This window comes from Xenopus laevis, chromosome 9_10S (assembly GCF_017654675.1).
Source record: "Xenopus laevis strain J_2021 chromosome 9_10S, Xenopus_laevis_v10.1, whole genome shotgun sequence".
In the NCBI taxonomy this organism is placed as follows: Eukaryota; Metazoa; Chordata; class Amphibia; order Anura; family Pipidae; genus Xenopus; species Xenopus laevis.
The window spans coordinates 2011374-2155552 of record NC_054388.1 but is presented as its reverse complement, the minus strand read 5'-3'; the positions used below and the strand labels follow the sequence as shown (position 1 = coordinate 2155552).

At 42.6% G+C, this 144179-nt stretch overlaps 7 protein-coding genes and 1 long non-coding RNA gene across 17 annotated transcripts in view; 5 read left to right on the top strand and 3 right to left on the bottom strand.

The window, feature by feature from the left end:
* LOC108702495 (mediator of RNA polymerase II transcription subunit 1-like) overlaps window positions 1-12794 on the bottom strand; it is a 17152-nt gene extending 4358 nt beyond the window's left edge. The window contains exons 1-18 of one of the 6 annotated variants that reach the window (XM_041579099.1): window positions 12106-12794; window positions 11811-11872; window positions 9180-9288; window positions 8232-8310; window positions 7604-7658; window positions 7230-7362; window positions 6607-6635; window positions 5987-6058; window positions 5773-5847; window positions 5568-5641; window positions 5284-5373; window positions 5029-5143; window positions 4696-4820; window positions 4212-4330; window positions 3471-3672; window positions 3092-3187; window positions 2671-2776; window positions 1-669 (exon numbers count right to left, since the gene is read on the bottom strand). The exon at window positions 1-669 is cut by the window's left edge and continues 4358 nt beyond it. In XM_041579099.1, the coding sequence (XP_041435033.1) occupies window positions 1-669; window positions 2671-2776; window positions 3092-3187; window positions 3471-3672; window positions 4212-4330; window positions 4696-4820; window positions 5029-5143; window positions 5284-5373; window positions 5568-5641; window positions 5773-5847; window positions 5987-6058; window positions 6607-6635; window positions 7230-7362; window positions 7604-7658; window positions 8232-8310; window positions 9180-9266 (2126 nt within the window). In that variant the 5' untranslated portion in view covers window positions 9267-9288; window positions 11811-11872; window positions 12106-12794. The other 5 variants (XM_018237984.2, XM_041579100.1, XM_041579101.1 and 2 more) reach the window with 5 other exon arrangements.
* A 262-nt stretch (window positions 12795-13056) lies between these two features.
* Window positions 13057-51338, top strand: cdk12.S (cyclin-dependent kinase 12 S homeolog). Of its 2 annotated transcripts, XM_041579104.1 has the most exons (15): window positions 13057-15031; window positions 17465-18328; window positions 18756-18935; window positions 25319-25458; window positions 26045-26215; window positions 26715-26904; window positions 27379-27435; window positions 28054-28155; window positions 28248-28325; window positions 28902-29018; window positions 29808-29939; window positions 30180-30382; window positions 32320-32772; window positions 49395-49443; window positions 50947-51338. In XM_041579104.1, the coding sequence occupies exons 1-15, from the start codon at window positions 14022-14024 to the stop codon at window positions 51302-51304; spliced, it is 4104 nt and encodes a 1367-aa protein (XP_041435038.1). In that variant the 5' UTR covers window positions 13057-14021; the 3' UTR covers window positions 51305-51338. The 2 variants fall into 2 exon arrangements, with proteins under 2 accessions (XP_041435038.1, XP_018093475.1); XM_018237986.2 differs by lacking the exons at window positions 49395-49443; window positions 50947-51338 and adding an exon at window positions 40489-42116 and having other exon boundaries at window positions 13058-15031.
* LOC108702494 (gastrula-specific protein 17-like) lies at window positions 42339-45367 on the bottom strand. The gene is made up of 3 exons (XM_018237981.2): window positions 45242-45367; window positions 44561-44912; window positions 42339-44158 (listed from the first exon to the last, which is right to left on the bottom strand). The coding sequence occupies exons 1-3, from the start codon at window positions 45277-45279 to the stop codon at window positions 44036-44038; spliced, it is 513 nt and encodes a 170-aa protein (XP_018093470.1). The 5' UTR covers window positions 45280-45367; the 3' UTR covers window positions 42339-44035.
* Window positions 51339-56531: 5193 nt separating the features above from the next.
* Window positions 56532-62356, top strand: LOC121399073. The gene is made up of 3 exons (XR_005964734.1): window positions 56532-57019; window positions 57128-57271; window positions 61973-62356. It is a non-coding gene; the product is annotated as an uncharacterized LOC121399073 (long non-coding RNA).
* Window positions 62357-81911: 19555 nt separating this feature from the next.
* neurod2.S (neuronal differentiation 2 S homeolog) lies at window positions 81912-87115 on the bottom strand. Of its 2 annotated transcripts, none has more exons than XM_018237831.2 (2): window positions 87027-87115; window positions 81912-84457 (listed from the first exon to the last, which is right to left on the bottom strand). In XM_018237831.2, the coding sequence occupies exon 2, from the start codon at window positions 84447-84449 to the stop codon at window positions 83382-83384; it is 1068 nt and encodes a 355-aa protein (XP_018093320.1). In that variant the 5' UTR covers window positions 84450-84457; window positions 87027-87115; the 3' UTR covers window positions 81912-83381. The 2 variants fall into 2 exon arrangements, with proteins under 2 accessions (XP_018093320.1, XP_041434745.1); XM_041578811.1 differs by lacking the exon at window positions 87027-87115 and adding an exon at window positions 85443-85720.
* Window positions 87116-109270: 22155 nt separating this feature from the next.
* On the top strand, window positions 109271-119679 carry ppp1r1b.S (protein phosphatase 1 regulatory inhibitor subunit 1B S homeolog). Of its 2 annotated transcripts, XR_005964680.1 has the most exons (8): window positions 109271-109698; window positions 114126-114186; window positions 114525-114547; window positions 115713-115788; window positions 116350-116514; window positions 116596-116697; window positions 117930-119494; window positions 119566-119679. XR_005964680.1 is itself a non-coding variant. In XM_018237980.2 (7 exons), the coding sequence occupies exons 1-7, from the start codon at window positions 109618-109620 to the stop codon at window positions 117971-117973; spliced, it is 552 nt and encodes a 183-aa protein (XP_018093469.1). In that variant the 5' UTR covers window positions 109271-109617; the 3' UTR covers window positions 117974-119679. The 2 variants fall into 2 exon arrangements, 1 of the variants encoding a protein (XP_018093469.1); XM_018237980.2 differs by having other exon boundaries at window positions 117930-119679.
* A 4752-nt stretch (window positions 119680-124431) lies between these two features.
* Window positions 124432-136351, top strand: stard3.S (StAR related lipid transfer domain containing 3 S homeolog). Of its 2 annotated transcripts, none has more exons than XM_018237463.2 (14): window positions 124432-124544; window positions 125714-125949; window positions 129628-129705; window positions 129801-129878; window positions 130051-130104; window positions 131265-131382; window positions 132010-132108; window positions 132256-132410; window positions 132577-132639; window positions 132830-132925; window positions 133032-133111; window positions 133211-133315; window positions 134088-134181; window positions 135174-135425. In XM_018237463.2, exons 2-14 carry the CDS (start codon window positions 125731-125733, stop codon window positions 135279-135281), a joined length of 1347 nt encoding a protein of 448 aa, XP_018092952.1. In that variant the 5' UTR covers window positions 124432-124544; window positions 125714-125730; the 3' UTR covers window positions 135282-135425.
* Window positions 136352-136939: 588 nt separating this feature from the next.
* Window positions 136940-143660, top strand: LOC108702493 (melanoregulin). The gene is made up of 5 exons (XM_018237979.2): window positions 136940-139511; window positions 139798-139957; window positions 140642-140732; window positions 141015-141178; window positions 142440-143660. Exons 1-5 carry the CDS (start codon window positions 139432-139434, stop codon window positions 142656-142658), a joined length of 714 nt encoding a protein of 237 aa, XP_018093468.1. The 5' UTR covers window positions 136940-139431; the 3' UTR covers window positions 142659-143660.
* Window positions 143661-144179: the final 519 nt, after the last annotated feature.

Genomic DNA, 144179 nt, shown 5'->3' with positions numbered 1-144179 from the left:
ACATCAAATATGGTGTTCTGAGAGTCCACGTCCATGGAGAAGAGCTCCCTCTGAAAGTCATCCTCTGTCTGGTTCTTCATCTTCTCTGCCCCTGTCCTGGGTCTTTTTTTCTTGGGTTTTCCAGTTGCTAAAGTACCAAGTTCAGTACGAGGCGATCCTGAGGAATTTTGTCTCTCCAGCGGACTACCACCATACAAGGCGGAAAAGTCTTGTGCTGGGTTGTCTTTCAGCAAATTCATCAACATAGGGTGGTTCTTGGTATTACTTGCTGGGGAAGAGACTGGAGGTGGAGTGTGTTGGGGTTGTGTGGGACTTGAGCCCAGTGTTCCCCCAGTGTTGCTTGTGATTTGCAAAAGACTGGTGAGTATGGGATTTTGAGTAACTTTATTGAAGTCATCTCCGTGGCTTGTAGTGTCATGTCGCTCCTTTATACCCATGTTGAAAAGGGAAGAAATTTGCCCCGAAGTATATGAGCTGGTTGGGGTAGTTATACCACTAAGTGCAGTAGAGCCAGAAGTCATTCCATAACCAGGACTACTGGCTGGAGGAAGGTTCTTCTTTACCATGTCCTCCACGGTCTCAGCAATGAGAGAAAGGGCTGGTGTATCCGCCTGTATAGTCTCTGCCTTCCTACGAATGGCTCTCATTGTTACAGGTATTGACATGCACCTGCATGAAAGACAAGATTAGAAACATTAGCAGCAGTGCATGTACAACTTTTTTTGTTCAATTTCCAATCTTAGCCAACTATTTGGCGTGGGCCCCTCTACAGCCTATAGGTGGGCAAACATGTGCAGACAATAAAGGTATACTCAAAAATTACTTATTTCTCAAGAGACCACTCTAAAGTAGAATTTTTGATTTCAGCGTGGTTCGGACTGTGCCCTGATATAAGCCTGTGAGGAATTAGTTGGCATCCGGCAGTCCTCCATAAAAATGTTATATCTTCAAACAAAGAACAGTTTATAAAATGAATTCAGAGACTGTATTGTTCTTCTTACAGACTAAAAGGGATTATCAAACGTTGTTCAGCTATAAGCTTTTCAGGCTGTGATCCTAATATTGGAAGTTATGGAAAAACCCCTTTGAATAAGAATCTGAAATGCAACATGAAAACATACAAATGGCCAAGGAGAGAGAGAAAGACACTCCTTCAGAATGTACAGCTCAGAACTTCAGGGATGCTGGTGTACATAAATGTGGCCGGTATAGTAACCAACAATGGCATCAGAAAAATCTAAGCTAGTTAAAACCCACAGATATTCATGAGTGAATTGGATATGTATTAAGAATAAATAATCATCAGAGTCTGCAGAAGGTAATAGTGCCTATTTTGTGCTGTGAATGATGATTAATTTTGTGCTTTTACTGTACAGTTTGTGGTCAACTCCCTTTAATTATAGCTTGCTGTACTTCCCAAAGGACTGTCCTCCATTCTTTACAGTCACATGTTCATGTCCTGCCCTGCCCCACTTAGCACTGCAGTAAATCCCAGTGTAACATACAGAATAAACTGCTAGACATACTCACACTTAGGCTGTATGACTGCTTTTGCTGAATCAGCACTGGGGGACAGAATTGCATTAACAAAAAAAAAGCATGGCTTTTAATGAAAGAAAAACCCTCTATCAGCCTTGCTGCCAATATCCTTCCTTCTGGCACAGAACTGTTCATTTGTTAATGAGTTAGTAGGTGCTGTAGTCCCTTTTAATGAGACTTCAGATGACTCTAAGATATGACTCAGAAATCAATATGGAACTCATTCTAATCATCAGTAGTTGGAGTGTCATATCTACAAATTAGGCAAAGCAGAAAGATGCTGTAAACCATTTCACCCAGACTATTAAGGGAAGGGGAAATAAACCAGATCATTACTTCTTCAGGTGGTATGTGCATGTGTCCCAAATTCGTAAACAGAAAGATGGTTTCTCTTTAACGCTGAAGGAGATTTTACTTTGTCACCGGTAGAGTAGAGAGAAAGTGCCAGTGAAACTCTCTACACTGATAATTGCAGAAAAAATGGCTTTTGTTCTCTGATGGTAGATTGAGGAACTTTTTCTATCCCAGATAAAATGTATCTGCAATGGTACCCACGCAGGGAACCAAACTATGGATAGTTCACAAGATGACTGTGCCACCGATATGTTCTGATTTAGATGGATGCGAGAGTAGGGAAAGCTCTAAATCTCTCAACACACTCACCTCTCCCCGTTCTAAAAGAAGCGTCCCACCCCACTTATAAACGGCCACTCTTCCTGTTTAACAAGGTAAGGAATACATTGTGTTACTAATAACGTATTCACATTCTGTAAAAAGCTGTACAGCAGTTCCTAAATAAATATGAATTGAGCTTTGCTGTTCATTTGCTCAACCTATGCTGTGCAGCTCGGCAGGTCTCATAAATTTGACAAGTTACGACCACAAAAAATCAAATAATCTCTTAAACACAGGCCTCTAGGCATCCCACAACATAGAAACAGAATGGAATGAATGTGATTCTAGTGTTTGGCAGGCCTGTCATACAGCAAATGATATGATTTTCTAATATATTATATTATGATAGCCGACCTGAAGTAAATGATGAATTTGTCCAACCTCACCGATTCGGGGATTGTGAAAATGTTTTGCTGTGCATCTACTACTGTTTAAAATATGATCAAATAAGTTTACCTCTGAACCACTTTGGTAATAAAGTCATCTGTACAGATGAGCGCGTCAGATAGCCCTTTGAAAAGTTTGCAAGACACATGAGTGGAATTCTGCACATCCATCACAACTGGGGAAGCGAAAAGAAAATATTTATAAAAACGTTAAAAGAAAAAAAAAAAAAAAATTAACAGTGAAAGGACACAAGGATATCTTGTACAATGGTGATTTAATTATCTACCTCACATGAACTAAACATGGAGTAACTTTATTGTCCCTGGTACGACATGTTCATAATGTAGATGCCAAAAGAAATCAGTAGTAGTAGCAGTAACTGCATGTTGATCCACAGCTCTGGCAAAAAAAACGACTGCAGGCAAGCTTTGTGTGCACTCAGAATATAAAGAAAGCAGATACACCTGCACATAGTGCCTGCAGCACTTACCACACACTAGAGAGTCATTGACTGGATGCTGGAAAGAGATGCTGAAGCAGGAATCCGAGAGGGGAGCCACTTCAAACTGCAAAAGGCCAGGGCAGTCTACGGGCAGAAAATGAAACTATGAATAAGTAATAAAGTGGTGCAATATAGCTAGATATAAATATGCATATATTGAACCCACAATGTTTCAGCACAACAATACATTGACAGGCAATATTGATAAAGTTCTAAAATGTTGAGCGGTCCGATATTTTTACTGGAATAAAGGAAACCCCATTCTCTTTATGCCAGTTTTTTGGAAGGCATAACTATAGGTGTGTGTGTGTAACAATCATATTAGCCTCTCACAGACAGGTATAAAGCTGCAGAATAAACTCCTTACCCTCCTTCAGCATGGTGCGCTTAACACAGCTCCCAATCAATGTGTTGCAAGCTACTTGGTGCCGGATCAGGCTAAGGATGATGGGCACACGACCAGGGTGCTGGAACGGAATCTTACTCAGCAATGTTCCTTGCAGAGATCTTCCATCAGGGAGAGGGGCATCTTTATTGAGAAAATAGCAATGCTGCTGCCCAGGCAGAGACTGGTGAAGAAACAAGGGAATGGCTTAATTCAATGCAAATACTTTATCAGCTGGGAAATTGACAATATGTCTAGCCCCATGTCAGATTTCAAAATTGAATATAAAACAATCTGTTTGCTCTTTTGAGAAATGGATTTCAGTGCACAATTCTGCTGGAGCAGCACTATTAACTGATTCATTTTGAAAAAATCTTTTTTTCCCATGACAGTATCCCTTTAAAGACTGGACTTTATTCCTGTCCACACATTTATTGATGAAGTTATATAGCTACAGAGATACACCTCTTATTGTGATAACTAGTACCCCCAAACAGGATATCATTTGACACAGATAACATTTTATTTTCAATTGAAAAGATAAGGGTAGGGGTGTGCAGGACAGATGATCCACGTTCTTCAGCCTGTGTTTTGTACACAGGCTGAGAAAAGTGGATCTGCTCCCATCTGTTCCTCCATGTAGCTCCAGGCACAGGATCTGCCCCATGTGCCCCTATCTAAGAAGGTCATACTAGCTCAGAGACACACACAGGAAAGACGCACCGCATAAAACCGCATGTTGTGGTTTAATGGTCCAGGGTCCTTTTCTTTGGCCAACTCAAACTGGGTGACCAGCTCATAATGAGGCAGGAAAGTATGGGACCCATCGATCAGTGGGATACCTGTAAAGAATAGTAAATGCTGAATCTACTCAGCCTTGAGAAAAGTAGCAAAAGATGAACTTAGTTTAAGGATAAGTAAACCTTAAAAATAAGTGAATCCAAAATTGGTCAGTTTTCAATGTGATTCAGTCAAGGAATTTGTCAGAAGAAAGAAAGAGGGCTGGTCTGATGTTCTTTTTAGGAAAGATGTGAGAAAAGTAACCAGAGGAACATCAGACCAGTCCTTTTTCTTTAGTTCCTTGACTGGAGCACATTTGGAAACTGACCAGCAGGTGGCATTGTTGTAACAAAATTCACGAGTGTGCGTGTGATTGGGATATGATGGAATTTGTCTGCAAAAATAAAGCAACAAACTTGCCACTTACCAGTGCAATGTTGGATTTTTTGTATAAATGCTCTGGAAACTGGAATAGGTTGTGGGAACTTGAGAAAGAAGCAAGCTGGGAGGTCCACACTGTTGGCATTTGTTATGGAAGTGAAGGATGGAGTCCTAGGACAGAGGATTGGGGTTAATGCTAATCTGCCTTTACTTGCGAACAGTGTGTAGAATACATTAAATGAAATATAAGCATGGTTTCTTTTTCATATAAATGGGAACATGACTAATAAAGAAATGAGCTGTTCTGCACACTATTTTCAGACACAGAGGTAGACACCACAGGCTTTGTACCCCCTGGAGAAGAGGGTCATCTGCTTACCCTTTGTTATCAATGGGATGGGAGCCCATAATTAGTGGGGCGATAGGCAGCTTGTACATGGTGGAGGTAGCTTCTATCGTTACAGACATATTCATTCCAAGCAATTTAGGAACCGCTGAAGAAATTAGGGAGAGATAAGATTGGATTACTATTCTTTAAAAAAACATACATGGAGGGCCCCCCCAAAAGAACATCTGCCAGTATGTGGTTTTAACCTGAATGTACATTTTTAAATTCCTTAAATTCATAGCTCACCATGTCCTTCGCTGAGAGATACGCTTGCCCCTGTGATGTCATCAAACAAATCATACGGAGATATATAATACTTCAGGCTCATGGCCTGGCCTTTGGGACAAAGCAAAGGGATTAGAGTGCTTGATATTCACTAGGCCATTTGGAGGTATACAGCTAAAACAGACAATAGCAAACCTTTTTTTTTTAAGTTATCTCTTCTGTTTGCATCATGCATGTTAGTTTGTTGCTTCAGTTAAAATGGTTACAAATAAAAATCTCATTGATTTTCAGACAAATTAAATTACCTCCACTTCTTGGAGTCAGGTACCCAACTGTACCATGCAGTATTTTTTCCAGCACAGTGGCATTGGTGGCCTGCCTAAACAGAAGAACAAAGCACAGAAGAGTATGGCCCGAATTGTGCAGGTGTTTTTGGTTTTACATTCTCTAGCCTTACCGACAGATTCTCCTAGTTCACTATTTAAAGGAGTTGTACGTTCCTCTACTTACCAGTACATAGCAGCCATCTTCGTGAGGTCAAGCTCTAAAGACTGAAGGGCAAGATACATTTTTGTCTCCAGTTTGCTGTACAGAGAAACAATTACTGGTGTAAGGGTTACACTGCTAAAGAATTATTCATTTAAAACAAAATAAAGAAGCAAAGTGAACCAAACAGACAAATAAACAGCAGACACTCTGCTTCATTTTTAGTAATCTCACTCACTTATCCCCCGGCACCTTATACAGGTTCACCAGGCCTTTCAGATGCTGTGAGAACTCCTCAAAGTTCTTCTCTCTATGAAAGTAATATAGAAATATGACAACATATATGCATCGCTATATATACACACACACAAGTATATGCACCACTAAGAGGGATTTAATAGCACTGTATATGATGTGGTGTGACAAAAACTTCTATGATTTCTTGCCAAGTCATAGGTGTCCTTATTAAATTTCTTAATACATTTCTAATAACTGTTGAGATTCAGATCAGGAGTAATTTGTATTAATAATGGTTCCCATTCTGACAAAATTGAGACAAGTGGTGTGATGCTACTGGTAAAAACACAATACGGGGTAAACAAATGAGTCCAGTTCATAGATCACCCAGACAGGAGAGCTATTAAGTTGTTTAAAATGAGCAACTGCCAAAACAGAGATTTTAATTGTATTACTAAGTAAGACTGCAGAATTTAATTTATTACAGTTTTTTAGCTAATGCCTATACATTCCTTTAGTTTAAAATATATAAATGTCACACACATTTGATTGATTTGTGCAATATATTGTTTTAAGATAGATAGTAGTTTACATATTTATCAATTTAAAACTTCAACAGACCTTAGTTGCTCAACCAGCTCTGGACAACTCTGCAATAAAACAAAATATGCCATCAGTACAGTGCACAATAAAAAAAACAATAGTTTCATATTGGGTGATGAACAGCATGGTTCTAACAAGCTACCTACCAGAAAAACAGCAGGATATATACTAGTATGTTTAAGAGAAATTAAGAGAAAGGGTTTAAGAGAAATGTATTGTTGCTGCTGAAAAAGATCACCATTTAAAAGTAGTCTAGACAACTCCCATTATTCAGGTGGAAATCTAGATAATTTAGGACAGGTAGTTCATCTGGCATTTTAAGTATTTAAGATGGTCGGTGAAAGTACTTGAAATGTTCCTGTCACTTGAATAAGCAACGTCCTACAATTCAAGTATTACAACAGACAAAAGGTGCTCTAGTAAATGTTTTTGAGCTTAAATGCACCAGTACTAGTGCCGTCAGGCATTTCCTATCAAAGTGAATGAGAGATAGCATGGGCAGATTAGGGTGCTTCTTCACAGTGCCATTCTTAAACACTTAATATCAGTGAATAATCTATTTATTTCTTTGGTTGCTATGCTCCTTTGCAGTATGGTCACTTCTCAAATCGCGGAGTTGCTGACACACCAAAAACACCTACCACTGGGTTCTCTCTGTGGTGGGCCACCTTTACATCACACAGTTGTCCTTCTGTATCCAAAAGAACTTCAAGGTAGAACATATCTGTAGTAATATAACACTCAGTGCCGTTTGGACTCAGGTGGGATGTAAGGCTGATCAACAAAGATAGAATAAATAGCAATTATCAGAGGTACCTGGTACACTTTGCTGCTCATGTTGAGCATAAGCAACATGTTGCTTCACTTATCAGCACAACCCTAAAGCTTTTAATCAGAGAAAGATTAACCCTATAATGTATACCAAAAAACAAACAAAATTATCTTCTCAAGAATGAACCAGCATTCAGAAAATGAATATTAATAACTGGTCCCACAGCCTTCCCCATTTACTCACCCATTCTGTCTTGCTATTGACTCCAGACGATCGGTCATTGCAGACAAAGACGAAACTTAAAAGAGTAAAAACAAGCATTAGCAAAAATTTCACACAGTAGACAGATGTGCAAGAAATACAGCCCCTTTATTGAAGAAAAGTGCATGTATGCCCAGTGTAGTGCCAAAGTGGGTTTCTATTTAAAGGAAACAGGAAGAGTACGGTATAAAAATGACCTTTTATTTAAAATGTTAATAATTTGGATCTTCATACCTTAAGTCTACTAGAAATTAATGTAAACATGAAATAAACCCAATAGTCTGGTTTTGCCTCCAATACGTATTAATTATATCTCAGTTTGGATCAACTACAAGCTACTGTTTTGTTATTACGGAGAAAAAGGAAAACATTTTTGGATTATATGGATAAAATGGAGTCTATGGGAGACAGCCTTTCCGTAATTTGAAGCTTTCTGGATAGCGGGTTTCCGGATCCCGTACCTGGATCTTAAATGAATAAATAAATCAAAGAATGCACATTGGGGAGGTAAGCGGCATTTCATATTAACATCCACGGTACTGAGCCTGAGCTTTTGCTGCTGACCCCACATATAGAGTTTTCTTCCTTCATTGCATGGACGTCCCCTCACCTTTCAAAGCTTTCTGCAGGGTCTCCAAACAACTGACAAGTTGCTGTTGGCTGCCAGACATCATTCCAGTCCGTTTTTCCTGTGGAAGACAAAAGAAACAAATATATCAGTTAACCATACACGCCTATCTAGCCAACATCTTACAGTTTATGTTGCACCGTGTTTCTGGATGCAGTTAGCTCTACTTTGCTACAGTTATACAAGTTTCAATAAGAAGAGTCTATATACACCTTAAATGAAGAAATTGCACAGAAGTACAGAGAAGGGATAAAAAGGATTAACATTTTATGAACATTTGTGATAGCACAAAGGGATACTAGTGTGAGAAAATTGAGCATAGGACTGGCCAGATATGGGATGACTGATGTAGTTGTTCAGCTTAAATATATTGCAATATATGGACAAACAATCCCTGTTTTGTTTAAAGGGTAAGGCATTTTTTTTAGTATCTTAAGGCACAAAATGTCTCTGTCCTAAATATATTGATAATGGGTTGAGTGCAGAGGACTCATATATATATATATATAAATATCTCTATCTATCTATCTATATCTATATCTATATATATATCAGGTTTTGCTACTGTTTGGCTACTTTGAGAAAGGCTCTGGAAGAGCCGAAACGTCAGTCCATAGCTCTTTAATAAAAATGTTTTATTTTATTTTTAAGCCCTGTGAGTGCTGATCCTTTTTTGGTTTATTTATATATATATATATATATATATATATATATATATATATATATATATATATGTATGTATCATCACGGAGTTAAAAAAAAACTATTGCACAAAAACTGAAGCGTCACATATGCTCTTGGGATCACAATGGAAGCCAGGACTCCCCCACAATACACACATCTTCACAAACAGGACAGAAAAAACGTTAAGCAACACAAGCTTTAGAGTTTCCTCTTAACTACTCTCTCATCCACACGCACATTACTTACCATTATTTGCCGCACTAGTTTGATGGTTTCGGGCCATGGCCGATTCTGACTGTATTTAGAATGCAGTCGCTCCAACAAAGAACTCATTTTGTCTCGAATGAGGGATCCACTTAAGAAAATAAAAATCCATTATTAGTATTATTATTAAAAACGTGAAAGTATAAATGCATGTTAGTACAGTGTAGGAGTTATTCTAATGATATAGTAAAACCCTTTAAAGGGGTTGATCACCTTCCAAACACTTTTTCAGTTGTTGTCCAGAAATAAAGACTTTTTTTCAATCACTTTCCATTATTTACTTTTTACAGTTTTTCCAAAAACTAAGTGTAATGTCCCTTTCTATGCTGTTTCAGTCTGGCCACTTAGTAATTCAGGAGCAGATTCTAAACGGTTACAATTTTGCAACAAATAGTTGATCCATTTCTCAGCAGCATTTCTGGAATATTAGTAACTATTGTATCAATTCTAACAGCTGCCTTTAAAGGAGACATTCTGTGTAAAAAACGAGAATGTAGTAGTACATTATACTCATTTAGATATAGAAGAATTGTTTCAGGCTGATTTATTGAATATTTCTGCAAAACCCCCTAATAATCCCTCCCTTCTCTTCCACTTGCTGCTCCCTGAATTCCCAGGCTGTGCACTCAGCTCACTGCACTGTAGGACAGGAACCAATCAGCAGCTAGCAGGACCTGATAGGGAACTGAAGCCTGTCTGTGCTTGTGTGACTGCAGGGCTGTGATTGGCTGTCCCCTCCTAGACACGCCCACCCCTCATTTGAAACAGGGACCAGAGAACATCTATAGGGAGCTCCAATAAAGGGGCTATTTTTAAAGATAATATAAATCTTTAGCAGCATGTAAAAGCAACACCACATATTACTCACAATTAGGGGTTTTTCATTTATCCTATATGTCTCATTTAATGAAACTCAGGGATTCTGCTCAGCAGGGACAAAGATAAGAAATATATCAACTAAATGTATCAATTTAGAACAGTGTACAGGGTCGGCGACCCCCCCCTACCACAGCTGCTTTAGAAGGTGAAAAATGAAAAACTTTACACTTCAATATGAGAAAACCAGTCACACATAAAAATTAGAAAGTGATTGGATAAGGTGTTTATTTCTGGTGAACTGTCTGAAACCAACTGAAATGAAAAAAAGTGTTGGAAGGTAAATAACTCCTTTAAACATTACCACTACAGACACAGAACATATAAACAGCTTTTCAGGACATAAACTACAAAACAATACAGACTGTAAAGGCACAAAGGCTGGGGTCATGATGTTAAAAGGCAGATTGTGTGGAGCAGTGGGTGACACAGCAAAACAATCAAACACACACAGTAAAGGGCTATAACAGCTCATTTCGTATTGACATCCCTTGCCTGATTGTAAGCTCTGTAGGGGCAGAACTTCAATGGTTACTATGAATTGATGCCTTGTGCTACTGTGTGCTTTAAGTTAGTGGTCAGTAATCTACAACCTTGCAGCTGTTAAGAAAAAACTCCACATTTGTACACAGGGGATGCTTTATATTTAAAGGGATACTGTCATGGGAAAACAATCTTTTTCCAAAATGCATCAGTTAATAGTGCTGCTCCAGCAGAATTCTGCACTGAAATCAATTTTTCAAATGAGCAAACCGATTTACATTTAATTTAGAAATGTGACATGGGGCTAGACATATTGTCAGTTTCCCAGCTGCCCCCAGTCATGTGACTTGTGCCCTGATAATCTTCAGTCACTCTTTACTGCTGTACTGCAAGTTGGAGTGATATCACCCCCTCCCTTTCCCCCCCAGCAGCCAAACAACAGAACAACGGGAAGGTAACCAGATAGCAGCTCCCTAACACAAGATAACAGCTGCCTGGTAGATCTAAGAACAGCACTCAACAGTAAAATCCAGGTCCCACTGAGACACATTCAGTTACATTGAGTAGGAGAAACAACAGCCTGCCAGAAAGCAGTTCCATCCTAAAGTGCTGGCTCTTTCTGAAAGCACATGACCAGGCAAAATGAGCTGAGATGCACCTACACACCAATATTACAACTAAATACACTTGCTGCTTCAGGAATGACATTTTATATTGTACAGTGAATTATTTGCAGTGTAAACAGTGTCATTTAGAAATAAAAACAACACCATAGAAATCATGACAGAATCCCTTTAACCCCATCCCATCGCCCTATTTACCCTACCTCTTTCTCTTGCCCCTGCAAAAACAAAACCCCAGTATGAGATGTAGAGCACAGCTCCTAGAGACTGCACCTCCTGACACTCCCTAAGTTAGGGAATCGGCTGCTACTTGGATCAAGCACTATTAAATACAAGCAGTGTTCACGCTGAAGGAGCATGACACATATCTCTGTTCATTCTTCAAATGCACCACACAAGAGATCAGAAACAAATGCCAGGCTGCAGCCTTCAGATGTAAAAAGATTTTGGGAGCAACACAAGCATGAAAAATGTTCCTGGGTGGTGCCAAATAAGGGTTCTGCTTGGCTATTGGTAGCTCCGGTTTTATGCAACTAAAACTTGCCTCCAAGCCTGGAATTCAAAAATAAGCTCCTGCTTTGAAGCCACTGAGAGCAACATCCAAGGGGTTGGGGTGCAACTTATTACTCACGAGCCACTGGTTGGGGATCACTGCTCTAGTGCACCGTAAATCACTCCTTATGTCTTTCTGATCTGTGAGCACAAAGCACAACACTGATCCATTTATCCACTGAGCAGGCAGCTGCCCTGTCTCCTCCCATGATGCTTTGCATGCCGGCATTTGCATATGTAGATGTCCTCCTGCACCATATTGCAGCCCTGTAAGTTATGTGCTGCTACACAAAGCCACTGCACACAACAAATGTTGGAGAATTGTGTGTAAAAACAAAACGCACATCATTTAATAAATATTCAGGCTCTCTCACCTCTCTGTACAGTTTCTTAAGAAAGTGCTTGAAGGATCATTGTAGTCGCCGTCTTCTCCAGAAGGTGCAGCGACACTTATAAGTGAGGGGGCCGCAGACAGAAGGTTATAGTTCAACCTGTGTATAACAATCCCTTGCCAGTGTTCAGCCTCTCGAATACAAGTCTTGCTGCGGAATAGATTTGTGTCTCTCCTCAGGGTACAGGCCCTTAGTCCACAGTTTCCCCCCTCAGTTAAAGGTAAAGTGAAAGGCCCTGTAACAACAAGAGGGGTGTCTGGGGGTAGTTATCCAAGTGCTCGAGTCTGGGCAGCAACACAAAGATCTGACACAGGCACAACAAGATCTCCATCCAATGGGGAGTGGAGTTTTCCTCAGACAATCCAATGGAGCCTCCTCATGAGGTGGAATTGAGGGAAGGCCGCAGGATGAATGGGATGAAGCAGCAGCTGAGAGTTGCAGTTATACAAGTCGACACTTCTTCCCCTAAAAGCTGCTTTTCTTCCCTCACGAATGGGAAGCCCTTAGTGTGGGACCCCTCGCCCTCTCTCTGTCAGCAGCACAGGCGGCCGCTCACACTTAGTTCTCTATTCCCTGAGTTTCTTCAATGTGTCACCGAAGGGCAGGCAAACCGGGCAACTCAACTAAATCTGAAGGAAAAAGGAAGTTGATTTTACTCCGCACAGGAAACGGAAGTCCGGTATTACCGTCCATTCAGATCTCGCGAGATCTACGCGGCTTAGCTTCCGGCCTCGGCGCGAAAGAGGGAATGTCGGAGGTAGAACTCTCGCGAGAGTGTCGCGCCTAATAGACCCTGAGTAATACAATGCTGCATAAAAACGAATCCAATCTCGCGAGATTTGCCTTAACGCGCGGAACTCTCGCGACAGGTCCGTGTCCACAACTCGATTCCCGCTGCGAGGCCGGGTGCTTTCACAGCCTTAGATCTCGCGAGAGTTACGGGGAGGGGGAAGCTGATTGTGGTGCCGCTCGCGAGACGTGAAGGGGAAGAAGTGGTGCCTGTGGTAACGCCAGGCGCCTCTTGCGGGGTAAAACCCCCTCCTCCCTCCCCTTTTTGCCGCCGGAATCCCGCGAGATTCGCCTCGTAGTGACCGGCACCCCCTGCCTGCTCTGCCCTCCCCTCAGTGACACATTGAACTAACGGAGTGGCGGTGACTGGAGAACTAAATGTGAGAGGCCGCGGCCGCCTGTGCTGCTGACAGAGACAGGGCGAGGGCTTCCCATTCGTGAGGGAACAAAAGCAGCTTTTAGAGGAAGAAGTGTCGACTTGTACAACTGCAACTCTCAGCTGCTGCTTCACCCCATTCATTCTGCGGCCTTCCCTCAATTCCACCTCATGAGGAGGCTCCATTGGATTGTCTGAGGAAAACTCCACTCCCCATTGGATGGAGATCTTGTTGTGCCTGTGTCAGATCTTTGTGTTGCTGCCCAGACTCGAGCACTTGGATAACTACCCCCAGACACCCCTCTTGTTGTTACAGGGCCTTTCACTTTCCCTTCATACCCTCTTGAGGGGGGGAAACTGTGGACTTTGTTCTCTGGAAGACTCCAAGTCCTCTCTACACATGAGCAGGGCCTTCAAGAAACCGCAAACCATATTCCCAAAGCCCTGAGAAACTTTAAAAGTTGTGAAGGGAGCAGTATATGGAGACCTCGGTCCTCTATCTTCAGGCTGCTTGACTTCTATGTAGAGCCGTTTGCTTTACAATCTCCGCCAATGAGGGAGACGGATTTAAAAGGAAAGTTTGTTTTTTTTGTTTATATGAAATAACCGCAAGCAGAAATTAATCATACGGCTAAAGAGAGATCCGTTGACTTTGTGGGGTATCCCCTTCCCCGTCCCACCCTCTTTTTTTTTTTTTTTTTAACTATTTGCTCCTCGGCTGAGCAGCAGAGGAATGCCAAACCCAGCGCGGCATGGGAACAAGAAGGACAGCGGTGGGTCAGCTTCTACCATGCCGGAAAGCAGTGGAAGTGTCAACAACAAAGACCGTCAACGGATCAGCTCTAAACACAAGAGGCATAAGGCCAAACACCTCAGGGAATTGTCTGTCCCAGAGCCGCAAACCTTGAGTACCTTGAAGCTGGTGGAATATGATGACATCAGCTCCGACTCCGACACTTTCTCCGATGTTCCAGCCAAGCAAGAAAGGAGGGAAAATGACGAGAGGCGCCCTTCAGATAAAAGTGAGAAACTGCATAAATCTCGCCACCGGCACCAACACAAACGCCTCAAAGAGACTTCCAGGTCGAAGCAGGTCGAGAAGGATAGGCAGTTGGAAAAGAGTCAAGAGGTAATCGTAAACAAGGTACCCAGTACGAAAGACAAGATCCTTAGCTCGACTAAAAGGACTGCAGATGAGCAGGAGGAGCATGGACGCGCATCTAAGAGCAGTAGTAAAGACTCACGATCTAAGATGCAAAAGGACAAATCACGGAGGGAAAGGGAGATGAAATCTGGACACAAGGAGAGGAGCAAAAGTCACAGGAAAAGGGATTCGTCCAAACGCTACAAAACCTCAGATAGTCCTAAGCGGAAAGGCCGGAGCCCTCGCAGGAAGTACGGTGGCAGCCCAAAACAGGATGACAGTCACTCTGAGGGATCTTGTGGCCAAGACTATGATGATAGCCCTTCACATTTGCACACTTCTGGTAACTTCAATGAGACTTCTCGGAAAACTACGGACAGTCCCAGTTACAAGGAGCCTGCAGCTTACCAAAGCAGTGCACGCTCTCCGAGTCCTTATAATCGAAAACAGCGTTCTGTGAGCCCCTACAGGAGGAGGTCCTCTAGTTATGAAAGAGGTAGTGGATCTTACAGTGGGAGGTCTCCAAGTCCTTATGTGCGAAGGAGGTCCAGCAGTCCATTTGTGTCTAGGCATTCGTTGAGTCGAAGCCCAGTGCCCAGGTGAATCTTAATGCTACTGTTTTTATCTGATGCTGAACGTGGTTGCCGGGTCATGGATCCGAGAAGTGATGTGTTTGGTTATATTTAAGTAACAAGCAGTGGTTCCCAAGCACAAGTTAAAATGTTTAGATTTGTTGGGCTCACTGCATTGAATGAGCTTTGGAGTTTTACATGTTTACTCTATCTTTTGGTGCTAAAAAAAAAAAACAGGTATATTGTTGAATATCAAAATTGCATGAAAGCACCATCTTTTGTTACTTGTCAGTAAAGGAAACTGCTCCAAACTCACCGCTCCACTTGCATCCTGGGTGCCCAGCCATCAGCGTTCCAACTGTAAATTCACCCCACTCATAACATAAAGCAGTCGGCACTCCGGATAAAAGAAAGGATGGTTTATTGCAACAGGTCACAGACCTAAATCGATTGACCCGTTTCAGTAGGAACGCCCTTAATCACAGGATGATTAAGGGAGTTCCTTCTGAAACGCGTCAGGCTATTTTGCTCTGTGACCTGTTTCAATAAACTACCATTTCTTTTATCCAGAGTGCCGACTGCTTTATGTTATGAGTGGGGTTAAAATGCCATATAGGCCATTACCCATAGACTTAACTTCAAGGTCCTTGTCACTTGCACAAAAAGGGACGACACATTTTTATACTGATCACAGAACCAGAATACAATTCTGTGCTTTGTCTAAATCTACCCATCAGCTGAATAGCTGCTTTGTGCTCCCTTGTGCAGAACGAATTAGGCTTGGTTTTTGATTTATGGGACATCATCATTATTATTATCAAATACATTTATTAGTATGAAATTAACGTACATCGGTAAATAATGGAAATGTTGGGAGAAAATATTTTCTAGTAAACCTTGACCTGTCTACTTAAATCAGTCACACAATTCATGCCAGTTAGCGCAGCTTTGAGCTTGTTTCAGACCACTGTGTGTAAACGCCTAATTATTCTGATTATTACTGCTGATAGGTTGCCCTATGCTCCCTGTGTGTGTCATATTCTGCCTGCCCTATGCTCCCTGTGTGTGCCATACTCTGCCTGTCCTATGCCCCCTGTGTGTGCCATACTCTGCCTTCCCTATGCTCCCTGTGTGTGCCATACTCTGCCTGCCCTATGCTCCCTGTGTGTGCCATACTCTGCCTGCCCTATGTTCCCTGTGTGTCATACTCTGCCTGCCCTATGCTCCCTGTGTGTGCCATACTCTGCCTTCCCTATGCTCCCTGTGTGTGCCATACTCTGCCTTCCCTATGCTCCCTGTGTGTGCCATACTCTGCCTGTCATATGCTCCCTGTGTGTGTCATACTCTGCCTCCCCTATGCTACCTGGGGTCCTTAAAGTTTTTAATCATGTGCCCGATGTTGCTATGCTATCCACATGAGAGGAGGAGGCATATAGCTTTAAGGGTATGTTTTATCCCTGAGTGATAAACCAACCATTTTGTTTTTTTGGTGTGCTGCCACCATTAATGTTGACATGGTCTTTAAAGCTCTTGTGTTTACATGGGTGTGGTTTCAAAATGGAGTGGTCAACACTAGCATTTTTTTTCCAGACCAGGACACCTTTGGTCGCCTTCCACTGCTGTGTGATGATTGTCTGAATAATTTGATTATCATATGGACATTGAAGGGCCTAAATTTCTAAAATTGCCCTCTATTCCCCCTCGGTTAGTTGTCGATAAACGTTCATGCAGTTGCCATAAAGGGCAATGGAAGGTCAAAATGTCAGACGTTCCCTCTGACAATTTCAGTTTATCATTATTATGGAATTACAAACACTATAGGAGCTTTAAGAGGAGTGCAAAGGAAATAGTGGCCAGCCTGAGTGGAAAAATGACTTCTAGAGTATAAACTGAAACGTGAGCAAGTAATACTTGAGTTATTAAGGCAAATTCATTTCAACACTTCAGTCATGGCACAGATAAACCTGATTTTAAAAATATATCTTCACACTTTTTTATTTTCATGGAGCCTTTAAGGACCTGTGCCATAGTTTTATACTCTTCAGAGTATTATATAGAGTTAAAAATTATTATGTTTTAATAACGTATAAATTTAATTTACATCCACACTATATCACCAGTGTACCTCATAAGCTTGTGTTACAGTGTCTATTTGAAATCTATTTGTTACAAAAAATACTAAAAGAGAAAAAGGAAACAACATTGTAACCAATTTGTATCCATGACCTATAAACATTTTTCTCACTAAAAACCACAGAAGAATTATCAGAGCTCTATATCTATTCAAATAAGTTGACTTTATGAACACTACATTGTCATTCAAGTCAGAAAGCAACCCAAATTAACCTGTCCATTCATTCCCTTAGGTGTGACACCGTTTAATTAGTGAATCCAAAAGGCTTCCCTTCTCGGGAGCATTTTTTCCATATTACCTACTTTTATTCTGTTATTTTATTTTAGGAAGTCTGCCAAGTCTAGAAGCAGGAGTCCCTTGTATCCCAGAAAGTCATCATCTCGCAGCAAGAAGCAAAAATCTCAGTCAAGAAGTCGCCATTCCAGTATTTCGCCTGCCCGGTTACCGTTAAACTCTAGCCTCGGAGCCGAGCTCAGTCGCAAGAAGAAGGAAATAGCGGCTGCAGCGGCGGCAGCTGGTAGGGAATCGAAAGGCAGCCCTTTGGTTTTGAAAAAAGAGAGTGCGGATTTTAGAGTTGCCTCTACAGTGGACCTCAAAAAGGCAACCAAAGTTCTTAAGATGGAAAAACCTGTTTCTGCAGAAATGGTGACTGCAACTAGTTCAGAAACCAAGGCTATGTCTGCCAAACCAGAGGAGAGCGAGAGGAAAACCCAGGTACATTCTAAAGATCCTAAAATTTCAGGATTAAAGGACTGCAAACCTGTAGCCATCAAGGAGGAAGTACTGACGCCGAAAGAAGGAGTGACAGACAAAGATAAAGATGTACCGCCTCTTCCTCCTATATTGTCACCTCCACCACCTTTACCAACATCCTCTCCTCCTCCTCCTCCGTCTTCTGTTCCCCCATTGCCCCCTCTTCCACCATCTCCAGTTGTCCAGCAACAGCCACCTCCACCCCTACCGCCTCCACCTTCACTAACATTCCTGCCCCTTCCTACTACAGTGGCTGCCTCTTTGACATCCTTCCATCATGTACGGCAGTCATCTTTGTCCTCTCAGGCAAACTCCCAGTCCCCAGTTCCTTCACCTGCAAAGCCACAGCTACATGTAACAGTCCCTCACCTGAAGACATCAACACTGCCTCCCTTACCACTTCCACCAATGCTGCTAGGAGAAGATGACATCGAAAGGTGAGAGTATTGCTGACCAAGCCTTAAAATTTAGCTTTGAAATATACTTTTAATAATTGTAATGGTGCATTGTAATATAAGTGAAAGTAATCTTGAATAAAAAGTTAAATACCTTTCAAAACCTGCTACATTAGTTAACATTGACCCGTAGTCTGTTTTGTTAAATCATCATTGCTTATTATGAAGCACTTTTGGGCTCACAGTTGCAGAATATAGTTTCTGGTACTAACAAAATATGGCTAGAAATGTTCTAGTAAGATGTACCACTGCAGGTGCTGATGCTTGTTTACCTTAACTCAACCACAAGGTAGGGCAAGGAGCCACATAATCTGTGGAAGCCACAATAATATCAGTAGATTGACCAATGATATTTAGCTTCCATTTCCTTATAAATAACTTTTATACTTTTTCGCCCTCTGTTTCCCAGCCCTAAGGAGATCCATCCTCCCAAAAGTGTTAAGAAGGTAAAAGATAAGGATAGACCACGACATCTCTTAACTGACCTTCCTCTGCCTCCTGAGCTTCTAGGAGGTGATCCATCACCTCCAGAATCACCAGAAAGGAAAGTAGTAGCATCTCTTCAACCTCCTTTAAAGAAGAGACCAAAGTAAGTTTATGCTATGAAGATATTCCTGTGCCACGTAAGAACTCATCAGAGTTTGAGAGTATTTAATCAAAAGAAAATAGCAAACACACATTTCTGGTTTCGGCTCAACAATACGTTTTCTCTGTCGTCTCTGGGGGACACAGGGACCTTAGGGGTTTAAGCTCCATCCTCCAGGAGGCAGGACACTTATGAAAATTATTCAGGGGGCGTGTCTGGACAGCCAGCTTAACCCCACACACTTACATATTCCAATCAGTTTTTTAAGTGTCCTGCTACCTGGAGGATGGACTAAACTGATGGGGAATAAAAACCTATCTTCTTCATCAGAAACAGACAGCAGGTGATTTCGGAAGCAGGTGTAAACCTGGCTTACTTGAAAACACACCTCCTACGAGGGATTCCACCGTGGGGTCGGCATTACAGCCCGAAAAAGGCTGAACAGAACCCCCCAAGACACAACCTGTTCCCTATAGGATCAGATGGTCTGACCGGTGGACAAGGCTGAGGGAGGTAAGGGACGCAGGGTAAGTATGACCCATCGTATACCCAGGGACCAGAACTAGAAGAAAAGTTCTCCCCACACCCCTCAGCCCACTAGTGCAGCCGTCCTCTCTCACATGGCTACGACACTCTGGAGATGCGCCGCCATTCCCCGCCCCCTCTCTTACCTCACACTCCCTATCGTTGTACCGATTTGCCTGCGGCGCCATTTGCAAACGGTACTGTTAGCCGCACTGCTGGCAACTCCTTCTGGGAGGGAGGTGGAGGAGAATCTGACTCTGCGGCTGGCGCGTCCTCTCTGCTCATTACACTACAGGAGGAATAAGGGCGCGCAGCCGCAGGGAGGCGCACGGCGCCATTTTGGTTGAGGGAAAGCGCATCTAAGGGACCTGAAGCGCGCGAAACGGCGCCATCTTGAATTTCGCTCGGCGCGAATTTACTGCACAGTCCCTTCACCACCTGTGTGCTCCAACAGCACACACGGCACCCAGTCACGGTACCAATACCCCTAGACTGAGGTTAACCTGTACCTTGCCACAGGGAAGGCAGCGTGGAAGACAGCAGCCAAGTCCCACACGCCTACTTTTTTCAATACACTGATTGACAGGATGGCAGAAGGTAAGGCAGGGGGACTATTCCCTAGGGCGGGGGGAAAAACCCCAGCAACGGCGCAGGTTTCACATTATGCCTGCACAAACTGTCAAACAAAATCTCGGGGGGGCCAGAGCGAACCGCTGTGCACAAACTGCTCAACAGTGCAGATGTCAACTTCCACTCTAGCGCCTCTCTCACAACAGAGTCCCTTGCTCATAGATCCTCAGGGCATTTCCCAGGATACTGGAGAAACTGCCACCCAAGAGGCAAATGCACCACTTTGGGCTCTACATCTTTCTCAATCCTTAGCCTCCCTGCAGGGACTACCCGCCATCGCAGATAATTTGGGAAAAGTTTTATCTAAACTTAGCCACAAACACAAGGGAAAGCGCAAGAGAGCAGATAGCCCTAAGAATCCTGTCACTTCTCATTATATGTCCGATGCTTCCTCAGAAGATCAGAGCTCCTCCCAGTCGGAAGGGGAACTTCCGCCATCTGACGCACCCTCAGAAGATGAAGAACCACAAGGGGAAAGTAAGGAAAAAGATGCACAACACGACGTTGATGGCATCATTAAGGGAGTCCTCGAGATACTTAATATCTCCCCAGCACAGGAGGAGAAAGGTCAGTCCACAGGTCTATTCAAACGAAAACAGAAATCTGTAGCCTGTTTTCCTGCACACGATCAACTGACCAACTTGATACAAGAAGAGTGGAATTTCCCAGAACGAAAATTTCAAGCCTCCAAGAAGTTTTCAAAATCCTATCCATTCCCCAAGGAATTGGTTGATAAATGGTTCAACCCTCCAACGGTAGATGCACCAGTATCACGTCTGTCAAAATCTACTACTCTGCCGGTTACTGATGCTGCAGCATTTAAAGACTCTGCCGACAGACGAATGGAAGGTACCCTTAGAGCTATCTACTCCGCCTCGGGGGCCGCACTACAACCCTTACTAGCCTCAGCGTGGGTCTCCAGAGCCATACAAGCATGGGCTGAGGCCCTTCTCAGAGATGTACAGGAAGGAGTGCCCCGATCAGAAATCGCAGCATCCATCCTCTCTATCGTAGATGCATCAGCCTATCTATGCGACGCAACTCTAGACGCTGCCCAATCTACAGCCAGGACCTCAGCGCTCTCAGTAGCAGCAAGAAGGATTTTGTGGCTTAAAAGTTGGTCAGCAGATGTCAGCTCCAAGAAGTCTCTTACATCACTACCATTCAAAGGACAACGATTGTTTGGTGAAGAACTGGAAAAGATCATTTCCCAAGCGACAGGGGGGAAGAGTACCTTCCTCCCACAAGCCAAAAGTAGACCAACAACTACTTCCAGACGAGGCAGATTTTTTCGAGGCCAAAGCGGTCGTTTTCACAGAAGAAACCAGTCACCTCCTAGATCTCACTTTCGATCAAAACCCAACGACAGGGGAAGGCCAACCTGGAAGTCCAACAAGACCCACAACAAGCCTACAAATGAGAAATCCACAACAGCCTGACTGGCTAGCCCTTCCGGAATCAAGGGAACTAATAGGAGGCAAGTTACTACGATTCCGGGAGGCATGGATGCGACACTCTTCAGACGCCTGGGTCAAAGAGATAGTGTCAGAAGGGTACCACATCGACTTTTTTGTCTCTCCTCCCAACAAATTTTTCATGTCCAGAGTTCCGTCCAACAACACCAAGGCTCAAGCCTTTCTCAAGTGCATCACAGATATGGAAATGGCGGGAGTCATAGTGACAGTGCCCTCTCAAGAACGATTCTCAGGGTTCTACTCAAATCTTTTCATAGTCCCAAAGAAAGACGGAACTTTCAGGCCTGTTCTGGACCTAAAAATCCTCAACAAATTCATCAGATCAACTCGATTCAAAATGGAGACTCTACGCTCAGTGATCAGGGGAATGGAAGAGGGTCAACTTATGATGTCCTTAGACATAAAGGACGCATATCTCCATGTACCGATATGGCCACCGCACCACCGCTTTCTACGCTTTGCCTTTGCCAACAACCATTACCAGTTTGTGGCTCTCCCATTCGGGTTGTCAACAGCACCGCGAGTGTTCACCAAGTTGATGGCAGTCTCAGCAGCGGCTCTGCGTCTACAAGGGATCTCAATCACTCCCTACCTGGACGACCTACTCATAAAGGCCAGAACAGAAACAAAAGCAAAACAAGATCTCTCTCTGGCAATCTCTATGCTCCAGAACTTCGGTTGGACAGTGAATTGGTCGAAATCGAACCTACACCCCAGCCACCAAATGACCTTTTTGGGGCTGGAATTCAATACAATCACTCAACTAGTCTGTCTCCCTCACGAAAAACAGACAAGACTCAGAGATCAGACAAAACGCCTCCTTCTACCTCAAAAGGTCACAATACAGGCAGCCATGCGGGTGCTAGGGGTGATGGTCTCAGTCATAGAGGCAGTACCATTTGCACAGATGCATCTTCGTCCATTACAGTCCAACATACTTGCTGTTTGGAAAGGGGGACCGCTTTCCCGAACATTCTCTCTCTCTCAACAGACCAGGAGGTCTCTTCTCTGGTGGTTGAAACCCTACAACCTAAACACAGGACAGTCCTGGGCGACACCAGACTGGACAGTCGTAACCACGGACGCAAGTTTGCGGGGATGGGGAGCGACCTGGAACAACCTATCAGCACAAGGGCTGTGGTCCGCAGAAGAGTCGAAACTTCCAATCAACATACTAGAATTAAGAGCTGTAAGACTGGCACTCGGAGGATGGACACACCCTCTTCAAACAAAACCAGTACGGGTACAGAGCGACAACGCCACAACAGTGGCGTACATCAACCGCCAGGGAGGAACCCGCAGCAAAGCGGCCCTGGCAGAGGCTCAGCAAATATTACACTGGGCAGAAATCAACAAGGTGAGGTTGTCTGCAATCCACATTCCGGGGGTATCCAACACAAAGGCGGATTACCTCAGCCGAAATCAAATAGAGCCCGGAGAATGGGAACTGCACCCGGAAGTCTTTGCCGAGCTAGTACATCACTGGGGATGTCCACAAATAGACCTCATGGCATCCAGAGACAATCACAAGGTACCCAAGTACTTTACCCGCTGTCGAGATCCGACAGCAGCAGGGACAGATGCGATGACTCAAACCTGGCGCTTCAGCCTAGCGTACGTCTTCCCTCCTATTCCAATGTTACCCCGGGTACTAAAGAAGATAAGACAGTCACAACTCACCGTGATTGTAGTGGCACCCTTTTGGCCACGGCGGACATGGTTTTCAGACCTGCAGGAGATGTCGATAGCTCAACCAATACGACTGACTCCCAGACCAGATCTTCTCCTTCAAGGGCCCATAGCCCACCACAACCCGGGCCTATTCCTTTTGACGGGGTGGCTATTGAATCCAACATCTGGCGAACACAAGGATTGTCGGAAGAAGTTATTGCTACCATGCTAAAAGCCCGAAAAGCAACGTCATCCAGATCATATCACAGAATATGGCATTCTTACCACAACTGGTGCACCGAAGGAGGTTTTCCATTTCTAGAACTCAACATCCCTAGGATCCTGTCTTTTCTTCAGAGGGGTCTCCAACTCAATCTCAAGCTCAGTTCTCTTAAGGTACAGATATCTGCTTTATCTGTACTCCTTCAGACAAGATTAGCATTAGACGAATCCATACGGACATTCATGCAGGGAGTGCAACATCTCAAACCTCCGTTCCGATCTCCAGTCCCAGGGTGGGACTTGAACCTAGTACTTGAAGCGCTACTTGATCCACCGTTTGAACCCATGGGATCTGTTTCCGAATCACTTTTGACTAAGAAAGTACTTTTCCTGATGGCAATATCTTCAACCAGACGAGTGTCCGAACTCGGCGCTTTGTCATCGGAAGAACCATACATCATTTTCCACAAGGACAAAGCTGTACTCAGAACACTACCTTCCTTTCTGCCAAAAGTGGTAACTCGATTTCACATCAACCAAGAAATAGTAGTGCCAACCCTATGCCCTAATCCGAAGAACGACAAGGAGCGCAGACTACATAAATTAGATGTTGTCAGAGCACTTCGGTGGTATGTGGAACGCTCAAAGCCATTTAGACGATCTACATCCTTGTTCATACTACCAGCGGGTCCTAAAAAAGGCCTTGCAGCATCAAAAGCAACGCTAGCAAGATGGATCAAAGAGACGATACGGCAAGCTTACTTATCCAAGGGGAAGGTTCCACCCCTGAATATACGAGCTCACTCTACAAGAGCAGTCGGAGCTTCCTGGGCATGGCGCAACTCTGCTTCGGTTGAGCAGATCTGCAGAGCGGCTACCTGGTCCTCCGTTCACACATTCTCAAAATTCTACAATCTCGACACGTACTCCTCAGCGGAGGCGGCGTTTGGCCGCAAAGTACTGCACTCTGTAGTGCAGTAAAAAGTGTCATTATAAATTCAGATTAATTCCTCAATTCCCACCCGTTGTCTGGGGCTGCTTTGTTAAGTCCCCTAAGGTCCCTGTGTCCCCCAGAGACGACAGAGAAAACAGGATTTTTGATACTCACCGTTAAATCTGTTTCTCTGTAGTCGATAGGGGGACACAGGGCTTCCCGCCCCATTGAGGAATGTTGACCACGTTGGTCTAATTGGGAATACTCTTCCTGTTTTTTCCTTCCTGTTCTGCCATTCGGCTATGGTTAATTAGTTATTATAGCAGTATCTTTGGTACAAACTGATTGGAATATGTAAGTGTGTGGGGTTAAGCTGGCTGTCCAGACACGCCCCCTGAATAATTTTCATAAGTGTCCTGCCTCCTGGAGGATGGAGCTTAAACCCCTAAGGTCCCTGTGTCCCCCTATCGACTACAGAGAAACAGATTTAACGGTGAGTATCAAAAATCCTGTTTTCAGTGCACACATTCAGAAAGCAAGAAGAGGTGGCTTTGTTTTTCAACAAAACCATTCTGCCATTAGCCTTTGTCTTTCTGTATAAGACCTATTTTTCTTTGATGGAAAATGTAATTCAAAGACCCTGTATACAAAGGATACAAAACTAAATAGTTATACATAGTAAATTTAGTGCTGTGCGCAAAAAATAATGGGCAACTGTATTACAAACAAGTTTGAAATTTGGTTCTAACCATTAAATTGTGAATGCCCTGGAAAATATGCTTCCTTGCCTAAAATGTTTATCTCTATATGTATTACAATTGAACACTGTAGTTTAATTATCTCTTTTGCTAAACATGAAAGCAATTATAACTGCAGCTTGTAATTTAGTGTAGCATCTACATTGACATATTTCGTGGAATTCTGCCTAGAATCTGTTGCCCCCGTTATGGTGAGAGAAAACAGACAGAAACTGACTGGGGAAAGAGATGTGTGGACAAGTTTGACATTATCGGGATTATTGGAGAAGGAACCTATGGGCAGGTGTACAAAGCCAAGGACAAGGATACAGGTAAAGCACTGAAATGTTTATTCCAGGCTAAAACACTGTAGAACAAAGACGTCATGCTATTCAAAATCATTACGGTACAATTGTTCCCCTTTGGTTAAACTTGGTTGGGGAAAGCATAATGCACTACCCTTCTTGGTCCTTCTCTAACCATAGTATTTGTGAATTTAAAAAACAAGGAAAGTCTTGGGGTGACCGTGGCATAACTCAGTAAGCAAAACGTTTTGGCCTGGGCTGCTTCTGTGTGTGTTTAAAAATTAAAATAAACACTGGCCCGAGCAGCTACTCTACCATCTGTTTAATTTACCCTGGGATCCCCTGCACCCCTCTTATGCAGTATGTTACAGTGTTGTCCTGCGCTTGTTTAGATAGAAAGTAGGGTGGTGGGTTTTTTTTTTGCACCTCCAGTGATTTTGACTTTACTTGTCCTTAAAACCAAACACATACTCCAAGGATCAGTATTATTAATGGTCAAGTGAAAGAACTGCAAAAGAAATATACAATGTTATTTCTCCAATGTTGAAATACAAGAGTGAAGCAATGTTATACGTTAACGATGTCTTAAAGACCACTTCATTTCTCTCCATAGGAGAGCTTGTGGCCTTAAAGAAAGTTCGTCTAGATAATGAAAAGGAAGGCTTCCCCATTACAGCCATCCGGGAAATAAAAATCCTGCGACAGCTCATCCACAAGAGTGTGGTTAACATGAAGGAGATCGTAACGGATAAACAGGATGCATTGGACTTCAAGAAAGACAAAGGTAACACTTCTCGTATTATTCTTCTGCTGAGTTTCTATTAGATGGTCCCAACCATTTTTGCTTCTGTTGTTTAAACCTCTTCATATTGCCATATCAGTTGACTTCATAAGCCACAGGCACCATTTCAAAAATCCTCCTCAGGTCTTAATAGTGACCTGAGCACTGGCTGTTGTTAAAATATTGAAGTTAGAGGTTACCCGTGCCAAATTGAGTTTGATAAGGAAGTCTCCAATTATTACTTACAGAGTATGATGCTCTGTAAGTAATAAATATACCCCTCAAAGTTGACTTACCATTTTGCTGGACCTCGCCCCTCGATTTCTTTTCACCTGTTCTGTGTGGACCAATCCCACAGTTTGAGCCACTGTTGTGAATTCTAGAATGTGTGAAGCCATTAATATCTTTGTAAGTTTGGTCGCTGCACTATTAATTTCATGTATGAAAATTAACCTTCACCAGTGAATTACACTGTGCTATATTATATTTCAATGTTTTCTAGGTGCCTTTTATTTGGTATTTGAATATATGGATCATGACCTGATGGGATTGCTGGAATCAGGACTGGTGCAGTTTTCAGAAGACCACATAAAGTCTTTTATGAAACAGCTGATGGAAGGGCTGGAATATTGCCACAAAAAGAACTTCCTTCACAGAGATATCAAATGCTCTAATATTCTGCTAAACAATAGGTAAATGTATTAAGCATGTAGCTGTATATGTTACTCACAAGCCATGATAAACCCGCAATAGTCACTGTTAAACTGTGCTCATAACTCTTTTTTTCTAGCTAGATGGATAGATGTTACAGGTCACTTCAGAGCTATATAACTCGAGTTAACAGCACATTAAATAATGTTTAGATTCTGTGTTTCTGGATAAAATGGGAATTGTGCATTTCCAGCTGTTAGCAGTAGTAGGATTAAATGGGCCTGTGATAAATATGAAACATATCCAGGTTTAGTGTGAGATTCAGCCTAGGCTGACTTGTTCATGATGAAGATGCAATATTTTTTAAAGATTTTTGGAGGAATTGGCCAGGTTCAAAAAACTGTGCAATCTGTGATTCAATCTTTCTACGTTTTTTATTATGCAATAGGGGTGCATCATTATTTATATTTCATGCGGTTGAAAGTTGCTAGGAGTTAACGTTTTGTTTCTTGCAGTGGTCAGATCAAGCTAGCTGATTTTGGACTGGCAAGGCTTTATAGCTCAGAAGAAAGGTTTGTGATTTCCTCCATTGTTTTTAAATTAAGCTCTTTTCCAGTGTTTTTTCAATTTAAGTTTTGCAAATCGGAACCCAAATGGACGACTTCGCTCTAATACACAAGTAGCTTTTGCAACTTAACATTGTTGTTCTAGTTACATCTGTAACTTGCATCCTTCATTATAATTTCAAGTATGTCAAATTATTGACAACCGATGCTTTATTGAAACCTTTTCTAACCAATTTCCAGTGGCGGCTGCACCCACTAACCATCCAATTTCAGATTTATGCAAATGCCCTTGTTCGCAGATAACCGTTTCACTCATATAACTTGATTTGTTTGATCGTACAATTACAATATTTTGTTTTGAGGAATATGACCCTTAAGGCCTAAGGCATATGCAGTGGTTCTCTGCTGACTGAAACATACCAGAAGAGAAACATTAGGTGTCACCTTAATATGTTATATTTCCATGCTGCCTGTCATTTTAGACTCAAAACCGTTTTCTTGTGGGACCTATAGATGGCTTTCTGCCGTAGGAGTGTGATAAAGCCATATTTTTTTATTTACTGTATTGTATTCCCCAAGTTTCTGCTATGCACTGTTCCTGCTGACGTCTCTACCTTTTTACAGCCGTCCATACACCAATAAAGTGATTACACTGTGGTACAGACCCCCAGAGCTGCTTTTAGGAGAAGAGCGCTACACTCCTGCCATAGATGTGTGGAGCTGTGGGTAAGCAACAGTGACTCCATAGAAAATGTTGGCTCTGAAGTATCACATATAACCTGTACCGTTTATAATCTTACTGCCTTATTTCCATTCAGGTGCATCCTTGGGGAACTTTTTACAAAAAAGCCCATCTTCCAGGCCAATCAGGAGTTGGCTCAGTTGGAACTGATTAGGTAAACACAGTGCTGTTAAACTATCCGTTAGCATCTTCTATTTACACGTATTTATATCTACAGGCACTTCATAATTGTACTTATAGTTACTGCTACACAATAATGACTCGCATGTACTTGGCCTAAAATCTCAATGGATATCAACCAAAAAACGGGGAACAGGCACTCATAAACCATAAATGTCACCAAGAAAAATTTAAGTTAAAAGCAAAAACTTTTTCTTGGAACAACATCTCTAATGGCTTATGCGTTTACGCTCGATTGGCACTTAATCATAAACTGGGTATTGTGATTAAGTGCCTATTGAACACTCAGTGTTTAAGGCATTCGCAATATCATTCCTATAAAAGTTTATGCTTTTAACTTATCTTTCTTGGTAACCTTCATGGTTTATGAGTGCCTGTTCCCCGTTTTTTGGTTGATATCCATTGAGATTTTAGGCCCAGTACATGTGAGTCATTATTGTGTAGCAGTAACTATAAGTACAATTATGAAGATGATTTCTGCATTTATTTATAGCTGATTTTTTTCCCCTGTATAATAAAAATATAATCTACAATGTCTTCTTTTTCTTAGCCGACTGTGTGGCAGCCCCTGTCCAGCCGTGTGGCCAGATGTCATCAAACTGCCATACTTCAATACTATGAAACCCAAGAAGCAGTACAGGCGGAGGTTACGGGAAGAGTTTTCCTTGTGAGTTGGGTTTCCATGACACAGTGTTCCCCCTGCATCTAATTTGACTAGTCTTTTAAGATAAGCTGTATAACCTCACTTGAAATGATGAATGTTTGTGAAATATGAAACATTTTGTGCATGTTTTGTATTCGTTTTGCAGGGCTTGCAAACTTGAGAATTTTTGTAACGTTCGCATGATAGGTAGTCTATCTGAAAACAAATCAACTAAATACATCTTACACAGGCTACTTTATTGTGGGAAATATAACAAAGTCTGGGTGCTTTAAACTGAATAAGCCAGGGATCCCCAACCTTTAGAACCCGTGAGCAACATTCAGAAGTAAAAGGCGTTGGGGAGCAACACAGGCATTAAAAATGTTCCTGGGGTGCCAAATAAGGGCTGTGATTGGCTATTTAGTAGCCCCTATGTGGATTGTCAACCTACATTGAGGCTCTGTCTGGCAGTACATCTGGTTTTTATACAACCAAAACTTGCCTCCAAGCCTGGAATTCAAAAATAATCTCCTGCTTTGAGGCCATTGGGAGCAACATCCAAGGGGTTGGAGAGCAAGATGTTACTCATGAGCTACTGGTTGGGGATCACTGGAATAAGCCCTCTGTCTTGTCACTGGCCTACTGATCAGTTCCATACAGTTTTGCCGTCTTTGTGTTGTCAAATGACTTAGGATCTAGTGGTCTGTGTACCAACCTATAGGATTTCACAAGACCCAGCCTTTGCATTGCCAGCTTTGATTCCTACGCTGTGATGCTTTTTAAGAATATTACATCTCCATGCTTGTTCTCCAGTGTTCCCACACCTGCTCTGGATCTGCTGGACCACATGCTTACACTGGACCCCAGCAAGCGTTGCACTGCAGAGCAGACTCTACAGAGTGATTTCTTGAAGGATGTAGATATCGGCAAGATGGCTCCTCCTGAGTAAGCTCTTACAATATACGCAGAAATTATTTGGTGTAAGGGTCACCTGATACTCTGACTATAACAAACGTGGATATTTTGAAGACCCTCTTGAACCAACAAAAATATTTTGAAGTAAAAGTTTTTACATTTTTTTATAGTGCCAGTACTTAATTTGGTAGCAATTTTAAAGCATAAATGTCATGACCTGTAAGTGGTAACCATGTGTTTCATAAGCCCTGTTCCTCTGCTCTCCTCTAGCCTCCCCCACTGGCAGGATTGTCATGAGCTGTGGAGTAAAAAACGAAGAAGACAAAGACAGAGCGGCATCATCCTTGATGAACCCCCAGCCATCAAGGCCCCTCGAAAAGAAAGTGTATCAGTCCCATGTGGAGATGCTGTGAAAAATAGCAGCCCAGCACCACCTCAGCCAGTGAAAACAGAATCCAGTGTTAGTCACTTAGGTGAGAAGGTTATTCCTAAAAAAATTAGTACCTCTATTGTTTTTGGCAAGCTTTGTATGCAGCTCCACTCTCTTTTTCAATACCAGGGCTAATGTGTTTTTTTGTGACGGAGATGTTTTAAACTGATGTTAGATTTGTTAATTGTTTGGTGTTAGGTGATTTGCTCTCAAACGCTAGGCTGCTTCCTTGGAAAGACACTGTCTTTAATTTAATTCAAAGAATTTATAGAATCCTGATAATGAAACGGGTACATATTACACACCAGGGCAGTGTCCAAAGCCTTATCTTGAAATTTTCTTCAGCAACTTTTCCCAGGAACAATGTCATTGAGACATGAAAACATACTATGTGCTGTCATCCTTACTTGTTTATGCTTTCATTGAATGTTTTGGATGGCACTACAAAAAGATTCTTCATAGAATTGCATGATCTTTTTTTACGGCTGATTACTGTTCGTTTGATTATGTTTATAATTTGACCCTCTAAAGCATTTTAATAGTCCAGCCTGCTCCTAAGTGCCATACATTTTTTTTGTTGTTGATGTTTTTCATATAATACTGATCAATATATCATAAAAAATAGATTACCGTTCAGGAAACCTCCAATTACATAGATTGGAAAATGGTTAACGGTCATTTAAAGAATAAATAAATCTTTTTTCCTATTTAAAAAATAACTCTAAACAGCCCCCAGAATAACACATAAAAAGGGGCCAGAGCTTTACACTAGACAAGGAATTCTCTAAAAGGGGATTGTCATCTTCTGTCAAAAGGCATCTAGCCCCTTAGTCCATTGCTACATAGCGTTTTAATCTCGGAGAAAATTTTCAGTCAATATGCTCTTCCCTGTCTGCAGCTACTTTCCATTCATTTAAAGGGTAAACACACAGTCCAGTGCAGTCGATTAAATGTAGTATATACCATGTATAATAAGTACTATGTCTATCACAGCAACCCCAATAAAGAAAAGATAGTAACTAGTTGGATTAACTGTCAAAGTTGCTTTTTATGAAGAAGCCACTACAAATAACTCAGCTGATTGCTACTGCTTACAACAAATGCATTAAACAAGCAGCAAAAAAGTACACAAAATGTAATTTACATATGGGCATATTTATAGAACATCTATACATCAATGAATATCGGTCAAGTCCCATCCAACTATTCGCTTGTAAAAATATATTTCAAGAGGATTAACCAGTTCTTGCCAGCCATGTGTATGCATTGTGACAGCAAAATAGAGGGGAACTAGCATGTGTAATAAATGTAAATCTACGTCAACAATTTAAATATAATGCATCTAAATTTAGTCCGTCTCTCTGATGTCATCAAAATGCTCCTAAAAACCCTGTGCACCCTCCTTGCTCTTGCGTAGATGCAGCAGGCTTGGGAAGCAAAGTGGCTGGGATTTTGTGGAGGCAGACAAGGAGGGTGGGAGGGCATTTGGTATTAGATGGAGTGCAGCTGCGACCACATTTACTCTGCAGGACGTCAAGCAAATTCAAGAGAAATATGGAATTACGGCATATTTACCTTTAATATCTAAGCCTTATTGTTTAAAGCAGTATTTTGAGAATTGGTTTACCTTTTTAAAGCAAAATTATGATGTAGACTATGGCTGGGGGATTCTTAAATTTGAACTTTTCTTTTTTAGGACAACTCATGTTGCTTTGCACGTTGCAAAGAAATACATTTTCCCCTATGCCTTTTAGCAATGACTTGTGTGTGGGGGGTATGGAGATTACTAAACATTATTGTAACTTGGAAAGTCAACAAATGATCAAAGCTCTGCTACTCGTGATATAACCCTTTAAAATGGTTTGGGGAAGTGCATGCTGTGGGTAATGTTTTGGAGGCCGTGTTCTCCAGGAAAAGCTCCAACTCCCCTTCCATTTTGCATTTCACTCACTGTTTTTTATTTTATTTCTCAATGTCCAGCGGTTTTAGGGGATATCACCCAGCAGCTGAATCAAAGTGAGCTGGCCGTCCTGCTGAATCTTCTTCAGAGCCAGACAGACCTCAATGTTTCCCAGATATCTCAGCTGCTAAATGTACAAGCCAATGCAGAGATGCAGCAGCAGCTGGAGGCTCTTAACCAGTCTATCTCAGCCTTGACTGCTGTTGCAGTTCCTCCCCAAGAGGCGGAGCCACCTAACGAGCCCTCGACCCTGAATCAAGTGGACCTTCTGGGGGTAGGAACTCAGGGAGAGGTGCAGAATGTTCTAGCCGTCCTACTGAGCCAACTCCTCAAGCCCCAGGATGTTGTGGATGTACCTGGAGAAAGCAACGGAGAGCAGACTGGAGGAAACCCCACAGCACACATCAGTCTTGAGGAAGAGGAGGAACCAGATAAACACCATGTGCAAAATGAAGAGGAGGAGGAAGACGCAGGTAATTACTGGTCACCTTGAGTCACCCATCCTGACTACACTGCATGTAAGAAATATAGGGGTGGCTGAGGCCTTGAGGAAGATCAGAAAATGCTGTGATGCAAATACAAACCTCCTGTGTGTTCTGTGAAGTGTTCTCTGCGTTAGGGTTCTTCAGCTTTACTCATTGGGAAAGGAAAGGTGTCTGTACAGCACATGAGTTGGATACCGCAGAGACGCCATATATGTGTATTTTGGTTTATAATAAACTGTACAATTGAAATCCTACTTGCTATTTGAGCTTTCAATCAATTCTAGTGCTAGAAGGATAAGTCGAGGGCTAGTGTCTGTTTATTCTCATTCACGTATTCCTCATTTATGTCTGCCGGGGAAACATGAAGTATGTCTGCATCAGACTAAGCGATTGATTCCCTAATCTAGTCATATGTAAGTGCCTTATGTGACGTACCCAATCACATTTGTCCCTTACCTCTTCACGTAACTTATCACCTTCCACGTACCGATCATGAAACATTCTGGCAAATATCCCCAACAACAACAAAAATGTGCATTTCAGTTTTTAGATTTCAAGTCTTAACATCAGTTTACTGTGGCCATTGCTCATGTCATGCATTTAACACTGTACATTTTTCACTTATATTAATCGTTATAAAGACCTCAAACTATAAAAAAAAAACCCAGGCAATTTGTAGCTGAGTATTGAAAGAGGATAGGTTCCTTCATTGAGCAGTTTCAGAAAATAGAATACGACTATGCAGAAGGGGACCCAGAGTTTGCATCCATTGACTGCTCCTGTGTAGTCTGGTGCAATTCTGAGAGTGCACTGCTGTCAATCATTCCCCAAATGAAATGAATGAAAACAATTGAACTGAAAAAAAGTGTTTGCAAGGTGAACAACCCCTTTAACTGAGCTATGTTTATTATTTTTTCCCCTAGTGTATCTTTCTTATTAGATTCCATCTCTGTTAGTTGCTCACACATAAGCTACTCCCCATTGCTCATGTTACCTGAGATATAGATTATGTGCACTGTTCACAAGCAGTCTCTGTGCCCAGGAGGGGAATTTTCTGACTATTTTTCTGGCCAGAGTATCTTAGTTGAAACACACTTTATCCCACAACATAATTAACCTATAATGAAGCCACTTTCAGGAGGTTCAAGAATTATTTCAAGCTCAAATCAAGAAGATAAATGCAGTCCTTACAGAATATATAAAAAAGCAAACTTAAATATCAGACCGTTAAAGAAGAGCATCTTAACCTTTCATCTCCTGGAACACAGATTAAACCTAGAAGATAATTCATTTTAAAGGGGTAGTTTACCTTTAAAGCAGAAGTAGCTGAAAAAAGTTGTAAATTATGTTTTGTGCTTCTGTACCAGCCCAAGGCAACCACAGCCCTTTAGCAGTAAAGATCTGTGTCTCCAAAGATGCCCCAGTAGCTCCCCATCTTCTTTTCTGCTGATTCACTGATTCACATGCTCTGTGCTGCTGTCACTTACTGAGCTTAGGGAGCCACTCACAATATACAGTACACATAGAATAGAAATGTCACAATATAAGGCTGATTAGTAATTAATACACATAATTACTACATGGCAGCACAGAAACCAGTGCAATTAGCATCAGAATTGAATAATCAGCAAACCTGTAGCATCAGCTTATATTACAGCCAGGGAAGCTCATTTTCTGCTGCTGGATAATTAGTGACGAGCCCTAAGCTTAGCTTCTCAACAGCCAATCAGAGCCCACTGAGCATGTGAGTGTCACAGACACTTTCCAAGATGGTGACCCCCTGTGACAAGTTTGAAGTCCTGGATCATTGCTGCTATTGACAAGCTCAAACTTTAGCCTCGTGCAATAAATTCAATATATAAAATGTGCCATTTTTAGCCACTTAGGGTTTACTTCTCCTTGAACATAACTTTTAGTTTAATATAATGTATACAGTGATATTCTGAGACAATTTGCTTTCATTTGTTTACAATTTCAGCAGATTTCTGGTTGCTAGTTTCCAATATACCCTAGCAACCAGACCATGGATTAATACGAGACTGGAATATGAATAGTAGTGCAGTGAAAAGAAAAAAAAGATATGTAATAAAAAGTAGCACTAAGAATAAACATTTTAACCTCACAAAGCAATATATTTTGACCCCTATTTGAGAGCTGGAAAGAGGCAGAGGTGTAAGGCAAATAATACAGAATGAGGACCAGTTTAAAAGCCACGTAAAATGCACTGCAATCGTAAATCCCTGTTATTTACCATTGTCACTATAAACTGACATTTTGGGGCACATTTATCAGGGCTCGAATTTCGAATGCGAGTTTTTTTTAAAACTCCCATGAACTCGACCAATCGAAAAAATATATTATAAAAATCAAATTATTTAAACTCTGGTTAAAAGGATTGACTCGATTCGAGTCAGGAAGGCTGCAAACAACTCCAAATCCCTGTACCTCTCCCATTGACTTAAGCAGAAGTTGAATTTGAGTTCTTAAAGTGCCAGAGTATGATAAATCTGGAAAAGCGAATTTTTGAACAATTTGAATAACTCTCTAGGGATGCACCGAAACCACTATTTTGGATTTGGCCGAACCCCTGAATCCTTTGTGAAAGATTTGGCTGAATATCGAGGCGAATCCTAATTTGCATATGCAAATTAGTGAATATCGAGCCACATCCTAATTTGCATATGCAAATTAGAGGTGGGATGGGGAAAACATTTTTTACTTCCTTGTTTTGTGGCAAAAAGTCACAAGGTTTCCCTCCCCGTCCCTAATTTGTATATGCAAATTTGGTTCAGCTGGCCAGAAGGGTTCAGCCGAATCCTTAACTGTTTGTATGATGTAGAGAGGGATATTCTGAGACAATTTGCAGTTGGTTTTCATTTTTTATTATTTGTGGTTTTTGACTTATTTAGCAGCTCTCCAGTTTGCAATTTCGGCAGTCTGGTTTCTAGGATCCAAATTACCCTAGCAACTACGCACTGATTTGAATAAGAGACTGGAATAGGAGAGGCCTGAATAGAAAGATGAAAGATTTCAGCAGGTATCTGGTTGCTAGGATCCAAATTCCCCTAGCAACCATGCACTGATTTGAATAAGAGACTGGAATATGAATAGGAGAGGCCTGAATAGAAAGATTTCAGCAGGTATCTGGTTGCTAAGGTCCAAATTCCCCTAGCAACCATGCACTGATTTGAATAAGAGACTGGAATATGAATAGGAGAGGCCTGAATAGAAAGATGAGGAATAAAAAGTAACAATAACAATACATTTGTAGCCTTACAGAGCATTTGTTTTTTAGATGGGGGTCAGTGACCCCCAGTTGAAAGCTTGGAAAGTGTCAGATAAAAAAAGGCAGAAAATAATAATGAAGACCAATTGCAAAGTTGCTAGGAATTGGACATTCTAGAACATACTAAGGGGCTTATTTATCAAGGATCGGATTTCCAATTGAAAAAACTTCAAAATTCAAAAAGACCGAGCGAAATGAAGGGTTTTTATTTGGTCGAATAGGTCTGTATTCTGCCAAATTCTAATAGAAGGAATAGCGCATTCGATCGAATTTGATTCAAAGTTTTTCCCAAAAAAAAAAAAAAGTCAAAGTCCACCAATTGACTCCAAATAGGTTCTAGGAGGTCCATAGGCTAAAACAGCAATTTGGTAGGTTTTAGATGGCGAATGGTCGAAGTCGAATTTTTTAAGGGACCGTACATGATAAATTTCGAATTGAATTTGGACTGTTCCCTAGTCGAAGTACACAAAAAATAGCTTGAAATTCGAATTTTTTTTTTCATTTCAAAATTCATCTCGACCTTTGATAAGTCCGCCTTAAAGGTGAAGCACCACTTTAGTTTCCGGCGGCAGTAGTGAAACGTATCTCTGCCTGCATGAGTGAGCTGCAGGGTTATTGTGTACAGAAGATGGTTTAAAGTGGATGATCAGCATCACCTCGCAGCTCACTTGTGTGAGTATAGACGCGTTTAGTGCGATACTGAGGCCGAGGTGAGGACAGAGCCATCGTTAGTGCTATAGGGACACCTGTAGAAGTTAAAGGAATTTGTATAAAATAAAAACTGGGTAAATAAATAGGCTGTGCAATATAAAAAAATGTATCTAATATAGTTAGTTAGGCAAAAATGTAATGTATAAAGGCTGGAGTGACTGGATGTGTAACATAATAACCAGAACACTACTTCCTGCTTTTCAGCTCTCTTGCTTTCCACTGATTGGTTACCAGGCAGTAACCAATCAGTGACTTGGGGTCAGAACTGCTTTTGAATCTGAGCTGAATGCTGAGGATCAATTACAAACTCACTGAACAGTTATGTCCCGCGTGGGCCCCCCTTATAGTCATTGACTAACTCAGAGTTATAGAGCTGAACAGCAGGAAGTAGTGTTCTGGCTATTATGTTACACATCCAGTCACTCCAGCCTTTATACATTACATTTTTGCCTAACTAACTATATTAGATACATTTTTTTTTATTTTGCACAGCCTATTTATTTACCAAGTTTTTATTTTAATACTGAACTGTTCCTTTAAGGCATGCAGGAAGGGCTAAATGGCAAAAATGAAGTTGGGGGGGGGGGAAGTAGAGCAAAAATAGAGAGAGAGAGAAAAAAGGAGGCTAATGGGGAGATAATGAAAGTGGAGAAAGGAGAAGCTGTAGTTGGAGTAGGAGAAGTTGGCAGCCATGAGAGGAGGAGGAGTGGAGTAGAGAAGTGTCAGGGAAGGGAAGTAAAAATGTCCGCTTTGTGTAAGGTGCCTGAATACCCAACCAATACCCTACTACATATATGTGAGTGTAGTTTCCCCTCTTCATGTGACCGCTCTTATAGTTCCATGACATTGCTTCTCTACCCTTGTCCTTTACAGGAGTTTCCAACATTAAAGGAACAGTAAGTGTTTTAAAGTCATCAAAATATAATGCGCTGCTAAACCTGGTGTGTTTCTTTCAGTAACCCTGCTATATATGGTATACAGACTACTGGCTAGCCACGGGGCTTAGCCATTCTTTCATACATACTACTGGCTAGCCATTCATTCATTAGCCATTCATTCTGGGGGACGGCAGCAGATAAGTTCTGTTGAATACAATGCCTTTAGATTCTTGTGTAAGAACTAAACGAATTGTCTGCTATGGAGCTTTTAACCTGTGCCTTTTATTTCAGATTGAATATATATATATACACGCACGCACACACACACACTATAGCTGTGTTTCTAAAGCAACCACACCAGTTTTACCAGTTCAGGGCAACCGTATATGTGTGAATTACTCGATTTTTAGTGTTGCTGTCCCTTTAATCCCCTGTCTAGTTACACTGTGAGCAGCAGGCCCCTTGGCAGAACTTGCAAGAAGGTTCTAAATTAGGGATGCAACGAATCCTTTGCGAATACCGAATCCTAATTTGCATATGCAAATTAGGGGTGGTAAGGGGAAAACATTTTTTACTTCCTTGTTTTCTGACAAAAAGTCACATGATTTCCCTCCCTGCTTCTCATTTGCATATGCAAATTTGGATTCGGATTTGGTTTGGCTGGGCAGAAGGATTCAACTGAATCCAAATCCTGCTGAAAAAGGCTTAATCCTGGATTTGGTGCGTCCCTTTTCTAAATACAGGTATATTTAGAATATACCAGAATGCTTAGGACCTGGGACTTTCTGGATAAGGGATCTTTCTGTAATGTAGATCTTCATACCTTGAAATCATATAAACATTAAATAAAGCCAATAGGCTGGTTTTGCTTCCAATAAGAATTCATTATATCTAGTTGGGATCAAGTACAAGGGTCAGGTATGGGACCTTTTATCCAGAATGCTCGGGACCCGGGATTTTCCGGATAATGGATCTTTCCGTAATTTGAATCTACATACTTTGTCTGCTAGAAAATCATGTAAATATTAAATAAAGCCAATAGGCTGGTTTTGCTTCCAATAAGGATTAATTATATCTCAGTTGGGATCAAGTAGAAGCGACTGTTTTATTATTACACAGAAAAAGGAAATCCATTTTTTAAAATTTTGATTATTTGGATAAAATGGAGTCTATGGGAGATGCCCTTTCCGTAATTCTGATCTTTCTGGATTATGGGTTTCTGGATAACCGGTCCCATTCCTGTATCGGCTCTAGAAACAGGAGGAATATAGGATTTAAAAAAAAAAAAGCATTCACGGTGACCGTGGGAAATAAGGAGCAACATTTCTGCCACAAACCTGCCGTAACTGGAAATTTTTTTGCCTTTGTATTTCCTGCTAAACAAGAGTCAAACACTTTCCAGTTGTGCAAGTCTCAGTCTCACACGACAATCAAATAGGCACATGGATACCATCCTATTACTTCTCAACTCCCTGTACCCTATAGCAATCATTTCTGCTCTGCCAACCACTGGAATCCTATGTCTGCAGCAAGGTACAATCTCTTCTTTATATTAGGGATTACCACTATTTTGCAATCGCCCGACCCCCCGAATTGTTCATTAAGATTCATCTGAATACCGAACTGAATCCTAATTTGCATATGCAAATTAGGGGTGGAAAGGGGAAAACATTTTTACTTCCTTGTTTTGTAACAAAAAGTCACGTGATTTTCTTCCCCATATGCAAATTCGGAATCGATTCGGCCGAATCCAAATCCTGCTGAAAAAAAAGGCATAATCCAGAAGAATTCCCGTTATTTGTTTTCTTTCAGTGCTTATCTGAATTGCACATTGCCTTTAGACTTAAATAATGATCATACAGGGATGGGATCCGTTATCCAGAAAGACCTGAATTACGGAAAGACCATCTCCCACAGACTCCATTTTATCCAAATAATCCAAATGTTTAAAAATAATTAACTTTTTCTGTGTAATAATAAAACAGTCGCTTGTACTAAATCCCAACTAAGATATAATTAATCCTTATTGGAGGCAAAACCAGCCTATTGACTTTATTTCATGTTTATATTATTTTCTAGTAGACTTAAGGTATGAAGATCCAAATGACAGAAATATCTATTATCTGGAAAACCCTGGGTCCCAAGCATTCTGGATAACAGGTCCCATACCTGTTATAATAAAACAGTCGCTTGTACTTGATCCCAACTAAGATATAATTAATCCTTATTGGAGGCAAAACCAGCCTATTGGCTTTATTTCATGTTTATATGATTTTCTAGTAGACTCAAGGTATGACGATCCTTTATCCGGAAAACCCCACGTCCCGAGCATTCTGGATTACAGGTCCCATTCCTGTATATCCCTTTAAGATGCCCTTGACTCTACCTTTAAGGGGCTGATATATCCAGTTTTACGATTATATTCATGGTTTCCTCAGAACTTCCATAACAGACATACCTCCTTTTTTTTAGACTTTTTTTGCAGCAGAGACCCCACTGAATGAGCTTGTCAAAAAGGGTCGGAGGGATCCTTTCTTTAAATGATAACTGTATGTTTAATATCGGTCAAGCAGTATTTTATGCAGATTATGCACAAAATGGAAGTGTATAAACGATACTGATGATGACGCCGAATTTATTCGCATGTTCACGAATTGAAAACGTGTCTTTTTCCCTGAACGGTCTGATTTGTGCTGCCGACCCTGAGCATTTCTATCAGTCGTTTCATGTGATTCTCCCGTGTGTTTTATTCTCTGATGAACCGAAATGTTTGATACTCTTTGTAAATGTCTTCTTTCTTTATGTTTTATTTATCTGTATTTTTTAAAGATGGTGTCAAACGGAGTAACTCTCCGACAGCTTGTCATCCACGTATCCTGCCTCCAGAGAAGAGACCCCCAGAACCTCCCGGGCCCCCTCCTCCCCCGCCGCCCCTTTCCGAAAGTGAAAGCCAAGATGTGAACCCGGCAGATGCAGCGGCCCTTCTGCAGCTCTTCTCTAATCAGGAGGTGAAAGCTGCTTCTGTTAAGGGCAACAGAGAAACGTTGCCGCTGAGAAATGAGTTGTCTTGCAGGACTTACAGCGCTGAAGGCACAGAGGAAAACTTAATGGATGATAGAGACTCTGGGCAACTGCCAGGGGAATGTTCACCACAAACTGTACAGAAAAGCAGGACATTCCCAGGGCATCTGGTGGAATCAAGTGGTTACCAGGGAACGGGATCGGTGCAGTTCCCGGGGGACCAAGACCTCAGGTTCGCCAGGATCCCTTTAGGGATTCACTCGGGCGCAGTGCCTCCACCTGGACAACCAGAGGGGAGCAGCAACAGCTCTCACCTCCATCAAGAAGCCAAAATCCCAAACTACAGTGAGTTGGGGTCAGGGACCACAGCAGCAGGGACAAACCAGGCTTGGGGTGCCCCTTCTCCGGCTTTCGGCAAGGTATACAGGGCTCCCGCCCGGGTCCCTCCGAGAGGGGGGCGAGGAAGGGGTGTCCCTTACTGAGACTGCCTCCGATGAGCTAGGTTCTGTAATGTTGTCTCAATGGCAGCTGCAACAGCATCTATCTCTCAGGTGTAGCAGAAAGTCTGGCGAATGGGGCAACCGTGAAAATTCTGCGGTCTGAGGGGCGAACTGCTCTTCCGACGGCCTCTGCAGCTCACGCGTCTCATCCATGAATCCGTGGGATGCTGGTGACCTACACTGAGTTTATCAATCTACATGTTCTTCCCACTCTTTCCTTTAGGGCTTGCAAGTCCACCCTCTCTCACTCATGTGACGGTTAATGCGAAATAAATTAACCACTGAAACTGCCACTTTCCAACCCCAAGTGCTTTTGACTTTGGTGAGGCCCTTTTTGGCGACAGAAGTGAGTTCATTTGGTCCTGTGAATTTGAAATCAATCCAGAGAAGACACACAGTAATGCAGCTGGCTGTGTAGAACCTTCTTTCCCAAGCAAATTCTCTTTCTTTTTTTTTTTTTTTTTTTTGCTGGAATATATATTAATCTGTCCCTAAATAACCATTCTTTTTTTTTTTTTTTTTCTTTTTTTATTCTGCTTCACTTCTCCAATGCAACCTTCCATCCTAAATCAATTTCAGAGCAGAATATCCCAAAGGACAGACCATGAATATATTCTGTCGTTTATATAAATATATATAAATATATATATACATTTTTTTAGGGCGAAATCAGGCCAATGCAAAACTGTTATATTTTTTTTTCTTTGTTAGTTTTGTTCTTTTTTTTTTTTTCTCGCTGTTCTGGCACCCTGAAAATTGGACCTTTTTTTTTAAAAGAGAAAAAAGTTGTTGAAGGGCCTAAACAAATAAACCGGAATTAAAAAGAAAAGACAAAAACTCAAACTCCTTTGCAATGTATTCCGGGGTTTTTTCAATGTTTACAGATGAAGGCTTGCGGGAAATGTGAAATAATAATAATAGAAGCATCTGAATGTTTGTCTGGGAGTGTGTTTTTTTTTTTGTTTTTTTATTAAGTTAAAACAGAGACCAGGTTTTAACGCAGCATAGATAAATATCTTGGTGCCTCCATTGGGTGCATATTCCCTTCTCCTTTCTTTAACATTTTTACTGAGGTTCTTGCAGGTAACTGTTTTGTGGCGTGGGAAGGCTTCAACATTTTATAGCAGAACTACTCTATCATAGGAAAGATGGCAGCCATAGTTTTGTATATTCTTTATTTTCAGTTTTGTAATAAACAAGGGAGAGGGTACTAATATAATAACAAGGTTTGTGCTAATGCCACATAGAAAGAATGTATGTACGGTACTACTCAAATAATAAGTCAAAAATACAAAATCTAAATTATTAAATTAATTATAGAGGATTTACTCACAGTTCCCCCCAGTCCCAAGGTGCAAATCCAAAACGCTATTACAAAAAAAATGCAATAATAAAGAAAATGTATTAGGACATGAAAACCTAACGCGTTTCGTGCCTATTGGGGCACTTACTGATAGGCTGAATGGCACACCCCTGTACACGTGTTATAAAGGGGCTGTAGCCAATCACAAAACAGCAAACACATGTTACCACCACATGATTTTTTTTTTTGTTGTTGAGGTGTACGTTTGTATTACTGATTTTTGCAGGTTTGTAATAATTAGCACTTTTGACCACTAGGTGGAATCTTACAAATTGTAACAAAGTGGTAACGTGTTTGCTGTTTTGTGATTGGCTACAGCCCCTTTATAACACGTGTACAGGGGTGTGCCATTCAGCCTATGAGTAAGTGCCGAAACGCGTTAGGTTTTTATGTCCTAATAAATTTTCTAATTTTTTTTGTAATAGTGTAGAGGGTACTAATAGTCATAAATTTATAACTCAAGTAGTATACAAGTTATGACAACAAGTTTTTAACCACTCATTATACAACAGTATTCCTTAAGCAGGGTTCTAATACATATTCTAATTCTAAAATTGTGTGGGTTTGAGCCCATAAAACCAAGTCTATAAGAGTTAATGGTATTCTCTCTCCCCCAGTACAAAAATACAATGGAACTAGACAAGGCTGCCCCCCATTTTATTTGTATTGGTTATGGAGACTTTTTTTTTTTAGAACATATAAGGCAAAAATATCAATATTTCTGGGATTTTGGAAAAAAACAACGAATTTAAAATGGCAGCCATTGTTTAAAGGGGAAATCACCTTGAAATGTCGGTGTGGGCTTGTGTTCTGGCTTACCAGGTCTGTGCAGTCCCACAGTATGGTCGGATCAATCCCCAATAATGAACATTTCTGCAGTGCAGTCAAATGAAATATTTCCCACCAACGCAATGGAAGCTTTATAACGGGCCTGACAAAAATGGGTCATACCCTTGCAGCAATCGTGCAACCTTTTGGGCCTATCTGCACCCTCGGTCAAGCCTTTATATAAACAATAAGCATGCAGCTGTTTGTTAGGTTTGATTTAAAATTAAAACTGGTAAAACCATACATAGGGCTATATTTTTGCATAAGCAATTGAGACAGAAAGCATTTGGGAGAAGATTTCCTACTCATCCTTGATTCCGATTGACCCATAATGGCTGATTTGTTCTTCTGTAAAGGCCCGCTATGAGATTCGGTTACATGACCAGAAAATATTTGGCTATCCATTCTCTGGAAGGCTTGGACAGTGAAATCTAGAGATGTAGCGAGAGAGGCAATTCAATGGATTGTGTCCAGATCTTGTAGTTTGACTTGATTGGCTTCTACTTATACCCAGTAGGAATAAATCATGCCTTATAAGTGCCCATATTGTGCCAGCCTTCACAGAAGGTAGATAATAGTACAAATACACTACCCTTGGTGTCCCCAGGCCCTTGCATGGAGCATGAGTACAGGTTTGATGTTGGTTCAAGCAGATGGTAGTCTATCAGTATTGGGCCTCTGCTGCTTCTTTAGTGCCCTCAGCTTTCAATTCTGCCCACGGGTCCTTTATCATGGATGGACTGTAATAATGACTGATGTCTCTTGCTGTCTGGTGATTACCGTGCACCTATGGTTGGGTGGTAGGGAGAGCAGTTATTAGACTAAAGCACAGGGGACTTCTTTAATATTACCTTTTTCTAGGGATTGAAGTAGTAGTCAAATGTATGGACCTCAGCCAAAGGTCTTTTGAAATGCAGATAAACTACCTTTTGTCAGGTTTGCCTTCCCACCCATGTATAGTAAAGCTTCATTAGCAATTGTGCCGCATAGAGGTAGGTGGGTGCCCATGACCTGGGGCAAGGTGTTTGTGTATTACTCAAGACAAGGCCACCACAGGAACCTTTGCCATCTTGGAAGCTTCTTAATCAAACGGTATAAACACAATCACCCACATGTTCCTAGAGCACGTTTTTACCTAAAATACAACCTCTCTTTTTATAAGACCTACATCACAGTATGAGGCTCTTACCTGTTTGATGCCGCCTCTTGGTTCTCTGAAGAATGGTTTGGGTTCTGTACTGCTGTTATATCGAGGGGCAAACGTTGGGGATGTAGGGCTCCATCCCCAACTTCGCCTCTGGTTTTGAAACAGTTGCCACCTGCCTGGAGACCAGTCTTTCCATGGCTGCCGGCACCTGTTGGGGTTCATGTTCTGATCTGGGGTAGGACTTCTACGTCTCTGTGAAGGCCCCCTATCAAGGGAAGTTTGTGTTGAATTCCAAACCTTTGGGGACCGGTGTCTTGAAGTTGGACTGGCATTATGAGGACCTCCGCATCCAGCCAACGCCTGGGTATCCAAATTCTGGGACATCTCTTTTATCTACAAAACCAATAATGTCTTAATTATGGGTATGTCAGATCTGCACCCACCAGCTGCCACCCAAAGGAATACACAATGGATGTTCACGTTGAGGGATCTCCATTAAATGATGATGTGGACTCTGATATCCTAAGAGCTTCATTTTTTAATTATACAACTTTGTGGAACAGCTCTACCGTCGGTAACTTCAGCAGCTGTCTGGTTGCTAGGTTCCAAGTGTACCCTAGCAACCAGGCAGGAAAGAGACGGCATATTAAATTGCAAGCTCCGGATATCCTATCATTATATAAGTGAAGTTAGAAATGTAACGTATACATACCCGGATTTTTGCTGCTGCTTCTCAGCCTCTGCTCTGTGTTCTGATCCATACGGGTTGTTTCACCTGGTTTATGAATCGCCTAAAGGGGAGGGGCCAGGGGACCTTTGACACCTGAGAGTGGGACACAACAACTGTATAGTGTTGTTTTCCTTGATGGGTGTGTGTCTGGCGTCTACTGCCCCATAACAATGGCCAGACAGGCTTCATTTGCAATTAAAGGGGAGACATAACACTTTCCCAGTCATGTTAAATAATTATAAAGGGAGTGTACCCCCCCTACAAACACACCCTTGTTCAACACAAAATTAATGAATAAAACATCATTTCAGCCGATTGTTTTTATCATGATAAAATGTAATGGTTATAATTTCTTGAAATAAGAGCCAATCATGCGGCAGCTTCACTTTCCGTGTTTAGCTCAAGAAATAGCAACAAATTACTTTTAGGGGCAGATTTATCAAGGGTCGAAGTGAATTCGAGGGAATTTTCAAAGTAAAAAAAAAAATCTAAATTGGAAGTAATAAGCCACTTCGAATTCGATTGGAAATAAAAATACTTCAACCATTTGATAATCGAAGTACTGTCTCTTTAAAAAAACTTCAACTTCAATACTTCGCCAAATTAAACCTGCCGAAGTGCTATGGGGACCTTCTAGAGCATTTTTCTAAGTCGATGGAAAAAACGTTCGATCGATGGATGAAATACTTCAAATCGTTAGATTCAAAGGATTTCATTGTTCGATCGAACGATTTTACTTCGACTGCAAATGGCCAAATTTGATGTAAAAAAACTTCGACTTCGATATTCGAAGTCAAAGTATTCCTATTCGATGGTCGAATTTTCGAAGCTTTTTCTACTTCGAAATTCGACCCTTGATAAATCTGCCCCTTAGTATTTTATAGTTTGGGAATTGCTTGCCTTCTTTTTCTGACTCTTTCCAGCTTCCAAATGGAGGTCACTGACCCCAGCAGCTAAAAACGATTGCTCCGCGAGGCTACTTAATATTATTATTGCTTTTTTTTACTACTTCTGTTTCTATTTGGTCCTTCTCCTATTCATTTCTCAGCCTCTCTTCCAAACCACTGGCTGGTTCATTTGGACCTTAGCAACCAGATACCTGCTGAAATCTTCCATCTTTCTATTCCGGCCTCTCCTATTCATATTCTAGTTTTTTATTCATATCAATGCATGGTTGCTATGGTAATTTGGACCCTAGCAACCAGATACCTGCTGAAATCTTTCATCTTTCTATTCAGGCCTCTCCTATTCATATTCTAGTTTTTTATTCATATCAGTGCATGGTTGCTATGGTAATTTGGACCCTAGCAACCAGATACCTGCTGAAATCTTCCATCTTTCTATTCAGGCCTCTCCTATTCATATTCTAGTTTTTTATTCATATCAATGCATGGTTGCTAGGGGAATGTGGACCCTAGCAACCAGATACCTGCTGAAATCTTCCATCTTTCTATTCAGGCCTCTCCTATTCATATTCTAGTTTTTTATTCATATCAATGCATGGTTGCTATGGTAATTTGGACCCTAGCAACCAGATACCTGCTGACATCTTTTATGTTTCTATTCAGGCCTCTCCTATTCATATTTCAGTTTCTTATTCATATCAGTGCATGGTTGCTGGGGTCATTTGGACCCTAGCAACCAGACTGCTGAAACTGCAAACTGGAGAGCTGCTGAATCAAAAGCTATATAACTCAAAAACTACAAATAATTAAAAAAAAAAGGCCAATTGCATTTTTTTTCAGAATATCACTCTCTACATGATACGAAACGGCAGTTTAATGGTGACGCAGCCCTTTCACTCGGCAATGGAAATATTTTCATATCTTTGATGGTCTATAGGGCAATAATGCTCCTTAGTTGGTTGGTGATAAGAAATGGGAGTAAGGACACATGCGCAGATTCGGCGATATTTAGTCGCCCGGCGACAAATCTCCTCTTCTTCGGGCGACTAATCTCCCCAAATAGCCTTCCCGCCGGCTAGAATCGAAATTGTCGGCGGGATGGAACTCAGAGATTTTCGTTTTCCGAAGTCGTCCGAAGTTTCCTCGTAAAGCAAGGGATGAAACGGAATTAGATTCAGCAGAAAGTGTCACTAGTCTCCCCCATTGTCTGGAGAGTGAAACTGATACCCTGGGGGGAGGCAGTCGCACCTTTTCCCAGGTCAGTGCCCCCCGGGGGGCTGCCATTGTTATACGTTGCATTGATGTGTATCGCAACAGCTCAGGTGTGTGGGAATCCGCAATAACGCAATCGTTTGCTTGGCAACAATATATTCAATAATATATTCTCTCTCATCATCATCAGCAGCGCAATCAACATGTTTCTCCAACACTTTGTGCTACAGGAATGGGACCTTTAATCCACAAATCTCGGAAATTTCCAGATACGGGATCTTTCTGTAATTTGGATCTTCATAGCTAAAAAATCATATAAACATGAAATAAAGCCAATAGGCTGGTTTTGCCTCCAATAAGGATTAATTATATCTTAGTTGGGATCAAGTACAACCTACTCTTTTATTACTACAGGTATGGGACCTGTTATCCACAATGCTTGGGATCTTTCTGTAATTTGGATCTCCATACCTTAAGTCTACTGAAAATCATATAAACCTTAAATAAACCCAATAGTCTGGTTTTGCTTCCAATAAGGATTAATTATATCTTAGTTGGGATCAAGTACAAGTTACTGTTTTATTATTACACAGAAAAAGGGAATCACTTTGAAAAATTTGGATTAAATGGGAGACGGCCTTTCCGTAATTTGGAGCTTTCTGGATAAAGGATCCCATACCTTTCCTTCCTGATTATATCTATAATATTGATCAACAAAGGGTTAAATAAAAAACATCCACCAAACAAATATTTGGGGGTCTATCGCACTGTACGAATGTGTTTGCATTTATATATAAGCAATAATGTGACCCCCTGTTATTAGGATATTATAACATTTGGCTTATTAATAATTAATAGAATGATTTATGAGTCGCCCACATTAAAATGTGTTTAAAGATTATTCCCAATGGATATTTGCATACCTCCCAACTGTCTCTTTTTGTCGCGGGACAGGCCAGATTTTTGACAGCTCAACCCGCAGTCCCAAGTTGGTTACTGAAATGTCCCGACTTTCTCTTTGATCTCCTGCACTGAACTGCCAGAAAAAGATACAAAGTTTCTAAATGAATTGGCTTTTGGCAGAGAGTCCACAACTCTCAGCCGGTGCACTTCAATTCTTTTGTAACAAATTTAGATCAGCAAAGAAACAATTTAAGATAAGCAACGAAACAGCTGAAACTATTTTAAAGAGACAAAGAAACAATTGTAAAAATTTTAGATGAACAAAGAAACAACTGTAACCATTTAAGATAAGCAAAGAAACAATTGTAACAATTTTAGATAAGCAACAAAACATTTGAAACAATTTTAAATAAGCAAAGAAACAATTGTAACAATTTTAGATAATTAAAGAAACTATTTTAGATAACAATTGTAAGAATTTTAGATAATTAAACAAACAATTTTAAATAAGCAAAGAAACAATTGTAACAATTTTAGATAAGCAAAGAAACAATTTTAGATAAGCAAAGAAACAATTGAAACAATTTTAAATAAGCAAAGAAACAATTGTAAGAATTTTAAATAAGCAAATAAACAATTTTAGACAAGTAAAGAAACAATTGTAACAATTTTAGATAAATAAACAATTGTAACAATTTAAGATAAGCAAAGAAACAATCTAAGATAAGCGGAGATTAGTGGCCCAACAAATCGCCTTTTCTTCGGGCAACTAATGTTCCCAAATTGCCTTCCCATTGGCTAGAATCGAAATCGCCGGCGATTTGGCACTCGAAGTCGCCCCACGAGAAACTTCGGGCGACTTTGGGGGTCTACTGATGCCCCTGCAAATCTGTGATACCCACTATGGCAATGCAATATTACTAGTACCATGGTCTTCCCACTGAAAGCTCCTCTTCTTCTCATCCCCTATAAAGGTAGATCATATGCTGCATAAAGCAGGGGCCTAAAATATGATGTGGATAGCATGGAATAACTATGTTCGTTTTGATTGATGAAACGCATTGGATCTTATTGGATAAGCTACACTTTAGGCGTACGATACTCATGTATTTATTTGTACTTTTAGGTGACAGCTTTCTCTGGATCCAGAGGTCCCATATTTTGCAGAGCTGCCGGTAGGTGTCCCTGATTGGGTTTCAGCTTCTTTCGATATATTCAAGTCAATGTAAAATTGTAAAACGCGTGGGGTCTGTTTGGGATGCAGCCTGATTGGACGGATGTTCTGCTCACTGCAGCTGCAGGAACCATATTGACCCAGTATGGCCTCCTTTCTTCTCAAAAGAGCAACTCTATAGACTTTACATTAAAACTATAGCTTTTCATAGAAGATACACACACCCAACTAGGGAAATATGTGGCTCCAGGCCTAGGTTGGAATTCAAAATAAGCCCTGGCATTTCTTATACAGCTATGGGACCTGTTAGCCACAACGCTCCGGACCTTTCCAGATAAGGCATCCTGCCGTAATTTAGATCTTCATACCTTAAGTTAAGTATAACATCATATAAATCATTGAGTAAACCCAATAGACCATTTTGCATCCGAAAAGGATGGATTAGATCTTAGTTGGGATCAAGTACAAGCGACTGTTTTATTATTACACAGAAAAAGGAAATCAGTTTTGATTATGTGGATCAAATGGAGTCTATGGGAGACAGCCTTTCCATTATTCTGAGCTTTCTGGATAACAGATCCCGTGCCGATACACAGAGGTTCAAGCCCTAAAATCTGCCACCAGCACATTAAAGGGCCTCCAGTTAGACGGCCCGGCTGTACCTTGAATGAAGATCTTCTAAAGTTGTCCAGCAGAGGGCAGTGCAATCCATCTATATGTTTGGTAAATAGAGGATCAGCTTTGCTGTTAGAAGGTGCAGGACATGGTACAGGGCAAGAGGATACAGAAGCCCTTTGGGAGTGCAGAAGCAGAGAATTGGGTTCTAAGAAATGGTCCAATTAGACTAAACTACCTCACTTGGCCTTTATGTTAAAATCCTAGCAGCTACTTCTTATCACTGTGCATCTTTCAATTCGAAGTTCTCTGCTCTTTCCCCCAATCCCATCATCCAAAATGATAGTATTGCCCATTTTTAGCCTATCACAATGTCTTTGGAGGGCGCTTACTGACACTAAATACTCTTGCTCTGTAACCTTCTGTATGAAGGAATCACTTTTAATGCTCTCTGTTATATCTTCTGCATATTCCTGGAGTTGCCATGTTGCTTTCCATCAAAAATCATTTTAGCAGAATACACGTTATGACCAGTAGATGGTGCTATTGCATTGAAGGAATATCTTAGCAGAGCACAAATAGATGATTTTAGCTGCTCAGTTAGCCACATGCTGCATAGATATTCCATTGGCCCATGTATGGACCTAAAATGATGCCCTTCACAGTTAGTATGAGATCGGGGCTTGGTCTGTTATTGATTTCATAGCTGAATGATGCCCATTTCTAAAGGTAGCCATATGGACCAATTTAATCTGCTGAACCAATATCTGGCGGCAGTTATAAATTTTCCCATCAGATTGGGGGCCTTGTCGGCTCATTGATGGTGGACATATTGGAGGAAAGACCCACTCATTTGACGACCTTGCACTTTTGCTTTACCTTCTGATAGTGAACTTACCATGAGTGTCCAGATAAGGAGACTGGTTCCACCAGGGAGGCCTAAACCCTTTGTTTGGTGGAGTGTGATTTGGAGAGGAGTGTTCGTCTGTTGCCCTAGATACTCTTGCAACTCTAGAAGGTTGACTACAACGCTACAATTTTCATATATCTGTAACCTTAATATGAATCACTCGGGTGGAGGGGAGCTTACACATATCATTGACACTGACCCATGCCGACAGCTTGTGGCTGACAGATTGGAAGAGGCTGAGTCGCAGAGATCGCAGCTGACAGAAGAAATGACTTCCCAATCAACAGGAATTCCAAGTTCCACCGGGATCACTAATAGAGAAGGAATTTGCCCTTGAAATAAACAGATTTCCTAATCAACACAATGACCCACATATCTCACACATTGGCTCATCTAGAAGAGTGGGAAGGTCAGGGTTGGGCATAGGAACCACCAATGAAGTTATTTATTGGTTTATATAGGACTAATGACACATATATAACTCTTTGAATTCCAGTCTGCTGTCTTCTGCTCCTCTGATGATCCCTATACCCAACCCTGGTAACTCTAGATCTCATATCAATGTATATTTCCAAGTTATATTTGTAAGCTTGGAAAACTTTCATAGAAGGGGATGTGGAAAAGACCCCAACAAAAGCTCATAAATAAGAACTCTAGTAGGTGTTTACACACCCACCACTTTCCTTCATCTTTGTTTTGAAAGAAAGGCGAATGAAGGACACTTCAATTAGGTTGGTTCCTTCAGGAACCCCTTGTACATCCAACCATCATGGTCAGGGACCCTCACAGTGGATGACAAGTTTACAGATACATCAGCTTTTCAGTCATCTTTTCATGAATATCTATTGACCCTCATTGACCTTCAAGTCTAGAAGAAGAAATCCTCCACAAATCTCACCCTAACTGACCTTCAGGCAATTCCACCCTTGGTACTGCTCTAGGCTCATCTTGGGAGACACAAGTTGGGAGCCACTGACTAAGTATAACAGAAGAAGGTATCTTCTCAGTGCAAATGATAGGACAAGTTAATGATGTCTAGGACAACCTTCTACAGTTGGGTCTAAAAACGTTAGTTTGGATTCCACAAACTTTGCTGCCAAAATAAAAAAAAACATGGCCATTTCTGATTTGTCTCAATATTTTAAATAACTGTTTTTGGATATCCCGTTGAAAACAAAGAACGAAAAGATCAGAACAATTTCAGAAAGGAAGCCTCGCTTTTTCAGTAAAGTATCCGGAGCCTAAGCTTGAGCTAATGTTGCAGTAAACTGAAATACAAATGAAAATGATGTCTTGTTTTGAAGATTTCAATGTTCTGCGTTTGTTCGTTGGCAACATATCACATCCAGTGCACTTTTTTTTTTTTAAATAGAATATGTGAGTAGACAGTGTGGGAGAGAGTGTGTGGGATGGAGAGTGACAAGGAACCCATAGGAAATAGAGCAGAGGCAGAGTCGCCTGGTTGAGGTGGAAATAACAGCAGTAACTAATGAAGAGATGTATCGACTATTAAGGACATCAACTATCTGAGGGTAGACAGTAATGTGTAGGGTAGTCTTCAGCGCCCTGTTGTGTGGTCTTCATTCTTAATGAATGTTCTTCAGCACAATGATGCACAATGATCTCTTTGCCATTATTAACTGAGTGACCAATGGGAAGGCAGTAAAGGTAGTATAGACATAGACCCGCAATGGAGGAATTCCGACTTGATCATCTTGCCAGTCATTCGTATTTGTGTTTAGGTTGTCTTCAACTGCTGTGTCCTTGTCTTGTTATTGCTCTACTCCAGAGCAGCCGTTTGCTTAACCTCCTTAGTGCCAAAACTACTAGGCGCCACCTTCCCCTTGTCCCAATTTATATCAAGAGTGACCGGATGAATGTTCATTAGCGCGATGGTTTCCCACATGGTTTAACCTTTACTTTAAAGGGACCCTCAATCTGTTGTAGGCTCCTTCATTATGCCTCACAGCTAATTGAACAGATTGTGCCTGATTGCCTAGTCCACATTTCCATCTCCATCTCTCTACTTGACCCTTTACAGCCTGGCAATTTCCTTGCTCTCATGATAACAGGAGGTTTGAAGGCTGCCTGTCTAAAGGCCTCTTTCCCTCTGAGATGCTTCCAAAAGTGAAAATCAAGGGATGGCAGGCTTGAATATTTTAGATATTAGGGACAATACAATGCTGAGGAACTTGGAGAGCAACTACATGGGAGAGGTAGAAACCTCCATAGATAGATGGGGTGCAGTGTTGCAACATGGCAAGTGACCAGGCTAAATAGTAGGGTGCTAAGGAAGAGGGGGGGGGCATGAAGCAACGTGCAGAGTCAATGAATCCTTAAGCCAAAGATTCTTTGTACTTCTTTATCCTGTACATTGGCACTTGTTCAGCTCAATATCGTTGCCCATTGTGCATTCTGCTTAACAGTTCCCTCTTCACTTAATGACATCCTTATCAATTTATCCCCTTCTGAGGTTTTTAGCCTGGGACAATAATGTTCCCATTGTGTTCTTTGACTATAAAGAGATATTCCCTTGGGTCCTGTACTCTAGTGTTATATCACAGGCAAGTCCATTCACGAGGCTTGTCCTCAATCAATGTTTCTGCCAGGATTTCCCAACACAGACCATCAATCCTCTTCCGTTGTACCAATCCCGTCATCTTCCAATGGCTGCTGGTTGATTGAGGATGGTGCCAGTTGAAGGTCAACAGCTGGACGTGGGCTGAAGTTGAAGGTCAAGACACGTGGGCTTATTCTGTGCATCTTGGTTACTTCACAACCCAAAGAATTATTTTAGAAATGATGATGTATTTTATTATAATGACCATGGCATTTTGTAGAGGATCATCAGCAGGAAGGCATGTGACAGATTCAGATGGGTTTTTGAAGCCTTCAAGGAGTTACTTGGCCAACCTTTTAACTTAATGAACACATGTCTTTTGTCAACTTTAATATGTAACTAGGTCATTTCACTTTACGAAATGTGGGGTTATAAAGACCCAATCTAAGCTGCATTGGGACCCAACTTGGGTTACTGCTGTGCTTCCATCATCTGTGGCTCCATGGAGGGGCTGCTGATTCCTAAGCTTGATTTCATTTCTGACCTTCCAGAGGATCTCCCAGTGGACCCCAATCTGGCTGAATTTCCATCATCAGCCAATATAACCTCCTAACCATTTGCCATTGTCTCTCGGTAACATGGAGGAGGAGTGATAGTGCCAAGGAGACAAACAAAACCTTCACTGATGCCATCATAGAAATCTGATCCTACAAGGCTTTTACATCTAAATATAATATCTTCGGATGCAGTAACACAAATCACAACAAGTCTTATTGTAATAGTAGAGCAGTATGTGTAACATGCCTTGAATCCTTTCGCAGAAAGGGTATCGGTGCCACGGGGTGTGTGTGTTGCCTGTTTGGCATACATTAGGTATATGGGGGTTGGGGGAAGCAGCAGGACCCAGCTGAGGAGATGCAATCATTCCAGACTGCAGCCGTGGGGCGTGGGCACCCGGGCAGATTGGCACAGACTTTGCCTGGCACTCGCCTCTCTAGCTTTTTTTTTTTTCCCTTAAAGCACAGCTGAGCCAGGGAAGGGAGGGGGTGCAATGGTTTCACCTGCCTTTTAATTGGATGTATTTTTAATTAATGGGGCTCCAGAGACCAACATGAGACCAATTTGATCCCTGAATAGGGGCTGGGGAGGAATTGGGAGAGGTATGAGTATTGGACCACTGGGTGCGCTTAAATACAAGCTCTGCCATCAATCACATGGCACTTTCACAGGCTGCCAGTTAGAGAGATGTGCATCAGGCAGCCGCTCTCTTGGAAGGGCACCGTGTCCCACAGCTCTCTGATCCAGGTCCATTCTCAAGCATTGCCCTAAAACCCCCCCAGCATGTCCTACATTCGCTCTGTTCCTTCACATCTGAACTGATGCATTTTCTCTGTGCCCCCAGCCCTGCTGTACGGCGGCATCTACCAGCCCTTCTGCCCTACGACCCTGGGCATTACTCTCTCCAACTACACATTTGACAAGGGATTTCAAGCTGTTTCTCCTCCCTGAAATCTTTAGCGTTGACCCCAAGTTCTCCTTCAACCCCTCACACATAATAACATCCTCAATGGTCTTCTGCAGTGAAACCCTTTCTTACTGCCAGCTAATAGAGTTATGGTGGCAAGACACTGGTCTATAAAAGCTTCACACTTGAACCTACTCTAGACCACATCGCCAACTGATTGGGCCCATGTTTGGGGCCCTCCTCTCCTTAAGGGTCTCAACAGCCTACACTATGCTCCAATCATCAGTCAAACAATTGGATCATCCCAAATTGGCTTGGCTCGTTGGTGGCCTCAGGGCCAGAACTAGAGGTAGGCAAAAGATACACATGCCTAGGGCACAACCCCCTAACCCACTGCCCACTTACCACCCACCCCCTTTCCTAGTTGCCTAGAACATCCAGCTGGGCTTGCCTGGGCACTTGATGGCCTAATTAAATAATCCTCTCATTTGATGACCTTGTATAACTCAAAGTCACGCAGGCAGCGGAAGATATGTTGTGATTTATTGAATACATTTTTTTTTACGAATAAAAACTTTAAATATAAAAATAATGGCCTTTTACAACTTCTTCTAGATATATTTTAAATATACAATCCATGAAGCATTAACAGCTGATTAAAGGGGCAGTAAACACCTATATATTGTTTTCAATGTGTGCAAAATAAACGGAAATGATGCCGAAAATACATCATGCCTATTCTTTTAAGTAAAAAGTATAATTTCGTTTTCCATCTTACCATTAATTAGCTAGAGATAGTGAACTCTGTATAAACAACCCCCTTCCCTCCACCCCTTTGTTTTGACTGTTTTGGCGTTCATGTGAGCAGAAGTCCGTGAGTCCAGGCGGATTACGGTCCTATCAGTAAGTTCACCCATGGGGATGGGAGGGGGTTGCAAATTTTTTCCACCGTCGTTTTTTCCGACACTGACGGGAGAAACTTTAAAACCACTGAAATTGTTCAGTTTACTGAAAGCTGAATGTTGCTCAGAAATAAATGGTGCATGTTGGTATCTCTGTACAATCTCCAACACAGTTCTAATGGGGTGTCTAACATGGCTGCACCCACGCTAACACCCATCCTATCCACGTGTAGCCAGGGCCGCCATCGGGGGAACAGGGGGTACAACTGTACCGGGCCTGGGCCTGAAGGGCTGTGCTGCAGTTTTCAAATTAGCCGGGCCCCCCATAAGTGATTCACCGCCGAAGTCCCGGAAAGAACTGAAGCGCCGAAGACCCGAATCACCGAAGACTTGAAGCTACAAATGGAGCTGAAGCTGAAGAAAAACCTACAGTAAGTTCCACTCAACGCCAGTGTTTTTATTAAACCCCTGGCCACCAATGTTTTTTTAAAATATCCAATGGGGCCCTGACCACCAATGTTTCTCTTTAACTTATAAGGGGGCCCTGACCACCTATGTTTTTTTTAAAAAAACCTTTATTGGGGCCCTCTTCAAATGATCCGAAGCCACGAAAGGAGCTGAAGACCCAAAGGCACGAAAGAAGCTGAAGAAGAACCAAAGGTAAGTTCCACTGAACACCAATGTTTTTAGTAAACCCCTGGCCACCAATGTTTTTTTCAAATATTCAACGGGGCCCCCTGACCACCAGTGTTTTTACCTTATAAGGGGGCCCTGACCACCAATGTCTTTTTTAAAAACTTTTATCTGAAGCCACAAAAGGAGCCGAAGCTGAAGACCTGAAGCTACGAAAGAAGCTGAAGAAGAACATAAGGTAAGTCCCACTGAATACCAATGTTTTTATTAAACCCCTGGCCACCAATGTTTTTTTTTTAAATATTCAATGGGGGCCCTGACCACCAATGTTTCTCTTTAACTTATAAGGAGGCCCTGACCGCCAATGTTTTTATTAAAAACTTTGATTGGGGCCCTGTTCAAATGATCCAAAGCCACGAAAGGAGCCGAAGCTGAAGACTCGAGGCCACAAAAGGACCCAAAGCCGCGAAAGAAGCTGAAGAAGAACCAAAGGTAAGTTCCTCTGAACACCAATGTTTTTATTAAACCCCTGGCCACCAGTGTTTTTTTAAAATATTCTATGGGGCCCCTGACCACCAATGTTTCTTTTTAACTTATAAGGAGGCCCTGACCGCCAATGTTTTTATTAAAAACTTTGATTGGGGCCCTGTTCAAATGATCCAAAGCCACGAAAGGAGCGGAAGCTGAAGACCCAAAGCCACAAAAGGACCCAAAGCCATGAAAGAAGCTGAAGAAGAACCAAAGGTAAACACCAATGTTTTTATTAAACCCCTGACCACCAATGTTTTTTTTAAATATTCTATGGGCTCCTGACCACCAGTGTTTCTCTTTAATTAGCTAATGTTTTTTTTAAAAACTTTTAAGGGTGGCCTGGCGCCAATGTTTTTTTTTTTTAAACTTATGGAGGTTCCCTGACCACCAATGGCTTTTTATTTTCTGATGTCTATGTGGACTTTTTACTGTGTTGTGGGCAGGATCTGGGGTGCGGGTGGGGACCAGGGGGGCCCAGAAAATGTTTGCTGTATGGGGCCCTGTGTTTTCTGATGGCGGCCCTGCGTGTAGCAATTACAGATGATGAAACTTATTGTTGCTATACACGGAGTATCTTTTCAATAACATGTATATACAGTAGCACAGCTGGTGCCCTCTCCTCCTGCATCACTGCCCATATCTCTCCGTGCCATCTGGTGGCCAAAGGGTCCGCCGGGGGGTTCATTGCAGGCGGAGGAGCCCACTGGCACATAAACTGGCACAGGGGCAGCTGCCATTGATGGGAGGGGGGAAGACGAGCAGAAGGAACCTTCCATGTTGGGGTCAGGTGTGAGCCGGTGTATGTAGGGCAGCCATGAATATTTAGTACTAACCCTTTGCACGTCGGTGGTGCGGGAAACAGGTCAGTTGCCTGTAGGTAAATTAGACTCGGGGCGAGAGCTTGTTGGGTACTGATGTGGCACAATGAGTAGAGCAGCTGCCATAGACATGTCCTGCCCACATTTGCACCTCTTCATCTTCATCACAACTTTCCCATCTTCTATTTCGCTTGCTCCTTCTCAACTCCTGCAATCTCATTTCCCCAGAATATACAAACCCTCTGCTGGCCATTATACACCCACATACTAAGGGGCCGATTTATTAAGGGTCGAATTGAAAAATCCGAATTTTCTATTTTTATGGTCAAAACTTGTCAAATTCAACTAGGGAATTATCCAAACCCGATTCGAGTTTTTTTTAAAAAAATTAAAATTAGATTTTCGAGATTTATCATACACTGGCCCTTTTAAGAATTCAAATTCAACTAATCGCCACCGAAAACCTGGCAAATTGCTGTTTAAGTCAATGGGAGAAATCCGGGGATTGATTTGGAGACGTTTGCCGCCTTCCTGACATTCGAGTTTGATTCCAGTTTTTGGGTCATTTAAATAAGTCAGAGTTTTCATAATTCGATATTATTAATACATTTCGCCAGGTCGAATTTTAAGGGAGTTAAAAAAACTCACATGAATTGAAAATAAGACCCCTGTGTATATAGAAGGAAAATCTGGTTACCCCAAAGGTTGTGCCTGGATATAGAACGATATTTCTGTGCCCATTACTGATATATACTGACCTGTGTATTACAGACAATGATATAAGGATTGCAGCAGACACATATTAGTCTTTATATTGACATGTGTCTGGATGTTCAGTAGAAGTGAAAGTGGGGGGTTAGACAGATCCGGGCCCGGCGTTCCCACAATGTATCGGGGGCCTGGGCTGGCTGAGTGCAATTAGTATGTTTCTGGCATTGTGATGCAGACAGACTGAACAGATGCTGAATCCTCACCGTGTTCCGTGTAACCTAGAGACAGCCTGCTGGGCACCCTCCCGTACCCCTCCCCAAACTAAACCCCCACCCAGACCCATAGCTCCAAGGAACAAGCCCCCCACACAAACCTAATGCAATATGTTCTGCAGACCCTTTTGGAAGTCGTAGGAACATAAAATAGAGGATGCACAGTAGATCTTCCTCCAGACTATATTGATTTCTCTTGTGTTAATGCTGAATATAATCTAATATATATATATATATATATATATATATTCCTTTCCTTACATTTATAGTATAAACTTTTACCTTTTTTGTTTTTATTGCAAATAGAAAGGTGCCATAACTTATGTGTGTGCCTCTGAATGTTCTCTGGCTTTTCCACTTGTGATCAGTTGGAGACTGTAGTCATCCTCAAATCTCTCTACACATGTCCCCTCATCTCTCTATACTCAACCTCTCATCTCTCTATAACCTCATCTCAGCACACTTCTACTCTATATAACATCCATGATCTCAATACACTTCTATCCATCAATCAGTACTACTCCTCGTATCTCTCTATAACCTCCTCTCATCTCTATATAACATCCATGATCTCAATACACTTCTACCGATCTCTAAGTACTACTCATCTCAGCACATCTCTACTCATCTCTCCATACTTCTCCTCCTCTCATCTCTATATAACCTCCCTGATCTCAATACACCTCTACCCATCTCTAAGTACTACTCCTCTGATCTCTCTATAACCTCCTCTCATCTCTCTATAACCTCCTCTCATCTCTCTATAACCTCCTCTCATCTCTCTATAACCTCATCTCAGCACACCTCTACTCATCTCTCCATACTTCTCCTCCTTTCATCTCTATATAACATCCCTGATCTCAATACACTTCTATCCATCAATCAGTACTACTCCTCTCATCTGTCTATAACCTCATCTCAGCACACGTCCATCCATCTCTTCATACTCCTCCTCCTCTCATCTCTCTATAACCTCCTCTTATTCCTCTCATTCTCACTTTGTACCCCCATGTCCCCCAGTCCCTCACTTTGCCCCTTTCTGCTCTCTCATGCTCGTCTATCTCTGTTTTCTTTCTTTCTTTGTGCTCTCTCTCTCTCAGCAAGTTTTATGTGATTGCAAGCACTGCATGGTAATTAGTGCTAAACTCATTTGCACAACTGCAGTTAATTGGCTACAGCAATTAATTAATGTGTTGAAAATTTGGCACCAGAAGTGAAAAAAAAAAGTTTGAAATGAAACAAAGGGAAAGGGGTACTGGGCAATTGCTGGTCTGGGGCAGTTGAGCCAATGGTCTTGCTTAGACCCACAAAATACAAATTAATATAAATTAATATGACTGGAAGAGGCTGCACTGCCCTGAAGAGCTTGCACTCGTGTATCGAGCAGAATGGAGGTTCCCAAACTGTTGTTGGTCCAACTATGGATGGATTGGGGGGGGGTCACAGCCTGGACCTTAATTAGTGTAAGAAATTGATTGGTAATTGGAAGGATGCCCTTCACATTAAAGGGACCTTATATTGACTTGTTTAGAATTGATATCTAGTATATTCTTGAGCCGCTTCACATTTCTATTCAGAAGAAGAAGCAATATGGTAGCTCCTGCTCAAGGATTCCTCATGTGTTCTTTTTGGGACACCTCCACTGGGGGCTTTTCAGAACGCTTCGCCAACCATGTGATTTCCAGCTCATTGGGCGTCAAAATCACTTCCATTCATTCCAGTGGGGATAACATGGTCCTGCACCATCACTGCCTGACCCATGAGAGCACCACTCAGGAGCTGGAGCTTACAATTTCAGTTAATGGGGGGGTTGGCAATTTGGAAGCGTCGATGTTCACTATCAGGATTGGAGTCACCTCATTCTATACTGAGTGCCGAGATACTCTGCAATGCTATAGAGTGCGACATTGGCCTGTCTTACAACTGAGGCCCTTGTTTCTGGTGTCTCTATACAGTTCATGGGGAGATACTCAGTACCAGTGCACAGCACGGCGGGTGTAGTGGTTGGAGCATGTTACTAACTCCGCAGAACGCCCTTGGAAGACGAATGCATTTTCAGCAGAATAATTAAGTTAATTAACAAATTCGCATGCATATTCATCGCCTATTAATGTGTTCTCAGCTCAGCTTGAGGAACGTTTTGGTTATAACCAGCTCATTAACATACAGGAATCTGCAGCTATCCAAAGAAATACCATAGTGGGGGGGGGGCACACGTACATACACGCGGGGCACACGCATGTTCACAGGGGGGCCACAGCACACAATGGGGCCCAATGTTTGACTTTATTAGTGCAAGAAATGTCTTCATTATGTGGCAATTGTTAGTGTATCTCTCTATGTTTCCCTCCTTCCCTCCATCTCTCCATATTGGCCTCTTGGGGAAAGGCTGGGAATCGATGCCAACTTTTCTCTCTCTCTCTCTCTCTCTCTCTCTCTCTCTCTCTCTCTCTCTCTCTCTCTCGCTGGCTCTTCACTTCTGTCTCTTCCTCTCACTCTCTCTCTCGTCTATTTTCCCCCTTCCTTCTCATTTCTGTCATTTCTGCTCTTTCTATTTTTCCTTAATGCCCATCACTCCCTTTCTCCCTGTCTAAAAATGTATTTGGTGCATTTTCTTTCTTTTTTTCTCTATTCATGCCCAACTGTTTCACCCTCCTCCTTCCCTGTCGGTGTCACTTTCTTTTTTTTTTCTCTCTCGCTCAACCTTCTGTCTCATTCCCTCTCCTCCTCTCCCTCCTCTCTCTTTCTCTCTCTGCCCTGCCAACCTGCATTCACACAAAAATGCCATTTTCAGGGGCTCTCCGAGGAGCCATCTTTAAAGCAGTAAGGTGTGACGGGGCAGCGCCAGGTTGGCACGGCCTGGCTTCAGGGGGGAGTGAGAGAAGAAAGGGGGTCCGGGCAGAGAGCACAGTCATGTGGTGCCTCAATGAAAGGGGGGGGAGAAGTGGAAAGGTGGGAGGCGAGAGAGAGAGAGGGAGAGACTTAGCAGATGTCACCCTAATTCCCTTTAACTCTCTGTTTGTGGTCATATTAGAAAAACAGATTACGTTCTGGCTGGGTTTTCATTTAATCCTGACACATGGTAATACTCTGTGTCTTCATCCACAATACAGGTGAGGAGCGGCCACTGTGATTCCTCTGCAGAGAGGGCCTGTGCCCACCAAGAGACCCTCAGTCAATCATCCATCATTGTTCTGATCAGGACCAGACTGAGAATCAAAATTAGCCCTGGCATTTCTGGAACACAGAGGCCCAAACAGCCCCCCAGTAGCCCAATAATTAGCGACTGTCTTACAGCTGCGCCTGGCGTTCCGATGGAACCCCCTTATGTTTGCCATTCTTTAAGTTTGCCGGGCAGGGAGGCATAAGAACAAAGTCCTAGGTCAGAATTACTTTTAGATTTTAAAGGGAAAATTCGATTGATTGATGAGTTTAGTTTCTACTGTCTATACTTTTTTTTTGCAAAAATGTAAATTAAAACACAAGGCTCTGAACAATCCTGCATGGAGACCCCCATTTATTGGCATATTTGCATTTATTAATCTATGGTTGCTGCTCTTTATTTCCAAGGTACAGATAATAAGATAATAAGATAGTCGCCCCCAACTGGCCAGATTAGTGTACAAAATCCTTGCATGGTACCCCATGGATTATAAAAAAAAAAACTGACGTGATGAAGGTCACTCCAAGACCCCAAGTGGGGATTAAGGTAACTCCAAGAACCCAAGTGGGGTTGAAGGTAACTCCAAGAACCCAAGTGGGGATTAAGGTTACTCCAAGAACCCAAGTGAGGATGACGGTAACTCTAAGCACCTAAGTGGGGATTAAGGTAACTCCAAGAACCCAAGTGGGGTTGAAGGTAACTCCCAAGAACCCAAGTGAGGATGAAGGTAACTCCCAAGAACCCAAGTGAGGATGAAGGTAACTCCAAGAACCTAAGTGGTTTTGAAGGTAACTCCAAGAACCCAAGTGGTTCCTACTTAAGCAAACCAATACCCCTTAAAGATGTTTTATTTGAACCAAAACAAGAACAGATCCTCTCCAAATCTTTATCCATAGAAATTGTTTTGCTCACTTTGAAAAGACCCCGGGGGGGGGGAAAGAGACCAAGACTAAGAGTTAAGCGAAATCCCAGATTAAAAAGATTAAGGACCTTTCTTTCTTTTGCACCAATGCAGACAAATTAGCTCAGGTGCTCCCATATCCAAATTCCAATATCAACTCACAAGATTATTAAGAACTAAAAATGGAAGATGTGATGACCCAGAGAGATGCTTATTTGTACTTCTGCTGTACTTTGAGTCAACAGAATGTCTAAGAGTTTACCCTCTGGGCATCATTCTGATAAATAATGGCTTCTTCTGGCCAATTTATAGATCCTCACCTGTCCAGTTGCCTTCTGTGTTCTCAGAACAGGATTGTGCACTATGTCAGCAGGACCAGCTCTCTTACCAAATTTATGCTGGTTTGAAGGGAACACCAGTGAGAAGCTGGTTGAGCAGAAAAGCACCAGGGAATGGAATCCATTGCAGGGCTGGCTGGGCTACATAAAGAAGTACAAGAGAGAGAATAAAGCATCCCAGGTAGGGTGCAAGCTACACTGGTGAGTATAGGTGCCGATGATGGTCTTAAGCAAGGCTGTTGAGATTAATGAATTTCTTGGGTGAGGATAGGCTCAAGAGAACAAAAAGCTAATGGTTGAAGCTAGGCTTGGAAGAAGAGAAAGATTCTGGCTGCAGAATAAGGTGATGAGTCAAGAAAGATTTTGGGCTGCAGTGTAGACTCAGGAGAATAAAAGTTCCTAGATACAACCTAACTGGGAAAGAGGAGAGAGAAGTTCTAGGAGGAAAGTCCAACCAGCAAACAGAAAATGAGTTTGGGGTGAGGATTAAAAGAGAGATTCTGTAGTGCAGGAGCTGATGGGCACAGAGAGTGATATTGGGGGGCAGGTTAAACTGTAATTGTCTGAAAGTTCCTGGGTTGCATCTTAGCAAACAAGCAAGACAGAGGTTTTGAGGTACAGCCTAACCTTGTGGAGAACTCAGGAGGTAGATTGTGGGCTACATGGTGGACATCATGTGAAGAAGTCTAAGAAGAAGAAGGATATTGGGGTACAGGGTTTATTTGGAGGCTCATGGCGAGGAGGGGTTGTCTCTGACTCGTTTGTATCTTTGCGACATACCTTGGGGAGCTTTTCTTACAAATGTAAATTTGCGCTTTTATTAAACTTGCCAAAAAATGTGTGTTGGCTAATGGCTTCTTAATTCTGTCTGAAGCGAGCGGGGGGATGATGCTATTTATCTTGTATTGGTTTAAAATCACATCTGACAAGTAATCGATCATGGAAGGAACATTAACTCTTTGGATCAGTCCCAAATCTGTCTCTCGCTCTCCGCTGATTCCCCCCCACCAATCTGGTCGCTCCTCTCCCTCCCCACATTTGGCACCTGTCCCACAGCCCCTCTCCCCTCTTTCATTGGCTTTTGTTTGCAAATACAGGAGGTGCCGTGTATCAGCGCTCAGGCCGGTTATCCGGATCTGCACCCCAGGGATCTCAGGGTGCATTGTTCTAGTCGTGCATGGGTATCACTGGGGGGTATCACTGCATGTATATGAATACTGGTGTGTATCTCTGTATCAGTATCATACTCTGTGTGTATAGATGTAGATTTTCCTAATAGACACATAGGGAGATTATGGTGGTGGTGGGGGGATTAAATAATCCAGTAAAGGCCCAGATTTTATATTTTGGCAGGTGCCCAACCAAGCAGATGCACTTAACGTAATGCGCCCAATGAATATTTGTACGCCCCAACGCAGCCCTTGGCTTAATGGATTGACCAACCTATCCAGTCCGAAGCCTCCAATCAGATTGTAACTGGCGATTGCCTTAATTCAAAGCCAACACACACGCCAATGTCAGACAGTTCAGCAGGGGAGGTTCTGCCGTGGGGTGAGGTGCCCGTCATGCTTTGGTGACATTCTTATAGAGGGGCAGAAGCTGTAGGGATGGGCAACTTCTCCTGTTGTGAAAAGAATGAAGAGAGTTGCAGTTCTAAAACATCTAGCTGTCTGTCCCTATCCCATTGTCTTACCCAGTTGCTCCCTCTTAGTCTAGAATGCAAACAGGGGGTATATAATACAATACAATAGCATTCACCAATCCTATTATAAACTCATAGCCATGGACTCCCGTCTTAAAGGGGTGGTTCACCTTTAAGGTAACTTTTATTATGTTATAGAATGGCCAAATCTAAGCAGCTCTTCAATTGGTCTACATTATCTATTTTTTATAGTTTTATAGTTATTTGCCTTTTTCTTCTGACTCTTTGCGGCTTTCAAATGGGCGTCGCGGACCCCTTCTATAAAACAAACGCTCTGTAAGGCTACAAATGTATTGTTATTGTTACTTTTTATTCCTCATCTTTCTTTTCAGGCCTCTCCTATTCATATTCCAGTCTCTTATTCACATCAGTGCATGGTTGCTAGGGGAATTTGGTCCCTGGCTACAAGATTGCTTAAAATGCAAATTGAAGAGCTGCTGAATAAAAAGTTAAATAACTCAAAAACCTTTAATAATAAAACATGAAAACCAATTACAAATTGTCTCAGAATATCACCCTCTACGTCATACTAAAAATTATCTCAGAGGTGAACAACCCCTTTAAGTCTTGTCAAGTCCTTTTTTGAGTGCCAGTGACACCGCACATGCTCAGTGGGCTGCTGTCGAGAATTAGTTTGCAGAAAGGCAGGTTACATCTGTCGTAGAAGCTGATGGGAAATCTATTTAATGCAATGAATCCATTCTAATGCAGACTGCCTGTATGATAAAACATTCTACAGAATAAATATAGCGTTCTAGCTTGCACTATTGCGGCTAATCTATTGGAAATAAAATGCCTCCGTGGCTTTCCTTCTCCTTCAAAGCTTTACAATTCACAAAAATAACCTGGGGCAAACCTGGCAAAAAATATAAAAATAAAAATCACCCACTAACTGTAATGAGTACTAACTACATTCTATGCACCCCCTAGTAGTAGAAATCTTCTAGTATAGGGACAATATACACCATTGTTCACCATGATCAATGGCAAATGGATTCTACCCTTACGTTTCTGTTATAAATCAGATTACTGTTCCATTGTTTGCAGCCTGATGTCTCTGTTTTAAAGTTCAGAGACCATTATATTGGGCTCAATTGATCAACAGACTTTCTCACAACTGCTCTGGTGAACCAGGAAGCCGAAACATGGAAGTACTTTTAGTTTTTGTCTTGTTTGGATGAGAAATGATGAGTCCCAATCAGTGAGCCCCAATCAGTGTGCCCCAATCAATGTGCCCCAATCAATGTGCCCCAATCAGTGAGCCCCAATCAGTGTGCCCCAATCAATGTGCCCCAATCAGTGAGCCCCAATCAATGTGCCCCAATCAATGTGCCCCAATCAGTGTGCCCCAATCAGTGTGCCCCAATCAATGTGCCCCAATCAGTGAGCCCCAATCAGTGAGCCCCAATCAATGTGCCCCAATCAGTGTGCCCCAATCAATGTTCCCCAATCAGTGAGCCCCAATCAATGTGCCCCAATCAATGTGTTCTTTTGGTTTTTGTCTTGTTTGGGTGAGAAATGATGAGTCCCAATCAATGTGCCCCAATCAGTGTGCCCCAATCAGTGTGCCCCAATCAATGTGCCCCAATCAGTGTGCCCCAATCAGTGTGCCCCAATCAATGTGCCCCAATCAATGTGCCCCAATCAGTGAGCCCCAATCAATGAGCCCCTGCAGTTGTGCAATTTAGCAAGTATGATTGTAAATCAGCCCCTTGTGTTGTGTCTATAGACACCGCACAACAAGCTGGAACATGTTAGTGATCTACATTGTGTTTATATACGGGATATTTAGCTATTTCTGTTGCTGGTATAGTATCTAGCAGTATATTCAGGTCAAGTGGAGTGTTTATGTAAATGTTGCTATATATATGTACTTGCATTACTATATCTAGGCCACACTGTTTGTACACAGGTACCTGCATAGGAAGACTGCACATTATATATATGTGTATATGTGGAGCCCAAGGGCAGGAGGATGAGTGTGGGAATGAGTGTGGGAATGAGTGTGGGAATGCTGGAGGCAGAGCATCATACGTGTGCACCTGGGCCCCCCTCCGACTGAATAATGAGTGCACGATTTAGTGCTCATGCGTAACTAGGCCCCCCATGTGGATGCCCAGGGCACAAGCTAGAATGTGCCTATACCTGGGAATCCCATGCAATACACCAGGCCTGTGCCAGTGCCCAGTCTGAGCGCAGTTATCCCTTCTCATCACTGTCAGAGCTCAATCAAAGCAGATGGTTTACAGCTGGGCACGGCAGCATGGGGAACAGTCCTCTCCTACCCACCGGGGAGGGGGGCCAAAGACGCTCAGTAGAGCAGGGGGGACACATAGACAGAAGGGAGAGAAGGAGGGAGAAACACAAGCAAAGGGGAAAGAGAAGCAGCCAGAGGAGAAAGACAAGGGTACAGAGATGGGCAAAAGGGACACGGAGACTTATGGAAGTTATGGGGCAATGAATTCACTTGTTCCAGCAGGTTGTGATATCTATCCCTCAATCAACTCTTAACCTGGATATCTGCTCCTGTTCCCCATCCTAGGTACAATAATGTAGTCAATACGTAGAAATTAGATGGAGACAGACCAGGAAGACGCTGAAAATGATCCTTTTATTAGTGACACTGTTTTGAGTAGAGTTGCCCTTTATAATGGAAGTTATGGGCGAGTGGGGAGCAAGGGCAGGGGGCAGGTTGATATAGAGCCATGGAATGGAGATCCACTCAGAGATATGGGGAAGGGGAGCAGGTTAGACTGGAAGGAGGCATTTGGCCAAAGGGAATATCACACAATATAGAGGCAAAGGAATAAACACTATAATGGTGATGACACCTCCAGAGATACCTTGGTCATTAGATGAGAGAGTATGAGGAGCAGGAGAGGCAGCTTGATAATGTATCAGTTTCATGGCATTCTCTTTGTACTATGTATATGTGTCCTGGGTTATATCTTACCGGTTCTATTTATGGGACCCCCTGGCTGAGGTTCAGCAGTTCAGTTGGCGTCAGTTTAGGGCACCAGCAATAGTATTTATTTTGCTTCTTCCTTATGAAATGAACTTTTTATGTTGCCTTTGCTTCATGAATTGTCCTGATTGTTAAGCATCAGCCGTGACTTCTATAGGGGCAGCCAAGGCCAAAAATTGGCGCAGTCGTTCCTACAAATCCATGTCCAACTTGTGCCCTTTCCTTTACCCAGAGCCACAATGGACAAGTCGGCTCCGCTTTACTTTTAACTGAACAGGGAATGCATGACGGCACCAATACTTTTGGGGGTGCTTCCCCACCTCCTATTTCATCCCCATCGTCTTAGAGTTTGGATACTCCTTGTAAAATGATGAATAAACTCAAATAAAGGATTAATTAATTATTGCTATTCCATTTCATGCGTTAGTGTAGGACAGAGAAGACATTTGTCCCCAACACCAGAGAGCTGGGAAAGGGCCCAATGAATTTTTTATATAAATAACCGGATACCCCCAGTGAAGAACTCGTTACAGTAAACACAAGCCACCGAAAGAACTAGTAACCTCTAATTAACTTCGACCTCTAATTACTTTCAAACTATTCCCCATAATGAAAGAAAATGCAACTTTCCGACCTAATTCCTTGCACATTTTTGGTGATTTTTAAAGCTGTTTTGGTTCTTCCTTTAATGTCTCCAGGGTTTGGCTCCCTCGTGAGTCCATAGGAGCTCTTTCATTGGACGGGCGTGTCACAGTTAAGCAATGTGATTGGCTGCACGGACTGAGCAATGGAATCCTGGGAATGATGAGGGTGCCGGCACCTATAGGGATGCCTGTTTCTTTCTGGCAGTATAGATAGAGCTGTTTAGACTTTAAGGAACATTTTAGGCTTCAGTTGGTTCTTATTTTTCTGTATGGGCCTCACTTCAGCCATGACAATCTCTTTTGTGCTTTCCCAAGGCCCTTTACTATTTTGGAATCATTGAAGAGGCTTCAATCAAAAGGGTTTTTGCCTTCCTCTGGATCAACTGACAGTTAGGCAGGTTATATATAGACTTAAGGTTGAACTTGATGGACGTGTGTCTTTTTTCAACTATGTTACTGTGTTTACAACGGGTCAGGCCCACATTCCATTAGTGGAAAAGCCGTTTTCGGGACGTCGGTCGAATTCCTTTGTGTTCTAAATTCAAAAGCCACTGTCACCAGACCGAGCTTCACGTCAACGGTCTCCTCGCACATAAATAAAATGTATGGCCCCTCTGGCCCCCCGTTGGAAGCCGAGCTCTCCCTTTCATTGCCCACACTGGCCCCATCACTCTTGTCTAAAGCTTCCTGAGAGATAGTGCCAAGCGCTGAATGCTTATTCAAGATTTTACTGGCTTTAACGAGAGCCCTATTTCCTATACACTGAACAGATGTCGTGGAATTTTACATTCACAAAGTGGACTCCTCCTTGCGCTTTCAGATCCTCCCGCCGCAGCCCCCACCGCTTCCAGACTGGCACGGGGTACGGCGTGGCAATAAAGTCCCTCTGGATGAAAGCCTCGCATTCTTGGCTGCAGGAGGTGGCAGTTTGGCTGAGAAAACTCACAGGCAGCCAGTGCAAAATTACAGAATATGTCTCTATATACAGTGTACTGGGCAGGGGGTGAGGGAGCTTTGGGCCGGGTTTACCCAAATGTACTTGTGGCCCAGGCTCCAGGAGCAGCACATGGAGCTCAGCAGGTCCGGACTGAGAATCAAAATAGGCCCTGGCATTTCAGGTACACAGAGGCCCCAACAGGCCACACAGAGGCTGAAACAGCCCCCAGCAGCCCACTAAATAGTGACTGTCTATCGGACCTTACAGCAGCCCCTCTGGCATTTGCCTGAACCCACAGATTGCCAGTCCGGGCCTGGAGCTCAGTCATGGAAGCAGAGACTTATGTACCTACACATGTGTCACCTCCATGCACAACTAAGAATATCGCATGCAGCAGCTGCAGCATCTATATATAACAAGGAAGGGGTCATTCACTGCGTCTGGGGTCGTTACTGGCAGCAAGTACAAGGCTCCATTGCAGTCTGCGCCCACCAGTGATTGCGGATCTCAATGCTGGGGATGGGGTTCTACGTGCGTCACTTAAAACTTGGGTACATCCATCATGGAACTGGAGTGCAGAGAAACACCCCCCCATAGCACTATCACAGAGCTTTTGGCAATGTACACCCAGTCCTGATCTTAGTACAGGTATGAGATCCCTAGAAAGCTCTGAATTACAGAAAGGCCATCGATTTTATCCAAATAATCCAAATTTATAAAAAATGATTTCCCTTTTCTCTGTGATAATTAAACTTGATCCCAACTAAGATATAATTAATCCTTATTGGAAGCAAAACCAGCCTATTGGGTTTATTTAATGTTAATATGATTTTATAGTAGACTTAAGGCATGAAGATCTAAATTGCGGGGGAAAAAACCCTTATCCAGATAACCCAGGTTACGAGCATTCTGGATAACAGGTCCCATCCCTGTACCTTGTACTTGATCCCAACTAAGATATAATTAATCCTTATTGGAGGCAAAACCAGCCTATTGGCTTTATTTCATGTTTATATAATTTTCTAGCAGACAAAGTATGTAGATCCAAATTACGGAAAGATCCATTATCCAGAAAATACCAGGTCCCGAGCATTCTGGATAAAAGGCCCCATACCTGTACCTTGTACTTGATCACAGCTAAGATATAATTAAGCCTTATTGGAGGCAAAACCAGCCTATTGGCTTTATTTCATGTTTATATGATTTTCAAGTAGACAAAGTATGTAGATCCAAATTATGGAAAGATCTGTTATTCAGGAAAACCCCATGTTTATATGATTTTCTCATAGACTTAAGGTATGGAGATCTAAATTGCGGGGGGGAAACCCCCTTATCCAGAAAACCCAGGTTACGAGCATTCTGGATAACAGGTCCCATCCCTGTGCCTTGTACTTGATCCCGCTTAAGATATAATGAATCCTTATTGGAGGCAAAACCAGCCTATTGGGTTCTAGTAGATTTAAAGTATGGAGATCCATATTATGGAAGCTGCCAGCTCTTCTGCCAGGCCTCACTCCTGCTTGTCATTCTGAGCATAGATGTCCATCCCTGTTAACTCCCTTCATATGAGTCTTGTTATCAAACTGCCCCACTCATTATTGTCCTGCCCAGCACTGTGTATACTGGCCAGTCACACGCACACTGGTCTGGCACTAGAACCTACTGGCCCTGCAGCACCCGTGTGCCAGAAATCTTAATGGGGAAGATGATCTAGTTGCTCTCTTCTATATTCCTGGGAGCCCAAAAGCCACTGGTTCTGAGATCTCTCTAGTTATTGCCCTGCAATCAGCACAGAATACACTGTCCTATATAGACTGAGCCCTACATCCTCATCCATGCACCTATACACCTTGCTCTGCACCCATCCACACCCATGCACCTATACACCTTGCTCTGCACCCATCCACACCCATGCACCTATACACCTTGCTCTGCACCCATCCACACCCATGCACCTATACACCTTGCTCTGCACCCATACACACCCATGCACCTATACACCTTGCTCTGCACCCATCCACACCCATGCACCCATACACCTTGCTCTGCACCCATCCACACCCATGCACCCATACACCTTGCTCTGCACCCATACACACCCATGCACCTATACACCTTGCTCTGCACTCATCCACACTCATGCACCTATACACCTTGCTCTGCACCCATCCACACCCATGCACCTATACACCTTGCTCTGCACCCATCCACACTCATGCACCTATACACCTTGCTCTGCACCTATACACCTTGCTCTGCACCCATCCACACCCATGCACCTTGCTCTGCACCCATCCACACCCTTGCACCTATACACCTTGCTCTGCACCCATCCACACCCATGTACATATACAATATATTGGGCCTATTCAGCCCTATGTAAAGCCCTTACTGCCATTGCCTATAAATAAATACAGTTAATCTGTGTGGATCTGGTTAGTGTGTTTGTCCAATTTACAGCCCGTTCTGTGTTTATCCATAGAAGATGCCCCTGTATCTGTCTGTCTGTTACATTGTCCCCTTACCTAGTGCACAAAATCCACAAACAGTCTGTAAAATACACAAATGAGAAATAATTCTAAATGTTTCCTATGGATGCCATGCATTGCGGCTGCTGATTGTTCTGCTAATGATTTCCTACAAGTTGTGTTACAATTAATAATGTTCCTCCTTCTTTAGAATAAAAGGAGCCGAGTTTCATGGCCAAGGTTTTATGTGCCAATAAATTGCCTCATTTACTGCTCATATCCTTATATTTATATATTTATATACACACACACAGAATATAGATATATATGTTAGGGGAGCCCAGGCTGGTATCATGTAATAGAGTCACATTAGTCTGAGCTCTGTAACTGTCATAAAACTGCCATAAAGCAAGTGCAGCCAGTATATAAGGGGAAGCTGTGCCTGTATAGGAATAAAGCTGCTTAATATCTGCTGCACTTTCCATCCTACGTGTTTGGGGCAGTGACAAGTACCCGACCCCCCCAGCCCACGACCCCCAGTAGAAGACTTATTCCAGCCAGGACTGTGCATGGGCGATGGATGTGCCTTATATCCCCAGTCTCATTGTCAGCCCCTTTTATGGGATCTGCAATTCTGGCAAAAATCTGTTTTTAATTTAACTTCCCATATAAAAAATCTCAGTGTGTGATAATGAGCAGATGTCATGGAATTTAAATTGTAATCCCTCTCCTCCCTCATCTGCCCCTCTCTGCTCTAACTGGCCACTGCCATCACCCTGGCACCCCAACCCCCTGGCATCCCAACCCCCTGGCATCCCAACCCCTGGACACCCCAACCCCTGGGCACCCAAACCTCTGGGCACCCCAACCCTGGCACCCCAACCCCATGGCACCCAAACCTCTGGGCACCCCAACCCTGGCACCCCAACCCCTGGGAACCCAAAGCTCTGGGCACCCCAACCCTGGCACCCCAACCCCATGGCACCCAAACCTCTGGGCACCCCAACCCTGGCACCCAAACCCCATGGCATCCAAACCCTGGCACCCCAACCCCTGGGCAACCAAACCCTGGCACCCCAACCCCTGGGTACCCCAACCCTGGCACCCCAACCCCTGGACACCCCAACCCCTGGGCACCCAAACCCTGGCACCCCAACCCCTGGACACCCCAACCCTGGCACACCAACCACATGGCACCCCAACCCTGGCATCCCAAACCCCATGGCACCCCAACCCTGGCACCCCAACCGCATGGCACCCCAACCCTGGCATCCCAACCCCTGGACACCCTAACCCTGGCATCCCAACCCTGGCACCCCAACCCCCTGGGCACCCCAACCCTGGCACCCCAACTCCTGGACACCCCAACCCTGGCACCCCAACCCCTGGACACCCAAACCCCTGGGCACCCAATCCCCATGGCACCTCAAACCTGGCACCCCAACCCCCAGGCATTGACTTTTTACAACAAAAAATCAACATATTTCTATGAATATTAAAGTATCCAATATATATTAGTATTTAGTTGTCACTCACAATCAAACTCAGCCCGTTTTCTGCACATTTCTCTGATTTCTCTAAATCAACTTCTTAAAACGCAATTTAAATATATTTATTTTTTTAAATGACCCATTTCGCTTTTTTTTTTTTTAAAGCTTTATAAAACCGCAGTCACGTGTTTATATTTCTATTAAACATATGGCACAATAAAAAAAAAATCAATTTGTTCTGCTTTTGATATTTAAATCATTTCTGTAAAATATTCGCCGTGTGTCGTTTTTGGATCATTTATTTATAACATCTCGACTTCATGTTCAAAAATGACCGATTCGTTTCCAAACATTTTTGTTTTTTAGAATCTCAATTTTTTTTGGACACCCTCCCCCCAAATAAAAGAATTAACTCCGCGTATTTGCGCCTAAAAAAATGAATTTTCCTTGTTCTGCGTCTGTTTTTGTCCCCCCGAATTCCTCTCGTTTTCTTTTTTTTTTATTCGTATTTATGTGTTTTATTTGTGAGTTTTTATTTCTTATATGTGACTTGTATAATAAACAAAAGCAATGGAAATAGAATGTGATGATGAGATCAGGAATGATTGCGATTTATATCCATTATTATTATTATTATTTTATTATTCATTAATATTTCGTGTCAAAATCTTCCTGTGAATGTGAAGCCCCCCAGTTCTCAGTGGCCCTTGTCCCTAGTGGTGTCTATACTGTATATATATATATATATATATCTATATAACTGCTCTGGGCTCAGATGTCTCACTAAACAATCAGCCCCCCCTAACTGTGCCCCCCTTGCCATTCACTGACTGCCAACCCCCCCCCCACGTGCAGCCTCATCTGCCCCCACTATTTACATTTTATACTTTATATATATATTTGTATTGTACTAAATAAATAAATAGATAAATAGATAAATAAATAAATAAATGAATAAACAAATGACTTAATAAATAAATTAATGAATAAATAAGCGAATAAATAAATAAATAAATAAATGACTAAATAAATAAAGAAATAGATAAATGACTAAATAAATAAAGAAATAAATACCTAAGCAAATTAATAAATAAATGAATAAATAATTAGGAGACACATAGGAAAGGAATCTGGATTCTACCTCTGGCCCAAAACTAGTGTTGGCATTTGGGATTCAGTAACTGCAGCAAAGTTGGACCCAAACAGTTTTGGCTGCAGCTTCTTTGTCCCCGACATAATGAATTCTTGGCCTTTCTATCCAATCATTTCCAGGAATACAATGGACTTTGCAATGTATTTGCTGGGGGCAATGGTTGTGTTATTGTGACTGCAAAAGAACACACACACATATATATATATATATTTATTTATTATACAGACACATATATATATATATTTATTTATTATACAGACATATTTATACTTATTTATTTATTCTATAGACACATATATATATTTATTTTTATTTAGACATATATATATTTATTTATATATGTGTCTATATAATATATATATATATATATATATATATATATATATATATATATATATATATATATACATGTCTGTATAATAAATAAAAATAAATATATATATGTGTCTATAGAATAAATAAATAAATATATATAAATGTGTCTGTATAATAAATATGTATATAAATGTCTGTATAATAAATAAATAAATATATATATGTGTCTGTATAATAAATAAATATAAATGTGTGTATAATAAATAAATATAAATGTGTGTATAATAAATAAATATAAATGTCTGTATAATAAATATAAATGTGTGTATAATAAATAAATATAAATGTGTGTATAATAAATAAATATAAATGTGTGTATAATAAATAAATATAAATGTGTATATATAATAGAAGGTCGGTTGCACAGTTGCAGGGCGGGCGGTGAAATACAGGAGTCAGTGGTAAAAGCGCAAAGAGAAAAGGGAAGCGCAATAGAGACTGAGAACGGCGGGAAATGATTATTTTATTATTATATTATTATTTTATATTATTATAGATATTATTATTTATTTGCATTGGCACGTTGATGTCCTTGTGCCCTGACTGCCTGTTCTCTGTCTGTCAGTAATAAAGGCAAATTGTATCCTAAAAGACATAAAAGACTTGGCCTTGTATAGAGGCCGCAGACACAACTTATTGACACTCTCTACATGTGAAAGGGTTAATCCGCCAAGGCGGTGGTTGGAGCCCCTACAGGGAGTAGAGTTGCCGAAATTCAGTCTCCTGAGCCCGCAGGGAATATTCATGTCCCCCCCTCTCTCTCTGCCAACTGCCAACTTTGTGCCCTCAATTCACCCGCTGCCTAAAGCCTCCACCTCCCCTTATTAGTCCTGGTTAAGCAGCTCACCCTGTCCCTAACTAACCAGCTGTACAAGTAGATCAGCCGCTGCTGCTCCCCTTTAATTTACCTCTATTAACCCTGTCAGCAGCAGCAGCGCCGGTGCTAAGTTACAGGGCGCTAATATCAGCACTGACATTTATATCCATTGCACAATCCCCTTCTCCAAGTTGCTTCATTCACAGCAAATCATCACTGGGAAGATAAAGACTCGACCCTGATCTGCCCGACCCGCAGCAGCTCCTCCCTGTAGTAACTCAGGCGCAGACTCCACTAATCAGTTGCCTGTAGCAAATAGGATCTCCTGTCTGGGTCCCAGTGGAGGTTCTCTAGTAAACCTGGAGTTCATGTCTCTAGTAGCTCCACATTATTGAATTGGAGGTCCCTACATGTAGTAGTACATCGAGATCGGTTAGCTCTGCCAGTAATGCTCCTAGTAAATCAGAAAGGGACCTATAGTAACATCAAAACCTTTTGCGCCTAATAATTCTACTTCTTATAGCGACCGAATCAGGGACCGCTGCCTTTTACTATAAGAAGCGACTTCTTTTAAACCCAGAGTTGCAATCTCCGGTAAAGCAATAATAAAGTCAGAGTTGCAATCTCCAGTAGAGCAATAGTAAAGTCAGAGTTACAATCTCCAGTAGAGCAATAGTAAAGTCAGAGTTACAATCTCCATTAAAGCAATAGTTAAATCAGAGTTTCAATCTCCAGTAAAGCAATAGTAAAGTCAGAGTTGCAATCTCCAATAAAGCAATAGTTAAATCAGAGTTGCATTCTCCACCAAAGCAATAGTAAAGTCAGAGTTGCAATCTCCACCAAAGCAATACTAAAGTCAGAGTTGCAATCTCCACCAAAGCAATAGTAAAGTCAGAGTTGCAATCTCTAGTAAAGCAATAGTAAAGTCAGAGTTGCAATCTCCAGCAAAGCAATAGTAAAGTCAGAGTTGCAATCTCCAGCAAAGCAATAGTAAAGCCAGAGTTGCAATCTCCAGTAAAGCAACAGTTAAGTCAGAGTTGCAATCTCCAGCAAAGCAATAGTAAAGTCAGAGTTGCAATCTCCAGCAAAGCAATAGTAAAGCCAGAGTTGCAATCTCCAGTAAAGCAACAGTTAAGTCAGAGTTGCAAGATCCAGTAAAGCAATAGTTAAATCAGAGTTGCAATCTCCAGAAAAGCAATAGTAAATTGAGAATTAGTAGTTCTGTCTGGTATGGCTGCAATCGACACCTTCATTTAAAAAAATTAATTAACCCATGTGGAAAATGCTGCCCCTGGTAAAAAAGGGAGCAGTTACCTCTAGTAAACCAGGAGCTAATACCTCTAGTAAATGAGAAACAATGATGCCTGCAGTAAATAAGTACTTGTAAGGCTTGTATTCTATAGCAGGACTGAGTACCTGCAGCTGTTCAGGGACTGCCTCTATAACAAACCAGTATCTTTTATTATATCACAAGCTTCTTTCTAATAAATCATAGGAAATACCTACTCCTTGTTTACCATAGGCAACAACTACCGATTTACTGGAGACATAACTACTACCACTTGGGTTAATGTGTTGCTTCAAATGTATTGAACTGATCAACTGCAGGTTTACAGGGCAGAACTACTGATTTAATGAAGATACTATCTCTTTACTAGAGGTTGTGGAGAGAGCAACTATATACAGATGGAGTTCTGTGCAGGGTTGAGTAAGACTTGCAATATTGGAATTTCACAAGGAATCTGGAGTGAGCAATTAGCTCTGGACACTTCACTGTCATCCTTGGCCATTTCATTAGAATATGGAGGTTTTACTCTGCCCAGTGATAAAAGCTTTATATTTAGGAAAAGAAAGGGGCAGGAGTGGGGTATAACCATTACTACAAGGATATGAAGATGTGAAAGTGGTTCAAATTTTCAAAAATGAGGAGAGCACTTCTCAATAGCAAAATCGCTGTGGTTGTATTTATTTAAAGGCTACTACACGACATGTTTCGGGTTATTACATACCCTTTCTCAAGTGTTACACTTGAGAAAGGGTATGTAATAACCCGAAACATGTCGTGTAGTAGCCTTTAAATAAATACAACCACAGCGATTTTGCTATTGAGAAGTGCTCTCCTCATTTTTGAAAATTTGTCACTGGTTGGGATAGCGGTTTACCCAAGCGAGGATCGATGCATTCCTAAAAAAAGATTGAAAAGGCAGTGCGGAGGACATTATTTGTTTATGTGAAAGTGGTTCATTGTTGCCTATACTACTGCAAAAAACAGGTACTCTGGGGTTAATTTCACCTACTACTTCTGGAACCAGATCTACTCTGGGGTTAATTTCACCTACTACTTCTGGAACCAGATCTACTCTGGGGTTAATTTCACCTACTACTTCTGGAACCAGATCTACTCTGGGGTTAATTTCACCTACTACTGCTGGAAGCAGATCTACTCTGGGGTTAATTTCACTACTACTGCTGGAAGCAGATCTACTCTGGGGTTAATTTCCCCTACTACTGCTCGAAGCAGATCTACTCTGGGGTTAATTTCACCTACTACTTCTGGAACCAGATCTACTCTGGGGTTAATTTCACCTACTACTGCTGGAAGCAGATCTACTTTGGGGTTAATTTCACCTACTACTGCTGGAAGCAGATCTACTCTGGGGTTAATTTCACCTACTACTTCTGGAAGCAGATCTATTGTGGGGTTAATTTCACCTACTACTGCTGGAAGTGGATCGACTCTGAGGTTAATTTCACCTACTACTGCTGGAAGCTGATCTACTCTGGGGTTAATTTCACCTACTACTGCTGGAAGCTGATCTACTCTGGGGTTAATTTCACCTACTACTACTGGAAGCAGATCTACTCTGGGGTTAATTTCACCTACTACTGCTGGAAGCAGATCTACTCTGGGGTTAATTTCACCTACTACTGCTGGAAGCAGATCTACTCTTGGGTTAATTTCACCTACTACTGCTGGAAGCAGATTTACTCTGGGGTTAATTTCACCTACTACTGCTGGAAGCAGATCTACTCTGGGGTTAATTTCACCTACTACTGCTGGAAGCAGATCTACTCTGGGGTTAATTTCACCTACTACTGCTGGAAGTGGATCGACTCTGAGGTTAATTTCACCTACTACTGCTGGAAGCTGATCTACTCTGGGGTTAATTTCACCTACTACTGCTGGAAGCTGATCTACTCTGGGGTTAATTTCACCTACTACTGCTGGAAGCAGATCTACTCTGGGGTTAATTTCCCCTACTACTGCTGGAAGCAGATCTACTCTGGGGTTAATTTCACTACTACTGCTGGAAGCAGATCTACTCTGGGGTTAATTTCCCCTACTACTGCTCAAAGCAGATCTACTCTGGGGTTAATTTCACCTACTACTGCTGGAAGCAGATCTACACTGGGGTTAATTTCACCTACTACTGCTGGAAGCAGATCTACTCTGGGGTTAATTTCACCTACTACTGCTGGAAGTAGATCTACTCTGGGGTTAATTTCACCTACTACTTCTGGAACCAGATCTACTCTGGGGTTAATTTCACCTACTACTTCTGGAACCAGATCTACTCTGGGGTTAATTTCACCTACTACTTCTGGAACCAGATCTACTCTGGGGTTAATTTCACCTACTACTTCTGGAACCAGATCTACTCTGGGGTTAATTTCACCTACTACTGCTGGAAGCAGATCTACTCTGGGGTTAATTTCACTACTACTGCTGGAAGCAGATCTACTCTGGGGTTAATTTCCCCTACTACTGCTCGAAGCAGATCTACTCTGGGGTTAATTTCACCTACTACTTCTGGAACCAGATCTACTCTGGGGTTAATTTCACCTACTACTGCTGGAAGCAGATCTACTTTGGGGTTAATTTCACCTACTACTGCTGGAAGCAGATCTACTCTGGGGTTAATTTCACCTACTACTTCTGGAAGCAGATCTATTTTGGGGTTAATTTCACCTACTACTGCTGGAAGTGGATCGACTCTGAGATTAATTTCACCTACTACTGCTGGAAGCTGATCTACTCTGGGGTTAATTTCACCTACTACTGCTGGAAGCAGATCTACTCTGGGGTTAATTTCACCTACTACTGCTGGAAGTGGATCTACTCTGGGGTTAATTTCACCAACTACTGCTGGAAGTGGATCTACTCTGGGGTTAATTTCACCAACTACTGCTGGAAGCAGATCTACTCTGGGGTTAATTTCACCTACTACTGCTGGAAGCAGATCTACTCTGGGGTTAATTTCACCTACTACTGCTGGAAGTGGATCTACTCTGGGGTTAATTTCACCAACTACTGCTGGAAGCAGATCTACTCTGGGGTTAATTTCACCTACTACTGCTGGAAGCAGATCTACTCTGGGGTTAATTTCCCCTACTACTGCTGGAAGCAGATCTACTCTGGGTTTAATTTCACTTACTACTGCTGGAAGCAGATCTACTCTGAGATTAATTTCACCTACTACTGCTGGAAGCAGATCTACTCTGAGGTTAATTTCACCTACTACTGCTGAAATCAGATCTACTCTGAGGTTAATTTCACCTACTACTGCTGGAAGCAGATCTACTTTGGGGTTAATTTCACCTACTACTGCTGGAAGCAGATCTATTCTGAGGTTAATTTCACCTACTACTGCTGAAATCAGATCTACTCTGGGGTTAATTTCCCCTACTACTGCTGGAAGCAGATCTACTCTGGGGTTAATTTCACCTACTACTGCTGGAAGCAGATCTACTTTGGGGTTAATTTCACCTACTACTGCTGGAAGCAGATCTATTCTGAGGTTAATTTCACCTACTACTGCTGAAATCAGATCTACTCTGGAGTTAATTTCACCTACTACTGCTGGAAGCAGATCTACTTTGGGGTTAATTTCACCTACTACTGCTGGAAGCAGATCTACTCTGGGGTTAATTTCACCTACTACTGCTGAAATCAGATTTACTCTGGGGTTAATTTCACCTACTACTGCTGAAATCAGATCTACTCTGGAGTTAATTTCACCTACTACTGCTGAAATCAGATCTACTCTGGAGTTAATTTCACCTACTACTGCTGGAAGCAGATCTACTCTGGGGTTAATTTCACCTACTACTGCTGGAAGCAGATCTACTTTGGGGTTTATTTCACCTACTACTGCTGGAAGCAGATCTACTCTGGACTATGGGAATAGCTGAGAAGAGCAGAGAATTCAGCACCCCAGCACAGGACAGCTCCCATTATTCCGCTATGGGTCTCAGAGGCCCCAGATCTGACAGTCGTGGTTAAATAATAAGGGTCTCACGTTAGTATTTCTCAGTAACTATAACCAACTATATCCAACTTTACTGACCAGACCCAAAACCTGATCCTCTTCCTTCTCTCACCGACTCTTCATTGAACCCTGGGAAGTTTCTTTACATGCCTCTATGACGTCATAGGTTGAGGGATAGTAAGTCCTTAGGGGTGAAGGGCAAATTCCTCCACCTTTATAAAGTAACCTGCCAGCTGAAATGTCATTAGCTCCACCCCACCCCCCAGACTGAGAGTGCATTCTGGGACTTGTAGATCAACTACACTTGTAGTTGGGAGTTGTAGTTCATCTCACACTGATTGTGAGATGCCTGATATTAAACGTTTATATTATTACAGAAGACCCTGTCCCAAAATTACTGGGGGGGGGGTCCTTCTAGGGTGTGTGTATCAAAAACTCTAGATTTATCAAAGGTCGAAGTGAAAATTCAAATTTGAAAAAATTTGAATTTCGAGCTCATTTTTGTGTACTTCGACTAGGGAATAATACTGTCTCGTTTAAAAATTCGACTTCGACCATTCGACCATCTAAAATCCTGCTGTTTTAGCCTATGGGGGGGGAACCAATTCGACTCTTGATAAATCTACCCCAAAGGTTTTATGTTCAGAAATCGAATTAATTTGACTTGATTTTTATCTTTTTTACCAATGTAAATGACTCCTTCCCCCCCAATGTTCTAATTCTTTGTTCATCCTTTTATTTACCTTATTTCTACCAATTTAACCCTTTACAGAATGACAGACAAGTGCAAGGAATTCGGAATATTTCAAACAAAATGTCACGAGAATAATTTCGTCTTGATTTTTTTTTTATTTCGTTTATTTTTTGTTTCAGAATTAAAACGGAGACACAAACACAACACTTCTAGCGACCCCACTTGTTTTTTTTTACTACAAGCTTTAAAATCAGTGATAGTTTTTTGTTGTTGACCTTTCTAAAAAAAATAAAAATAATAATTTTAACCCCCCCAACAAGGGAATTCGTTGAAATAAATATCGGTGTGACTGTAACAAATCGGATGTAATAATAAAAACCAATGACCGTTCGGAATCAATAAAAACAACCGCATTTGTTTTTTCGTTGGGTGACAGTTTCACCTAGAGATTTGCGGATTTATCTTTCGCATGACTAAAAATAAGGAAAAAATCGCAAATGTTCAAAACATTGGAATTGTTTAATTGTTTTGTTCCCACTACAAGTTATTAATGTTTGACTCGAGTCCATTGAATCCCCAGAGGTGCCTGAAATCTTTTTTTTTTTTTTTTTTTTTTTACCGCTCATCTAAACGATGGAAATTGCATTCGATTTTTATCGGCAGGAGTTGAAAGGCGCACAGACCCCTCGAGGTTGAACCACAATTGCCTCTGGTTATTGTCTCTATATAAGATTTATATAAATGACATTTTAGCTATTTATTTATTTTTTTGCATAGTTTTTGCTTAATTTTACAATTTATTGCTTTATGCGCTAAATAGAATTGAACTCCTATCACAGACCGGCATACAAAGTGTTGCTTATACAGCTCTGATTGGGTTAATTTGTGATATTCATTTATTAGTAAACCCCAGGCCCAGAGCTGCTAATTAACGGCTTGAACCTCCCAACTATGTTTCTCCCTATTGGAGGCAGGAGTTATTGCGTATTGAGAAAGACTATTTATTAAATTAAATTCATATTTATGGATGACCAATGGACAATTCTGGGGCTACTAAATTAATGCTCCTGGTTTTATAAAAGGGGGTTACAGAATTACACCCACATCGGCAGATAAAAAAACCCCCACATCTGTAGTATAAGGAGTGTGCGCCCCCAACAAGCTGGAGAATAATGGGGTGAATAGAGCGCACAGGAAAGCTGGAGCTTACTTGTAGTAAGAGCAGATCTATTTGTCGCAGCTGTTGGAAGGAGCATGAAGGTCACCTAAATAAAAGGAGAGTAAACCAGTGCAATTATTGGATGCAAGACACAAGCAGTTGCATCTCTTATCGCTTGCGACAGATGCTTCACCAAATGCGCCTCGGCTCCAGGGCCCACAGGACACACGTGTTACACGATTCCCTTCTTGTCTGGAGCACAAAGGACAAATGGGTCTACTCAGACATAAAGGGTCTTTTAGGCAGAAAAGGGTCACCAAATGCACCACAGCTGGAGGGCAATTTAGATGGCACCAATGTTTGCTCACCAGGCTCTGCCAACCCTCCAGTGCCCAATCGTTGGCACAAATTGCACAGTCAAACACACACACATGTCAAAGAAGGGGTCAGTTATGGAAAAATGCATTGAGTTCCTCATACATGGGGGCCCTGTCGTGATGCACGTGCATGTCGTAAGGCAACAGGTTGTCAGAGTGCCCCCCACTGCGCACCCCAGAAGAGCTGAAGAGCAGCCCATGAGCAGAAGACCTTGAGGCCTGCAGGGCTGAATAGTGCATAGAGTAGTGATAATTCTTCTCCTGGTCTGGAGACGAGTCCTGCTTGAGGGAGAAGTTGCCATTAATGCACAGTGGTGGGCTTAGGGGGGCGTCATACTCTGAGCTATTGTAGTCCGGAGACGCATTGCCGTAAATGGACTCGTAGGTGGCGCAATAGCCATGGCTTCTGAGAGCATGGGTGCTGGCCATGGTGCTGGACTGGCACTGGGAGGCTGACAGTCGGGGACACTGATAGGTGTAGGGGTGCATGGCAAAAGAAGAGTTTGGGCCGTGGTATCTGCCAGACTCCTGACCTTGCTCAGTTAGGAAATTCCTTGAATTGAGTTGCAAACAGCCGGCCACAAGGTTGGTGGTGGGCTGAGAGAGTCCCTTGCACAGGTTCTGCACATAGGACACCAAGTCAGGCCTCTTGCCGGATCTGAGGATCTCAGAGAGGGCCCAGATGTAGTTCTTGGCTAACCTGAGGGTCTCTATCTTGGACAGCTTCTGGGTTTTGGAGTAGCAAGGAACCACCTTCCTGAGGTTGTCCAGAGCTGAGTTCAGGTCGTGCATGCGGGTCCTCTCCCTGGAGTTGGCTTTCTGTCTCCTCAGCTTAGACCTCTCTATCCGGGCTTTGGTCATCTTTCTCTTTTTGGGCCCACGTTTTTTGGGCCTCTCGCCATCCATTTCCTCTGTCCCTTCTTCCTCCTCCTCTTCTTCCTCTTCTTCCCCAATCAGGTCCCCATCTTCTTTACTTTCACCCAGAGACCCTTCTGTATTGACATCCTGCAGACACTTCTCCTCCGACTCGTCCTTCTCACTCATGTCATCATCATCATCCTCACAGTCCTCGGGCCAACTGGCGAATTTCTGCACCTCGGGGATCAGACTGGGCTCGCTGAATAGTCTCGTCAACATGATGATGGCTGCCAACACAAGGACCAACACATCAGGGCAACTTGCCAAACAATCAAACAATGGATAGATGGGTGGGCAAATGAATGGATGGATAGATAGATAGATAGATAGATAGATAGATAGATAGATAGATAGATAGATAGATAGATATGTGATAGTGAAAGGATATGTCTATAGATAGAGAGATAGAAAGATAGAAGGAAAGATAGATAGATAGATAGATAGATGATAGATAGATAGATATGTGATAGTGAAAGGATATGTCTATAGATAGAGAGATAGAAAGATAGAAGGAAAGATAGATAGATAGATAGATCGATAGATAGATAGATAGATAGATAGATAGATAGATATAGATGATAGATAGATAATAGACAGATAGATAGATAGATAGATAGATGATAGATAGATAGATAGATAGATAGTGAAATGAAATGTCTATAGATAAAGAGATAGAAAGATAGAAGGAAAGATAAATAGATAGATAGATCGATAGATAGATAGATAGATAGATATAGATGATAGATCAATAGATAATAGACAGATAGATCGATAGATAGATAGATGATAGACAGATAGATAGATTAAAGACAGATAGATCGATCAATAGATAATAGACAGATAGATAGACAGATGATAGATAGATAGATAGATCGATAGATAATAGACAGATAGCTAGATAGACAGATGATAGATAGACAGATGGATAGATCGATAGATAGATAGTGAAAGGATATGTCTATAGATAAAGAGATAGAAAGATAGAAGGAAAGATAAATAGATAGATAGATAGATAGATAGATAGATGGATGGATGGATGGATGGATGGATAGATAGATATATAGATAGATGGATAGATGATAGATGGATGGATAGTGAAAGGATATGTCTATAGATAGAGAGAGAGATAGAGTGATAGATAAATAGATGATGGATGGATGGTCTGGATGGACAGATACTTAGAGAGATAAATATATTATTACACAGGCTCACTATTTATTCTGATGGTGAACTTTGTGGTTCTGTTGAAGGGCCTGGACTGGTCTTCTACACGCGGGACCCCAACCAGCTGAATGTCATTGCACCCGAATTAGTGTGAATTCACTGTATCTCTCTGTGTCTTTCTCTCTATCACTTTAATAGAAGGGGAACTGATGGATAATCTGAATTATTACATCTCACTATTACATCTCACTATTACATCTCACTATTAATGCGGGCGCAAAGGTAGAAGAACAGAAATTGGGACAGAGCTGCCCAAATCCTTATCATGACCCCCCCATTCAGCAGATTCTTCCGCCATCTGATTACAATTAATTGTCTTTCAATTCAGCCATCACTGCCCTAAATTAAAGGCTGTCAAATAACATTGATAGATCCAATTATTATTTCATTATAGGGTCCCAATTAGCCTGCCCCTGAGGTTTGTATAACAGAACAGACACAGGGAGGGTGGGCACCCACACAGGCACCCACACAGGCACCCACACAGGCCAGGAGCCAATAACACACAACTGAGGCTCCTATATAGGAATATATACACACTGGGGCCACAGTCTGTTACACACTCAGCATCACAATGTCTGTACAGACTGACTCACAAAACATGAAAATATGAATAAAACACAAGAATTGATAAATAAATAGACTGATTGATGATTAAATACATAGATACAGCCAGAAATAACAGAAAGCGATGACCGACGTCAGACAGAAAAATGTAAATATATCAGAGACATAAATAAAAACAAAGGCAGATGAGACAAATAAGAGATTTACAGTAGATAAAGGAGATAGAGGCACAAACAGATAAAACATTTATTATCGGCCAATAGATCACAATTAACCCACAAATATACAAATGTCGGGCAAATCCACTCAATGTCAGGGAGGTTTCTATTATCGGGTTATTCTTTTAAGAGATCCCCCAAATTACTCAGTAAGAAATATTAACTTTATATACATATAAAATAACAAATATATTAAAATACATTCAATTGATATATATATATATAATATCTATATATAGGGCAGCCATGAAATATGCGGCAATCCAACCCAGGTTATAATGTGGATTCCAGTTAAAGTGAATCTCGTTGGGTTAGAGCATTTTATCTGTCTTTCCGTCTATCTACCTATTCATTTAATCTCTATTAGACAGATGCTTTCACTCTATAAAATATGCCACAAAATCGTAATTATATATATATTTATATACAGAAAGAGACGGTATCTGTAGTATCTGCCTATGGATCTATCCAAGGTATTGGCAGGGAGAAGCAGACAGACAGACAGAAAGACAGACAGGTTGATCTGATATTCTTCTCTCTCTCCCTTCTCTGTTCAGACAGATCCAGCAGGCGCCGACCCTACACAATGTCCCCTATACAGAGGAATGGGGTCAGCCACAAGGTTGGGGGCTCATTGTGATGAAAGGAGATCAGTCCTGGAGGAGATGCTCAGAAGGGCATTTAGCGCAGAAATCAATAAAATCGGGCAATTTGGGGGCATCCTGGGCAGGGGTCGGCTCATCCCCCTCACTCCAAGTTGGAGAGGATCCTTGTGAAGCCAACTTACCTCCAGAATTAAGCGATGGAGAAATTTATGACATGGTTCACAGCATCTTCTGGGAGTAGAAGGTTCTCCTTGAGGTTCTCAAGCTCCTTCAGAGAACAATCCAAAAGGAGGAGAGGGTGGCAAGTCTAGCGAGTCATGGTACCAGCTCTGATGCCAGGCCATATGGTTGGCACGTCATGCGCAGGAGCGATCACACGGGAGCCTCTGATTGACATGCGCTTGGATTGAGGGAGATTTGGGTCCCTGGGGGGGAGGACTTACCATCTGTCACTCTTCTAAAAAAATGCGAGAAGAAGAAGAAGGAGAAGAAGAGAGAAAAAAACCGAAGTAGAAAGGAGAGAAGCTGGATCGTACCAATCTCCAGATGTGAGTGAGGGGCAGCAGGGAGTGGTACCTACCTACATCCAGACACAACTGGGGCACATGAGCCCACCTTGTAATGGGGGACAAATGAAGGCTGGTCACCCTGACATGGTACAAAAGAAAATGCCCAGATGTTGCAGATAGAGAGGGCACATATACCCTGTCACAATGGGGGGAGGAGAGGACTGTGGGGGGGGGGCACATGGGGACTCAGAGCAGGGGGCATATTATTTACTATTGGGTATAATGTCACCTATCCACAGTGGCTACACACACCATATACACACACTATACACACACACTATACACACACACCATACACACACACTATACACAAACTATACACACACTATACACACACACTATACACACACTATACACACACACACCATATACATACAATATACACATATATACACACCATATACATACACACACCATATACATGCATACACACCATACACACACCATACACAAAGAACACACACACACTATACACACACACTATACACACACTATACACACACACACTATACACACACACACTATACACACACACACTATACACACACACACTATACACACACACACTATACACACACTATACACACACACACTATACACACACACACTATACACACACTATACACACACACACTATACACACTATACACACACACACATACTTACAGGGAGGCACCCCAGCTATTCAGTCCCATTCACCAAGTGCTGCCATGGGCACATCAACACCCTCACTAGTGTAAATATATATATATGTACAGTATGTGTGTGTGTATATGGTCAGTGTTGTATATAGAAGTACACACACTATAGCCCATCGCACACTCACACTCCTACCTTGTGTCAGATTAACCTCCCTTCAAAAAAAAGGTCACACTGATATAAGGAAACTGCAGAAATATAAATAATAAAGGAAATATAAAATTAAGGGGGGCGCAGCCTTGGCCATTGATAGGACAGAGCCGAGATTATTCTGCCCCCATTGTGGCACCGCAGCCCAGTTGGCTCAGTGTGGGGCAATGACTCAGGGGCTGGTGTGTGTGTGTCTGTGTGTGTGTCTGTGTGTGTGTGTTGGGGGGGGGGGTTGTTTCACAGACCCCCAGTGTGAGCGTCACAAAGACTAGAGATTTCTGCTGTTCCCCATCACAGACGTGAGATAAGTATGAGAAACAAGGAGCTTGGAGGGTTGCCAAAAATCTGCTACTATAAAATCTCCCCCCACCCCTCACCCACATCACACACACTACCCCCACCTACACATTCACATACATCTCACACTCACACTCACACTCACACACTGATCACATACCCTCACACCCACACACAACACACACTATTGCCCCACAGTCACTAACGTGACATTTTCTCTTTCATACAGTGAAAACCTGATAGAAAGTTACATAATCAGCAATTCTCTGTTTCCTAAATATCAGTTTGTTACAATCCACTTCATTTGTTTCCTTCGCACCATTACTCCGGCCCCTGTACCAGACATAAATGGGTTTATACACTGAATTTCTATACATTGAGTATTCCCTTTCATACCAACGAGCAGGTCCAACCCACATCAACTGATTTAGGCTGTGGAGCTTGCACTCTTCCAAGCCCTCCGTTCAGCACATTATGCTCCACTTGTCGGGACCCTACATTTTGTGGTGTAATTGTTGCTACAGATCTGTTGTCATTGAATATTTTGGAATTCATCATAGTCCCAAATGCAATTAGGCAGTCGCATTCATTTGCTGTACTCCCCTAAGTAAAGAAATGTAATCATTACCCAAGTGGAAAATTTTCTTCTTTCATCTCTCCGACCCCCCCCTCCTCTCCGTACAACCAAACACTCACACACGGTTACACACAATCTGAAATATGGGATAGGTTAAAGCTATACAGCCTTGGTGCCATTATATACAGGCCAGTGGAATACAGACCATCTACATAAGGCTGTGAATATGGCTTCCATAGGTTCCGATCACTATTGCTGAGGATACCTTCAGTGGAATTGGAGATGGGCATCACCTATGATATTGCAGTTTCCAGCCAATCAGATCTCTACTTGTTTCAGGCACCAATGGGCTCAAACTAAAGGTGGCCATACACTGAGAGATGTCGTTCGGTGATGTCGCCAAATGAGCAGAAAACCCCGATATGCCCACCTTGAGGTGGGCGATATCAGGCTGATTCGATAGTCGGCCCTAGGGCCCAATGATCGGATCACAGCGAAGGGTAACGGGCAGTCGGATCGTGGGACCACATCAACGAACAGATGCGGCCTCGTTCCGACTGGATTTTTAGTCCTGTCTGATCGACATTTGGTCGACTTTCGGCCAGATATCAATCGGGGGAAGCCCATTGGAAGGCCCCATGCATGGGCCAATAAGCCACCATTAGACAATCCAAATGGTTGTCCCATGGGTCAATGATCAGGTCCTCTAGGGAGACCTGTAGAAAGAAGACCAGATCAGTGTGCTGAGGAGGTCCTCATGTGATGGGATTTTCTAACCTTCCCAGTAGATGTCAGGAGAGCCCCATACAATGGCCAGTGAGGGTCAAAGATAGTAGATGGTAACACCACCTTTACTCCATAGATTCTTTGGACCTGTAACATGCTGGATTGGTTTCTATAGTGGTTGTTAAGCCTTTTCAAGTCCCACTTGGTGGACCAACCTCTGGTCAAGGACCTTTAGCTCATAACAAGACACTGGGGCATCATAACAACTGCCAGTGGGCACTCAGGGACCCCCTGTAAGTTCCTGTAAGAGACAGTGGAAGCGACAGAAGGGACAGCAGGAGATCAGAAGAAGGAATCAGAAAATGGTGCAAGTCCTAATAACGGAACGTAAGGGAAAAAGAATGCGAGAGAAGGTTTTTCTAGTGGGAACCCGGTGTCCCAGTCTGACACTCAGTTGTGAATGTTAAAATAATTTCCTTGAAATATGTTAATGGTTTTGCTTAAAAATTCAATTACCATAGTATCCCAAAGGGAAGGGCAATGATATTTCACTTGGCTGGGCTTCTCCTACCCCGGTGGAGTTCCTGTTAGAGTCCATGGAGCCGCTGCTGAATGGTAACTAGTGGGGCACTGGAGGGGAACAAGAGAAGGGATTGTGACACATTTACAGTAATAAGGGAACCACAAAAATACAATATATCCATTCAAGACACATAAAGCCCAATGCATTAGATGATTGTCCTAAAGGCTTTGGATTCAACCAATGAACTGAAAAGCACAAATGATTTGACCCTATGGCAGTCGAGGGTCTGGACGGATGAGCAATTTAAATATTTAGAAGGATAATATTGTGTTCCGGGGGGGGGCATCTTATATAATTTAGTTGCTCCTTTTTGCCATTAATAGGGAGGGAATTCTTTAATTGTTCAATGAATTAATTGATAACACATACAGGGTCGGAGTAGACCCTCGGTCTCCTGGTTGGCATCAGCCTGTGTAGTTCCACCAGTTTATTTCCACTATTATTTCCTCTACATGACACCTATTATATTTAGCCTGTCGATATCTAATCAAAAAGAGTGGGCCCTTGATGTCAGGTTCTTTGGGGGGCCCCAGGAGGTCCAGTCCGACAGTGAACACAAGGGTATTAGACAGTTTTCCATTCTGAGAATCCTATTGGCCACAGCCTAGAACTACAAGGCCTTTGGTACAGAACTGCGGTACCTCAATTTGGGTTTTTTCTCCATCCGTATCCCTACAAGTTGATGGCAGTTGTCTATAACTGCAGTCTATGTCACCCCATAGCATTTTTCGGTCAATGTCGGCTGGAGGTGCCCATCTGTTACTATCAAGTGTTCTGCCGCTGCTGTAAGGCAATGGAAATACCCATTGTGACATCACCTGTGTTAAAGCAATCCTTCCTACACCTTGGGAGGGAAGCAGCCCTTTAGCTTTGCTATAACCTAAGGACCGAATATTAGACCTTTGGAAGGGAAAGACGAATACTGATGGTGCTGAACTATAGCTTAAAGCAGAATGTCGGTCTCCATCCTTCACTGATCCCACCAACTTTTGGGGGCTCTAAACGGAGGTTGCACTTAGGCATTTTGTATTGTTTCCTTCTTCTCAGGTCCCATCAAGCCCCTTTTTCTCTCTCCTTCCCTCCCGTTCTCTCTGTCTCTCCCTTTGTTCCATTCTACCCCATTAACATCTTTCCCATCTGTTTAAATTCCCATTACATATTGTTCATCATAAGATCCATCCTTGTGCTTTCCTTTGCGCCTGATCAGATGATGGTCCCCCTGCCTGTGCCACCTCAGTAACTCCCGCACCCCCTTTATGGGTGCCACCCTCATCTTTGGTGGGCATCATCATCATCATCAGTAGCATCAGTAGCAGCAGCAGGGCATTATTTCTGCTCCTCTCACACATTTGTCTGCCAGCCAATTCCCTGGGCAATCTGTGCAGTGCTGATCACACATGCTGCCTCCCTCTCACACATTCCCCCTTCTCTACATCTCAATTTATCCTGCTGCCATTGGAATGGAAAGGGCTCGGGGGCATCTTCAGGCTCTTGGTACCATCCATAGAGTCAGATGGGAGCTAAAACTCTTTATATTTATACATTAATGTCTATGGTCAGTGGCTGTTTCGTCTCTAATTCATATACAATGTGTGTCTATCTATATCCACAATACAACTTACAGTCCATGTTGATTCTGAAACGCAGAGGCGCGGGTTCAATTGCCATGTCGGCCTCTTGCGACCTCCTTTGCCCCGGGCTGGCATTTTGATTGTTGGCTTGGCAAGAATACTGTATCCGCTATATGTAGAACTGATTGCAGAATATGATAATAAAGACAAAGGAAGCGAAGGTAAAGCAGAAACAGCATTGGCACAGAGACTACACCATCTGGGGCGGATAAAGTGTAAAAGACATAATATATTCATTAACAGTTGTGTATCCAGCCTGTGCCTCCTTCATCTCTTACTGAACTGAAAACTGACGGTTGTCAGGGGTTCCTGGGAGTTGTAGTCCAACAGCAGCCGCAGAACATGACTGATTAATGGAACCTCAACAGGACTGGACTGGGAGTCAAAATTAGGGAGGCAATGAATCCAGGATTCGATTCGGGATTCGGCCTTTTTCAGCAGGATTCGGATTCGGCCGAACCGAATCCGAACCCTAATTTGCATATGGAAATTAGGGGCAGGGAGGGAAAATCACATGACTTTTTGTCAGAAAACAAGGAAGTAAAAAATGTTTTCCCCTTCCCACCCCTAATTTGCATATGCAAATTAGGGTTCGGATTCGGTTCAGTATTCGGCCGAATCTTTTTACAAAGGATTGGGGGGTTCGGCTGAATCCAAAATAGTGGATTCGGTCCATCCCTAGTCAAAATAGGCCCTGGCATTCCAAGTACACAGAGGCCCAAACAGCCCATTTTCTATGGCATCTTACAGCAGGCATTTTCCAGAACCCACAGATTGCCAGTCCGGGCCTGAACCCCATGTTTCCTACATTACCAGGGCCCCCCTTCTATTTGTCTGTACTGTTCCAAGTCTCCATATGTCGGATCATTATGGTACAGAGAGGAGGGACGCCCTGGTGCATTCTTAAGAAAAACGAATTGGTAGAAGAAGCGATAGGGTACGGGGCTACCCCAGATGTTCATTTTAACTGTTTCTCTTCTGCGGGTACATTGGTGTGACACTGATCATTATCTGAGTGTACAGATCAAAGCAGCCGTGTTACATACACACGTATGATGCTCTTCCCTGACCTGCAACAGCTGCAACACAATTCATCTACTGCAGGGACCCTCTATAAGCAATGGATCATTATATATATAGAAACACCCGTATCCCAATTATAAGTAGGATTTGCACTTACTTTCCCACATTGTCATGGTTGTTATTTATTTCTAAATGACACAGCAAATAATTGACTGTACAATATAAAATGTCATTCGTGAACCAGCAAGTGTATTTAGTTGTAATATTGGTGTGTAGGTGCATCTCAGCTCATTTTGCCTGGTCATGTGATTTCAGAAAGAGCCAGCACTTTAGGATGGAACTGCTTTCTGGCAGCCTGTTGTTTCTCCTACTCAATGTAACTGAATGTGTCTCAGTGGGACCTGGATTTTACTATTGAGTGTTGTTCTTAGATCTACCAGGCAGCTGTTATCTTGTGTTAGGGAGCTGCTATCTGGCTGCCTGTTGTTTCTCCTACTCAATGTAACTGAATGGGTCTCAGTGGGACTAGTTATACACATAGAATACTTATGGTATGATACATATATAAATAAATAGTGATTCTTCTGTTATTTGCAGGATTTCCCATCGCAGGACCTTTATACTGAACAATGAACTCCTTGGATACAAATTACCTTCCTCTTTAAATTCCTCTTACGAAGAGAAAGCAAGTGAAAAAGTTACGTTTGGAAATCTGCGAATGCTTCAGGGGATAAAGGCTTTGGGATAAGGAGTCAGTATCTCATGAGTAACATGTTGCTCCCCAACCCCTTGGATGTTGCTCTCCGTGTCCTCGAAGCAGGGGCTTATTTTTGAATTCCAGACTTGGAGGCAAATTTTAATTGAATAAAAACCAAGTACAGCGCCAAGTAAAGCCTCTTGTAGCTGCCAGTCCACATAGTAGCCAATCACAGCCCTTATTTGGCACCCAAGGGATTTTTTTCATGTTTGTGTTGCTCCCCAACTCTTTTTACATTTGAATGTGGCTCACTAGTATAAAGGGTTGGGGACCCCTGCTCTAAACCATTTTTACCCATTTTGCAGGCAGTTTTGTGGCTCTGGGGTGAGAAGCTTTAATGGAGGCCCAGTGGCTCCCTATCCGTAGCAATTGACTTGCTTCAATCCCAGGGAGACTTCATTACTCTTGGAATACCCCCATAACCGCCTTGCATTAATATCCAACTCCGTTAGTGCTGCTGTAGCTCTAAATATGGACTTGGGGGCCCCCAAAAATTGGTACAGTTAAAAGGAATAGGGAGCTGCAGTGTCACAACCTGCAACAAGAGACTCTGCTGAGGCTGAAACATATGCAGGCGCAACTGTAAATCTCTGCCGTAGCCACAAGACGTTGCACTATGTGGAATGGCAGCCTCTCTGACAGTTCTCATAATCTAAAGCCAACTGCTGGTGTTGCACAACCCAATGATCAGAGCATTATGATAAAGAAGGATCAGTCAAAATGGGACATGAAATGGTTCTGTGACCCCGGGTCCGACCAACTTTGTGATGAGCCAGAGACAGGAGGGCACCCGGGCTGAATGTGCCGCTATTTGCCATGTAGGCGCAGTATGTTGTGGATTAACAGGAGCTGATTGGCATCACTTGCACAAAGCCCACCGGGGATCAGAACAAGTGCACAACCCCCCCGTCTCCTGGGCAGATGGTCACAGTTCATTGGAGAATTCTCTGTTCTGCGCCGAGAAAAGTGAGAGAAAGAGAGAATGACACATCCCGACAGACTGAGAATAACAGAAAGAGACTGACATGAACTGGAGAGAGACAGACTTACGGAGGAGAAAAAGAATGGAGAGATAAGATATAGTGGTACATTCACTAACAGCCAAATTTCTACCAGCGTCAGCTTCATACACCTCCCACCACTTCCAGGTGCAAATTCACTAATATGAGAAGTGTCGTCCTGGGCGCCAAACACTGGCGATTTTTCGTTAGCGTTACTTTGGCTGCGCGAGCATTTCATAGTGAAGATGCGCTAGCGTTCGTTTGTGCCGAGCGAAAATTCACTAGTGATCTTGCGTTCAGGTCAATTTGCATAGGGTGGATAATTTAAAGTTGTATGGACGTCTTTATTATAAATGTTGCTGCAAATAATTGAAGTTACCACTTTTTATTACACATGTCCAGGGAACCTTAATAAAGACAAGAGAATTAATATAATGCCCTACACATGAGCCCACTGTAAAATTAATGTTCCCTATGTCTCTGGAGAAAACCAGTTACCCAAAAAAAGTTTGTTAGGACTTTAGCAGGTAATTCCAATTAAAAAAAAAAGAAAAGTCGCCAGCGTTTTTTCAACTTGAATGCATTTTCGGTAAGTGACAGAAGATTGAGGAAGATCTCGTTTCATTTTAGCAGCAAACCCAGAGTTTGGAAGTTAGAAAGTCACAGGGTTTGTAGTGAGACGAAAGAAGAAAATGTAATGAAGGGAAGAGAAAGGGAAATAAAGAGTAAAGAGCTGGAGAGAGAGAAATACAACAAGGTGAGAATGAAAAGTCTTTATTGGACCAGAATAACAAAGCTGGGGGGTTCCTGACCCAAACTGATGATACTTTTCAAATGGGAAAGTGAAGTTGTGCCAATCATGGGGCTTCGTCTTCTTTGTCAGAGAATCGTTTGTGGATCCACAGGGGCTGGTGGGAAAGTGCCGTTGGAATTGTGGGGAAATCTCATCGTAACGAATGCAAAGTTGGTGGGTGGAAATGAAGCAAATGAAACTCTGGGTCAGAAGTGATGAAGGACAATTGTGTCAGACAAAGGGCCGACCCTTAAACAAGAATACGGCAATGTAAAACATGGAGAACATTCAAGGGCAAACAGTGAGCCCTGAGGGGCGGCCGAGGCTTTTTGCTTTTCCAATTCTGGGTTTGGGGTAAGCAATAAGGCTGTGTGTAGGGTTACAAGGGGTTAAAATGAATTTGCAATTAATGTAGGTCTCTGATTGGGAAGCAGCATGCTCCTTCTCATTACACATAGCTTAGTTTCAAAAGGGGAGCAAGATGAATAACAATAAGACTTCACTCCACAAAACCTGGAGCGGTGCCATGGAGAGGGCATGATAAATGCACAGAGATTCTGGGGCAGGGAACACAGGGAGACATGGGAGGGAGATTGGCTGGAGTCTCGGAAGAGCCGCATGTGAGGAAATGGGGGGCAGCCCATCTGGGGACAGCACAGAGTTGGGGAGCAAACATGATACAAGTGGAAGAAATAACAAAGATGGCAAATAATATAGGTCATTGTGACATAGGAAGGGGTGAGATGGGGGCAGGGGAAGTTGTGGGGCAACAGGAGATGGACATTGGGCAGTGTGAGGTGGCATTGGGTATGCAGGACAAAAGGGGAACATGCAAGTGGGGAGAGGGGAAATGGAGATGGGTATGAGGATGGAAATAGATGGGTGGGGTGTAGAGATGGGGACAATTAAGTAGCCGAGGATGAGGAGATATGTTGGCACTGAAGGAGCAGAACAGAAGATGGGTGAAAGTGGGATCATTGGCCAAATAGTGAGAAAAAGGATATGTAATTGGGATAAAGGGGGAATAAACAGAGCGCAAAATGGAGATGTTAGCATGAAAGTGGTATCAGAAGGACAGACAGATGGGATGAGAGGTAAAACACCGAGAGTGAGAAGAATAGGAAGGAGGAAGGAGAAAACTGAAGGTCATGTATGAAAGTAGAATAAAAGAGAGAAGTGTGAAGAAGGGGAGAAATAGGACCTACTCCTACAGTATAAGTGTCTTAAACTACACGATTCCTTGATATGAGTGAAGAAACTGCATGTCAGACATCTTCATCATCACCATGAGTTTCCCTCAGAAACTTCTTGTGTGACATTGGCCTGAATGTTATTGTGGGCTGACTCAGCATGCTGGGAAATAAGACCAGGCTCCATGGCCTGATGAATACAGTATTACTGCAAGAGTACGTAGCACCATAACCACCCCTGATGCACGAGAAATATTGAGAAATAAACGACGTGTAGTTAAGTAATGGCAGTGATTGTTATGGAGTGAGATGGAGAATGACGTTAGAAGGAGTAGTAGGAGTGGAAGAAAGATAAAGACTGAATGGAGAGAAGACACACTGATGTAGATTGGGGTGGGAAGGAAGAATAGATATGGAAACATGAGTGGGAAAGAGGCGGGAGTTGAAGTACATGGGAATGAGGAAGGATGGTGAGAAGTGATATAGATGTGGACCTGACCCAACAAGTGTATTTAGTTGTAATATTGGTGTGTAGGTGCATCTCAGGTCATTTTGCCTGGTCATGTGATTTTAGAAAGAGCCAGCACTTTAGGATGGAACTGCTTTCTGGCAGGCTGTTGTTTCTCCTACTCAATGTAACTGAATGTGTCTCAGTGGGACCTGGATTTTACTATTGAGTGCTGCTCTTAGATCTACCAGGCAGCTGTTATCTTGTGTTAGGGAGCTGCTATCTGGTTACCTTCCCATTGTTCTGTTGTTTGGCTGCTGGGGGGTGATATCACTCCAACTTGCAGTACAGCAGTAAAGAGTGACTGAAACCACATGACTGGGAGCTGCTGGGAAATTGACAATATGTTGAGCCCTATGTCAGATTTCAAAATTAAATATAACAAAAATCTGCTGGAGCAGCACTAATAAATGAAAAACACATTTTTTTTCCCATGACAGTATCCCTTTAAGTGTAAAGATGTGAGGGTTACAATGAAGGTGGGCCAGAGACTTTGGGAGAGGGACAAAGGGATAATAAGACAATATTGCTATAGAAAAACCCAGGTGGGAGTTTTATAGCTCCTCCCCTCTCAGGGTCACCCCACGCTTCCATTTGCACCCTCTAGGGTAAAGGAGGGGGGTGTTGGGGTGGTCTCAGCCTGTGCTGAACTCCATTTGCACACACTTTTCCAGTCCGCTTCACAACATCTGACAGCTCCAAACTTCTCATTTTCAGAGTAATCACTCCGCTGCACTAATTGCACATGCAAATATGCAAATTTGTATTAATTAATTACTATACTAATTAGTTCTGTGGTATTTGCGAGTAATAAATCACTGCTCGCTGGCTGTGTTGCTGGAGCAGACCCGGCCCATTTACACTCCGCATAAAATTTTAATAGTTGCTCTGGATGTTGTGGGACATGAAAGGCCGTCCGGGGTAACCCCTTCACCGCCAAAGGCCCAGCTGCTAACCCTGGAGAGGGCTCCAACACGGGATCAGCGGTGAACGAGTTAAAGCAGAGTTGGCAGAGGTCCCTAAAAGTAAAGGGGAGGCGAGCAAATGAATGCAGTCCCTCCTGGAGCCAGAGAGAAAGAGGTGGAGGGGGAAGAAGAAGAAGAAGGAAAAAAGGGACATCGTGGGCAAATGAAGGTGGGAATAAGGATGAAGAGAGGTGACACATGGCAAGTGCAAGTCTATTACCATCGAATTCTTCCTCAGGGCTCCTATAGACATTGACTAGAGTAAATATAGACAATAACCAAGAGCTGTTTGGAGAATATGATGTCCCTTCCCACCTCACCTCCTGTTTCCTTCAAGTTTTCTCCCAATGGTCTCAGGTCTAGGTGAGACCCAGCCAAGGAGAATTCCCATCATCCCATCCTTATGTCCACAGTGGACCTAGTATATGAAAATCTATTCCATTTGGAACTGCCCATAACTGATGTGAGAGTGAGTCCAAGGTGTCAGGTTCTCTGGTGGACCATTGAAGACCCAGTCAAATGGAATACCTGTACTTGTTTCCACTAGATATGGGCATAGTCCACATAGAAATCCTTAATCCTTCATCAGGTGATGCTTGTCAGATCCCAAAGCAGCTGGTCACGGCATACATGGGCCAATGTTGATCTCAGCTGATTGATATCTGAATAACTACAGTTCTGATTTTGATCAGAAGAGGTGATGGGTTTCACCTGTACATAGGCTGAGGGTTTGCAAGTTCTGGCTAGAAAAGGCAAACTTAGGTCACTAAGCGTGGACTTATCTCACTAGTAGCCTGATGCCCTGAACAATTAAGATATGTTAAGACTAGTGGCTTTGTTCTTCCAAGAACAACAGGCCCCAATACAGCAAATTATATATATATAAAAGATTACTCAGATCAGCCACTCTGGGATCCAAAACAATACATTCAAATTACATTTTCTAAAAATGTTTTTACTTAGTATGGGGCTTTCTTTGGCTCTCCAAGTAAGTGTGGTTGCAAAAAGACACACGTCCATCAAGTTCAACAATTTAAGTCTATATATAACCTGCCTAACTGCCAGTTGAGCCAGAGTTGATTTCCATTCTAGAAATGAGCCTGGATCTACAAGTCATTTGCAGCTCCAGTGTCAGACTGTAATGTCAGGGGCCCACCAGAAACCATAGACCATAGGGCCATTCTTCAAACTATTTGTCCTCCTGTCCTCACTCTTTATCCTTCTAGTTTCCTTTGTTTACATACTATAATCTATCCACCTATTTTTGCTCTTCTTTGTTTCTATACAGAAATAGGGAATTGCCATGAAATAGGCCAAATGGTTTGGAATAGGAAGGGACTCAGAGTATAACCACGAGACTTGGTATATGCCCAAAACCATCAGCCTTGGCTTGTAGGTGTACGTAGCAGAGCAAATAGGCATTGCCCCCTAATCATACGCTAAATGGCCTGCAGGACAAGCCCCCACTGCCACTGCTTCAAGCCTCCTCCAAGGGTCCAATGGTTTGGGAACCACTGGTCTAGGGCAACAATGCTCAGGTTCTGCATTTCAGATTCCTATTCTCCTGGTTGACTCAATGGTTGACTCTATTCTCCTGGTTGACTCCAGTCTAGATGGAGCAAATTCTTTGTCATCTTCTCAAATATCGCAGCTGGCAATTTAGTGCACTTATTAAGTTACTCTGTGTGGCTGGGTAGGAAATTAGCAGGGGTATCATGGCTCCCAATAATTTTACCCAGGTTTCATTTTGAATAGATTCCCAACGCTATGATGTTCAAGGTGCAGGGAGCTATGGCATCACCCGCTGGTTGCATCATTCTTAAAACTGCCTCACTGGCTCATTGATAAGTTGCTGCCAGCTGGATTCCCAAGCTGCCCCGTGCTCTTGGGTACGACACCATGGAATGCAACTAATCATAGTTTGGCTGATTTTCCCTCTATGATTAAACACCACGGTAAATCCGCCCATCTGATGCTAGCCTAATGGCTCTCTACAATTTTAATGATGCCATCTTACTGGTTTCAGAATTGAAGATCTGTAGGGGGGCCAGACGGCCCTTTATCATATGCCATTGACACTAAGAGTTAATGTATCTGTAGATACACACAGAAAGGTAGCGTGACTTTGGCAATTAATGCCTTTTGTCATTAATTGTACAAATATAAATGGCAGTTCATCTACTGTACCTCTGGTGAGGCCAGGCTTCCATCAACACTCTTATACTCCTATGGATATCCACATTTTTATATTTTATATCTTTGTACACTGTCAGGTATGTCCTAGCCACGACTAACTGTACCTCTGGACCTTTGTTTTGGGGGACTATAGATCTGCATAGGATCTCTGACCATCATCTTGAGGATCTGTGCATCTACATAGGGTTCATGCAGTTGCTTATTCATCATCTCTGTGTGGAGAAATTGTACATATGGGCAGATCTCTGCAGTTGGTTATCCAAGACCATTATCCTGAACATCTGCAGATCTACACAACATTTCTGCATTTATATATCCCATATATAAATGCATACCTACACAGGATCTCTACTGTTGGTTACCCAAGAACACCATCTTGAAGCTCTCCATACCTACACAGGATCTCTAATGTTGGTTACTCAAGACCACCATCCTTAAGCTCTCCCTACCTACACAGGATCTCTACTGTTGGTTACCCAAGACCACCATCCTGAGGCTCTGCATACCTACACAAGATCTCTACTGTTGGTTACCCAAGACCACCATCCTGAGGCTCTGCATACCTACACAGGATCTCTACTGTTGGTTACCCAAGACCACCATCCTGAAGTTCTCCATACCTACACATGATCTCTACTGTTGGTTACCAAGACCACCATCCTGAGGCTCTGCATACCTACACAGGATCTCTGCTGTTGGTTACCCAAGACCACCATCCTGAAGCTCTCCATACCTACACAGGATCTCTACTGTTGGTTACCATGACCATCATCCTGAGGCTCTGCATACCCACACAGGATCTCTACTGTTGGTTACTCAAGACCACCATCCTGAAGCTCTCCATACCTACACAGGATCTCTACTGTTGGTTACTCAAGACCACCATCCTGAAGCTCTCCATACCTACACAGAATCTCTACTGTTGGTTACTCAAGACCACCATCCTGAAGCTCTCCATACCTACACAGGATCTCTACTGTTGGTTACTCAAGACCACCATCCTGAAGCTCTCCATACCTACACAGGATCTCTACTGTTGGTTACTTAAGACCACCATCCTTAAGCTCTCCATACCTACACAGGATCTCTACTGTTGGTTACCCCAGACCACCATCTCAAGTATCTGCACACCCACACAGGCTATCTGCATTATTTACAGGGGAGTAGAAAATTCCACTACGTTATACACAATCCTTGTCATTAGACATATTATGGTCTCTGCAATGGGTTTATCCCAAACAAGGATGCCGTCACTCCCCTTTAAAACCAATATATTTACATTATTAATTTAACCATGTTGGGGTATCAGTTCACTTTGCTTCTGTTATTTGGGTATGTGCTTCAGCTCCAGGGCAGCTTATAAATCATTTCAGCCTGCAGCGGGCATCTAAATGATCCGCACATCCTACAGGGAGTAGGTAAATGATCTGGTTTTGTTAAGGGGGCGACTCCAAAGCCATCAGTGGGGGGCAATGGAGTTTCTTTACTCTCCCCTACATGAAAGAGGGGGGCAATCCCTGCAGAGTTGTGCAGCAATGGCAGCAGTTCAGATGGTCGTGTGCAAGCGGGTAGTAATATCTCTCTGCCTGTAATAAACACGGTCCTGGATACGACTCCCAGAGATGAGCCTGGAGCATGAAATCAGAATGTATCTTTATATATAATGGAGGATCCCGGTGCTTTATTTCAACTCCCGTTTATCAGCCGAGAGATTTTAATCAATTCTCTCCCCCAATAAAATTGTCCTAATAAAACACTGCTGGTCCAGAAGCCCCAAATCAATCTGTTCTTTCCCGGGTCCCAGGGTGACGTCCCCAGCTCAGATCCACACCAGTCTCAGCAGCTGTTAGCTATTTATTAACCAGTCATGCTTAAATTGCTTTATAAATTAACAGATGTTTTAACTTTATTCTTTCTACAGGGAACCCGAGCCGCAAACTGCCCACGAATTGTATCTCTGCAACTGCTGGGGTCGGCAGGGGTCGGCAGAGGTAAAGAACTGCCCAATTACTTTTACCCCTCTGTTTCCAACCTACCCCCGCCTGGCACATTATTGGAAATGCCCCTTGGTCAGAAAAAGGGAAACTTAGATTAAGGTCGGACTAAGGGGGACATAATAACGGGGGGGATTCTATTTGGCACAAATACAAATCAGATGAGGAGGAATAACAGTACCGAATGGAATGAATAATAAACATGTCCCCCCCCCCATAACCTACTGTATTTCTTTCCAGGGACTGGTCCCATTGCCATTTTGGAGTCAAGAAGGAATTTTTCCCTCAAAAAGGTTTTTCACCTTCCTCTGCCGGATCAACTGTCAGTTAGACAAGTTATATATAGACTTAAGGTTGAACTTGATGGATTTGTGTCTTTTTTCAACCCAAATTACTATTTTACTATGTTACTATATATATAGCCTAATATAAATACAAATACAATCACAAATAAACAGTGTATCCAGGGGTTGTCCTGTTTTATTAATATATGTGGAAATTGCTCATTATTTGAGCCTCCTGGGGCCCCTGGGTATAGAGTATAGTCCTACATTCAAAAGTGACAGGGAATTTATATAGTAATATTATCTCTGAATATAAGGGCCAATATTTTAAACGCATTAATTCTGGTATAACACCATTTCGATTGCCGGAGAATGGGCATTGCAGGGATTGCAGTTTATTCTACTCTTGTTGATGCTGCAGACCACACTGATTTCTATTCGGCCATGCCAGTCCTGTCAAATGCAACAGGCAAGTCCCTGCAATACAGCAGGCTAATACTGGATACTGCTGACTGCTCCCTAAATCCTAGTGGGGGTCAATCAGCAGCACCTTTCCTCTTTTTTTTTTTCTAGTGCAACAAATTTTGGCAGCATTGATGATGCTTATGAAGGGGCCCCAAGAGCTGACGATCACCCCAGAGAGAGAGGCATGGGTGCTACTTTGGATTCCTGTAACTCTAAGCTCTGTGCTGTAGTTATTTCCCATTCCAAATCAATTCAGATTCGTTTGAAGCAGGGAATAGAGGGGATAGAATAATGATCACTATCCAACCCAACCTGTTATTGAGCTTCAGTTTAAAGCTCCTTCTGATCCTGGGGGGCCCTTTGTGTCCGGAATGTTTGCCTATTGCCTAATAATACAGGAGGTTATAATTTGGGGTGATTTGATGCAATTAAACCATTCTCTGTTCCGGGAGCCTATTGAGCCTGGTTATGTTCAGCCCATAACAAACACATTATAACAGTTGGCAGGAACGATGTCCAGTTTCTAGAGCTGCCATTGAGTCTGTGGTGCCGCCATCAAGCAACACGTCCTACCAAGCTGCTGGGTGCCAGGTCATTGATATGATGCCCAATGCTCCACAATGGCAATCAATGGCATCAACACAATGTACAGTAATCAACTGCCATCTGCTGGCCGATTATGGAAAGGGACATGCCCAATCGGTTAAACCTTACATTCTGGTAAAAATCTGGTGGGTCAATTGAATCCAACCAATCCCAAAAACCAGAGAATTCTTCAATGAAGCCTCAGCAGCAACTATAGATCCCTCAAACCTTGTTCTGGTTCAGATGCAATTGCCCATCCAATGGGCAAAAATCATTTGGTGAAAGTGAAAGGTCCTCACCATAGAGAAGGACTTGGGTTGGTTTACTAAATGGACACAAAGGCTCAAGGACGTGATATCTGGAGTGGCAAAGGAGTGAAGGAAAATGCTTTTGTATTTAGGGAATATTCCTGATTTTTGGGGTCAACGCTACCTGTTTTTGGGGTCAACTCAAACACACTATCCTCCACCCCAGACCTGTGCTAGTGATGCTGCTCAATGAAGCGCCTCCTTCTCTAGAACAGGGAACAGAATGGAGCAGATGCCCCACTGAATAAACATTTCACTTCCGGAGCAATTGTTTTCTGCCCCATGATGTGCCTGAAAATGATGGCTCCCAAAGTAGAGGTCACCCCAACTCCTGGCCCTAGTGCCTATGATCGGGACCTTAGACTGTAAGCTCCTCTGGGCGGATGTACAACTGATAATATCAAATAACTTTTAGCAATAGCGCAGTTCTTTTGCACTTTCCATCCCTTGACACATTTCAGTGTTACAATTTCCAATGTTAGGCATCAGTGGTGGCTAGTAAGGGGTTAATAAGATTAGAAGATGGATTTTATATGAAAGGCCCGTTGTATGGTTGCGGCATCTCTCTGGGTAAAGGAGAAACAAAAGCAGTTACTGTTCTGAGCTGCTTCTACTGGACGTGTTTTGGGGAGAAATGACACAGGAGAGGTTGTTTGTACAGTCACAGGCACTTGTGTTGCTGCACAAACACACACAGAGGCAAACGTTGTGTATTACACACACTGAAGTCTCGCTTTTGCTTCTGGAGAAACTCCCATTTTTTGCTCCAATTTCTGCTCGTTGTGTTGTGGGGTCACCAGGGAGAGTATTAGGGCACAAAAGACAAAAGACAAAGGGTTGGATTATTGCAGGAATGATAAAGAGATCAATGGTTGATAAAAGAATAGATTAATAATGACCCAAACTTTCTTTTTCTACAACATTTATTGGCAGGACTTTCATTTGACTGACAGGGGAGGATTTACATAGTGGGAGCCCCTAGGCCCGTTCATCTCCCCTGTCCCCTCCTCTTTATTCGTGCAAATTTTTATCATCTTCACTGGAGCAATGGGGATTGGCGCACAAAATGATTGTATCTCTAGAGCATCCCCAGTGTTTTTGAACCAATGTGGGTGTGGTTTGGCAGCATGGCGTCCCCCTAAAATCCGGCCGCCCTAGGCCCGGGCCTTGGTGGCCTTTCCACAAATCCGGCCTGTTGACTGTAGAACACAGATCCTCAATGGGTTTGCCGCACACTGGGTGCTGGGTATTTCCTACAAGACAAACAAATAGGGGGTTCAGGTACCCAAAGGAGATCTGAGATTATTGCTCCCACCATTGTTCATTGTCATTATTTATTTTCAGTGCCCCCCCATTAGTGTTGCTCTCCCACTGGATCACCTTGCCCTCAACATTCTAATGCAGATACTTTACTTCTACTGGACGAAACAAAAGGTCTCTGTTTCCACAGACTCCTGACTGGTTTATGTCACTCTCGGCTCATTCTCTGTGCCGCCCCCATCCCATCAAACCACTGGAAAGTGTATATCTGTGTATATATATATATATATACTATACTGTATATATTAGTGTTATTGTTATGTCTGGGAGCTTGCTATTGACATCACACAGGCTTTCTAGTCACATATGAGTTGTGCTGACACTTTTATTTAAGGTGCCCTTGTGTGATAGAACATGAAGAGTCAGTGGGTCAGTGGGTCAGTGGGTCAGTACTGTGGCTATAAGTCCCCTCTGGAAGGAAAGTGCCAGTGCCACAAGGAGCAAGTCCTTTCCACAGGGCAGTTAACGGGAGACGATTACTGAGTTACTGAGAAGCCTCCTAGTGGATGGAACTCCTATAACTCCGTATTTTGGATGATTCCATTTATTGGTTTATGACATCAAGAAGAGAACAGTCCAATTTCCACTGTAAAAGCTGCAGAGAAAACAACGAACCCCGGGCAGAGACAAGGTGGTACCCAAGCAGGGGCCGAAACAATGGCACCCAACCCCACCCAGTGCCGACCCACTCGTGGAATGGAACTTACTTACCACAATGTTGTTTTCCACATCGGTGCGACGGTTCATTGGGCAGGATTCCAACTATTGGCCAATCTGTGAGGGAAGGAAACAGAATAAGTCAAGCAGGGTGTGGGAGGGGTTTTATGATCCCCCTAACTCTGGCAAATGAGAACCCCAACTTTTAGTCTGACTAGTCTTCCTTGGCACTAGGAGGTGCTGCCGAACCTACTACTTCTTGGGAAAATTACTTTATTGTCTGTGGGGGCTGGAAAGTTTTTGTCTGATTAGAATGATAGGTAATATTATTAATATTCATTGATCTAGAAGGCAAAGTACCTCCTCACCTCCACCGCCCCAAACATTGACATGAATCTTTTTTTTTATATTGACTGTTTTATAACCGGTGAACATAATGGACACCTATTAATTTTCCCAGGAAGGAAAAGAAAGAGAGAGAGAGAGAAAAGGAAGGAAGGATCGAGGAAGGAAGGAAGGAAGGAAGGGAGGGAGGGAGGAAGGGAGGGAGGGAGGGAGGGAGGGAGGGAGGGAGGGAGGGAGGGAGGAAGGGAGGGAGGGAGGGAGGAAGGAAGGGAGGATGAAAGGAAGATAAAGAAAGGAAAAGGAAGGAAAATAAAGAAAGGGAATGGAACGAAGGAAGGAAGAAAAAAAGGAAAGAAGGAACGAAGGAAGAAAGGAAAATAAAGAAAGGGAAAGGAAGGGAGGAAAGGAAGGAAGGAAGGGAGGAAGGAAGGAAGGAAGGAAGATAAAGAAAAGGAATGGAACGAAGGAAGGAAGGAAAAAAATAAAGAAAGGAAAAGGAAGGAAGGAAAGAGAAAAAGAGAAAAAGAAAGAAAGAAAGAAAGAAGGAAGGAGGGAGGGAGGGAAGTTAGAAAGGAAAATTAAAGGGAATGGAAGGAAGTAAGTAAGGAAGAAAAATAAAGAAAGGGAAAGAAAGAAAGAAAGAAAGAAAGAAAGAAAGAAAGAAAGAAAGAAAGAAAGAAAGACATTTGTTATGTAAGGGAGGAGGAAATAAGAAGGAAGAAAAAGAGAGAGAAGGAAGGAAACAAAGAAAAAAGGAAGGAAAAGAAAGAAAGAAAGACTTATAATATGTACTTGTATGGGCACAAACCTGGATCATAATAGAGGGAACATTACGTCTCTGCTTTTGTGCAAGGCATCTATTGTGTTATACAGTATTTGGGGGGAAATTGCAAATAATCAAATAATAGCAAAAAGTTTTTTTCATCATTTGGCCCATTATTACAAAGTGTGTCTTTTTACGTTTGGCCAGACAAGGAAATCACTGGTTTCTTACAAATGAATTGGCTCCGTTCTGAATGGGCAGAGATTATTATAAGAACAACAGAACAGTCTATAGACCTTGTGCCAGTCCCACACAGGCTGTACTTTAGCTTCTATGGAGGAGTTGGGGGGAGTGACAGGTGTTACCATAGAGACAGCAAATATAGGGGGGCTCTGACCATAGTGGGGCTGCATTGTGAAAGGAAATTCATATGTAGTTGCTCAGAGCGCTCTTAAAATTAATATTTTCGTTTGTTGTAGTTTTTAAGATATTAGCACTTGAAAAGTGCTCATTTTGGCCCACTGGCTGCACCAATGATGTTCATGAGCAGAGGAGTCACTTAGACTCTGGCCAGGTCTAAGCACAGCAACATCACATATCTCATAAAATTAATTTTCAGCCGACTGCAGCAGGGGGCGCTGTGATTTAAAACATATGATACTAGAGATATACGATAACTACTACTGTATATACAATAAACACTATATACAATAACTATTATATACAATAAATACTATATACAATAAACACTATATACAATAAATACTATATACAATAAATACTATATACAATATACACTATATACAATAACTACTATATACAATAAACACTATATACAACAAACACTATATGCAATAAATACTTTATACAATAAATGCTATTTACAATATACACTATATACAATAACTACTATATACAATAAATACTATATACAATATACACTATATACAATAAATACTATATACAATAACCACTATATACAATATACTCTATATACAATAACTACTATATACAATAAACACTATATACAATATACACTATATACAATAACTACTATATACAATAAACCCTATATACTATATACAATATACACTATATACAATAACTACTATATACAATAAATACTATATAAAATAAACACTATATAAAATAACTACTATATACAATAAACACTGAATACAATAAACATACAATGTGTTAACCCTCTGCGCTATGCCACGCTGCCCATGTGCCAGTGAATAATGCCAAGGTCTCCCTCCCTTATAGGCCGCAGTCATTAACACTTCCCGCCCCCTGCCTGAAGCCATTTAATAATTCAGACTCGATTTCCAAAGAGCCAGCAGGGGTGCCCCTACCTCCCCCTTTCCTTCAACACTTCCGTCACCCTCCTCCCATAGACACTATATATATATATATATAATCTATATGTGACGCACGTGTATGTGTTTGGCTATAAGGAATAAGGTGACCTCTGTGGCAGCACAAACCTATCCCTGCGTTGCACCTTCATTTATTCTGCACAATCACTTCACCTCTGTGTCCTCACTTACAACTTTATTTGTCCAAATTCACAGGAGAACCCAGTGTTTTCCACAGACTTACAGCATGGGAACAGCTAAATAGTCCGATTAAAGGGGCAGAACAGGCAAATCTGAGCTATAGTGAGAACTTGTTGCACACTCAGTTTCACTTACACAGAATCATTTCTCTTCACTATATGCACCTTGCAACTCCCTGCATGCCACTAATAGGCAACGGCAGTTGTAATGATGCTGGGAGTTGTGGTCCAACGCTCGCTGGAAGGCTGCAGGTTAGATATCATTGGTTTATGCTATTACTGAATTAAAGAACTAAGTGTTACTTGGACTTGCAGATGAAAATCTGGTAAATAAATAAAGAAAGAAGAAAGACAAGATAAATAAATATTGTAGGAGGAGGGGTGAGCCATGTGCACTGGCAGTTACCCCCGACAGGTTAACAAGGAGTTTCCCCTGCAGTGAGTTCAGTGAGGGGAGGGAGGCTGATATATAAACAGTCTTTACACAGAGGGAAAGGGGAGGAGAAGAGGGTGAGGACAAGGTATGAAAGAAGAGGATAGAGAGAAGTAGAGGAACAGGGAAGGACAGAGGAACGAGGGAGAGAAGCAGAGGGAGAAGAGGCAGAGCAAGTTGGGGGACACAGAAGTGCCAGTCGAGGGGCTGAATAGGCAAAACAAGACAGAGAACAAGAGGAGAGAAGCAACAGGCAGTGCTGGAGGGAGATTAGATGTGAGCGGAGAGAAGAGAGAAACACACAGAAGAGGAGAAGTTTGGGGGAAGAGGAAGAAGAAGGAGCAAAGGGTTTGTACAAGGGATGTGACCTGGTCTCTGACAAGCAGCCCCCCAACAATGGAACCCAAAGGAAGGAAGAAGATCCAGTTTACTGTGGCGGCACCCCCTGCCCATCTGGACCCTCGGGCAGTAGAAATGGTGAGTACTGTGGTGCTGCCATGCTGATTGTCTTGCACCTATACCACTCACTGTACCAGCCCTTCAATCTCTAGTCTATATCTAGTCTATATCTAGTCAATCTCTAGTCTATATCTAGTCTATATCTAGTCTATATCTAGTCTATATCTAGTCTATATCTAGTCTATATCTAGTCTATATCTAGTCTATATCTAGTCAATCTCTAGTCTATATCTAGTCTATATCTAGTCTATATCTAGTCTATATCTAGTCAATCTCTAGTCTATATCTAGTCTATATCTAGTCTATATCTAGTCTATATCTAGTCTATATCTAGTCTATATCTAGTCTATATCTAGTCAATCTCTAGTCTATATCTAGTCTATATCTAGTCTATATCTAGTAAGCATAGGAGTGACAAGGGGCAATTGCTTTACTGTGCATGTGACAGTGGCATTACCCAGAACTGACGGGCCCCTAAACCATGCGTCCATGTTGCCCTGTTACTGCGCATTTAGGGGCACAGGTGGTTTAGGGGGCTCACATGCCTGGGGCTGATCTTTCCAGTTGGTAGCCTTGTGCCATTAAATGAGGTGCCAAGGTACTGAATCTAGTGCTCCTCTTCTTCTTGCACCAGCCCGGGGGAACAAAATGTTTGTGTCCAAAGCACCCCGTGAGCCACCCTGAACTGTACAGAACTCCTTTGCCAATGTATTTGCTGTGCAGCCAACTTCAATAGGTGCAGGAGATGCCCACAGCTGGCCCCAGGTAAGTGGCTAAGGGATACCTGACAACTGGGCACCCCACAGTGATACTAAAGTGATACTAAAGTGCAAGCCCTGTATTAATAAACTGTGCACAGAGGAGCATCCCTTGGAATTGTCCATTCATAGACTTTCATGGCTATGGCTTGACCATCACTCAAAAACCAAGCACCGAGGGTTTCCAAGCAATATTCAACTGACCCCTCAGAGCATCCGCAGGGTCCATGAGATTAGTTTTTTAAAGAGACAGTACTTCGATTTTTGAATGGGTGAATACTCAAAGGTTTTTCAATTCGAATCGAATTTTGGCCTATTCGATGGTCGAAGTACCCAAAAATTACTTCGAAATTCAAAGTTTTTGAATTGGAAAATTCCCTTCGATTTCACTTCGACCCTTAGTAAATGGGCCCCTAAGTGATATAGTATATGAGACCACCATCAGGAAAGGTCCTCCATACACCCCAGCCCTTAGCAGTAAGATGGGCAGAAGGTGGAAGAGGAGAGATGAAGGGAGGGAGGAGTTCATGAAGTAGAGGAGAGAGCTGGGGAAAGACAAGAAAATCTATGTTTAGTTTTCCCATGTGTAATCTCATTAATAGATTCCTAAGGCTGCAGACGAACTGAGGGTAGAACCATGTTAACTGTCAGCTGCCTGGCTTATGCTTATGGGTGAGAAGAAGTGACAGTCAGGCTGGCAGAATACGAGTTGGGCAGGCCCTATACCTAGAGCATTAAGATGCCAAATCCAGACTCCAATTTTAACATACCCATGTCCAAAACCATGTTACTAGTAAGAACCAAATCTCAGCCCACCATTAGCCCATCATTAGGCAACCACCCTCTCCCCCCTTGTTCCATGTTGAAGTGATGGATTGTGGGATTTCAAGTCTCTCTGCTTTCCATAGGGGGCAGTTGCAGGACACTGTGAGCCTAATGGTGGGCTGAGGTTTGGTTCTTATCATTGATCTATAGAATCGGGGAGGTCTGTGTAAAAAAACCTCTATTAATTGGAAGTTCAGATACTGTTAATTCACCTTTACTATATAAAGCCAACTGAGTGAGCTCATGCCAAGAAAGGTGAATATTTTGCCTTTAATGGAGGATCGTACTGGGTAAGTGAGGCCTTTGCGTGACACTGCCCCCCCCCCCGCAATGTCCACTAAGTGGTGCTCAATGTGGCAGATGCTTAGTGATGTCACTTGGGATAAGAAATCACCCCCTATTTTTTAATGTAAGGATATTAGAAGTCAACTTTAATGATGTCCATGAGCTACACTCAGGCTCAGACTGGGCACATATATATATATATATATGTGTGTATGTGTATATATGTGTGTATAGGTGTGTATGTGTGTATATATATATATATATATATATGTGTGTGTGTGTGTGTGTATGTGTGGAACTTTCAGTTGCAATATGATAATAATGTTCCAAGGCCAAGGCCTTGTTGTTGTTGAACATTTTACATTGTCTACAGTATTATTTGTTACCCTCTATTGTATTCAAACACAAAGGGCCCATTTTACAGTTCAACAACATCGCATTGAATGCAATGCAAGGATGCACCCTTTAGGGCCCATGCACTTACCTGCTGCAACCGGGGCAATGTCTTCTACAGTCTGCAATTTGCACCGGATTATCATAATAAATGAATATGTTGCAATTGGTCCCCTTTTATGGAATACTTTGATTATTCTGGGCTTGTGGGATCTTGCACATCCGTCTTGTCATTCAGCATGTATTTTAGTAGGTGGTCTGTCCAGAATGGGAATGGTTAACAGTCTGGCAGGCAATGTGTGTGTTTCTCAAATCCCAGGGCAACTGCCTGGTAATACCACCGATAATCCCTGAGCTGAACTAAACTGTCGGCTCACTACCTGCAAACTTGAAAGCTCTCCTTCCATCTTAAAGGACAAGTAACCCTATAAAATAAACAGTTGAATACAACAAAGCTGAACCGAAACCCAATGTTCTTGGAAAGCAGGAAAGTGTTTGGAATCCAGATCCTGGATAAATCACTTTTTTCTCTAATATTGACACACCTGTATTTTTATAAAGAAGAGAGGAGGCTGGAGGGCACATTTTTCATTGGAGACAACAGACAGTCTTTATTTTGCAGCAAAGCCTCACCATGCGTCCTCCATCCCCCCTCGCAGGTAGTAGAGAGACTGGGTTAGAAGGAGTTCTTTAGAGCTAGAAAATAAGTAGACCCCGAAGACCCCCTGCAAACATGGTGTCTGCTTCCTCTATAGTCACAACACGGGGTGCCATATTGGAACCCCCCTTGTCCTTTAATCAACTGTCCATTGTTATTTTTTAGGGTTGAAGAAGAAAATGAAACCCGCTTTCACTTGAGCACTTCCTGCTTTACTTCCTGGTTCTGCTGAGTCTCTATTTGCAGAGGGGAAGCTAGCAAATGAAACAAATTACCAGTCCTTTCAATAATGAGCTGCCCCTTATCCAAAGTCTAATAGAGTTTGTTTGTATGAAGTTTATCATCGCCAAAAAACCCAATAATTGTTTATAGAGGGAGGGGGTGCTCATGTGAGGGTATAAAGGAGTTTAATAGACCTATCCTTTGGGTGAGACCCTCAACACAGCTTTTTGTTATCTTGTAAAATGAATTAGTACTTGAAGCTGTTGACTCCGTCCCCCCAAGCTCTGCCCTGATGAAGGGGTTACTGGCCCAACGTAGCCGGGGGGTGGGAGGGTGAATACATGAAGGCCATGGCACGTTCTTATCAGCAGTGGGGGGTTTGTGTAGTGTGAGCTCCAGTGTAAGGTCAGCAAACACTAGATAACGAAGAGGAAGGGTGCAGGGAGTTGGCCAAGGCAAGGGCTGGAAGGGGCAGTGGCAACTGTCAGATCTCAGTGAATATGGGAGTATTGTGTTGAAACCTGCCCCATATTTATAGTTTAACACAATGAGGGGGTCCCAAACACATCCCCCTGAAGCCCCTCTCTGGAATGAATGTGTACCCTGTATTATGGATGCGGTTATGTCACAATGTTTGTATAGCTGGCCTTTGCATGATTGCAAACTGTCAGCTGTCTTTCTCTCTGGGTGGCAGATAGTGGGGATGATCACATGTCAGTCTCATGCAGAAAATCAGGGCACTCATTTTGTGCCGCCTCAGACGCCACTTCAGCTTTTTGGGTATCAAGTTGCTTTTTATTATTTCCACCCCTAGAACCCATACGATTGGCCGGGGCCCAGTGCACCTCCTCTTGCTGCACCAATCACACTTGTGCCTGTGCCTCTTTGTACTGGGGCAAAGCAGCCCCCCAAATTATTTCAGTGCTGCCCTTGTGTATAACTTGACACTGGATAATGGCCATTGTTATTATGCACACGTGTGTCTTTATCGTGTTGCCCTTGTGTGTTACAGTGTGTGATTGTGCAATGGAAAATCCTTGTGCAGAGTTGCACTGTGGGAGCTGATGTTTATTTGCAATTAGCACAGAACAGACATAACAACAAGCGCAAGCTCCTCATTGTGACGTTAAAGGACCTGCATCTCCATTTAAAGGGAGTTTAATGTGTAACGTGTGGCTCCAAATACAACAGAAGTGTTTAAAGGAAAAATACATTAAAAATGCAATCTGTTGTGGTGATGTATACTGACAAATTAGATCGTTAGCTCTATAGCTTGTCTCTGTCTTATTTTTCTCCACCTGCAGATTCGGAGGCGCAGGCCCACCCCGGCCACCTTATTTCAAGTGTCGGAACCCCAGTCCCCAGGTCGGTCGGATGTGTTGGGTAAAGGTGGGGGGGACGTTGGGTTATGTGGGATTGAAGGTGGTGCATTAGGGTTGGGGTTCCCAAGATGCAGCCGATCACCTACTGTCTATATATGAGATGAGGATATTTGATTATATAGATATAATGATACAGATACTATATATACTATATATCCAGAATTATAGTGAAGTTACTGGGGTGTCTAAATCAAGATTGGGCAATAGAGATGTCACTTTGTTTTGTTTTGTACCCCCCTTTCATCTGTATCCCCCCCTATTCTTCACTCTCCTCCCTGGAACATTCCTGACTCTGGGCCTCTCTTTCTTTTATTTCGGCAGATGAAGATCCGACAGGGCCACAGGTCAGTATCACGGGGCTCTCCTTATGGGGTCTACTCATCCTCATCCTCCCACCTCTTTATTAACCTTCCCCCCCAGGCTATGAATGGGTTAAGCATTAGTTTAGCTGTTTTTTTGGCTAATTAAACAGGTATGCCCCCCCTCCCTTATTTACAGACTGCTCCCCCCCCCCCCACCACTACCTCATGGGGTGAAAATATGTCATGGAATTTGGGATGGGGGGGGTGTTGAAACTCTGGGGACTGAACAAAAGAGTTTATAGAAGGCAGGGAATGTTCTGCACTAGAGTTACACTGAGTATGACCTTAGAGGCCCATCAAGGCCACCTCATAGGGATGATGAAGAGGAGGAGGAGGAGGGTAGAGTTTCTGGGTAGATTTACTCTGTATCACTATAATGACATTGTGTTCATTGGCTCTAATAGAAAGTGACTGATACTGTTCCAGGCCAGTTCTTCATACACACAGCAGTTTCCCATTCCACAGTACAAGTACAACAAAGTAATCAAGCAAAAAAAACAAAAGCGGGATAGACTTACTGTTAGTTGAAAAGGAGCCCAGGTGATATAAAAAGTAGAAAATCTTTATTAGGACAAATTCAAACCTGACGCATTTCGTGCCAAAGGTGGGCACTTACTCATCGGCTATAACAAAGTACTTCAACTCTCATCTTCTTCCCCAATCCCCACTCCTTCCATTATATAACCAAATAAGGGTTTGATTTGACCTTGACATGCACCTTTTTTAAACCTCAGTATTCCCAACCCCTTCACTGCAAAGTTTGGCATATTAAAAGTATGACAAAGCCCACCTGTCTATATGGAGACACCTGCTATAAAACACATTCAGAATTTCACCTGCTCCTGCTTCTACTGTCTTCCCCAACGCCTCCTTGGTGCTTACTTTCCTAAAAATGGTGTCATGTTCCCCATTCTTGATCTTCACCGGTGGTGGTCTACTTGAGGTTCTTCACCAAGAAGATTTTACACATAGGGAGAGACAGAGATGCTGATACTGGTGGGCCTTCTAAGCCAGTTATACACAATACATTCCAAACATCTTTACCAAAAGATGGTCAAAAGTCTTAGTACTTCTAAGAGACATGTATTAGCTATAGTTGCATTTACCGCCATGAAAATCTCTTTCCTATATTTTGTCTGGGTTTCAGAAGCAGCCCGGGGATGCTCAGCAGCTCAAAAACATGAGGCCAAATCCTTACGCTTACATTCCCCCATCACTTAAAGGTAAGGTGCCTTCCCCTCTGAGGGCTCTTTCCATAGGGTATTATGTTTGTACTCTCATGTATGGAGTCCAAGGAAGCACTGTGCTCAAGGGGCACAACATTTATTCAGAGATCCCAGGAAAGCCCTGATTTCTATTGGTACCACTGAGCACAGTGCTGCTGCTGAGGGAGCTTTATTGGTATTCAGACCTGATATAGTGAATATTGACTTCTAAGAATCTAATTGAGCAATTCTTATAGTTGTGGCAATGGGTGTAGCTGAGGTGCTACTAAGGTCTGTGCCCCTTCCTGGTAAGGTAACCATGCTGTGCCTAATCAAGGGCTGCTTAAAGTAACTTGCTTACATAGCACCCCTATCAAGAATGAGTTGTGAGACACCCCAAAATTCTCTGTTGAGTCCTGCGACCTGTACAATTCTCCCTACAGCCCGTGCCTTTATACAGTCAACTTAGTGCCCCCTAACATGTCTATAACTTATGAAACGTGATATTTCATCCTGTGCATAATTAATATGTGACCCCATTTATCAGACAACAAATCAGTGCTTCCCAATGCCTTTCAGCCATCCAGCGTATTGTGCAGTCCCATTTGCAGTCCCTTGGCTCTCTTAGTGACAGCGACGATGAAGACGGTGAGCACGAAGGAGAATCTGGAGAAGACATGGGGCAATCCACTCATGAGTCTCCTGGGGGTGAAGAAGGAGAGAGCAGTTTGCAGAGGGATGCAGGTATGAATCAGTAGAACCAACATCTATAGTAAGGGATCCACTCCAGCAATGCACTTACCCCAAACTTCTGGTTTCTTTCAGCTGATGAAGTCCATGTTACTTGTGGTCTAGAAAACCTAATGCATCAAACGTTACTAGAGGAGAGGCCAGAAGATGCAGAAAACAGCCAAGATTCACCGACAGGTATAGGAAATGTCATATGTGTCTATATGTACGTCAGTGGATAGAAGGTCATTGATATAGTGCCTTTCTCAAAGCACTTTATGGTCAAGCCACCCATCATGAGCACACTAAAGTTGGCTATGCAATGGCTGACCCACAATAATAACCCAATGATCAGCCTGCAGATAGTGTTGGACTGGAGCACCTCGGGCTCATCTGAGAACCTGACCTCAAGGTCCCTCCAGTAGGCCAGTCCAACTCGTTATTTATGCTACTGTACTAGTTGCGTAAATTTGCATGACCACCTTCCACTATCTTTCAACAGAGAACATTCTCAGCAGGACAGATAACTCCTATATCTGATGTCTAGTCGAATTCTAAATTTTTCAAAACTGCCCAACCAAACTTGGGTGTATAGAAATATGCTGGGACCAGGAGGCCAATAATACATCCATCAATTCATCTCCTGGTACCACAGATGGCACTTGAAATGTAACAGCAATGGTAGATAGGGGGTTATCTGAGAGGCAATTATCACCCCAAAATAAGTGTCAAGAAAGTCCACCAGGACATCTAGGTGGTTGCCCACAGAGGCATAAAAACACTCAAAATTGCATTAAAATGGCCTTATGTGACATTACTTAAAAGGGTTAAGGTGCACGAGAATTTTTTATCATTCGGTTGAACGGAAGAAGCTGCTCGGATAAATGTTTTCATGACTTCACAGCTAATCTAGTTGCTTTAGACTAGAGATATCAGGACTTGGATGATGAAAACCATTTCTACATGAGCCTATAGAGGAAGTGTTGCAAGATTCAGTTAGTTTGATTAAATATAGAAATCCCAGGCCCTGGATGAGTAGAATGAAGCCTCTCAAGCTGTGTTTAGCATTGATGGTCTCCTAAATTTAGGGCAAGGCAGAAGGACTTCCATTTTTTTCTGAGCCCTAAAACCTTTTTCTGTTGCTGTTTCGGATCTTTCATTTAATTGTATTAAACAATGACATGCCAATTCAATTCCCTAGCATTTAGACAGAAACATTATTATATTAATATTATGGGGTTGCCTTTGCGTGTGACACACATGGCTTGTTTTCATAATATATTTAGAAAAAAAGAACCCTAATCCTTCTTCGCTTGGGGTTTTTTAAGGGGCCACTATTCCTCTGTGTAGATACAGACATTTCTATTGAGTCTTCAAGAACAATTTCATTGAGGAGGACCTGGTGACATGTAACAATCTCTCTTTTGCAGATCCAACGAGTGAGAAGCAGGTCGCCTGTATGACAGAGCCATGATGCCCTGGGCAATATACATGCTACATGTAACTTTTCCTGGACTGGAAGTGAACCAATGTTTCCCAAAGATTAACTTGGCCTATTCTTTTTCTTTCCCAGCAGCTTCTCATACTCCCACTTGGTTCCCCCATTCTGCCACTGCAGGGAGAAAATCTTATATATTCATGTCCTATATCTGCTTACAGAGTAATAAATCTAATTAAGGTCTAGACATGGGTTGGACAACCTTGAGCATTATTGTGTGAACCAGAAGCACATTTCGCAGTGTTCCCTACCTAACGTGGGTCTACACAGGGAGAAGAGAAGTCCCAACTTCTAGTTCTTCACTAAAGGAAATGTGCCCAGTGATACAAACAGACCATTTGAACTTTTTTCATTATACGGTGTAGGTGCATAGACTGTCTATTGTGCAGAAGCCCTGTCCATTTGGCTGATAAAATATAAACATGGAACAACTTAGACGAAGAGAAGAGAATAGGACGGTGGAACTTGCTTCACATATTAATGTTCTACAGGAAAAGAAGTAGTGTGATAAACTGTTGTGCTGGAGCCATTAATGCCAGGATTCCAGCAAATTCATCATTTCCTTGGTATAAACAGTATTTTGTTTCAACTTCTGAATTTCATTGGCTTTAAGAATAAAGCACAAGGGAGGGTGGCGGTGTTCAAACCAGCAGTATTCATTCTCCCGCAACACTTTATAAAAAAAGAAAGGGTGGGTGCACTACGTTTTATTGCCAAGCGTGGGTTACTGCACTCACTCCCCTATAGCACTCATACTCATGTTGAAGGTGGACCACTGCAGTCATCACCCTACTGGGCCTCAATTTATCTACATGGAGGCACAGAAGCAGGCAGGGTGAGGGTCAGCTATCTAATAATATAGAAGGTCTTTGTGGGATTTCTCTAAATACATTGCAAGCAATAAGAACACACAAATGAGTATGGGGACCTGTAAGTACCAAAAATTATATTTGAATGGTCCCTAGCGTTGGTGGAGAACACACCTCATGTATTAAGGGTCTTATGGTCTCTGCAGTCATTGCTGATTACATTTCTGTTACACGCGTGTAGCTTTGATTAAGGAACGTTCCCTTATCTTCAGCCTCACACGGGGCTCTGGTGGTTCTAGTAAGTGACCATTTGTTGCAGAACGTTTTGCATGCTCAATCTTGCAGTTTTGTGCGACAAGTCTCCAATACATTTAACTTTAACAAATATAGAGAAGAAGTGTCAGTGAGAGGAGACATTACCTTGCGAGATGGTCCATTCACAACTACAGCTAAATGTTGCTTTAAACTAAATCCCACGGTGCCTGAAACCTCTTTCTAAAAAGTTAATTGCTTTTTAACTTGATTTCCAGGAACCTCTCAGGGCGTTTTGCCCATTTCTGCAGCAGAAAAACTCTTTCATAAACAAAAGCCCTTTTATCTGCAGTAGTAATATTCAAAGAATGCTGATTATACACCAAGAAATGTTCTTTGCTACTGGATATTAATTGTCCTCGGTGGAGCATTGAAGGTCTTTTGGCTTATACACCAAGAAATGTTCTTTGCTACTGGATATTAATTGTCCTCGGTGGAGCATTGAAGGTCTTTTGGCTTATGCCTTTATTAATAGTAACATTCCAGTAATCTGTATCATTGTGTAGGTCATTTTTGGGTTATCATTATTATGTAGATAATAAACTCCAGTTTTACAACTTCCATCATTTCTGTGTGTATTGTTCTATTACAGAGAATGTTTGGTGTCGCAGAACTCTGCTGTTTATGTTGGACACCTCTATGTCATCTTCCTACATATCTATGAGGGATGAGTTTTGATCCTCCAGAACAGTTTCCCTTGAGTCCTTCGAGGCAAAGGTTAGATCCTGTGAGCCCCCTTTTTGCTTGTGTATCATTCTGGTGGATTGTGATACAATCCATAGAAGAATTATGTTGATACATTATATTTTGTAAAGAAATGTCTAATTACCAAAGTGTAGGGGGCCCTAGATTGATTTTGTTATGGGGCCTATTAACTTACACAATATACAGAAGAAACATGCTGCAAGCTGGAGCTGTGTGGTCAGGAACGTACCCAAATGAAGACAGCAGGTGGCAACAGCATGTAGCGGAGAAGCCAATAGAGCCACAAGGACAAATGTTATTGTGGCCTTTTGTCAGGGGAAAGGTCACCTCCTCAGCAGGGCGTTAGTAGCCACCTGCATCTGGAATTCGGCTCCAATGTTTGGACTCCTGCCAGTGTCGGAGCTGCACTTGGCTTGAAATTAAAACATACTCCTAATGGCCAGTCTCACATACAGCTGTATGATCAATGGGCAGGTGGCACAGGCAGCATGTCAATTTAAGGGAATTTCTCTGGAATAATGTGCATTTCCAATATGCATCAAACATTCAATCACTTTAATAAAAATAAAAAAAGCCTTGGAGAGGCCTACCTCTTCTTTGTTGAACCCACCACCCCCCCAATATGTATGAATGCCGTCTCAGGTGGCTTTAATGCCAGGAACGCTTCTGTTTATTCTTAATTTTTGTTCTACTTTCAGCATTTACCTGGCTCACCTTGTTACTGATCAGCATTAACCTTTGCAGAGGGACAAAGTACAAAACAACAGGTGCAAAATGCAGAGTTTTTTGCACTTTTCCCCTTTGATATTTGTTTTATGCATCTCTAGGCAGGACTTTTTGTGCTGGAAATATGGGGTTCAAAGAGTTGTGCTCATATATATGCAGCCCTAGGTTCCTTTGCACATCACTCAGGAAAAGCAAGGTAGTGGTGTTAAAGAATTATAGGCCTCCCTTGCTTTGTATGCACCTAGTTCAGCATATGATGCAGCTCCAAGTAAAACTCTAAGAAGTACAAAATTTTGCATGCCCTAATTTCTCCAAGGTAATTAAACCAAAAGCATAGAATGAGCAATGGGTCCTTGTTGTGTTTACTTTTCTGGGGCTCTTCAATTCCTCCAGCATTGGATGTATAGAAGTTGAGCACACCATAAGAAGGAAGGCTTCTCATTGAACTAATATCTCTGCAAGTTTAATTACTGGGCTTGCAGTTCCTGAAAACAGAGGTGAGTGCTAAAGTGAAAGGTGAAATGGTGAGACCAGCCATTTAGCAACGGGGCATGAGGAAGCAGAAAACTGAAAACTGAGGGTGGTTTATGGAACTGGTTACATTTAAAGCAAAACAGACGGTTAGTAATGCCAAATGACACAATGGCAAAGAGGAACAATGGTGAGGGACTGGATAAAGAGTGACAATTAAAAACCAATAGCAGTGGGAAAATTGTATGGACAGGAAAGAGGAAATAATTGGAGAAGGGGATTCCCTTGAGACAGATTATTGACCCAAAGCTGCAATAGGAAAAGTCCTGTAACAACATTAATATAATATTTATTTAGAAGAAACAATGAAAATCAGCCTCTAGTGTTAGTGAACCGGTTGCCACCTTTTCGGGAAAAAATACTTGCCTTCCTATATATTTATCTTTTTTCCTTATAAATAACATTGGGATCAACCATCATTTTACCGGCATTTAAAATACTGGCCAGGTGGCAACCCTAGATGGGACCAGTGTTGCTACCAGGGTTGCACTGGGCCGACGGGACTCAGGCTTGTTCCCTGCACGAATCCTCTTCCTGGCGCCGACCTCCCTGCCGGTCGCAGCGCAGTGGGTAAATAAGGGTTGAGGCAGGGGGCCCTGACTCAGCGGCCCCCCAGTCCATCCCTAGTTGCTACTGTTGTGGAACTTTGAGAATGGGAGACCACTTGAGGTGAAAAGATAAGAGTTTATTTGATACAGCTCCGTGGATTGTGAACTCATAAAGAGTCAGAACCCCGAACAATGAAATCGCAGAGTTTTTATAAACTTGGGAACGTATGACATAAGAACATATGTGAACAAATGGCATTACCATTGCAAGAGAATAGAGATATCGCTTCACATCACAGAAAAACTGCTCAAATAACCAATGAGATGGTTCTTCCTTGAGGTCAGGGTGAAATGACCAAACTGGCTTGAGAACGGAATTCATCCAAGTTATGGGGCTCCCGGGGGAACGTGCATACACAGAATTGTATCCTTTCTCACTACAAACCCAGAGAAAAGGGGATTCATCGAAGTACGTTCCCTGGTTCCATGTTATACGAAGAAAACCTATGGAACTCCAGCAGTAGTGACAGGAGGGAAAAATACAGAGGAACTGTCCTGATCCAAAAAATGTCAACTAACCTCCTTTTGAGCAGAAGAATGGGTTCGGGCCAACGTTGCACCTCTCTTTTTGGGTCCCTTTCTGACTGATTTCCCCGCCTGCGACCTTCCAAATGCCGACTTCCGTCTTGAACTTTTATAGACACGTGCTTCTTGCCCCGTCCCTTTTGTGACATCACCGTGTGGCGGGTCTATAAAAGGAACCCAGAATTTGGGCTCGGCAGGCGCAGGTGGAGGGAGGGCGGGTGATGGGCGGGTCGAGAAAAGCCCGACCCGCACATCACTAGTCTGGGGCTAGGGTTGCCATCTGGCCGGTATTTTACTGGCCTGGCTGTTAAAAATGATGGCTTATTTCAATGTTATTAATAGGGAAAAAAGATAAATATATAGGAAAAGGTGGCAACCCTATCTGGGGCCCACTGGGCAAGGCCGGATTTGCCCTGAGGGTGCCCGTAGGCTGACATCCTCTGTCGCCCCTGCCTCTAAAAGGATAGTGCACATGCAAATCCTTTCTATTTGATGGAGCACTAGTGACTAGTGGCTAGTGCTCCGGAATCAAACTAATTGCCTTTGTGGTAGTGATGTGCGGGTCAGCCTGAGACCCGTTTGTCGGGCGGGTTTCAGGCCGACCTCGCACTCTTCACAGGTGGCCACTGTCAAATGCCGGCTTGCACCTGTGCCTGCTTGCTCCGCCACTTATGTGACGTCATCAGCGGGGCGGCATGGGTCTATAAAAGGAAGTCGGGCTGGGGCGGGTGCAGGTGGAGGGAGGGTGGCGGTGTGGGGGAACCCTGACACACACATCACTACTGTGCAGCTTGGCAGCATGCCACCCCTTAATCTATGCCCCCTAGGCCTGGGCTTTTGCAAATCCGGGGCTGCAGCCTGAAGGGCCCCCTAGCGACCTCATTACTTTATACAAAGAGGCAGGGGAGCGGCAGCAGAATACACAGAGGCTGTGGCTCAAAGGGGCCCACCTGTGTTTTTCCCAGTGTCCCACCGGCCCAGTCCAACCCTGTCATGTGGGCCCTGACTAGGGTTCAAGAAAAAAACAAGAAAAAAACACACTGGCACACGAGGCTTGTATCTGCAGGGCGAACCCTTGCAAAAGTTTTTACTGCGGTGGTGCAACGTTTCAGGGCTCCGCCCCTTTGTCAAGCATGCTTGACAAAGGGGCGGAGCCCTGAAACGTTGCACCACCGCAGTAAAAACTTTTGCAAGGGTTCGCCCTGCAGATACAAGCCTCGTGTGCCAGTGTGTTTTTTTCTTGTACCAGTTACCGTATCCTCCATCCATTGAGCACCGAGCTAATCTTTATAGCTGCATAACGGGTGTGCGAGAGTCTACTTCACTTCAATTGAAGCACCCTGACTAGGGTTGCCACCTAGCCGGTATTTTACCGGCCTGGCCGGTAAAAACGATAGTTGATCCCAATGTTTTTAATATGGAAAAAAGATAAATATATAGGAAGGCCGGTATTTTTTTCCATAAAAGGTGGCAACCCTAGCCCTGACCCGTGAGGAGAAGTCGCTCCGCCATTAATCTCCTCTAGTGCAGGTAGGGTTGCCCCCTGGCCAGTGATTTATCAGCCTGGCGGGTAAAAATGACCCGAATGTTATTAATAGGGAAAATGGCAAGAATATAGGAAGGCCGGTATTTTTTTCCAGAAAAGGTGGAAACCCTAAGTGCAAGCGACTAATCTCCAGCGCAATCATGTCAATTTCAGGCGGGAAACCATAGGCGTGGCTTTACGTTGCCTCACGACTCACGAGACCTATTTATACGCCAACGATTGGGCCTCCTGACACAACAAATAGCGCCGCCACCTCACACCAGTCAAATAATTGTGTGTAATTGATGTAGTGGAATATAAATGTCTCGGTGCAACTGAGGGGGGATCAAACACTGAGGTAATAAAAAACCCCAAATAAAAAATAGAATTCACTTCAACAGATTGTATTAGAGGAGAGAGCTTCCTTTATTATCAGAGAGCTCAATGGCTTGTGCTACAGACAAACTGCTTGTCCTGAGTCATTTCAGCTTCAGTCACTGCCCCTTCACTAACGTATCAAAGCGCAGCAGTGAGTGAGGCGGAAGGATACACAACACAACTCAACTCCCCGATAGCACGTGATTTACAATACCCCTCTCTCTCCGCCCCGCCCCCAGCTCGGCTATGCGGCCAATGGTGAGTGAGAAATGATATTCGAGGCGTTTCTCAGACGCCTCACAGCCCTTGGGGGCGTTTCTCAAAGTGACGTCACTGCCTCTACAGTTTGTTTCCGGCTCCTGGTACTTCCGGATTGTTGTTGAGAGACTGGGACCGGCTGTGAGGGAAGCGGAGGAGACACCGGGAAGGTAACGGCCCGAAGGACTTGATACACAGGGTTTTGGTTTATAGGAAGGGCAGGGGTTAATTCTGCAGTTTGGGGGAATCTCCTGATTATTGGTTGGGGATCACTGAGGTGTAACTCACAACACTTTAAAGGGGAAATTCACCCTCACACCAACTCTCATTGTGATGTAGGGACTGATATCCTGCCACAACTTGCACTTGGTCTTTGTTTTTCCATTGCTTTTTGCTTCAGCCGCTCTCCAGTTTGACATTGCAGTGCCTGTCTGGTTGCTAGGGTCCAGTTAGCCTAGCAACAGGGCAGTGATCCGAACGCAGAGCAGTGATTTACTGGCCAACGGGGGTCGGTGACTCCCACAGACGGACAGCATTTTTAAACTGCAGGTGGGAAAGAGGCAGAAACGCAAGGAAAAATCTCTTACATTTAAGAAACCGTAACACCAAAAAATAAAATGACAATATGATGTAATGTTGTACTGCACAACTGCTGTGTTTGCTTCAAAATCTCTACTATAGTTTATATAAACAAGCTGCAGTTTGTTTATATAAACTATAGTAGTACTTAGCTACTGTGTATCCTGTGCTTGAATGGCTGCCCCCATGGCTACACAGCAGCTTGTTTATATAAACTATAGTAGTACTTATCTGATATCTACTGTGTATCCTGTGCTTGAATGGCTGCCCTCATGGCTACACAGCAGCTTGTTTATATAAACTATAGTAGTACTTATCTGTTATCTACTGTGTATCCTGTGCTTGAATGGCTGCCCCCATGGCTACACAGCAGCTTGTTTATATAAACTATAGTAGTACTTATCTGATATCTACTGTGTATCCTGTGCTTGAATGGCTGCCCCCATGGCTACACAGCAGCTTATTTATATAAACTATAGTAGTACTTATCTGATATCTACTGTGTATCCTGTGCTTGAATGACATATCAGCATGAACTAAACATGTATCTCTCTATATATATATATATATAGATACATGTATCTATCAGACGTGATTCATGTACAATACATGTTTATTTCATGCTGATATGTTGGTTTCTGTGATACGACAGCTCCACGCTTCATCTGTGTAACTGATATATATTTATTATTTATAACATTGGTTTCTTCCCTTCCATCCAGATGAATTGCTGACCTTTTCCTGCATCTTAATAATTCAGCAGCAACTTCTGTGAAAATGACGAAGCTTCCTGGGGAATTCCAGCCGGATCTGGAGAGGAGCCTTCCAGCCATTGCCTCCATCAACTCGTCCATGAGCCACAACCACGTCTTCTCTCCGCATTCCCTTCTGCCACGAGAACAGCGGCGGCTGATTTCCGACGTGCGCCGAACTTTTTGCCTGTTTGTCACGTTTGACCTGCTTTTTATTTCCCTTCTTTGGATTATTGAACTAAATGTGAGTATATGAGCAAAACAATGTGCAGCTATTGATACACGGAGCTTGTGATTTTGTATCTTCCATTGTACTCTGAACTCACTACACTCTTTTAACACTATCCTTGGTATGTATCTCTCGCTATCTGTATCTGTACTGTGTATCTCTCTCTCTCTCTCTCTCTCTCTCTCTCTCTCTCTCTCTCTCTCTCTCTCTCTCTCTCTCTATATCTATATATATATATATCTATATATATATATACATAGACAGATATGGCAGCGCACTCTTTATTGCCACATAGTACAGGAATCAACGTTTCGGCACATCCAGAGCCTTTGTCAAGATCAACCAAAAAGCTGATTCCTGTACTATGATGCAATAAAGAACATTTAATTTTAAAATAAATCCCAGGAGTGCACCGCCATATCTGTCTATATACACAATATCCCAGGAGCATCCTTCACGAAAGATTCGGCCAAATTCCAAACTGAATCTGAATCCTAATTTGTGTATGCAAATTAGGGGTGGGAAGGGGAAAACATTTTTTACTTGTTTCGTGACAAAAAGTCACGCGATTTTATATATATAGATATATATAAAATAAACAACATTTCAAAGGTGTGACACACAGGAGTGCCATGCAGTCACTGGTATGATTATTAGTCTGGTTACACATATATATTACATGAATAATGTTACTATCACGCTAATTAAAGCAAAGTAGCAACAGTCACAGTTGGAGAGGCTCATGTCACTTATAATATACAGCAAGTATGCAATATAAAAGTACTGTAAATCTAATTAATTCAGATTCACATTACACAGCAGCTCAGAAACAACAGAGTTTAAAACCTCATTTCCAGATTCATCGTTTCCACCCTGTAAGTTTTGCTTCTCTGCAGAACACACTGAGCATACTACTTTCAATGTAGGATTATTTGTACACTCTCTTTTCACTTCTTCGTCTGTGTAGTTATTGTGCCCATACATAATGTTCAGAATAAGTTCCCTTCCCCCGCTACTTTGACTGCACCGTTCCTTTCTTCTGCCCATAACCTTTCCTGGATTTCTGAATGACATTCAGGTTGGGGGTAGCTGGGAGTTGTTGAGCAGTAGCAGCTCTGTGTGTTATTACGCACCACTTCATGGGGGTTATTTCCTGGACAGATGTCTGCTGTACTGTAGCCCGACATATGGACGTATGATGTGACTTGTGAAACAGGTTGAATTTAAACCTGTGTCGACACCTGAAGCCTGACACAGGATGATTTTTACTTTTGTTGTTACTTCCCCTTTACTTGATACATGAGGCATGGCCATTGTGGGAGGAATATGTATTATATATATAGTAATATACCTATATTTATTTATATATATATATATATATATATATGCATGGGAATAGGGCCTCTTTAAAAAATATATATATTATTTATTTGTTTGAAGGTTGGACTATGTTTACAGTAATTGTATGGATTCTAAAAAAAACTTCTGGGTGGCAGTGGATAATACTTAAATGCTAAATGTTCTATTTCCTCTTATGCAGGTAGTCTCACCGTATATATCAGGGGCAAAAACTGGGGCAACTTGCTGGGAAATTTCTTTTTACAGTAGAAGGAACTAGTTGCATAACTGGTTCTTAACCAGCTCAGGGGCACACAGCTGACTCCACAGTTTATAAATATTATGAGACACTGCCATTATTATTCATAAAGCACCAACATATTCTGCAGCTTTGTACAATAAGTTGTAGTTTACATTCAACATTTGAATTGAACCGCCTATAACTGATACAGGAGGTAAAGGGGGCTCTTCCCAAATGAGCTTGCAATCTAAAGAACCTAGTCCTCTACACTCCTACACCCTCCTCTTTACACTGTGCACAGTCAAGAATACTCTCCACGAGGTCTCTGCATTATTGTCAAAGTCTACAATCAAGAGTAAATATGAGGGTTACTACAAGGTGCAAACTACTAGTAGGGCTTAAGATTTAGACTTGTAAATAAAAACGTGCCCAATTCTGCACTCATATTCTATGGAGTGATGAAACGAAGATCAACATGTGCCAGACTGATGGAAGGGAGGAGTGTAGGGGCGTATAAAAAGGGAACGGTTAATGATCTGAAGCATTACTGCAGCATCTAAGAAACATGGTGGAGGCAGTGCAATAAGTAGTGCTTATTATAAAAATATTATATATAGTTTTCATAAGCACTAGTTGTTGGACCTGGAGAGGAATGAGCGTAGAACACCAATAAACATAGATATTCTAGTACTGTATATATATATATATATATATATCTATATAACTAGTGCTCAGTAATGATATCAGCTACAAGTATTAAGTGTTATTGTGTGTGTCACAAGGCTCATTCGCACTATACAACAAGGATGTTTAAAGTAATGTTAGGGTTCAACAAGCTCAGCCTGTGGCCGTGTATATGATCATATAACTTCCATACAATGAATGAAGTGATCCATCATAATCTTTATAGCCATTATAAGGAGCAGCGGCCATGAATGTGGCACTGACTGATTGAATCTCGTAGCTTTGTGCCTTTCTCTGCCACAGGCCCTACTCTCATCCATTAACTGATCCCAATGACAGATAGAAATTGAGAGGCCAGTGGGCAGTTGACTTGTTCATCTATCATTTGGCTGTTTGTATAGAAGTGTAACTGTATTTGTATTGATCCCACCTCGGGATATGGAGCTGTCAGTGCAGAAAAAGACGTGCGCACAACAATTGGAGGAATAAAATGTGTCGGACAGGTAGGGACACTCCTGGGACACAATGCACAAGCCTACTTCAGCTTAGTGAGTCGTGGAAATGAGGGAGTATGATTGCATCTGTGTGTAGTTGTGTGCTGCAAGATGTGCATGTCTCTGAAAGTAGAGATGATTGAGCAGAGCTATAGAACAGGATAGTCATTCATTGGGAATTCTGTAAATGTGATTGGGGAGGGGACTGGAGAATGGAGGAAGAAGCTCAGAATGTGGGTGGATATGGCTGGGAGAAGGGGAGCAAAGAAGTAATGGGGTGCAGAGGGGATGTGCTTGGATATGAAGCAGAGGAGATATTTATCTGAGAGTGAGGGGTGTGCAGAGGACATTTTTGGGTGTGATGGACTGGGCTACACAAGAAACTTTGTGAGTTGTGTGTTCAGAAGGGTGCAGTGGGGTACAAATGGGATTTAAGGTGGGAGTTGAGCAGTTGGAAGCTGAGTGATGGGACAGGCTACTCATTGGATATTTGGCTGAGATGGAATGGGCTGGACAAGGAAACTGAGATGAGGAGTCAGAAAAGAAGTTTGAGGAAGATGGAATGGGTTAATGATGGGATATAAGGAGCTTGGGTGACACGGGGCTGATACAGATTGGATATTGGGGTGAGGTGGAAATGTGGGGAGAACAGAAGGGATGTTTACCTGAGGAGCAGGGTGCTCATGGGCAGTGGTGATATTTGGATGAGATGTGAGGAGGTGCATGGGAACAATTGGGGGGTATATGGTGGTGGAAAGAACAGGTATTGGAATGTCAGCTCAGGAGGAGCTCAGTGTAGATGTAACTAACCCACTGCATGTTGTATTTTCCTCTATTTCTCCTCACTTTTTTTATTCACACTAATTGTTAATATCAGCCATATTGTTCAGCACATTAACATTCTGACTTCTTTTATTTTTTTGTCTTTCTTCACAGACTAACAATGGCATTGAGAAGAACTTGGAGGAGGAGATCTTGCATTATGATTTTAAAAACTCCTTTTTTGATATATATGTAAGTATCCTTATTGTATATCCACACACACAAATCTTAATCAGATTGCTTCCTTCTCCATGTATGACCCTGGCTTTTGTTGTCTGTTTTCTCAGCTTCTGGCCGTGTTCCGTTTCTCTGTCCTCATCCTCGCTTACGCCATTGTACGCCTCCGTCACTGGTGGGCTATTGCGGTGAGTTAACCCTTTAGATTTACACTTAGAAGTCAGGGTGCAGCACAACAACAAATGATAGTACTGTAATAATATCCTGTAATAATATCATAGACTCCCTTTTTTACAGAGGACAACTTGATAGGCCGTGTTTCCAGACTGATCCTCACTGTCATTTTTTTCCCTTTTCCAGATCACCACACTTGTGACCAGTGCATTTCTCATTGTGAAGGTTATTCAGTCTGGAGTAAGTGAGTTTATATTGTATATCCTTATCTCTTGCTATAGGGATGTATAGGTCCCCAAATGAATGGCAAACAGCAGATGGTACCATAACCCAGTGGTTGTTAAACAAAGTACATGTCCATATCCTGTGCAAACAGATAGTGTTGTCAATTAAATAATGAAATGTCAATCCTTGAAATAAACCACTGTAAAATTGGTACTTTTTTTTTTTTTTATACGTTTAACAAATTTGTAACAACAGCTCCACCTCCTGGTCATGTTGCCCAAGCAATTGGCAGAAAGGTTAGTGAGAACAGGAAAGACTTGACGTTTCTAAGCAGAGCAACTTCACGATGACCCTTCTCTGTTCACTAACTTTATTTTCTAAGCAGAGAAACATCATAAAGGAACAGTTCAGTGTGAAAATAAAAACTGGGTAAATAGATAGGCTGTGCAAAATAAAAAATATAGCTAATATAGTTAGTTAGGCAAAAATGTAATGTATAAAGGCTGGAGTGAGTGGATGTGTAACATAATAGCCAGAACTATACTTCCTGCTTTTCAGCTCTCTAACTCTGAGTTAGTCAGTGACTATAAGGGGGGCCACATGGGACATAACTGTTCAGTGAGTTTATGCTGATCCTCAGCATTCAGCTCAGATTCAAAAGCAATAGTTATGACCCCCAAGTCACTGATTGGTTATCAGGCAGTAACCAATCAGTGGAATCCACGAGAGTTGAAAAGCAGGAAGTAGTGTTCTGGCTATTATGTTACACATCCACTCACTCCAGCCTTTATACATTACATTTTTGCCTAACTAACTATATTAGAAATATTTTTTTATTTTGCACAGCCTATTTACCCAGTTTTTATTTTTGTACTGAACTGTTCCTTTATGATGTTTCTCTGCTTTCTAAACTATATTAGAAACATTTTTTTATTTTGTGCAGCCTATTTATTTACCCAGCTTTATTTTTATACTGAACTATTCCTTTAAGGCTTTGCCTTTAATTTTCTGCCGATTGTAGCTGATTGGGTGAAAAGAACACCAGGTGACACTGTTGTTTAAAAGTTGTTATATCACCAATGCAAAAACTTAAATCTTGAAAAAAAAAATAACATACTTATATTGAGATTCAGCTTAACCCCTTTTGACTTTATGTTAATTCTTTTTGCTCCTAGCTTCTGTCCAAAGGGGCATTTGGCTATGTGTTGCCAATCGTGTCCTTTGTGTTGGCCTGGCTGGAGACCTGGTTCCTTGACTTCAAGGTCCTGACTCAAGAGGCAGAGGAGGAGAGATGTGAGTACCCCCCATTGATAGATTTTAGCAGTTTCTTTCTCACTTTGTGTTATGGGTCCCACAGACTCTGGCGGCTAACGGACTCTGGGGGCTAACGGACTCTGGGGGCTAACGGACTCTGGGGGCTAACGGACTCTGGGGGCTAACGGACTCTGGGGGCTAACGCACTCTGGGGGCTAACGCACTCTGGGGGCTAAGGGACTCTGGGGGCTAAGGGACTCTGGGGGGGGCTAAGGGACTCTGGGGGGGGCTAAGGGACTCTGGGGGGCTAAGGGACTCTGGGGGGCTAAGGGACTCTGGGGGGCTAAGGGACTCTGGGGGGCTAAGGGACTCTGGGGGGCTAAGGGACTCTGGGGGGCTAAGGGACTCTGGGGGGCTAAGGGACTCTGGGGGGCTAAGGGACTCTGGGGGGCTAAGGGACTCTGGGGGGCTAAGGGACTCTGGGGGGCTAAGGGACTCTGGGGGGCTAACGGACTCTGGGGGGCTAACGGACTCTGGGGGGCTAACCGACTCTGGGGGGCTAACCGACTCTGGGGGCTAACGAACTAGTGTTTCTAGTATGTCTCCCTACAGCCATCTTTTGTTCTGCCAGACCCTCTGACTTTTTAATTTCTTTTTTTAACACAGGGTATACAGCTGCTCAAGCTCCGGCTAACCACCCCCCTTATCTATACAATGGAACGCTCTCAGATGGACAGTTCTACTCCCCCCCGGAGTCATTTGCAGGTGCCCATTAGATAAATCATTTCAGAGTTTTGTTCACTTTCCCCTCACTCTTCCACATCCTCCATGTTTCTTCTTTCTGAGTGCGTCGCCTGTATTGTGTCCCTCTCTATTTCTGTACCCCGATTCCATTGGTTTTGTGCCTCGCAGGGTCAGATAATGAGTTTGAAGATGAAGAGGAAGCAGCCGGGAGGAAGGCAGTAACCCCACAGGAGCGGGAGTATGTGCGACAGGGCAAAGAGGCCTTGCTGGTTATTGAGCAGATTCTGAGCCAAGAAGCAAATTGGAAATTTGAGAAGAGCAGTGTAAGTGCCAATTTACACCCACAACCCCCTCGACTATAGTGGCTGCTGCTTTCTAAACCTGCCCTCGACACCTTCATGGCCTGTATAATAATTGGGCAAAGCACTCTGGATGTGGAGAAATTATTTTGCTATTCTTGATGTGAATAAACTCTGTCTTCTCTTTCAGGAGGCTGGAGACGTGGTGTATTCTTTAGAGGTCCCTTTCCACGGCAAGACCTTTATACTGAAGGTAACATGAAGATAGATTAGGCCAAGGAAGGGCACCCTTTATCTATATCAGGAACTCATATTTAGGATAGGTAGGGCATGGGAGTTTCCTTTTGCATTGTGGGAGATTATATTTCCGCCAGACTAAAATTGTGTGCAAATGTCAAATATGCCCTTGTGTTGCAAACAATGAATATCATCTTATTCCTTAGACTCTAATGCAGTGCCCAGCGGAAACAGTGTACCAGGAGGTCATCCTACAGCCCGAAAAGATGGCTTTATGGAATAGGACGGTGGCCCTCTGTCAGGTCAGTTTGTAACCTGTTCTACGAAAGCAAGAAGCAGTTTTAGGCTGTGGTTATGTCTGTGGTCAGTTCCTGGCAGTCTAATGCCTTGCTTTGGTTTTCTCTCCAGGTCTTGCAGCGAATAGATGATAATACACTTATCTCCTATGATGTAGCGGCAGGAGCAGCTGGTGGAATGGTATCACCCAGGTATGTAGCAAACCACAGATCTTTAGCTGCTTTCTATCAGCCAGACGTTCCCAAAAAGTGCCGCTTCCATGTACATATCTCTGTATTCTCTCCTCACAGAGATTTTGTGAACATCCGACGTATTGAGAGAAGGAAGGATCGATACGTTTCTGCTGGAATCTCCACCACACACCATTCCAGACCTCCACAAAGAAAATATGTTCGGTAAACGCAGTTTTCTCACTCTGACTGTTTAAGATCTCGAATTCGACTTTTCACCAACTAAAACCTGCCGAGTTCATGTATAAGTCAATGGGAGAGGTCCAGGAACAATTGGGACATGTTAGTAGTAGGGATGCAATAAATCCAGGATTCGGTTCAGGATTCTGCCTTTTTCTGCAGGATTCAGCTGAACCGAATCCTAATTTGCATATACAAATTAGAGGCGGGGAGGGAAATCGCTGACTTTATCACAAAACAAGGAAGTAAAAAATGTTTTCCCCTTCCCACCTCTAATTTGAATATGCAAATTCAGTTTCAATTCGGTATTCAGCCGAATCTTTTGCAAATGATTCGGGGGGGTTTGGCCGAATCCAAAATAGTAGATTCGGTTCATCCCTAGCTAGTAGCCTTCTTGACATTCAAGTTTTTTCGGAGAAAGAACTCGAATGGAAGTTTCGTTTTTTAATTCAGTAAAATTCATCCGAGTTTTAGATATTCTATTTTTTATACAAATAACCCCCCCAGTTGAATTTTGAATATATTACAATTAAATAGAGTTCTAAAGAAACTGCCATGAATTAGAAATTCGACCTTTAATCCTTTAATAAAGTGCCTCCCAATGACAGCACCCCACAAATATTTATTGTGCAAACTGTCTTGTACCAGCAAAGGATCCATTTATGTTTTTTTTTTTTTTTTTGGAATTCACCTTTTATTGTTTTAAGCTTCTTTATTTTTCTGATGAAGAAATTAAAAATTTCTTGTTTATTTTCAGGGGAGAAAATGGCCCAGGAGGATTTATAGTACTTAAGTACCCCAAGAATCCTTCCATGTGCACTTTCATTTGGGTCCTCAACACAGATCTGAAGGTAAGTTACGAGCCTTGTTAAAGGGGTGGTTCACCTTCACATTAACTTTTAGTATGTTGTAGAATGGCCAATTCTAAGCAACTTTTCAACTGGTCTACATTATTTATTTTTTATAGTTTTGCAATTATTTGCCTTTTTCTTCTGACTCCATCTAAGAGGCAAATGCTCTGTAAGGCCACACATTTATTGTTATTGCTACTTTTATTCCTCATCTTTCTATTCAGGCCTCTCCTATTCATATTCCAGTCTCTTATTCATATCAATGCATGGTTGCTAGGGGAATTTGGGCCTTAGCAACCAGATACCTGCTGAAATCTTTCATCTTTCTATTCAGGCCTCTCCTATTCATATTCCAGTCTCTTATTCAAATCAGTGCATGGTTGCTAGGGGAATTTGGACCTTAGCAACCAGATACCTGCTGAAATCTTTCATCTTTCTATTCAGGCCTCTCCTATTCATATTCCAGTCTCTTATTCACATCAGTGCATGGTTGCTAGGGGAATTTGGACCTTAGCAACCACACTGCTGAAATTGCAAACTGAATAAAAAGCTAAATAAGTCAAAAACCACAAATAATAAAAAATGAAAACCAACTGCAAATTGTCTCAGAATATCCCTCTCTACATCATACTAACAGTTAACACAAAGGTGAACAACCCCTTTAATGTGATTATTGATGTTCTATGGCCCAACATACTATCCAGCTCATTAGAGAAATTCACACCAGTTTTTATCTGGATCCAGTTAACCTGTGTGAATGTTTTTGGAGTGTGGGAGGAGATGGAGAACATACAAACTCATTGCAGATAGAGCCCTGGCTAGAATCAACCCCTCTGTTATGTTAGTTCTTGCCATTGGCTTTCCTTTTTGCTTCTTCTGTACGACCAGCGGTTTGTCCTTTTGGACCGTTTCCCATTGGCAGGCACTTTCTGTAAGCGGAGCTGATGGCTACCATTTTGCTTGACATTGTCAATTCATGCTTTTCTCTACAGGGTCGCTTACCTCGCTCGCTGATCCACCAGAGCCTGGGCTCCACAATGTTTGAGTTCTGCAGTCACCTCCGTAAAAGAATCATGGATGTCCACGGCGAAAAATCATAACATCCCACCAAAGCTCTCGGCACCAAATCAGAGGTTCTAAGTGCTCTGCATTCTGATCCGAGGCTGCTGACTGCAACTAATCCTTCATTTCAATAAACAGAAGGGCGCAATGGAATCCATGTTGCCTTTCCACCTTCTACTCCATCCGTTATGGAACACTTCCTTTATTGGCTTCTTTCTCTCTTCTCCCTGGAAGCTGGGAGTGTTGACTCTGGTGCCTAAATGAGGAATGGCCAGAAGCCATATTAATGGTCTTTCATTCCTCTCTGTGGTTAAACAAGTCGGGAGGATGCCTTAAAGGCACAATGTGAGTGATGTTTCACTGCTGCCAATCAATCTGTTTCATTATAACGACTATAGATTCCCGGGGGAGGTTTTGAGGTCCGTCCACTGTGGCTGTGGGTTCAGAGACTCTCCAAGTGAGTTAAAAGTATAAATTATTGGGCAAGAACAATCAAAGGCATTTTATGTGCTCTGTATTATGCACTGAACTGGATCAAACAGAGCAGAGGGGGTGCACGAGCAATTTTGGGGGGCATTTAGGATCCAGCATGTTCACTGAAGTATAACCTGCTGTTAGAATGCAGGCGTTCCATTAATGCACCTGGCTTTGTGGTACTAACACAAGCCCCAAATCATTTAAATCCACTTTGGTTTTTATTTTTACTTTGGGTGGGTGGGATTCTTTATTTTATAAGCCTGCCTCCCTGCTCCTACCTTTTATCATAAACATGTCGCTCTGCGGCTGCTGAATTGCACCTCCTGGCGTCCTATTGGCTCCTTAACAGCTGCTTTGGGAGTTGCAGTTCACTAACAGCTTGCACGGTTCTCTCTCTCTCTTTTCAGTGTTAAGTGACAGTTGCACAATTGCACCTTCTTTCCTTTTGTTGGACTTACAAAAGGTGCCACACGTACTGTGCTTGACTTCCCAAGTGTCAGACGGATGTCACGTAACACTTTATTGTTGTTTTGTTTTATTATTGTTTTTCTACCAGGAGAATGACAATATTTGCAAAAAAAAAAAATGTGAAATTGATTAACGAGAGATTTCAATAAAAATAATTTATGTATTTCTTCAAAAGAATTTAAAAAAAAAAAAGAACGAAACACCAGGAAACAAATTCATGTTAAAGTGCTCAGAATGCTCTTCTCGGCACTTTTGCAGTTTACCTTAAAGGGATCCTGTCATGGGAAAAACATTTTTTTTCAAAATGAATCAGTTAATGGTGCTGCTCCAGCAGAATTCTGCACTGAAATCCATTTCTCAAAAGAGCAAACTGATTTTTTTATATTCAATTTTGAAATCTGACATGGGGCTAGACATATTGTCAATTTCCCAGCTGCCCCTGGTCATGTGACTTGTGCCTGCACTTTAGAAGATGCTGCTGTTTTCCTTCTCAGTGTAACTGAATGTGTCTCAGTGGGACCTGGATTTTACTATTGAGTGTTGTTCTTAGATCTACCAGGCAGCTGTTATCTTGTGTTAGGGAGCTGCTATCTGGTTACCTTCCCATTGTTCTGTTGATAGTTCAACTTGCAGTACAGCAGTAAAGAGTGATTGAAGTTTATCAGAGCACAAGTCACATGACTTGGGGCAGCTGGGAAACTGACAAAATGTCTAGCCCCATGTCAGATTTCAAAATTGAATATAAAAAAATCTGTTTGCTCTTTTGAGAAATGGATTTCAGTGCAGAATTCTGCTGGAGCAGCACTATTTACTGATTCATTTTGAAAAAATGTTTTCCCATGACAGTATCCCATTTTCTTTTTCTAGTTTGTATGTTTTACTCCTAAATTGCCAACGATGGAACCCAGCGTTTCCGTATAGTAGGACCTATAATTATACGACTGCTCCGGGGACCGGATTAGAACCTCCGAAGGTCAGAATGGTTTTCTTTGTCAGAAGAATGAGAGAAGCAGTAAATTGTAACAGCCAATGCAATTACTGATCACTAATTAATGAGGCAAAGGCACATCAGCCACAGTGATATCTGGAAAGAGTTTTAGTAGAAAAACCCAGGTTTGTGTTTCTGGCACAAATATGCCTGAAAACGAGGCAAGCTTGAGACAAGCTAAGACGCCTTTTATACATTTTTGGTGCACCCCTTGCCTCCATCCTTAGTCTTCATTTAGAGGCAAAGAGATGACCTGGAGCAGGAGGAGAAGTAAGAGGGGTAAGTTACTGCCTCCATGATCCCTCCATACAGTGACTGTAGAGCTGAAATATTCACACCCACTAAAAATATCCCTTTCAGCAAATGGGATCCACCAGTTACAACATTATCCAGCCTTTCCCAATTGCCCAATATACCAACCACATGAGGCTGATGTTCTCATACAAAGACCCCACGTTGGGGCAGGGTCTGGGAAGTGTTGCTCTAGATTAGCAGCAGTTCAGTGGTCTATTGAGATACCCTCCTCCTCTGCAACGCCTGCAATTCCAAGCTCTTTCTCATACATTCCATGTTAAGCCTATAAGCCCTGAGTTTGCGAAGCTTTCACATTCAAGAGGCTTCTTCACATTTATCATTTAATGAATTTGCTGCTATTTTTACTCTGTAGCTTTTTATAGACGTGATGGAGGCTATTTTGTGTTCTTGCTTTATGGGTTGACTTAATAGAAATAGTGGAATTATCTATTATTCTGCCGTCAAGATACCAGCATCTATATATATATATATATATATACAGTATATATTTCCTGGTTTGTGGTGCCTGTTTAAGTTCTGCATGTTACAGTGTTAGTGCCAGACAGTTCTGACACAAAGATAAATACTTTAATGTTTATCCCTCTATAATTTACCAAACAGACACTTAATCATATGGGTAAACGTATCTAGGAACCAGACTACCCAACATCTCGTTCCTACCAGCAACATTGTTTCCATTCGAGAGTATTAGTGAGGTTGGGCACTGATGGTGGGGGTCAGACCTGGCTCACAGTAGGGGGTTCCCACTCATCCCACAGGGGTTCAGTTGGGTTGAGGTCAGGGCTCTGTGCAGGACAGTCAAGTTCTTCCACTCACATCTCTGCAAGCTCATCCTGTAGGAACCTGTTTTCATGTACAAATGAATAACATGAACTACTTTCTATAGACACCAACTTATACTTGGTATATCTTTCTAGAGTCACCAACTTACACCCAGGACTCCTCTCACTAAGCACCAATGCTTGGTATGACTCTTCTCGCCTACCAATATAACTCCAGGGACACCTCCCTATGAACACCAGCTTATACTTGGCATTCCTCTCTAGTGCCACCAACATACACCAGGGACTCCTTTCTATAGACACCAGCTTTTACTTCATATGCCTCTCTAGAGCCACAAACTTACACCAGGGGTTCCTCTCTATAGACCCCCAACTTATACTTGCCATTCCTCTCTAGCACCACCAACTTACACCAGGGGCTCCTCTCCATAGCCCCCCCAACATATACTTGGCATTCCTCTCTAGAGCTACCAACTTACACCAGGGGCTCCTCTCCATAGCCCCCCCAACATATACTTGGCTATTCCTCTCTAGAGCTACCAACTTACACCAGGGCTTCTCTCCATAGACCCCAACATATACTTGGCATTCCTCTCTAGTGCCACCAACTTACACCAGGGACTCCTCTCTATAGACACCAGCTTATACTTGGCATTCCTCTCTAGTGCCACCAACTTACAGCCAGGACTCCTCCCCAAAAACCCATTTATACTTGGCATGGCTCTTTTCACCTACCAATATATCTCCAGGGACTCCTCTCTATAGACCCCAACTTATACTTGGCATGCCTCTCTAGAGCCACCCAGGTACACCTGGGACACCTCTCTTTCCAGATGCCATCATACATGTGGAATGTAGAGTCACTATCTTTTCTTAGTCTAGTGTTTTTTCATTTTAAAAAAGAGAATCTTCTCTCCAGACACAAGGATAAACTATGGAGGCCTCTCTTCATCGTCTGTGATTATAGGAGGTGTCTGATGCGTCTCCTTCTCATCATGCTCCATAGCTTGAGGCTTCCTGCTCGGCTGCAGTCCATGTGATTCCCTTGTGCTTTCATTCCAATGACACAGAATTAATTGTTTATTAAAGCCACCCCCCTATGTTCATGCTAAAACCCCAGTCCTCCCACTCCCATCATTCACAGTGCTACCCCCCACCATGGACGTAAAGAGAAGTTTCTATCGCTACTTCTGCTGCTGCTGCAGTGAGGAACAGCCAGAGAAAAAGCCACTGATCAGGTAGGGAAAAGAGACTTCTTGACAATTGTAACATGAATGGAAATCTAGAAGCTGAGTGAGGTCTTACATTGATTTAGTAGATTGTAAGCTCTTGTGGTCATGACCTCAAGCAGCCATTAGTCCTACAATTTCCCTGTGGTAGGGATGGGCAACCCTTGGAATTCCAGCATTCCCCACCAACACCTGGTACAAGTTTATACTTTTCAATAAAACATCCTATATTAAGCCATAGCTGAAGAAGAGAGAAGCTCTGAAGGGATAAACTCTTTCTCCTCTCTCCCCACAGTGACACTTTACTCTATTTTGACCGGGAAGTGAAGCGCAGACGAGCCGAAGAGGCCAATCTTTGGAATGAGCCCCAGGACGTGTCGCACACGGAGAGGGATGATGATCGTGACCTGTACAATCTGCTACAGAAACGGGCAAAGACTCGCCGGGGGTCAGAGGTCAGTCACTTAAGCCTTGGGATAGGGGTCAATAGCTGGACATCAGGATAGATTCCTGACAAGTTCCCATGTCCATGTGCAGTAAGGCATCTCCATTACTGAACAAACCAGTCTTTCTTGGTGGTATCGCATTGTTCTCCAGAACGTGGACATTCAAGTGAGTTTGAAGTCCCTTTGTCTACAAAGCAGAGGGAATCTGTTCACCTCTAAAAATGACATTTTCATGGAATAACATAAGCTCACCCGTTGGGTTTTAAAGTTCAGCTAGGGCAGTTGCTGATTCATTCCCAACTACAGACCCTTCTTGGGGCTTATCAGGGCAGTGGGTTCCAAGCTGAAAATGAATTCTGTTTGCACCCCTGGTTGTATGTTACTACCTTCTTTTTGGAAAGAGAGCCCTTCCCTGCTCATTCTGAGGCTTTTTAGCATGGCGGGGGTAAATAAGATTAGATGGGTCTTCTCCTCCATAGAACACTGCATTCTTTGTTTCCCATGAGATCCTGCGTGTGTTTTGCTATTGTCAAGGCTCCTGTAATGAACAGAATTTAGGGTTAGTGTCATGCCCAGTGACAGGAGTAAAGTAAACGTGTCTTGAGATGCAACCCAGGGCTCCGACGTTTAATAGAAGGAAAAATAAAACAGTAGGGTCTGGGCCATGACACTTCTTTGCCCTTTCTTCCTCAGGGTTACCGAAGGCTGAGTTTTGACATCAGTGCCCACCGACAGGTACGCAAGGATGTGAAGGACCGATGGAGGGTGCTGCTTGAAAACCTGGGTGAGACCTTCCATCAACCTCTCTCTCTCTCTGTCCCTCTTAACACCAGAACTAAAATATGGCTGCCTTTCTGATGAGGAGTAGCCCAGCAAGTCAATCTGAACCAGTAATATCACCTATAACTATAATCAATCATTTTAATGACCCCGTGGCCTCCCCATGTCTGGGGCAGCAATAGGTTCCTTCTCTGTTACTGTCTCTTCAACCTTGTTTCTCTCTCAGCCCTCTACCAATGAGCACCCTCTTATCATCCTCCTCCTCAATCATCTTTCCCCCCATCAGGATTCAGGAATGAAGCCGATTCCCTCCTCACTGTCACCTCCAACACTTCCTACAAGAGCCTACGAAATCCAGCCGAGGCACGGCACCTGCTCAGCTTACTAGCCCAGGAGACCAGCATCTTTGAGCAGCAGAACACCCCGCCCGAGAGATATCTCTTTGTTCTGGTATGTCTGCCCTAGTGATCCACCATATCAAAGAGTAGTGGAGACCTTGGGAAATGTCAGCTTTGATGAAGAACCTAAGGTAACCTCCAGCCATTGCAACATAGAGTATATTGAAGGCAGAACATGTGTTTGGAAGCAGTGGCAAAAGGGTTAAATTCCCCATATATAGCACTGGGTAGACCACCCTCCCCTTGGCCCCCCGTCGGTCCCTGCAGTAACACTGTGTTCTGGCTTCTGTTTTTCACTGAATGTGGTGACAGAACAGACACCAATTACAGGTGCTAAATGTCAACTCCTAAGTGTTTTATTACGCACAGAAGTGGCCACGAGCGCTGATAAAGCTGATAAAGCTGAGTGTGAGTGAACAGATTTGGGAAATGCCCGTCCTGTTCTATTAGTAGAGAGGCAATCTCCTTCCCCAGTGAGTGCCCCCTGCACCGCATGTTCTTGTGAGGGTGCCATTAAATCCATTAAAACCTACATCAGAAAACTGCTAAACTGTCAGCTGAAGGAGTCACAGGCTAAATACATTTGTGTCACATCAATACATCATTACATAGTGACATCACAAAATCAATCCTGTTCGCAAATATGAATGGGCCAGAAACTCTGAGTAGTGACATTACCCAATGGCTTATGGTGCCTAATAGAAGATGTCTGCATTCTAAAAGTGAGAGCAGAGACTTGTGTTCTCCCCATGACCTCAATGTCCAAGCAGGACACGCACCGTTGTTTGAGGTCTCCTGAGCAAGTGGCAAAAAAAACCCAGCAGCGTAGCCTCAAAGCATGAGATTTAAACTCCACATAGATATGTTATTCACAGTCAATAGAAGTTCAAGTTTGTGTCCTTCAAAAACGGTTTGGGTGCCAAGGGTGAAAACTCTGCTCCAGTCTTTACAGATGTCCTTGTGCTTTTCTGTGATGCTTTTACTCACCGATCTTCTCCTGGGGTCCAGGATCTTAAGCATGAGGTATGAAACCTCAAAAGCCTTAAAAACATATCAGGCACTCGAGGTGAACCACCAAGTAGATCAATGTAGAGATGACATTGGGTTTATTTATAGGAATAACATAAAGAAGATGGAAGCAGTGATTAGCCTCATACCTTCTCCACTAGCCTAAGGTAGCCACAGTAATTTCCTCCCTATTTTTATCTGTTTTGGGGCTGGGGAAATGCAGGCACCCAACATTTGCAGCCCATGACCATTTCTGTTGGCAGAACATGTAACACAAACATGCTGTCTTATCTTATTTTATTCAGGACCGTCTCATAGTCCTTGATATGGGGACAGAGTTTGTGTCTATCGCAAGGCGTTTTTATCCCCCCGAGATGGAAGAGACCAGCGAAAAGGACACAGTAGAACCCGGTACTGCTGTCCTAGTCAGTCCTTGTGCCGAAGAACCTGGAGATGGTGGTGAGAAAGAGGAGTCATCTGTAGAAGTGGACGAAGACAGCTTCATGGTGAATCTTCTGGAATAACAACACACAGACCTTCCTGAACATATTTCTTCTTGGAACCCTAGTTCATCCACAGTATTATTCCCGTTCTAGTTCCTTGTCTCAGTTGGCTTTGTTTCTACCCAAACATCACCATGTCCTTTCAATCCTGTGCCCAGTCCATTGACTCTTCTCTCCTTGAATGCCTGCACCCAACCTCCTGCTTACATACAACCATCTTGTGTCTAATACAATCATTTTGGGTTTAGGTCCATCATGTTTACATGGTCAAAAACTAGGGAGCATGGTGGCATTTCTGTTTGTGATGACTATCAATAGGCAACTCCCAACTGGAGCAATAGCATCATATTCTTATATATATTGCTTAGTTGATTTTTGGGGAGACTAAGCCTCCCTAAACCCTTCCTAGTCTCTTTGTATCGTCTTAACATTAAGTCTCCTGTAGTTCCAAGAATATCCAGGACAGTAAATAAGTGCTCATGCTCAATTGTCATGCAAATGTATCAATAGTCTGCCCCCTTCTGTTCACCTACATTGGTTCTTGCTTAATAGGCCGACCCCACAGTTTCACAGCCATTAGTCTATTTTCTACACTCCAGTCCTCTAGTTTGTGCCTGAATGGATTGTAGTTCAGAAAATATAGAGTAACCAGAGGAGGTCATGGTCTTTCCATCTGTGGAGACCTATAGGTCAAACTGCCCTTTATTTGATCAAAAAGGGGGAGTTCCAGAATGTTCTTCCTTAAGTCAGTTTTTCCAAGTGTCCTGTCCACGGGAGATTGGCCCATAGGTTTTTCGGGGATACCCAACACAATGAACCCCATGGCTCAGCCAATAGAGCTGACACTAAGGTCAAGCAAATTCTCTTTGAATTCAAATATACACAATTGTATTAATATCTTAACTAATTAAAAAATAAATACCCTCATCTACACTGTGACTAAGCAGCATATTTACTGGACATGGGGAAATTCCACCAAATCTAAAACGTGTGCATATGATCAATAAACAAATCTGAAATTGATTATATTTTGATTAATGTTGTTTATTGTGTTAGCTGTTTGGTTTCCCTTTCGCCTGCCAATCATAACTGAGAACTCTGTAGTTAGGACCGACCTGCTTAGGGCTGTCAATCAGCGAGTCATAAAGGCTTTAAGAGTGAGGTAAGGAGTCCATTTTGCCGTTGGTATCGGCAGCATTGGTCCAAGAACTGACACCCAATACCCCTGCTCTTCTTCAGCTTCTTGGCTCACCTTAAAGGCCGCACTTCTGGTTCTAATGAGTGGGTGGCAGCTGCTGCGCCTCTTCTTGCATTTCCTCTCTTGGAGGTTTAGTTTCCCCTGCCAGACTTCTCTATCATCTAATCTTTCCCATTCTGTCTGGCCTTGGGCTTCACTTGCCTCTGTAATCTACTTTCTCTTTAACAGTTTCACTACAATGTATTACATATTACCCATCGTTCCTTTGAATCTGGCCACTACCTGCAAGGAGCTTGTAGGTTCTCTGGGTGGGGTTCCTCTGGTTCCAAGATCAAAACATGGAG

Bases quoted from the DNA above. Each gene is read 5' to 3' on its own strand.
- cdk12.S (XM_018237986.2), top strand. From the start codon at position 14,022: ATGCCAAACCCAGCGCGGCATGGGAACAAGAAGGACAGCGGTGGGTCA. The intron at 15,032-17,464 runs GTGAATCTTAAT...ATTTTATTTTAG, and splicing joins AGTCGAAGCCCAGTGCCCAG to GAAGTCTGCCAAGTCTAGAA. The intron at 18,936-25,318 runs GTAAGTTTATGC...AATTCTGCCTAG, and splicing joins CCTTTAAAGAAGAGACCAAA to AATCTGTTGCCCCCGTTATG.
- LOC108702494 (XM_018237981.2), bottom strand. From the start codon at position 45,279: ATGGATCAGAACACAGAGCAGAGGCTGAGAAGCAGCAG. The intron at 44,913-45,241 runs CAAAAATCCGGG...ATTGGTTTTGTA, and splicing joins CAGAGGCTGAGAAGCAGCAG to GATAAAAGAGATGTCCCAGA. The intron at 44,159-44,560 runs GTAAGAGCCTCA...ACCCAACCATAG, and splicing joins CAAGAGGCGGCATCAAACAG to GTGCACGGTAATCACCAGAC.
- neurod2.S (XM_018237831.2), bottom strand. From the start codon at position 84,449: ATGTTGACGAGACTATTCAGCGAGCCCAGTCTGATCCCCGAGGTGCAG.
- ppp1r1b.S (XM_018237980.2), top strand. From the start codon at position 109,618: ATGGAACCCAAAGGAAGGAAGAAGATCCAGTTTACTGTGGCGGCACCC. The intron at 114,187-114,524 runs GTCGGTCGGATG...TTATTTCGGCAG, and splicing joins GTCGGAACCCCAGTCCCCAG to ATGAAGATCCGACAGGGCCA. The intron at 116,698-117,929 runs GTATAGGAAATG...TCTCTTTTGCAG, and splicing joins CAGCCAAGATTCACCGACAG to ATCCAACGAGTGAGAAGCAG.
- stard3.S (XM_018237463.2), top strand. From the start codon at position 125,731: ATGACGAAGCTTCCTGGGGAATTCCAGCCGGATCTGGAGAGGAGCCTT. The intron at 132,411-132,576 runs GTAAGTGCCAAT...CTTCTCTTTCAG, and splicing joins GGAAATTTGAGAAGAGCAGT to GAGGCTGGAGACGTGGTGTA. The intron at 133,112-133,210 runs GTATGTAGCAAA...CTCTCCTCACAG, and splicing joins GGTGGAATGGTATCACCCAG to AGATTTTGTGAACATCCGAC.
- LOC108702493 (XM_018237979.2), top strand. From the start codon at position 139,432: ATGGACGTAAAGAGAAGTTTCTATCGCTACTTCTGCTGCTGCTGCAGT. The intron at 139,958-140,641 runs GTCAGTCACTTA...TTTCTTCCTCAG, and splicing joins AGACTCGCCGGGGGTCAGAG to GGTTACCGAAGGCTGAGTTT. The intron at 140,733-141,014 runs GTGAGACCTTCC...TCCCCCCATCAG, and splicing joins GGTGCTGCTTGAAAACCTGG to GATTCAGGAATGAAGCCGAT.